This window comes from Benincasa hispida, chromosome 5, assembly GCF_027475165.1.
Source record: "Benincasa hispida cultivar pf3 chromosome 5, pf3_genome.v1.1, whole genome shotgun sequence".
Lineage (NCBI taxonomy): Eukaryota > Viridiplantae > Streptophyta > Magnoliopsida > Cucurbitales > Cucurbitaceae > Benincasa > Benincasa hispida.
In genome coordinates this window covers 30,296,432-30,440,610 of record NC_143482.1, presented here as the reverse complement: position 1 = coordinate 30,440,610, position 144,179 = coordinate 30,296,432, and the positions used below count along the sequence as shown (strand labels likewise).

Genomic DNA, 144,179 nt, shown 5'->3' with positions numbered 1-144,179 from the left:
TTTCAGGGGTAAGACCGGGTAGATAGCTGGGGACATAAGGTGCAAGATGGAATTCATGTCTACCCAATTTAGGGATAGGAGAAAGGTTGTTCTCTTAAATACTAAATCTAGGTCTTGAACAAGGGGCCCTGCCCTCTCACTGGCTCGAGAGGGATCTGGTTTAGTGATTGGATCATAAATCAATTGTTCATTAAAGGATTAGTTGGAGATCAAAGGATAGTTCCGAACAAACAGGAGTTCATAGTTAGCTCAGGATTAAAGTCAAGTTACCTACGTCATCGCTTTGAAATGGTCAGTCTTAAACAGTAAACAACATTATAAAGTACGAGTGACTAGTTTCGTGGTCCGATCTTATACAAAACTCATTTGAACAGGACGCCCCTACTCCTCATGTCATAACATGTACAAATTAGGATCACATCATTTGTAGCACTTTATAACTCTTTATAACAACTACAGAGTAGGCCGCATCCAATAGTATTATCAGAATAAGGCATTCAACCTCATTCATATACTATAGATCATTTTTTACTATTTAATCGAACCTGATCCACTTATATGTCTCCACATAAAGTTCAAGTACTCATGTAATAGTAAATGGACTTTTAGGTTTATTGGATTTCTAATAAGCAATATATTCAATAACAACTTATTGAATTTTCAAAATAAGTTCTATTTTTTTACAAACCACGAGTTTTAGGACATAAAATTCAACAGTTGATCCATTTACAAAGGCTTTCATGGTAAAAATGTTCAAGGGTCATCTGGAGAGTTTGGGTCTACAGGACATGTGGCATCTTATCTAGGGCAAGTGAAAGATGATACTGGGGTATAGAGTATGCCCTAATTTATTGTATATTGTACTGTTTTTTCATGTATTGTACATTAGTCTCCCGAGGCATCAGGACAAGTGAGAGATTGTTGGGATTGGTATTCTAATTCTCCCGAAGTCTCGTAGTTTGTAAACAGTTTGTACACATTGTTATTAATAAAATAAGAGTTATTTTATTTGCATTTACTCATATCCAATAAACAAATATCTGTGATTATTTCATATAAACTTAAGCATGTATATGAGATATACAAGTGGATCATGCCTTAAGTAATAACCTAAATGGTCTGTAGTATAAGGATAAATGACCTGTTTTCTAGAGGTTTACAAGTGTTATGAACTACTATAGATGGTCTGATCCTGACCATTCATGTGGAGATATGCGAGCGGAAGTGTTCTATACAAAAAGTTTGTATAAGACCGGACCACAAGATAATTTGTCTCTTTATATAACGTCGTTGATAATTGAGAGTTACATCTCACTAAAACGACATAGGTGACATGACTTTAATCTGAGTGTTTTGGGAACTCCTGCCTATGAGGGTGAAAGTGGCCAGATTGCCAACTCAACAAGCTTACCTTTTTGGGGATTTGTCTGATTGGGGAGTTGAGAACTCAGTTATACAAGATGGAATTCACTCCTTCCCCGAAGCAGGGGTAAGTAGATAAATTTTTCCTTTAAGGGTTGATTCTGGGTTTTGAACATAGTAGCCACACCCTCTCTTTGGAAAAGAGAACCCATTCATAGTAGGACTATGACTTATTGTTCATTAGAAGAATCAGTGGTACTTAAGGAGTTAAATGTAACTACAAGGACAAAACAATAAATTGGCCTAGCTGTACTTATGAACAATTTGTAAAGAGTTATCGCACTGTTGATTGGTTAATATGGACACAGAAATATATCTATAGTGAGAAGAGTGCAGCTGTCAGTCTTTAGTAGAGTGTCCAATAGTTAACGGATGGTGGATCTCGTGACTAAATAGTTTAGTCAGTTATTCACATACCATTGAAGCTTCAAGCTACAGGTTCCTAAGGTCCCCTTGGTAGCTTAATGGATTCAAGTTGAGAATCAGATTTTAGGGTTAATTTGAAGTATTCAAATTAACAAGAGGAAATTCAATTATATGTGATATAATTGGTGTGATGTATTAGATACATTATTTGGAGGAATTAATGTAAATATGATTTATATTAAGTACCATAAAATAGAAAAAAAAAACTATGGTTTATATGTTTCATGAGATGAAATATTAAAACTATAGGTTATAAATATAAAATGATAAGTTGGTTATCATATTTATTTATAATATATTAATTATATGATAATTAATTTCTTTTTCTCTAATAACTGATTGGGGGGAGGGGGGAGGTTATTGGAAGTTTTATGGTAACCATGAGATAAAAAAAAATTGTTTTCCTAAATTTATGAGTTGCCTCATTCAGAAAGTACTCACAGAGACAAGCTATCAAGTGAAAGAGTTTCACTAAGCGATAACGTTGACGGAGACTAAGCGATCGTGTAGAGTTGACTATGCGATAGTCATTCAACTAATCGTTGCTACACAATCAAGTGGCTAAGTCTATACGATAGGTTTCCATTTACTAAACGATCAAGCACATCGTCTATACGATAGACCAGCTTCTTATCTCCTACTTGCTCGATTGTCTACTCGATCGTAGACCTCCAGTCTCTTCCTCAAGCCAAGATCATACGAGCCCATAACTCCTGGATTCTCACACCAAGAATACTAAGGTAACCATTGTGGTGGTGTCTTTACTCAGTTTGTGAATCGAGTGGGACTCGATTGGTTTCGTGGAGGCTATGTTCATTGTGTTCGTGCTATGTTTTGTTTGTTGCATTTGTGGGCTGTGTTGGATGCATTGAAGATTAATCGAGGGATTCTTGAAGAATGGTTCTTCAAACATATGCATACTCTATCCCTTGATTCTATGGTAGCATGCTGTAATTTCTATATATGCATGACTTGTTAGTTTCTGTTCTTAGACTGTAAATGTTTGTGTTCAATTCGAATGGAATTTGGAACGATTTCTTCTGCTGCTCATGGAAATTCTCGTGTTTGATTTCTTTCAGTATATGTAGTTCCCAACTTAAAGAGGAACTTAATTTCTATAAAGTGCTTAATTGAATGTAAATATACTCTCAACTTTTCGGTGAATAAAGTGTTTATTTTGAAAGATGGTGTTGAGATATGTTCAACAAAACTGGAAAATAATTTGTATGTGCTAAGGTCGTTAGCAACAAATTTCCTCCATGACATAGAGATGTTTAAAACTGTCGTAACTCAAAAAAAAAAGGTTTCTCCTAAAGAAAATGCCCAACTTTGGCACCTTCGATTAGGGCACATCAATCTCAATAGGATTAAGAGGTTGGTGAAGAATGGACTTCTAAGCGAGTTAGAGGAAAATTATTTACCTGTGTACGAGTCATGCCTTGACGGCAAAATGACTAAAATACCTTTTATTGGAAAAGGTTATCGAGCCAAAGAGCTCTTAGAGTTAGTGCATTCAGACCTTTGTGGTTCGATGAATGTGCGAGTCAGAGGATGTTACGAGTATTTCATCACTTTTACTGATGATTATTCAAGGTATGGGTATATTTATTTGATGCACTGAAAGTCAAAATCCTTTGAAAAGTTCAAAGAGTTCAAGGCTGAAGTTGAAAACGCATTAGATAAATGGATTAAAACACTTCGATCAGATCGGGGTGGAGAGTTTTTGGATTCTGAGTTCCAGAACTATATGATAGAACATGGATGTTTCCCAACTCTCAGTGTCCAGTATACCTCAGCAAAATGGTATATCAGAGAGGAGAAACAAAACCCTTATTGAACATGGTCCGATCGATGATGAGTTACGTTTCCTTATCGGACTTGTTTTGGGGTTTTGCAGTGGAGACTGCAGCTTATATCCTCAACTGTGTTTCGTTCAAGAGTGTTGCCATAACACCTTTGGAGTTGTGGAATGGGCGTAAAGCTAGTTTGCATCGCTTCTGCATCTAGGGTTGCCCAACACATGTGCTTGAGGCTAAACCATAGAAACTGAAACCACGTTCGAGATTGTGCCTATTTGTAGGCTACCCCAAAGGGATACGAGGGGGTTACTTTTATGATCCTAAGGAAAACAAAGTTTTTTTGTCGACAAATGCTACCTTCTTTGAGGAAGATCATATAAGGGAGCACAGTCCACATAGTAAAATCGTGTTGTATAATCTTTCCAACGAAACTATTGAAACTTCAAAAAGAGTTGTTGAAGGGTTTGTTATATCAATAGGAGTTATGATAGGAGTTCATCTAGTCGATCAAATCCACCTCAAAAGTTGAGGGAACCTCGACGTAGTGGGAGGGTTGTGAATCCACCTGTTCACTATATGGGTTTCACTGAAATCCTGGCTATGGTAGCTAATGGTGAGGTTAAAGATCCGTTGTCTTACAAGAAGGCAATAGAAGATGTTGACTGAGATGAATGGGTTAAAGCCATAGATCTCGAGATGGAGTCTATGTACTTCAACTTAGTATGGGATCTTGTAAATCAACCTGATGGGGTTAAACCTATAGTTTGTAAATGGATCTATAAGAGGAAACGGGTGCTGATGAGAAGGTGCAAACCTTCAAGGCTAGACCTTTGGCAAAGGGTTATACCCAGGTGGAAGGGGTTGACTATGAGCAAACTTTCTCGCCTGTTGCCATGTTAAAGTCTATCAGCATCCTCCTATCCATTGCCTTATATTATGACTATGAGATATGGCAAATGGATATCAAGACTGTCATTCTGAATGGTAATTTTAAGGAGACCATTTATATGGTGCAACCCGAGGGATTCATAACCCAAGGACAAGGGCAAAAGGTTTGCAAACTAAATCGGTTCATTTATGGGCTAGAACAAGCGTCTCGATCTTGGAACATAAGGTTTGATACTGCGATCAAATCTTACGGCTTTAACCAAAATGTTGATGAGCCTTGTGTCTACAAGAAAATCATTAACAGTTCAGTAGTTTTCTTAGTGTTATATGTAGACGATATCCTACTCATTGGGAATGACTTAGGTTTACTTACTTCAGTTAAGAACTGGCAAGCGAACCAATTCCAAATGAAAGATTTAGGAAAGGCTCCGTTTTGTTCTTGAGATTCAGATCTTTCGGGATCGAAAGAACAAAGTACTAGCGCTGTCTCAGGCATCGTACATTGACAAGATGTTGATCAAGTACTCGATGCAAAACTCCAAAAGGGGCCTACTGCCTTTTCAGCATGGAGTTACATTGTCTAAGGAACAGTGTCCTAAGACACCTCAAGAGGTTGAGGAAATGTGACAGGTCCTCTATTCATCTACTGTTGGCAGTTTGATGTATGCGATATTATGTACTAGACCTGACATCTGCTATGTTGTGGGGATAGTCAATAGATATCAATCTAATCCACTAGAGTGTCGTCAAGAACATCCTCGAGGATCTTCAGAGAACGAGGGACTACATGCTTGTGTATGGATCTAAGGATTTGATCCTTACTAGATACCCGGACTCTAATTTTCAAACTGATAAGGATTCTCGAAAATCCACTTCAGGATCAATGTTCACTCTTAATGGAGGGGGTGTAGTATGGTGAAGCACTAAAAAGAGGTGCATTGCTGACTCCACGATGGAGGTCGAGTATGCAGCGGCTTGTGAAGCTGCTATGGAAGCCATTTAGCTCAAGAAGTTCCTGACTGATCTGGAAGTTATTCCAGACATGTCTAAACCCATCACTCTTTATTGTGATAATAGTGGTATTATGGCGAATTCCAGGGAGCCTAGGAGTCACAAGCACTACAAACATATAGAGCGAAAATACCATCTCATCTGCGAGATTGTGCATCGAGGGGACGTGATAGTCAAGAAGATAGCTTCAGAACACAACGTTGCTGACCCGTTTACGAAGGCTCTCACAGCTACAGCTTTTTAGGGTCACCTACAGAGCATGGGTCTACGGGACCGTCCGCGGCTGGACTAGGGCAAGTGGGAGATTTTATACTAGGCCTTAGTGCCTTAGTTTATTGTTTTGTAATTTTTTTTATCTTATACACTCTCTCGCTTTAGGACAAGTGGGAGATTGTTGGGGTTGACATCTTAAATCTCGTAGAGTTCTGTAGTTTTTAAACATGTGTATGAACAAACTTTTGTGATGTAATAATATGAGATATTTTCTTCACTATTGTCTATAAAATATGATATATTTTAATTGCATTAACCACAAACCAATAAACTAAGATCCTTGGTTATCAACTTAAGCATGTATATGGAGATATGCAAGTGGATCATGCCTTAAGTGATAACCTAAATGGTCTGTAGTATATGGATAAAGGAAGAAAACCTTATCTTGGTGAAACTACAAATAGGCCCGCTTTGTAGATGTTACAAGTATTGTAAAGTGCTACACATGGTTTGATCCTGATCATTCATGTGGAGACATCCGAGCGGGGGTTTCCTATACAAAAAAGTTTGTATAAGACCAAACCATGAAATATTTAGTCTCGTTATATAACGTCGTTCATGAAAAAGACTTTCATTTCACTAGGATGACCATAGGTAACGTGACCTTAATCCTGAGTGAGTTGGGAACTCCTACCTATGAGAGCAGTCCTTTGATTTGCATGGGTACGAGTGGTCAAATTGCCGACTCAAACCTACCACTTTGGGGATTCATCTGATTAGGGAGCTAGGAACTTAGGTACACAAGATGGAATTCACTCCCTCCCCGAAGCAGGGGTAAGTAGATAGATTGCTCCCTTAAGGGTTGATTCCGGGGCTTGAACAATGTGGCGCCACACACTTTCTCATGGCCCAAGAAGTGTTCTCTCATAGTAGGACAATGATGTATTATTCATTAGAGGATTCAGTGGTACTTAAGGAGTTAAATGTAACTACAAGGGAAAAACAGTAAATTGGCCCAGTTGTACTTACGAGCAATCTGTGAAGGGTTATCGTACTGTTGATTGGTTGTATCCAATGGACACAAAAATATATCTGTAGTGAGAAGAGTACAGTTGTTGGTCTTTAGTGGAGTGTCCGACAGTTAACGGATGGTGGATATCGTGATTAAAGAGTTTAGTCAGTTATTCACGTATCGTTTGAGCTTCAAGCTACAGGTCCATAAGGTTCCTTTGGTAGCTCAAGGGATTCAAGTTGAGAATCAGTTTTTGGGTTAGTTTGAAGTGTTCAAATTAACAAGAGGGAATTTGATTATATATGATATAATTAAATTGATTCAATTATATATGATATAATTGATTTGATGTATTAGATACATTAATTGGAGGAATTAATATAAATATGATTTATATTAAATAAAGGAGAAAAGAACTATGATTTATAGATTACATATGATATGATATTAAAACTATAGGTTATAAATATAATATGATAAATTAGTTATTATATTTATTTATAATAAAAACAATTATGAGATAACTATTAGTTGGTTATTTTCTTTTCTCCATTAACCGTGCAAGTGGGGGGTTATTTTCATTTTTAATAATTGAAGAATAAAATGAAAAGAGTTTTTTTTTTTTTTTTTTTTTTTGGATAATCGGATTATTGCATACCAATTGATCGATTGAAAAGAGAGAAATATATGATAGCTCTTTGAGAGAGTGAACGATGAGCAAGTCAGCTACACGACTGCCTCGTTTACTAAACGATCGAGCACCTTTTGTCCATACGATGGACTTTCTATTTCTCCCACTTACTCAATCGTGTAACTCGATTGTATACATCCTTCTACCCTCTACCAGATTCACACAAAGCCCACACCTCCTGGATTCTCACTCCGAGAATACCAAGGTAACATTCTGGTGATGTCTAAGTACTATTCGAGGGACGAGTGTTGTTTGTTCTTGATCGAGGAGATTGTTGAGGCGTGACGTTCGTGTTGGTGAACGATCGTGCTATTACATCGAGGGAATGAGAAGAATAGTTCTTCAAGGGTAAGTTCTATTAATCCTTAGTATTTTTCTTTTGTAGCATGCTATAATTTACTCTAAGATGCATAACTGTGGTTGTATATGTTGGGAATATCCTAGAACTCGCAGTTCGTAAATTTTGTGTTAAACATTCTATTTATCAATAAAATATTATTGAGTATCTTATTCAATAAAGTTGTTGATTTTGCATTCTATTATGAAAATCCAATAAACATATTTATAGTTATAGTATGAATACTTTAACTTTATGTGGTGACATAAATAGGATCAAGTTAATAGTATATAGCCAAAATGGTCTATAAGTATATAGATGAAATTGGGTATCTCATCCTGGTCTATTGGATGCGGCCTATTTTGTATAGGTAATATAAATGATGTGATCCACAGATAATTCATGTAGAGACATGTGAGTAAGGGCATCCTATGCAATGAGTTTGCATATAGACTAGACCACAAAATAGTCATTTTTCTTTATAAAGACCGTTTACTGTTAAAACTGACTATTTCATATTAAAGTAACCTAGGATAACTCGATCTTAATCTTGAGCTAGCTATGAACTATTGTTTATTTGAGATTATCCTTTAATCTACATGGGTGAGGATAGTCTAACAGCACTACTCAATAAGCCTTCCATTTTGGGGATAAGACTAGATGGATAGCTGGAGACATAGTCCTGCAAGATGGAATTCACTCCTACCCATTTTAGGGTTAGCAGATAGGTTATTCTCTTAAGTGCTGATCTCAAGTCTTGAACAATCAGGGCCCCGCTTTCTCATGATAGAGAGGGACATGATTCATAAGTTGTATTATTTATCAAATTTTTCATTAGAGGGTCAATGGGAACTTAAGGAACAAGATGTATTTACAGGGGTAAAACGGTACTTTTGACCCAACTGTAATTACGAACGACCTGTGAAGGAACGACTTACTGTTATGGTTTACATGGACAGAAATATATCTGCATTGAGGAGAGTGCAACTATCGAGCTATAGTGGTGTCTTGATAGTTAACGAATAGTAATTAATTCAATTAAAGAGTTTAATGAATTAATTACATATCGTTGGAGCTCATGATCTATAGGTCCATTAGATCCCTCTACATGCTCATAAATTGGAATAGCAAATTGAGTATTAATTGGATGAATTTTGGAACTAGGGATATGAATTTGAAATGTTCAAAATTCAATTATTAGGGTTTTCGATTGGTTGTATTTGATACAATTAAAAAACATTTAATTTAGTTTAAATTAAACAAAATTGGAGAATCAATTAATATTTAAATTATGATTTAAATATGAAATTGAATCATATTTGTGGAATTAGTATTTTATTGATTGAATATTGAGATATAAAATTAATATTATTTTAATTAAAATAAGATAAAATTAGTTTTATAAATTAAATTTTTTGAATTAATTTGTAAAAATGATTTTAAATAAAATTGTTTTATTTAAAATCAAAATCAATTTTGTAAGAAATTGATTTTAAATAAGAGAGAAGGGGATTTTTTTCAAATCTTAGAAAAATCCACTATCTCTTATTGATATATCATCAAATTCAACCAAATGAAGTCTAAGGAGGAGCTGCCCTCCATGCAACCCTAGACATTTGCATGAGATCAGTCTATAAAATGCATCTTCATGCATGGATTTGAAGAGGGAGGTTGGAATTTTCAGACTGTTATGCTAAAGTGTTGAAAATCCTTCTTAACCTACCTAAAGTTCTTCATCCATTCAGCTTATTTTGAGAGTTTCCACCACATATTCCTTCTTGAACCTTGTAAAGAAGATCTTGGTGGTGATCTTGTTGAAGTTTCAAGCTCAATCTTGAAGTGGTTCTACTGAATTCATGGATTAAGTCTTCAAAGGTAAGTTTTGCTTCAAACCCTCTTTGAACTTCTTTTGAGTAGCATGCTTGAAACTCAAATTAAGAGTAGTTAGAGTGCTTATTGATTCTAATCTATTCCGCTGCATGTTAGATTACTCCTTCCATATGTTTGTAAATGTTTTATTCTTTCACAATGGGCTTGGAAAGATCTTGCTTTCGCTCACTGGTTCTCTTGAATAAGAGATCCGTCAATTATTTAAACAAGATCCATCTATATGTCTCTACATACTTGTTTAAATTACATAAAATAACCTAGGATTTTATTTTATTGGATTGAGTGTATGCTCATAAAATAATATTATTTTATTAATAACAATTTGTTTATACAATGTTTACAAACTACGAGAATACAAGATTTAGAACATAAATCCCAACAATTATCTTATTGGTCATTTGAAAAAATGTAGTAGTTTTGCACTTGTGATTCCAACAAATGATGCTTCTATGTGGTTTTATTTATTCAGTAATAGGTGAAATCTTTGTCACTAGATTTCCTTAGTTAAAGTGGTAAATTCAACTCTTTTTTTGTTGTTGTTTAATGAGTAAGTTTCTTTTGCAATTTAGAAAATTAAAATGTTGAGATGTAGCCAAATAAATGCAAATTTCTCAGCTAAAAATTGTTTGTTGTTAATAGGATGACTTGCTTCTCTAGATAGATCCAAATTTATATATTTTGTTCTACATTTTTTCGCTAACATTTTTTCAATTTTGCAGCATGTTCAAATATACGTTGTTCTTGAAAGATTCTGCCACATTTTATGGAAGAATTTGAGGTGAATTTGATGATAAATATATGTTCCTTCTACAGCACTCAAGAAGAAGACATTTGCCAGATAGTTGAGAGGTGAAGATTAAATGTTACATTGCATTAAAAAAAGTGAAGAACATAGCGAGCCCACCTAAAGAATATGGTTATTTATATATGTGGAGTGTTATAGTAATTGAAGCATCATGTTATGAGCGAGACATAAGTTTAGACTCTTGAAAATTATTTTGATGTAAATGCACCTGACTACATCATATTTATATAATTAAAGTTGATTTTACAATTACATTTACAATAATTTGTTACTCGTATGAAATTTTATATAAGTGATATACGACTTGATTTAAATTGGCTATTATGATGAAGGAGAAATTGTCAAAAATAAAACCATCTTTAAGTTTCACTTTTTACAACTAGCATTCTTTTTTAAAACTCGTTAAGATAGTTTTTCTCGATCCTTCTTGGCCGGGATTTGTATTAAAAGTTAACTTTTTCAACTTATATCAAAATTATCGATTCTTTTGGGCTTTCTCGGTTGAATCTCAATCAGGATAAAGACTGAGATCCACATAATTTTTTCAAATCTTACTTAAATCTTTCTGACCTTTCCAAAATTTAAAAAACACACTGATGTTAAAGAATCTGCAGAAAATTTGAAAAGATCATTCATAAACTCATTTGGATATCAATAAATCAATTTGAAAATTAATGGAAACATATATTTGGCGTCATATTTGCAAAAGGTTATAGGAGAAAATTCAAAAAGAGGTTAGAGTTGATATAAGGTTTGGAAATATTGCATAATATTTGAAAAAATTATGTGAATCTCGATGTTCATCCCAGATACTATTTCTCCAGGAAAGCTTGATCTCAGTGTTCATCTTAAGCAAAATTTCATTGAGAAAGCCCAAAATAATAGATAGTTAGGATATAAGATGAAAAAGTTATTTTTTTAATTAGAACCTTGTTGTTAATCTCGGCTGAGAAGCATTGGGTTTTATGCCTTAAACTTGTGGTTTGTAAATAAATAAACAAATGACTGCTTATTAATAAAAGAATGTGTTATTTTACATTATGTCTTCAATTTGCATAACTATTTCCAATACAGCCAAATTCAAGGTTATTTGCATGGAACTTGAACAGTATGTAGTCAATATACAGTGGATTATGTTCAAGTAATAACCTTAAAGGGTCTATAATAGATGGATAAGGTTGGGTGCCTTCATCTGGTAATAATATGGATACATCACACTTTGTAATTATTGCAAACAATGGAATCCAAATCGTTCATGTGGAGACATCTAAGTGTTGTATTTTATACAATGAATTTGTATAAAATGGACCATGAAATAACTAATCTCTCTTTGTAACTCAATTGATTAAAAAGATAAATATTTCACAAGATTATCATATGTAACTCAATCTTAATTCTGAGTCAATTATGAACTCTTGCCTATGAGGACCCTTCCTTTGATTTGCATGGATAAGAGTGGTCTGAGTCGCCGACTCAATAAGTCTACCATTTTTTGGACTTGACCGAATAAGGAGTTAGGAATGGAATTTTACAAGATGGATCTCACTCCTTCTCGTATAGGAAAGATAGATGAGTAATTCTCTTAAGTGCTGACTTCGAGAGTTGAACAATTGAGCCCCACTCTCTCATTGGCCTAAGAGATACTTGGTTTATATAGTTGGATCATAAATAAATTATTCATTAGAGAATCAGTAGTACTTAAGGAGAGGTAATTACAAGGGTAAAACGGACATTTGACTTAAATGTAATTATGAAAACTTATGAAGGATCGACTTATGTGTAGTGGTTACATCCATGGATGCAATATGTCCTACATTGCAACTGTGGGTCTTTAGTGGTTTGCCCCATAGTTAATAAATGTTGATTAATTAATCTCAAACCATTGGATCTTGTAATTTGTAGGTCTATTAGGTTCCCTTGCTAGCTCACAATAGATTAACAAGGACCATTGTTTTGAAAGAATAATTTGAAATGTTCAAACTAATTTAAGGAATAATATATTAATTGTTTATGATACAATCAACATAATATATAAAGAGTAAATTATAATATAGGGGATTTTCAAAAATAGAAAGAAAAAAAAAAGAAAATATTTACATAAATAGTAAAATTTAATTATAGTTGTAATAGACATTGTTATCAATGTCTATCACAGATAAATGTTGATAGAAATCTATCAGCATCTATCAATGATAGAAACTGATAGAAATCTATCATTGATAGAGGCTGATAGAAGTCTATCATTGATACTATCAGTGATAAAACTGATACAAGTTTATCATTGATAGAAGTCTATCAATGTCTACTAGTATTTTCTTGTATTATTTTTGTAAATAGTTTGATATTTTTCCTATATGTAAAAATTTCTCTCATAATATATAGTTAATTTTGAATTAAACTATATGGAAGATTAAAAGCCAATATGAATGAGATTCATATTAAAATTATAGGTTATGAGAAACTTATATATTTGAATATGATTCAAATGTTCATTTAATTAGATGTCAGATATTTAATTAACTATTTATAATTTATTATTTTGATTAATTATTATTACTAGATTAAATTAACAAATATTTAATAACTCCTCTGCATTTCAGGGGAGAAGGGAGGGTGGAGAGAGTGGGGAAGTTATCCCTTCTCTCCATTAAATACAGTTTTATGTATTTCTACAAAGGTTGAAGAAAATCTTTGTAATTAAGATTGCTCACTCCCTCTCTCTCTCATATTTTACCACAGAGAAAAGTTCTCTGCACAAAAAATTATTCCTAATTCCCTTTATCTTTTCAAAAGGAAGGTTCTCACAATCTGGTTCTTTGCCATAAATATAGCAAGGAAGAGTCTTTGGAGGCATCATAGTGTTAAGAAGGAGAAGACCAATTTGCTGGAAAATGAAGAAAAATTGTTGTCGAAGAGTTCTACAAAGGTATGTTAATTTTTTTCTTCCTTTCATACCTAGCCTAATTATTTATAGCAGTTGATGTTGCTGTTATTTATATTTTAATTTTGTATTTCATCTTTCCAAAATCAAAACAAAAGTGTTCATACGCTTTCTCTACGAGACTCGATCCCATCAAGAAGGACCGGAAAAACTATTTCAACAAGTTTGAAAATTGTGCTAGTTTTGAAAGGGAAAAATATTTTAGGATTATTTTTTACACTTTCCCTTAAAAATTCTATATGTTTTTATAGTCTTTTTCTACTATTATAAAAATGCTATTAAAAGTCAAATATAACATTTCCTACTGTTATATTAAATATATGCAATTGAAAATGAACTTTTTACAACTTTTTTTTATACCATTGAGAAAATGCTATGGAAAGTCAGGGACTTTTAATAACATTGACTATGACGACATGTCAAAAAAAGGCCATGGAAAGTCTTTTATAGTGTTTTTCTACTGTTATAGAAAATGTTATAAAATAAATTATATAGTGTTATTTGTCAATGCTATGAAAAGTTTCCATAACATTAAATATATGATATTAAGAGTTGTTTTTATAGCATTGAAAAAATGCTATGGAAAGTTAAAGAATTTTAATAACATGGGCTATGACAACATTTCAAAAACGCTATGGAAAGTCTATGATAGCATTTTTTTTAAGCTATCATATGTGATATTTGTTGCAATGGATAGTCATAGCACTCCAACACTTGTTCTTCGCACTTTAGAATAAACTACAGTTTTAAGGAGACAAAAATGAGGAATTTTTCACTTTGTCCATTTTATTTCCTTTATTTAAAAAAATCCGTTTAGAGATGTAGTAATATATTGCTAATGGGTATCTACATTTGTGACTCAAATTAACATGTCACAAATACTTTTATTGACACTGGGTTAAACTCTGATATTAATATTTATTTTCTGTGATATGTTTTCTACCGCGTCACTATAATTTAGTATTTGGTGGCATGATTTGGTTATGTCACAAAAAATTGTCACTAATATGAGTCTATGCATTGATCGGCCAAATGTGTATGAATGATAAGAATGTAAAGAAGAGTGGTCTAAGTGTAAGTATATACTGCCAATAAGTAATAAACTTGGGAGTATTCCAAGTATCATATCCCATGATACTAGATTTAAGTTATCATTTGTTGAGCACAATCCATATAATGCAACCTATGGTAATTAGTTTAAATAAATGATGGTAGGTTTGAGTATGGAATAAAAAGAGTAAACAATAGTTGATCAACGTGTATTACAACCTAGTTTCAACCAAAAGAAAATTATGTCTTGAGTTATGCGGTCGCATCAGGTCGACATTGACTTAACATGGACAAAAAATGTCTTTTATTTAGTCTTGTATCAAATTCCTTTAGGAGCCTAAATAGCTAGACCTTACCTCTATGACTAACTGAATGCAGTGTCTTTATCCTATAGTGTATCTTATCTCTAAGCATTAATAACACCACGTTGGCGCTACAGCGTCACCTCAACACTGCAACGATGCACGCCCAAGACGTAATCTCCCCTGGTTCGAGAGAATAGGCCCATGTTCTTGCTTAGTCGCATAGTGAAAATGGGAATAACATTAGTCGAACCTCTTCAACTAAGATGTTTGGGAATACAAAAGTATTGCAAATTTCAATAAAACTCGAAAATGGGCGTGCGGATCCTCGCCATGCCTTCCACTAAACTGTCCGCCCGTCTAAATCATCTGCAATATAACCGGCTTCATCTCAAACCTCGATCCGTCCAGGGTTGGCTTCATGATTCCTGGGGAGAAATCATAGAGGTTGGGCAACGCATAGTCCCAAATGGGTCTATTGCGGTCGTTCGCTAAGAGAATGGGGTTTTCCATGATATTATTTGCGTTTTCTGCCTTGCCTTCCGGTTGTTTCACCATGTTAGGATTTCTCTCTTGTTGTTGTCGATGGTTGTCTCGCTGTCTTCTTCTGAATGTTCTTTCAATCTCTGGGTCGTAATTGGGCTCAGGAACTTGTCCTTCACTCATGCGACACCCCTTTCTTCCCTTACCCAAGGAGAGGCAGTGCACAGAGGTTGAAAGCTGCAAAGAAAAACAAAAAGTTACTGTTAGTGCAATATGTACTCCGTAATCCCCGGTAACAACGCCAAAAACTTGATGCGTTGTGAATGTGATGAAATAATGGTGTTTAATTGCAATGATGGTTTATGCGTTACACATGCAAGTTTTCCTAGTAAAACTCAAGTATAAAGCTTACTAGGTTTCCTAGTAAGTCCAAAGTCGAACACAGGGACTACTGAGCTACTATGCATTGGTAATTTTGATTCCTTTTCGGTGACAAAAATAAATAAGTGGTTGATGTGTTGTTTTAAGTATAGATATTATGCGCGGAATTGAGTAAAGAGTTGGTGATAGTGAAAGTTACAATGAGTATGTGGGGAACGGGTTGAGAAAGGATTTAGCTAACACTTCCTAAGATTGCATTCAAGTTATGCGATCATGCTACACACATGCAACAACATGTCGTCTCTCAATGCAAATGCCATAGTTCCTAATTCTAGGACGCATGCGATGTATATGATAATGTCGATAGGACTTATGTCTAAGCCTCTATTCTTATTTATGCGATGACGAATGATACACACATACATAAGGTGGCCGCATACTATCATATCCTATTTCTAGGGTGTATGCGATGCATAATAGCAAACAAAACTTATCTCTAAGTTTCTATCTCTTGCTTATGCGGTTCTAATCTGACTTTCTCAAGCCTAGATTCTAACCTAACTCTCTCAAGTCTAGATTCTTTCTTTAGACTACTCTCTCAAGTATCTCTAGAGGGTGGAGGACGCATACATAAGACAAGATGATCGCATAAAGTGAAGATCTTAGGTCATGCTTGCTAAGTGCTTCTCAACCCATTCGAAAATTTAGCTACTCATACGAAATGTGAAGAGATTGAACAGATGTTGAAATGAGAATTCCATTTTATAGATAAAGTCAGAATAAAAAACAACAATGGAAAGTAGGGATAAGAAGCCCGGTAGCAATGTCTTGCTTCCCGAGGCTTTTACATTGTCTTTTTACTCTACTCTGTCCAGAAGAATATCCTTACTTTCGCAAGTGTCGGCCCTCTCTCCATTTGCAGCGCCTCCCAGCAGTCTTTCGTGCTATCCAGGAGTGATCTCTTGATGTCTTCTTCTCTTCGCTCGCCTCCGCCTCTAAGTATATGAACAACTACAGACTAACGGATAACTACTTGTATATTCTATCTTCTATGTATATGACGAACTGTGTAGAATTCGAACTCCTTTACTGATGGTGGCCTTCGGTATTTATAGAGCTTAAGATGAAGAAGCTTTTCTCTCAAATGATTGCAATGATGGGCGGTCATTAAATCTTCTGTCTGATGCACCGACTAATGATCACCGAAAAGTTGAATGTACTTGCTACAGTATGTCGTTAACGGCTTGTCAACTAAATTCGAATTCGACCGTCATCAGCTTTCCGTCCCATCATGATTTATTGTGCTTTCACCTTGATGCGTTGTCTTTATGCGGCCACCTTGTTAAGCAAATTTTCGCGAGCGCATACGATCGCATGACTTTGCGATCACAATCTTCCAATGCACCCGGGCGCCAAATTCCTTGGATTGCAATTTTCTTTGCGCCAATGCATTTTTCCTGCACAAAATAAGTAAATTAGCAACTTTTATACGATAGGTGCATGTGATTGCAATATTCTTAGTTTAACACTTTTAGACATGATTTTGTATATTTTTATCATCGCATACTCACATTGTTTTACATCTTTGCGTTGTAATAACGTGCATTTCTGTCCGTTATCACTCCATACACAAGCATGTAGACCCTCGTTCTCTGAAGATACTTGAGGATCATCTTGACCGCAATCCAGTGATCAAATCCTGGATTGGACTGATACCGACTGACAATCCCTACTGCATAGCAAATATCAGGTCTAGTACACAACATTGCATACATTAAGCTTCCTACAGCAGAAGCATAGGGAATCCGTCTCAACTCCTCAACCTCTTGAGGTGTCTTAGGACATTGATCCTTAGACAGAACGATTCCATGCTGGTAGGCCTCTTGGAATCCTGCATCTTGTACCTGATCAACATTTGATCAATGTACGATGCCTGAGACAGGGCTAACCGTTTGCTCTTGCGATCCCGAATAATCTGGATCCCGAGAACATATTGTGCCTCACCCAAATCTTTCATTTGGATCTGGATAGCTAGCCAATTCTTAGTGTCAGTCAGATACCTTACATCATTTCCAATGAGTAGGATATCATCTACATATAGTACTAGGAAAGCTATTGAGTTGTTATGATCTTCTTGTAAATACAAGGCTCATCAACGTTCTGGTCAAAGCCAAACGACTTGACAACAGTGTCAAATCTGATGTTCCAAGATCTAGATGCTTGTTTCAACCCATAAATGGACCTATTAAGCTTGCAAACCCTTTGCTCTTGATCTGGAACTACGAACCCCTCTGGTTGAGTCATATAGATGGTCTCCTCAAGATTACCATTAAGAAAGGCAGTCTTGACGTCCATTTTCTAAATTTCATAATCATAAAATGTAGCTATGGACAGGAGAATCCTGATAGACTTCAGCATGACAACAGGTGAGAAAGTTTCCTCATAGTCAACTTCCTCAACCTGGGTATAACCCTTTGCCACGAGTCTAGCCTTAAAGGTTTGCACCTTTTCATCTACACCTCTCTTTCGCTTAAAGATCCACTTATACCCAATAAGTCTTACCCCATTAGGTGGATCAACAAGCTCCCAGATGTTATTGAAGTACATAGACTCCATTTCCTGATTCATGGCCTTAACCCATTCATCTTTGTCAACATCCTCCATTGCTTTCTTAAAAGACAACGAATCCTCAACCTCATCATTCGTAATAACGTTTCGGGCTTCAGTCAAACCCATGTAGCAATTTGGTGGGTTCATAACCCTCCCACTATGTCGAGGCAGTCTCAACTCTTGAGCTGGTTGACTAGACGTTCCGACCTCAACAACTCTTGTTAATCTGTCGGCCTGTTCAACAACTCTTGTTGAACCTTCAACAATCTCAGTCTTACTAGAGATCTCATGTAAAACGAGCTGACTTCATGGCTTATGATCCTTCATGTGATCTTCTTCTAAGAAGACAGCATTAATGGAAACAAACACTTTGTTTTCACTTGGATCATAGAAGTTTCCTCCTCTCGTTTCCTTGGGGTAGTCTACAAAGAGGCAAACCTTCGAACGTAGTTCCAACTTCTTTGGGTTAGTCACTAGCACATGTGCTGGATAGCCCCAAATCCTGAAGTGGCGTAAACTACCTTTAAAGCCTCTCTATAACTCAAAAGGTGTTTCAGAAACACTTTTCGAGGGAACTTATTCAAGATATAACATGCAGTCTACACTGCATAACCCCAAAACGAGCCTGGAAGATGAGCATAACTCATCATAGACCGAACCATGTCCAACAAGGTTCTATTTCTCCTTTCTGATACACCATTCTGCTGAGGTAAACCAGGGGCCGAGAGTTGGGATGCAATCCCATTTTTTATCATATAGTTCTGGAATTGGAAGTCCATGTACTCTCCACCACGATCAGATCATTGTGTTTTTATCTTCTTACCTAACAAGTTTTCAACTTCAGCCTTATACTCCTTGAACTTGTCAAAGGCTTCAAACTTACGTTGCATTAGGAAGAGATACCCAAACCTTGAATAATCATCTATGAAAGAGATGAAATATTCATACTCACCTCGAGCTCTAACATTCATCGGACCACAGAGGTCTGAATGTATAAGCTCCAAGGCTTCTCCGGCTCTGTAACCTTTTCCAGTAAAAGGTCGTTTGGTCCTTTTGCCTTCGAGGCATGATTCACATATCGACAAGGAGTTTTCTTCTAAACTCTTTAGAAGTCCACTTTTCACCAACTTCTCAATTCTATTGAGGTTGATGTAACCTAACCTAAGATGCTAAAGATGGGTGTTTTCCTTTGGAGAAACCTTTGGTCTTTTAGCTGTTGTTGCCATACTGAACATTTCAGTGTTAAACAAGGCTTTTATGACTAATGGTCTTAGTACATATAAGTTATTTTTCATTGAACCATAACCAATCTCCATTCCATTCTTGAAAATAAACACTTTATTCTCAGAAAAGAAGATGGTATAGCATTGTTTAATGAGACAAAAAACCGAGATTAAGTTCCTCTTAATATGAGGAACTACAAAAACATTATCCAGTAATAGATAACGTTTCTGAAAAGAAAAACACATTGACCTATATTGGGTTTTAAACAGAAATACTAACGAGTTTTCGAAAAGAAAAACACATTGACCTACATTAGGTTTTAAACAAATACCTGTTGTAAAACAAAACAACATTCAATAATGTTTTAGCAATACTAATATGAACCCCGTGTGACATTTAGTTTCGCAATGACGCTTCAAAGGTTTAGGACAAAAGCCACCAAAGGGAGGTCAGTTATCCCTCCTCTGAATTGAGAAGTTCTCAATCAGTCATTAGTACCAGAACAACTCTTGTTCCTATAACGACAAGTCATCATTGATTTGGCCAAGAGATCATTAACTTACTTAACAATCTCCCATAAGTGTGACCCGCCATTTTAAGCCCTAGAGGTCCATCCTACAAGGCCAATCCGAAGGGAAAAAATCCTATTGGGGCAAAACCTAAAGTGACCCTATCCATTTCTAGAGTTCACCTTGATATTGATCAACTACACAAAACCCATCCGAAGGGGGACGCTCCGAAGGCGACACGAGGGCGTACAGAATGATCTCATGGTGTGAACCAATGACAGAGACCATAGGACGTGTTGACACACACCCTTCACCCACTTACTATAAATACTCCATCCGTCCACCTTGATATTGACTCATGCAAACACCATCCGAAGGGGGATGCATCCTAGGCATCTCAAGGCCAAGCATGAATCTCACGGTGTAAACATACAAGGAGAAACGTGAGCTGAATCATAGACATATCTGATACGCCTTTTCCTCCCACTGAGTATTTTATAACCTAGGGTTTAGCTTACTTAGAAAAAAACACGGCTAAGGATTTTAACTAAGTGACTTTTAGGTTTTCCCAATAGTAACTTTTATCTTGGATAGTGAAACAACTTTTGATCATCATCAATTAAACTCTTTAACGGAGTCTTTGACCAAAACGTCGCATGCTTATTGAAAATCTATCTAATTCACCTTTCCAGGTAGGTTCCCAAGTAGGGGTGTTACGTTTCCGTCAACTTAAGAACCCCAGCCTAGCCAGAACCCGCCTTAGATAAAAGGTCCCTTATAGATAGGTTTACAACAAATTTAATCTTTTATTCAACCAATTTAATCCCATTAAACCGATTTTAAAAAATTAAACTAGGTTACTAAACTCTTTAGAACCACTTGAACTTAGGTCTATCTCAATCCAATTTTAAAAACCCTTTAAAAAACTTGAGTTCACCCTAAGTTCGCATGCAACTCTGAATTATTGATTTTAGGTCTAATTTCTTTTATAACAATTATAAACGGAAACAACCACCACAATGCGAAGCTAACACAGGCATTCATAACACTTATAAACGGCCTAAGTGTCGTGCTCAATGCCTTATCCATTCATTGCTACTTCTTTTATATAACATTTATATAAAACAGCAATGAAACAAGCAAAACATGCTTCCATTCACCCTTAGACTATAACACTTATAATAAAAGGCATGATAATGCTCAATGCATGCAAAATATAACTCTTATATTTCATGATGCATATGCATGCTTTCAAGTAATTTCTTCATGCAATATTATAACATTTATAATACATGATGCATGAATAATTGCACAACCTAAGGTGGGTTTTTAACTATATGACAAACACTTTGACATATAAGCACCATACATCACATGTATAAGCAATCAAAGTTGATGAACTGGTAAAATTGCCTTAAAACAAAAAAAGAAAGCTAACTATTACAAAGACAAGTAGTCTTCGATTCAAACAAGCGAACCAGGTCTTGAACCGCTCGGCAAAGCATCGCTTCTTCAACCATCCATCATGTACTAAGCACCCCGTGATCGTCTAGACGATAAAACAAGCACTTCGTTCTATCGCTTACCAGTGCTCCAGAGTTAGACGATCATTTAGCATTTACTATACGATCGTCTAGAAAAATCCAAATGATCGTTTAGTTATTACTACACAATTGTGTACCTTTACTAAGCGATAAAGCTTGAAGTACACGATCGCTTAGCGCACTCCACAAAATGCCCGCCTTCTGCGATTGTCTAAGTGACTACGATGTCGCGAAGCACTATCGCCTAAGCGATCGCTTAGCTAGTACCTCCGCATCGCATACGCGCAATCGCATAGGTAGTAACTAAGCAATGAAGCTTTCTAACTACGCGATCGTCTAGCGCGCGCTTTCTACTAAACAAAGAGCATCGTATGCTCCCACTACGATCGCCTACCTCCAGCACCTTCGGATCATGCAACCAATGGTACGTGATATGGTAAACAATTTATCCCATTGCTTAGTATTAGCTAAACGATCAATTAGAAAATACTATACGATCGTCTAGAAAAAATATCTAAACGATCACTTAGTTAAATCACAACGATCGTTTACCTGAGGTTACACGGTCCAACCAACGTTTGGTCTTCTTCTTCGTTGAGAACTGCATCACCATGTGTCGAAGCTTCATCACGAACAATTCGACGAACTTAAACGTTTTGAATTACAAACTCGATTGCATTGTTAATTTCACCCAAAAACACAGGGGCCCTTATAATTAACACTTTGTTATACTGAAAGCTTTAACAAAAAGGCAATTTAAAACCTGAAACGTTCATCAATTTCATCAACAAATGCAGAAAACGGTTAACTACAAATGCAGAAACCCACTGCGACTGTAAAAAGTGTTCATTTTAGATCTGTAATTTGGAATATCAGAGAAACTGGCTCTGATACCAATTGAAGGAAATCGGATTCTGAGATTTTCATGAGCAGCGGAATAAGACTATTCCAAATTACAATCATAAATAAACATAACATTTATAGTCAACTTCAAAACAAACGGTTATGCAATTCAGATGCATAAATTACAGCATGAACAATACAAATGCATAAAGAGATCAAACTCTACGCACAAAGGCAGAAGCGTCTCCACGCTCCGTTGCACACGAACGCTCGAATAATAGCAGCCTCGAACGCCCGATCTACACGACCGCAACACCACACAAACACTTCGTGCTCGTCCTTATCAATCTCCTCGTCCACGAACTCTTCGCAACATGAACAACCTCCACAACACCATGAATGGCCTCCACAAAACCTCGACGGTGTCGAGTTGAGTCTGACACCATCAACAAGGCGACTTTGGTATTCTCGATGTGAGAATCCAGAGGGTGGGCTCTGTTCAGACTTGGTATGAGGCTGACGAAGGAGAAAACAACGATCGCGTACAAGACTGGACAAGTGAGAGATGGCAGAGACCTATCATATAGGTCGATGCCCAATCGTTTAGATAAAGCTAAGCGATCATCTAGCAAAAGCTATGCGATCTTTTAGTACATCGTTTAGCTCCGTCTGTTGCCTACAGACTCTACACAATCATTTACCTTGGACCAGCGATCGTCTAGCAAAACTATGCTTCGGGAAAGTTGTGGCCACTATGTTCAAGCCCCGGAATCAGCCCTTAAGGGAGCAATCTCTCTACTTATCTCTGCTTTGGGAAAGGAGTGAATTCCATATTGTGGATTGAGTTTCTAGCTCCCAGATCAGATAACTCCCCAAAAAGGTAGGCATATTAAGTTGGCAATCTGGCCACTCTCACCCATACTAATCAAAGGACCGCCCTCAAAGGCATGAGTTCCCAAAACACTTAGGATTGAGGTCGTGTCACCTATGGTCGTTTAGGTGAGATGTAAGTCTCTAGTATCAATGGCGTTATATACAGAGTCTAGTCATCTCGTGGTCCAGGTCTTATATAAACTCTTTGTATAGGACACCCCCGCTTCACGTCTCCACATGAATGGTCAGGATCTATCATCTATAGTAGTTTACAACACTTGCAAACCTTTACAAAACAGGTCGTATCCGTAGTGTCACCAGGTTCAGGTATCCCACCTTAATCCTTATACTACAGACCTATTTAGGTTATCACTTAAGGCATGATCCACTTGTATATCACATATACATGCTTAAGTTCACATAGGATAACCAAGGAACTTTATTTATTGGATATGAGTAAATGTCAGAATTAAATAACATTTATTTTATTCATTGAACAATGTGTATCTTTACAAAACAACGAGACTCCAGGAGAATTAGGACACTAATCCCAACACTTTTAATGTATCTGAATAATTCCTCCTCGATCTTCATCAATTATGGGCTAAGGATGTAATTCTAGCTTAGGCATAGAGTGATTTTCCCCCATTGTTGCACACTTATGAGGTTTAGATCACTTTATAACCATTCTTTATATTGTCTTTCAATTTTTTCTCTTATCATGAATGTTTATGATTGTATCTCTGCTTGTGGATGTGTGATTATTAGCTAAGGCTTAATTCGAAATACTTGATATTTAATTGTTGGTTAATCCACATGTAACAATAGGTTAAATTAACTTATAAGTTGTGAATTAACTTCAACGAACATTGTTTAATTAACCTAGGAAAAAATTACATTGAATGAAAAATTAGGCATTTCCTATTAGAAATTCATCTTAGCAAATTCCTTAACCTCAATGCAGTTAATCAACTAATTAGGATGCATCCCATCAAATTAAATTGGCTAATTAGATAATTTGGACTCTCACCTAGCTTTTCTAGATGAATTGACTATGGTTAGATAATATAGGAATTATAGGATAAATCTATGATCGAGTTGCACGTTGGGGAAACTCAGGCTAGACTTTTTAAACATACAAATTTCAATCTCTCTTTAATTTTAGGAAATTTATTTTTCTTGCAAATCAACCAATCTCAAAAACCTCCTCGGTTACCTTGGGATTGTAAGAAATTTAATTGAGAAACTCAACGATTTCCTAAGTTCGACCCGTGCTACCACTACTACATATTAGGTTAATTTATTTTACTTGAAATTAGATGAAAAATTCTGCCGATCACATTGATAAGAGAACAATTAATGCGCTTGAAACTCTCTAACACTCGCCCTTCAAAACTCTTTCCTCCTAAAAGAAATGAAGAATTTTAGTTCATATAGTATTTTGGTAGACACGAAGAATAAGATGAGGGAGATTTGTTATAGTTAATGTGAGGTTTGTCTATCATTTGTTTGATACAATGCCTCAAAAGAATTGACATCGAATTTTATAGTAGAAACTCCAGAAATGGTGACCATGTGCTTTAATGAATTCACCTAAAGGTGGGAAATTGGAGGATATTGGGTTTTAACTCTAAGTATTGGAATTTGTGCCCTAAAGCCTCGTAATTTATTAGTTGATTAATTAATCCTAAGTTATTATATATAGTCTTGAACAGTATGTAGTTGACATACAAGATGGAACATGTTCAAAAAATAATCTAAAGATCTATAGTATATGGATAAGGTTGGGTGTCTTATCTTGGTGACACTATAGATACAGCCTACTTTGTAATAGTTACAAATGGTTTGATCCAGACCATTCATGTGGAGACATATGAGTAGAGGTATCCTATACAAAGAGTTTGTATAAGACTGAACCGTGTAATCTCTCTTTGTAAATCAATTAATTGATGAGAATAATATTTCATAGGATGACCATGTGCGACTTGATCTTAATCCTGAGTGATTTATGAACTCTTGTCTGTGAGGTTTGTTGGGGTTGATGCCCTAAACTTTCATTGGGTCCTATAGTTTGTAAACACCTGTATAAAACAAATGCTTGTGATGTAATAACATGAGATATTTTCTTCACTGTTGTCTATGAAACATGAGATGTTTTATTTGTTTTACCACAAACCAATAAACTAAGATCTCTAGTTGTCGTTGTAACTTAAGTATGTATGTGGAGACATACAAGTGGATCATGCCTTAAGTGATAACCAAAATGGTCTGTAGTATATGGATATAGGGGAAACTTTATCCTTGTGACACTATGGATGTGACCCGCTTTATAGATAGTTACAAATAGTGGATCATTCATGTGGAGACATGCGAGTGGGGGTGTCCTATACAAAGAAGTTTGTATAAGACCGGACCACGAAGTGTATAGTCTCGTTATATAACGTCGTTCATAACAGAGACTTCACTTCACTAGGATGACCATAGGTAACATGACCTCAATCCTGAGTGAGTTGGAAACTCCTGCCTTTTGATTTGCATAGGTGCGAGTGACCAGATCGCCGACTCAAACCTACCACTTTGGGAATTCGTCTGATTGGGGAGCTGGGAACTCAACTACACAAGATGGAATTCACTCCTTCCCCAAAGTAGGGGTAAGTAGATAGATTGCTCCCTTAAGGGCTACTTCCGGGGCTTGAACGAGTATCTGTGAAGGGTTATTGTACTGTTAATCGGTTATATTCGATGGACACAGAAATATATCTGTAGTGAGAAGAGTGTAGCTGTCGGTCTTTAGTGGAGTGTCCGATAGTTAATGAATGGTGGATCTCGTGACTAAAGAGTTTAGTCAGCTATTCACGTACCGTTGAAGCTTCAAGCTACAAAACCATAAGGTCCCCTTGGTAACTCAATGGATTCAAGTTGAGAATCAGTTTTTGGGTCAGTTTGAGGTGTTCAAATTGACAAGAGGTAGTTTGATTATATATGATATGATTAAAATGGTTCAATTATATATGATATAGTTGACTTGATGTATGAGATACATTAATTGGAGGAAAATGATATAAATATGATTTATATCAAATAAAGTAGAAAATGACTATAGTTTAAATGTTGCATATGATGTGATATTAAAAACTATAGGTTATAAATATAATATGATAAGTTAGTTATCATATTTATGTATAATTAAAACAATGATTAGATAATTGTTGGTGGTTTCTCCTTAATCGTGCGTGAAAGTGAGAGGTTTTATTCAGTTTTCATAATTTAAGGATAAAATGAAAAAAAAATCATTTTTGAAAAAGAATCGTGGAATCACATCTTTTGAGTACACTGCCTATCGCTTAGCTCACGAGAGATTCCATGACAGCTTCAAGTGTTTGTCTAAACGATCGTGTAGCTTTTTACTAAGCGATCGCATGGCAAGCGAGCTTCATTAAACGATCACACCTGATTTCCTAAATGATCGTGTACCTTTACTAAACGATCATGTACCTTTACTAAACGATCAAGCACAAGTCTATACGATAGACACAATACTCTCCCACTTGCTTGGTCGTTGAGTGCGATCGTTGTTTTCTCTTTCCCTCTACCAAATCCAACAGAGCCCACACCTCCTGGATTCTCACTTCGAGAATATCAATGTCACTGAATGGTGGTGTTCGAGAGGCTGCTTGTTCGTGGAGAAGACTGTTCGTGTGCTAAGCGACAGCGAGAGATTTGAGTAGATGATTGCAGCGATAACGAGAGGCTGTTGGTCCCAGTTCTTCATGAGAGCGAGAGAAAAACATAAAAAGAGTTCTTCAAAGGTAAGTCTCTCGTTTCTTTGTATTTAATTTATGAAAGCATGTTGTAATTTGTTCTGAAATGCATAACTAGTTTGTATGTTTGTGAATGCTTGTAATTTTGTCACAAAAAATTTGGAGCGATCTTGCTTCCGCTCATAGGTTCTTTTTTATAAGATTTCCTTCAAGGTCAGCCCTTTTATTTTTATGAGTGAGAGTGGCTGAGTTGCCGACTCAATAAGCCTACCATTTTGGAGACTTGATTAAATGGAAAGTTGGGAACATAACTTCATAAGATGGAATTCACTTATTTTCGTATATGGTAAGTAGATGAGTAGTTTCCTTAACTATTGATTTTGGGACTTGAACAAGGGACTCCACCATCTCATTGGCCCGAGAGGGACTTTGTTTATGGTTGGACCATAAACAAATTGTTCATTAGAGGAATCAGTGGACTTAAGGAATATAGGTAATTACAGGGGTAAAACAGACATTTGACCCAATTGTAATTATGAACAACTCGTGAAGGATTGACTTGCTTATACTGATTATATCCATAGACACAACTTGTCCTACAGTACATAAGAATTCAACTACGGGCCTTTAGTGGTTTGCCTTTTAGTTAATAAATGAAGGTTAATTTAATTAAAGAGTTTAATTAATTTATAATCTATAAGTCCACGAGGTCCCTTGCTAGCTCACGATGAACCAACAAGGATCAAATATGTTGATTTTTTTTTTTTTTTGAAATGTTCAAATTTATGAGGAAAAATATTAATTGTATTTGATACAATTGAATACATATTTTATTATAAAGTTTATTTGGATGAGATTCAAATTATAACTTTGTAATATGGAATTATTTAGGAAATTTTTCACATGTAGAAAAAAAAAGTCAAACTATTTACAAAAATAGGAAAAAAAAACACTGATAAACACTGATAGACTTTTATCAACGTCTATCAGTGATAGAAACGGATAGAAGTCTATCATTGATAGAGGTATATAGAATTTCCTATCATTGATAGAGACTGATTGAAGTCTATCAATGTCTATCAAAACTGATATGAATCTAAAATATTAAATTTTGCTATTTTGTGTAAATAGTCTCCTTTATTTTCTATTTTTGAAAATCCTCAAATTTTTTATTTGAATGAGATCCATATAAATAAATAAATTATTTAATTTGAATAAGATTTGAATTAGATAGACAATGATTTATTTGAATAGGATTCAATTAGTTAATTAATTAATTTGAATATGATCAAATAGTTAATTAACTAATTTGAATGGGATTCAAATTAAAGAGAATCTATAGAAGATAAATATTTCAATATGATTTAAATATTTTAAATCTTTTAATATGAGATATTAAATGGGAAGATATTTTTTTTGTTAGATATTATTGAGCATTTAATTTAAAATACCTGCAAAGTGATTCTCCTAATAGAATTAGGAGTGACCTTGCAGAGATCTATAAATTAGACCCTAAGGGGCCTCTTGAAACTCACTCTCTACACTCCAGATCATAATTTGATTCTCCTAATAGAATTAGGAGTGACCTTGCAGAGATCTATAAATACGACCCTAGGGGGCCTCTTGAAACTCACTCTCTACACTCTAGATCATAATCTCTACAATCATTTTGCAGAGATTTCTACGGGTGTTCATGGGTTGGGTTGAAAGACTTTTTAGACCTAATCTGGGTTATAAATTTCTTCAACCCAAATAACCATTATTAAAAAAATGAACCCAACCCAACCCAACCATAAAATATTTGGATTGGGTTGGTTCGGGTTAATCGGGTCATTTGTTTAAAATTTTGTTCTAAAAAGAAGTACAACGTGAATATGTAAAAATCTTATTTAATTATTTTCATATATTGAATTAAGATTAACAATTCAATTTCAATTTAAATAGTGATTTTTTTTTCCTAAAGTGCAAAGAAACTGAGTTGTTGAAGAATAAATTATTCAAAAAATATTAGAATTAAATAAAATTAAAATCAATATATGTATAAATAATTGTGTTATAAGTAATAAAAAAACATATTTTAAAGGTAATAATAAATTTGGGTTGGTTTGGCTTATATTAGGTGAACTCCTGAACCAACCCAACCCATAAAATTTTCATTTATTTGAACCAAACCCAACCCAAACCGCGTAGGTTGGGTTGAGTTGATCGGTTTTTTTGGGTCATCGGGTTTTTTGAACACCCCTAGAGATTTCTCTCCCAAGAAAATTCTCCCAATTTTTAGAGAAGGGTTCTCTTAAAATTCTTTTTCTCAACTCCCTCTCATCTTTTAAGAGTGGTTCCCATAAGTCGAATCCTTGTCGGAGTCATAGCGAGGAAGATCTCATGGAATAGGAAGATATCAAGGAGAAGACTCCCGGTTCAAGAGAATATTTGTTGTTGTTGTTGTTGATCGGTAAAGGTACGACGCTTAAATTTTTTTTCTAGTTTTTTCTAGTTTTTTGTATTTTTAATTCTTTCAAGAAATCAAAGAATTTGATCACTCGCTTTTGCCGGCATTCAATTCTCTTCACTAGGTATATGAAGAGATATTATAAATCAAAGATGAAACTTGGTTGATCTACTTAAGAAAAAAGTACCTGATAGGTTTTAAATGAATTTCCAACGGAAAGTTGGCAATTTAAAGTAAATTCCTCTAATACGTGGATTTACTCAAAATTGTTAAGTGATGATTGTGTGATTCATTGTTGGTGATGTGCACATTTTCAAAACAAATATACATGTAATTTATAATACGAAGTTACTCTTATCACCACATTTGAAAATGAAAAGACCTAGATGAAACTGATGTGATACTTTGGTGCTAAAATAAGAAAATAAAAAATGGATTCCCTTTCATGTCCATCACACTACATTGAAAAAATGTTAAGGAGATTAGACTACTTTAATGATGCTCCAATAAGGACACCTTATGATACTAGTATGAGTCTAAAAAGGGATATAATTTTCTCAATATGGATTTGCAAAAGAATTATAGGAAGTGTTATGTTTTTCATGAAGTATATTAGACTTGATATTGCATATGTTATGAGTAGCTTGAGTAGATATACACATAATTTTGATAAATATTTGCTCTTCGTCATCTATTAATATATGTGAAGGTTATAATGGATTTTAGTTCACATTTTAATAAGTTTCATGCAGTGTTAGAAGGGTATTGTAATACAAACTGGGTAACTTACTAGGGTGGATGAGTTACGATAGAACCTACAAGGTGCTATTCCGCTTGGCTTAACTTGGGATTATTGTGTTATTTAATGTATTTAATTAGTGATTTTATAGGTATCAAGCAATGAAGAAGGTAGAATTCACCCATAGGAAAGAAACAAGACTAAAATGAGTTAATTCGGGACCCTAATGAAGAATCGAGGTCAAATGAAAGCCAAAGGGACAAAATTACCCATAGGGCATAGCGTCGCGATTACCTATGGTGATGCGGCATGGCGTGTTTATAGAACACATGAAATTGGCATTGCACTGCAACGCTGTGCTGCTCTCGCACGATTATAAAAATTGCCATTCAGTAAGTAGGGCATAATTTTTTATTTGAGTGGCCATTATAGGCGAATGACAATTTGCGTTTGTTGTTTTTTTCATCCTCTATTCATCTACAATATTGGAATTTAGAGTTTCTTTAATCTTCTTTTGGTAGTCAAGTAAAATAGTGATGGGTTTTGGAGATATCGCCTCAATAGATTGCTAAGGTTAGTTTTCTAGCTTAAAAGTAGGAAAATCCCCATGTTTTGATTGTGAGGAATTAGTTTATAATTTGATTTCTTATTGAATGTTTTTGTTCTTGAATGTATTTAAATTTCTATGCTTAGAATATATGATTTGATTGATCACCCACAATCTATTCTTTGCTAGACTAAAGATTAGCACATAATATGTGACATATAATTGTGCGTTAATTGCTAAGTAGCAAAGGTTGTTGATTGGTTGTTTAGAATAGCCTATTTACAATATTGTATGAGTGGCTCAATTTAAGAACAAAATCAATCAATAACTTAGATTATCTGGGGTATATCTAGGATATTTATAGTATTAGTTAATCCCCCTAGACTTAATACAAATGTTTGATTCTTATGGACACTCGAACTCAATCAATCGAGCATCTAGTTTAATTAAGTAATTAATTACAGCATCAGGGTGCTTGTCTTGCCTATCGATGTAAGCAAGCTAAAGACATTCATTCATGATAAATAATTTCTAGAAATCGTATGGTCAAACAAACTATTTGGTGGATCCTAATTCCTAAGCTAGGCCTCTTTTATTTTTCTTCAACTTTATTTTCTCCACTTTACTTTCGTCCCTTTAATTCTCAACCACATCAAAATCCCTGTTTACCACTTTAGTAGACATTCTAACTTGTTCGAAATTATATTCGTGTTTTCTAGCGAATCGACTCGGTCTTGCCACTTGTACTACTCAGTAATATAGATAGTTTGGATCAATAATGATAAATTTTTATATGGTCTAAGAGATGATTACGATAGCCTCACTTTGGTACGACAACTTGGCATCGTTGCCGAGGTGTCAAATTAAAGAAAAAACAATTGACTCCCAACAACAACGCCAATCAAATAATATTTATAAATCTTTGAAACAAACTAAAACTTGCAATAAAAGTTGGTCGGGTTGAACCACAGGGGAGTGCTCGTGTTTTTCTTTAATTATGAGTCAAATTTATTTGGGTAACCTATAAGAGTTTTGTTGGTTTTGTGATTGCAATAATATTAAATAGCAAGAATAGTAAATAACAATAATGTAATCAATAGAAATATAAAACGAGAATTTAATCGATTTAAGACGTAACCTAGGGAATCAGATTCCAACCATTCGTCTGGTTGATCATAGAACATGAAGGATAAATTTGCTTGTAGTTCATATGCTTAACTCACTTGCCTAAATAGCCTAAGCAAATTGCCTATTCAATTAATTAACTAGTTAATTAAACTAGATGTTTAATTGACCGAGTACAATTGTGTTCTTAAGAATTAAATATCCACATTAAGTCTAGAGGAGTTAGCAAAGCGATTGATAACTCGAAGGGTGCTATCTATGAAGCACAGACATAGATACGGCTACACAATACGGATACGATTGGATACAACGATTTGTAAGATACAGATACGTCTAAGGATACTGAAATATAATACAAAAAAAAAAAAAAAAAAAGCAACATCTAATATGTTGAAATATAATAGTTAATAAAATGCAATAGAAAAGTGACTCATATTGCAAAGAATAAAAAGAAGAAGATTAGAGGGAGAAGTATGAAGATAAACGAAGAACTTATTGTTGAAGATATCCAAATGGTTTATATTTTAATGGACTTTGTGAGGACTCAAATGTGAAGATGGAGATTAGATGATTCTAGTCTAGAGTTTGGTTCGTTATTTATTTATTTTTTTCTAGTTTTGGACTTGAGGAGTGAACTTTTTAAATAGGTTGCCTAATTTTAGATTGAGAAAGATTAGATACTTTTTAAATAGGTTGCCTAATTTTAGATTGAGAAAGATTAGATGAGTTACTTGTCTTTTTTCTTTTAAACAAATATGCATAGAAATAGATAGATCAAATCGCGTGTCAGATACGTATCTAGAAAGTATGTGAAAGTATAGATACGTCAAATCGCGTGTCAGATACGTATCTGGAAGTATCAAAATCCAATACGTGTCTGATACTGATTCTTTGCCTCACATGAAGTATCTGTGTTTCATAGAGTGTTATCTTATTCGACTTAATTCGAGCTTGTTCTATAATTTTACATGTATATTCATTGAATTTGTAGGTATCGAGCATTTAAAGGATAGAATTAAGTTTTGGAATAGAAACCAAGTCGAAGTATCAACCAAGGAAAAGAAATGAAAAAAATACAAAATTTTCCCTAAAGCAGCACCACACAGCGTCGCAACGTTGTGCACCGTGTAACGGTCATGCTTGTCCAGGGCCTGTTGCCCATGGCCGCATGCCCAATCCAACCCCTTTCTAGCTTACTTTCACATCCTGTATTGTATTAGTGTAGTTAGCTTGCTTTCTTTACATTTTCATTGTAAGTGACCACTCGCCCTTTTGCATATGCAAGGGCGCCAGTTGGCTTTTTGTTCAGAATGCACTATATGGGGATAAGACTAACCATCATTTCCTCATACCCGGAGTAGTACTCTATAAAGCCGTTGTTGTTGCTTATTGCTTTCTAGTCTACTACAATCTTTCTTTCTTTATTCACACTCACAAATCTTCTTACGAAAACCTTTTCTCCAAACCCGTTTTCTAAAACCGTTTTCCCTAAAACGGGGGTGGAGGTTGTAAGAGGCACTCGGTGTGCCATCGGCAGTCCGTAATCGAGTTGGCTGGCTTGTTCGTGAGCGGGAACAAGTGCCACACAATCGCTAAGAGAAGCTTCCGAAAGAGCGATTGTGACAGTTGGTATCAGAGCCAAGGTTGGCTTATAGAGAAAGATCAGTGATCATGTCGGTGACGAAGAACCTGAACAAGTCCCATGTGGACAGATTGGTAGAGATGGAAGAACAAATGCTCTACCTGAGAGAGGTCCCAGATAATGTTCGTTTCCTTGAGACTCGGCTACAAGAAGTTGCCGAGAAAGCCGATGGAATTGATGCGGTGGTAGGCCGCCTAGACGGATTACCCGTCAGAGAATTGATGATGAGGGTAGAGACCCTCGAGACCAAGACAGTACGGTCCGGCAGCTTTGAACGAGGCGATAGCTCCTCGGGCTCTGTTGCCCACATAGAGGAGCGTGTCGAAGAGCTGGACAGCTCCCAAAAAGCAATACTTCAGATGGTAACTGACTTATCTGAAGACTTTCGATCGGCCCTGGATGTCGTCAGAGCCGAGATAGCGGATGTGAGTGCTAGAGTGAATCTCACCATCCGAGCGGTAGGGAACCAAGCCCCACCTGGGGGAGCAATGGCAGTGAGCCGAATAAAAATCCCAGAACCGAAACCCTTCTGTGGGGTGCGAGAAGCGAAAGCCCTGGAAAATTTTATCTTCGACCTTGAGCAATACTTCAAGGCGACGAACACAGTGACTGAAGAGTCGAAAGTCACAATAGCAACGATGCATCTAGTTGAAGATGCGAAATTGTGGTGGAGATCACGATTTACAGACATACAGGAAGGACGCTGCACTATTGATACTTGGGATAGATTGAAACAAGAACTTCGTTCGCAGTTCTTCCCTGAAAATGTCGAGATCTTGGCTCGACGAAAACTTCGAGAGCTAAAGCAAACAGGTAACATCAGGGACTATGTAAATCAGTTTGCAGGACTTATGTTAGACATACGAGATATGTCTGAAAAAGACAAGGTCTTTTGCTTTGTGGAAGGGCTGAAACCGTGGGCAAAATCAAAACTATATGAACAGAGAGTACAGGATCTCCCCTCTGCCTACGCGGCAGCTGAACGGCTGTACGACCTTAGCACTGACTCGCAAGATGTGAGGAAACAATCAACTTCCTTCAATGGGGGAAACAGAAACAGCCGTTCCAGTCCTCCCCGACCTGGGGGAGGAGACAAGAACACAGGGGGGGACCGTAAATCATCCCAACCGAGATCAGGAAACAACTGGCGGGGGCCGCCACAACAGCATAACAATTACAATCGCCCCCTATCTTGTTTCATATGTAGAGGGCCACACAGGGCGGGCGAATGTCCAAATCGAACTGCGTTCAATGCTTTTCAAGCCACATTGGCCTCTACCTCCGAAGACAAGGCTGAACTGGAGGAGACGGTAAACGAGCCAGTGGCAGAAATTGAGAATCCCAGGATGGGGGCATTGAAATTCCTATCTGCACTTCAGAAGAATATGGGAAAGGCGACGGAGCCACTAGAGAAAGGTCTCATGTATGTGGACGCTTGGGTCAACCAAAGATCGGCCAAGACCACGATGGTTGACTCTGGGGCTACCCATAACTTCATGGCTGAAAGGGAAGCTCGCCGCCTGAACTTGAATTGGGAAAGAGATGCAGGGAAGATGAAAGCTGTGAATTCCGCAGCCCTACCAATTACGGGGATAGCGAAGAGAACTCCAGTGAAGTTAGGAGATTGGAAGGGCTTCGTTGACTTCGTAATTGTCAAGATGGATGATTTCGACGTGGTACTGGGAATGGAATTTCTGCTTGAACATAAAGTCATACCAATGCCCCTTGCCAAATGCTTAGTCATTACCGAATCTACACCGACCGTAGTCCAAGCCAGTATCAAGCAGCCAAATGGGGTGAGAATGATCTCAGCCCTCCAATTGAAGAGGGGCCTGGCCCACGACGAACCCACGTTCATGGCCATCCCGATAGAATCAGTTGAGTCCACTGAAGAGGAGATCCCCCAAGACGTTCTATTTGTCTTGGAAGAGTATCGGGACGTCATGCCGAAAAGCCTGCCCAAGTCCTTACCCCCACGAAGGGGGATTGACCATGAGATTGAGTTGTTGCCAGGGGCAAAGCCGCCTGCCAAGAATGCATATCGGATGGCCCCGCCAGAATTGGCTGAGCTTCGGAAACAGTTAGACGAGTTGTTAGAGGCAGGATTTATTAGACCGGCAAAGGCTCCTTATGGAGCCCCAGTACTGTTCCAGAAGAAGAAGGATGGGAGCCTCCGGTTGTGCATCGACTATCGGGCCTTGAATAAGCTCACAGTCCGCAACAAATATCCCCTTCCTATCATCACTGACTTATTTGATCAGCTTCACGGTGCTAAGTATTTCTCGAAGCTGGACCTACGGTCTGGATATTATCAGGTTCGAATTGCTGAAGGAGACGAACCCAAGACGACCTGTGTCACGAGATATGGAGCCTTCGAATTCCTCGTGATGCCCTTTGGCCTCACCAATGCTCCAGCAACGTTCTGTACCCTAATGAACCAAGTGTTTCACGAATACCTCGACAAATTCGTCGTAGTATATCTTGATGACATTGTGGTCTATAGTGCCTCGTTGGAGGACCATCGGCGTCACCTCCAACTAGTCTTTGAAAAGCTGAGGAGAAATCAGTTGTATGTAAAGAGAGAGAAGTGCTCCTTTGCCCAAGAGCGCATAAATTTCCTCGGCCACGTGATTGAGTGTGGTCGGATTGGTATGGAAGAGGGCAAGGTGGCCGCAATTAGAGACTGGAGGGTACCATCATCCGTGACCGAACTACGATCCTTCCTCGGACTAGCCAACTACTATAGGCGGTTCGTAGAAGGATTCTCGAGAAGAACAGGGCCGTTAACCGAACTGTTGAAGAAGGATAGCCAATGGAGCTGGACTCCTGAATGTCAAGCCGCCTTTGAGGGCTTGAAGAAAGTGATGATTGAGGGGCCGGTCCTCGGAATTGCCGACGTGACCAAGCCATTTGAAGTAGAGACTGATGCTTCTGACTTCGCGTTGGGCGGTGTTCTCCTCCAAGACGGACACCCCATCGCGTATGAGAGTAGAAAACTAAATGATGCCGAACGGAGGTATGCCGCCTCCGAGAAAGAGATGTTAGCAGTAGTTCACTGCTTGAGGGCCTGGAGACAGTATCTCTTGGGGGCCAAGTTCGTGGTCAAGACCGACAATAACTCCATTTGTCACTTCTTCAACCAACCGAAGTTGTCGTCCAAACAGGCACGGTGGCAGGAATGTCTAGCGGAGTTCGACTTCCAATTCGAACATAGACCGGGGAAGAGCAACCAAGCGGCTGACGCTCTTAGCCGAAAGAGCGAACATGCGGCCCTGTGCATGTTCGCCCGCCTACAAGCAAGTACGTTGAGTGCAACAGTACGAGAAACTGTCAAAACTCACTTGACAAATGATACAGCAGCGCAGGCCATCTTACAGTTGGCCAGGGAGGGGAAGACACGCCAGTTCTGGGTGGAAGATGATCTACTATACACCAAAGGCAATCGCCTCTACATCCCCAGATCCGGGGAGTTACGAAGGTCGCTGATGAAGGAGTGTCACGACACACCGTGGGCAGGACATAATGGTTGGCAGAGGACTTATGCCCTTCTGAAGCAAGGCTACTATTGGCCAAGTCTTCGAGACGATGTCATGCAATTTACCAAGACTTGCCTTGTCTGCCAACAAGATAAGGTTGAAAGGGCGAAATTAGCGGGTCTGCTGGAACCCCTACCTGTGCCCTCTAGACCGTGGGAGAGTGTGTCTCTCGACTTCATCACCCATTTGCCCAAGGTGGGAGAGTTTGAATCGGTCCTTGTTATCATCGACCGGTTCTCGAAATATGCCACGTTCGTCCCAACGCCGAAAATGTGCACAGTCGTGATGACTGCTCAGTTGTTCTTCAAACACATCGTGAAATTATGGGGTGTCCCCATGAGCATTGTTAGCCATCGGGACGGAAGATTCACTGGGACATTCTGGACAGAATTGTTCAGAATATTGGGATCATCACTGAATATCTCCTCTAGCTATCATCCCCAAACCGATGGACAGACGGAACGCTTCAACAGTATGCTCGAGGAATATCTGCGTCACTTTATCGACGCTAGGCAGAAGAACTGGGTCCAGTTGTTAGATGTGGCTCAGTTCAGCTTCAATAGCCAGCAGAGTTCCGCGACCGGAAAAACACCCTTCGAAGTCGTGTGCGGCAGACAGCCACTCATGCCACACTTGGTGGACCACCCTTATGCAGGCAAAAGTCCTCAGGCACATAACTTCACTAAAGAGTGGAGCGAAACCTCTGAGATCGCTCGCGCCTACCTAGAAAGAGCATCGAAGAGGATGAAGAAGTGGGCTGATAAGAAGCGGAGGGCCCTTGAGTTTCAAGCTGGGGACAAGGTCCTGATCAAGCTACGACCGGAACAGTTTCGTTTCCGAGGCCAGAGAGACCAACGGCTAGTAAGGAAATATGAAGGTCCAGTGGAGATAATTGAGAAGGTCGGGAGAACCTCATACAGGGTTCAGTTACCCTCATGGATGAAGATTCATCCTGTCATCCATGTGAGTATCCTGAAGCCCTATCATTCCGATCCCGAGGACGAACAGCGAAACATGCTAAGGCGCCCACCGGTCACGATGAAGAGTTCTGCTGAGAAAGAAGTTGCACAAATCCTGGATAAACGTACGCGCCGTATTGGAAGACCCAGACGTGAACTGACAGAGTTCTTAGTGAAATGGAAGGATCTCCCCGACGAAGAGATCAGTTGGGAGCGGGCCGAAGACTTGAAGAATGCAGCTCCAGCCATTGCAGGTTTTGAACAAGGTCGGTTGACGGGGACGTCAACCAATTAAGTGGGGGAGAATGTAACGGTCATGCTTGTCCAGGGCCTGTTGCCCATGGCCGCATGCCCAATCCAACCCCTTTCTAGCTTACTTTCATATCCTGTATTGTATTAGTGTAGTTAGCTTGCTTTCTTTACATTTTCATTGTAAGTGACCACTCGCCCTTTTGCATATGCAAGGGCGCCAGTTGGCTTTTTGTTCAGAATGCACTATATGGGGATAAGACTAACCATCATTTCCTCATACCCGGAGTAGTACTCTATAAAGCCGTTGTTGTTGCTTATTGCTTTCTAGTCTACTACAATCTTTCTTTCTTTATTCACACTCACAAATCTTCTTACGAAAACCTTTTCTCCAAACCCGTTTTCTAAAACCGTTTTCCCTAAAACGGGGGTGGAGGTTGCAAGAGGCACTCGGTGTGCCATCGGCAGTCCGTAATCGAGTTGGCTGGCTTGTTCGTGAGCGGGAACAAGTGCCGCACAATCGCTAAGAGAAGCTTCCGAAAGAGCGATTGTGACACACCGCACCCAAACCAGTAATTGTGTAAAGGCAAGAGACAGAATACTCAAATTTTTAGGTAGTAATGCGGTGCTACAAACATATGCATATAGAGATGGACACACGCACATGAGAGTGCCATGACATTGTCCCATGCACCACAGGCTCCGCAGTTTTTATTAATATCCCTTTTTCAAATAGAGAGAGAAGTATCTTTGTGTTTTAATCTCAAAAGAGTAATAGTCAAAACAACTTTCCAAAAAATATGCTCGATATAAACTAATTAAATAAATTTTATATAAAATTAATAAAAATCATAATTGATGCTAAATAATAATATTGATAAAAAAAAAATTATGTAACAATATACTTAATCAATCTCAACCAACAAAAGCATGCAATTAAAACTGAATGAAAAAATAATTAGGAAAGAGTTAGAGAATATGCTATAATTTTTATAGTGGTTGGGTATCTACATCCAATTTTCCAAACGTCTCTTGAGATTTCGATTAAAAATAAGTCGAATTGCTACTTTGCTTCATTTTTGGGTTTAAGAGCACCCAATCCTTTCCATGGGTTAGGATTCAACGGTTACAATATTTTTTTAATTTTTAAATACACACAATAAGTTTGTAGAGAGAGTAACAATGGTGACATTTTTACAAATTTTGAGGATTGTAAAGTTGTGAAAAGTTGTAAAAAATTTGGGGAAGATGACTTTTAAAAAGAGAGAAAATTAGAATCAGATTTTATTTGGACCATTGAATTGATCAAAAAGTAAAATGAAAAGTGAAAGATTAAAATTGGAAAAGTAAAAAGAAAATAAAAGTAATATATAAGTTTTTTTTTTTTTAATAATTTCCAATAGAAACCTACTACTGCAGGTTTCTTTCTTTTTTCTTTTTCTTTTTAATTAATTTATAAAGTGATGGTTGGTACTTTGTACTTTTTTAAATTTTAAATAATTATAAAATTATTTTTTTTCTTCTTAAAGGAAAATCAAAATTCACAATTTGCAAATTTTAAGGCCTCATGCCTCACTCACAATCCATAGCTCAAGTGACACTCTCTAGTAGGTTCAATTTGATGATTAATTTGTTATTCATCATGTCCATATTTTCTTTGTTAAGCTTCTTTTTATTGTATCTTCTTCGTTTGAATTCCGATTTGGATAATTCAAAAGACGTTGGAATCATTGTTTTGAGATCTACGCTATAGACTATTCAAAATAATAAAACTATTAGTATATAAAATCAGGTTTGTTATCATCAAAATATTTATTAATTAATTAGTTAAAAGTAATTAATTTGAGAACAAGGGCAAAAAGCCAACAAATTATATGTTGTTTAGTACAATCCTTTCATAAACATATTGCATGATTAATCAATTTCAAGAAGGAAACAATTAGTAATTTAGGTTACTCAGATTATTAATCGTTTTAGCTAGATTACTTTACTTGATATGGATGTTTAATTCTTGTGGGTGCTTTCGAACCCAATCAATTAAGCATATTGGTTAATTAAGAAATTAATTAACAAATTATGGCATGTTGCATTGATCTTCTCGAGTAAACAGGTAAGATTAAAAATCAAGTAAGCTTTGTATTTTTAAAGTTCTATGATCAACCAAAATGAATGGGTGAATTTCAAATCCTTAGATTAGATCCTTTATTAAATTAATTTCCTCTCAATTCCTAGCTTGTCTTTTATGCATATTTATATTTGAGCATTTAAATTCCTTACAATCACACAACAATAAAAAAACCCTCCATTGGTCGTCTAAAGAATATGTCACGTAATCAAAGAGAAACAAAGCCCTCCATGTGGGCCGACATGGCCAACGGTTATAGTTTTAGTTTGATTCAGAGTTATAATATTATTATTTGATTGGTCGGAAGGGAATTTGACACCCCTCCTCAGGCTCAATCAACAATTGGCAACCCAGATAGTTTAAGTTACTAATCGATTCCATTCTTGAATTAAGTTAATCATACAATATTGTAAAAGAGTTTCTAAAGAACCTATAATTCACACAAAAGTATGACTTGACGCTTTCTCCCCTGAGATAAATACACATAGATGTATTGATCTCTAGCTTAACAAAAAAATGAAAATGACAATTAACCAAAACATTCATAAATCCAATGCATAGAATTTAAATTTCATAAAAAAAAATAATAATAAAAACCAGGAAATAAACCAAAAATTACAAAATTCTCCCAATCAAAATAAATGAGTTTTCTCCTACCCTAAGTTAGAAGACACTTACCTTTATCCACTTCTGGTGTCCCAAGATGAAATCCAAGTGTTTAGAAACTAATCACAAGATGAAAAATAGCTGAAAGAAGAAAATTGAGAGACAAAAGAGAGATGGAGGTTGAAAATTAGACTTAGAATAAACTCTAAGAGTGCGTTTGCCCCATAATTAGGGGATTTGACATTTGAAGCCGAACACATGTTTGGGCACTTGGAATAAAATTTCTGAGATTAGAAACCAAACCCATAAGTTCGAAATATGTTTTTAAATGAGTGTCATAAAGTTGAGAAAAAAAATTCTTTCATCTCCTATCTATTATCAATGGTCGTCAAAGACCATCGGCAACAAACGCCATTGACTTTGTGATCAACCGTCAATGACCATTCGTCATGACTGTTGACTATCGATTGTCTTGACCATCACTGTTGACAATCGGCTGTCTTGATCGCCGATAATCGACCGTTGTGACCGTTAACGACTGATCATCGTGACTGTTAACGATCGACCGTAGTGACGATCAATGACCGAATGTCATGACCTTTGGAGGCTAATTATCGTGACACTCAACGATCAACCGATCGTCTGAATCGTCAGCGACCATTGATCATCTTCACCATTGACAGACGATCATCCTGATCGCCAACGATCGACCATTGTGACCATTAACGATCGATCATCTTAACCATCAACTATGAAGCACAGACACAAATACGGCTACACGATAGGATATGATCGGATACGATGATTCGTCAATTTCTAAAAAAATTAATATACGGATACGTCTAAGGATGCGTCATTTTTTTATATATATATTTCTAAAAAACAAGGATACTAATACGTTGAAGATACATTTTTTTTCTTTAAAAAAATCTAGGATATAAATAAATTTAGCATACAAGTTAATAACAATAGCACAAAATATAATACAAATACTGAAATACAATACAAAAAAAGCAACATATAAGATGTTGAAATATAATAGTTAATAAAATGCAATAGAAAAGTGACTCATATTGCAAAGAATAAGAAGAAGAAGATTAGAGAGAGAAGTATGAAGATAAATGAAGAACTTATTGTTCAATATATCCAAATAGTTTATATTTTAGTGGACTTTGTAGGGACTTAAATGTGAAGATGGAGATTAGATGATTCTAGTCTAGGATTTGGTCCGTTATTTTTTTTTCTTTTAGTTTTGGACTCGAGTAGTGAATTTTTTAAATAGATTGCCTAATTTTATATTGAGAAAGATTAGATGAGTTACTTGTCTTTTTTTCTTTAAAAAAAAGTACGTATAGAAATAGATACGTCAAATCGAGTGTCAGATACGTATTTGGGAAGTATTTAGAAGTATCAGTATCTGATACGTGTTTGATACTGATTCTTTGCCTCACATGAAGTATCTGTGCTTCATAGACCATCAGCAACCATTGATCGTCTTCACCATCGATCGACTATTGTCTTGATCGCCAACGATTGATTGTTGTGATTGCTACAATCGTTTGTCGTGAGTGTTAATGATTGGCCATAGTGGTGGTCAACTACCAAACATCATGACCCTTAGCGGTCGATTAATCGTTTTGACCGTCAACAATTGACCGATCATCGTGCCATGGTCAATTAACTGTTGTGATTGTCTTCAAGCAATGCATGGTTGCTGATGATAATTGTCAATTGTTGCCGGTATGGCACCTGTGACCATTGGCCATTGATAATTTTCCCTTTCATTTTCCCTTGGATTTTTCATTCTTTTCCCCTTCTTTATTTTCACAAAATTAATAAAATAAAAACAATCTCCCTTGTTCTAGGATTTTCCTCGCTGAGGCACTATGTCGATTATGCCAGTCGTGGACTCGTGGATAGCCAGATGTTCTTTGTCGCCACTGCCGACTGTTGGTCACTAGGGTTTTGTTTTTGTGTTTTTTTCCTCTTTTTTCTTCTTCCTTTCTCTCTTCTTCTTACTTGTTTTTGCACACTCAAAAACAAGAAAATGACTTTTTCATCTAGGAGGTCTAAAGATTGAAGTGTTGCATCAATCGTGTTGCTCATGGGTCATCAAATTTTCTTCAACAACCATCGCACACCTACTGCCATTGGTGATGGTCATCCATGGTAGTCACCTACAACTTTTTTTTCTTTCCTACTTCTTTCTCCACTTCTTTCCTTTCAATCTCTCATTTTCTTCTCATTCTTCTTCACTTTCTTACAAAAAAAAAAAAAAAAAAAAAGATTGAAGTATTAAGAATGCTATTAAATGCAAACTTCAGATATAAAATTTATTTCATGATTATAAGAAAAATAAATAATTTAGGGATTTAAAGCAAAACTATCTTTGTTATAAATGTGTTAGCATGCTAAATTTTAAAATTTACCACTTTGTTATCAAAAGATAAATTTATTATTTAAAAAGAGATAAATTAGAAATTTAAAGGCAAATGAAATTTGTTATAAAACTTAATTTCAAAGCTTTGTTACTTTGTTACTAAAAACTAATTTTTATGGAAAAAAACTAAATCACTATCATGGAAATTAATGAAACAGATGAATTAATTTTGCATTACAAAAGACAAAGCCAACATAAATTTTATTTTAAAATGAATAGATAAAAAGTTTCTTTCAAAATTATCATAAAAATTGATGCAAAATACACTATAGATTATACAATTCACAAAACAACCACTAACAAATAGAGAAAAAAAAAATCAGATTATCCAAACTCGTATCTGCACCTCAAACACATGCTTCAGAATCCTAGGTTTCTAAACCCTACACCCCAAACACATGCATTTATAATTCTCAGACTTCATAACTCATTAAATAAGTAGTCACACATTTGATTCCCAGGCTTTTGATTCTAAACCAGTGCTCTAAACACCACTAAAGGGGTCAATTTTCCCTATATTGGTATTTTTTTGAAAGAAAATATATAGATAAATATACACGTGAGAAAAATTAAAATAGAATTAAGTTTTCTAATAAAAATTTAAATAATGTAACATATACCCAGCGAAAGTATTAAAAAAATAAATTAAAGTAATATATGAATATATATATTGAAATATTATTTTCTTTTAAATTTATTTATTTTGTAAGAAACTAAACTGTTTTTTTTTTCCCTCTAAACCCTATTGACTACTTCGCGCTCTGCCGTCCCCTGCTTCCGATTACCACCACTGCACCCCAGCCAGCTGCTTCTGCCGGAGGCCGTTTCATCGGCTGCCGCCGCACGCTGAACCCTCCGCTGCCGCAGTTTCGGCCTCCCAGCGAACTCGCTGCCGCCCCCTCTCACACTCTACCGCCTCCAAGAGCAACCAGAGTTATTATTTTGTCCTTTCTCAGAAACAGAAACAGTGGTTCAGCCCCTAACCCGTGCTCCTAGGTTTTGATTTTTTTCAGACATTTTTCTGTTTGCCTCCTACAAATCTCCAATGGCCTACGAAGGAGGCAACCTCAAGTCTACCTCCATTAATGGGGTGAAATTGTACACCGTAGCTTCCCAACAACGGTCTGTTGCTACTTGGCTCAATCCTAAAAAGCTGCGTGCTCTGCGCAAGGATAAGGGTGGGTCACTATCTTCTAACTTCTATCTCGCAATTTACTTTATTAGCCTATGTTCGATAATTTGAATTATGGGATACTCGTATTATAGATTTTTCTTTTGTTAAGTGTTCTAAAAAAATTGTTTGTTTGTTTGTTTGTTTTGTTTTGTTTTGTTTTGCATCTTAATCGTTTCTCTCTTTACTCTTGTTATTTACATTGGTCCGTTGTTATTAAACAAACATTTATATATGCATGTGCAATGTGCCAAAGTATGTAGTCTGTGTATGTTTGTTTGTTTTTTCTGTAGATTACTTGGAAAATTGAAAATGTTGTTCTTCATTATAATGGTAGCCAAGGTTTTCTTTGTTCCCCTGAAGCGTGATTGAGGATCAACCATACAAGTGTACTGTGCATTTTGGCCTTATGTTCGTAACATCTATGTTTGCCAACCTGTTTTCAGGCATGGTGGATTGATCATGATTTTTGTCTGCGGAATTGAACCAGCAGGAATCTTTGTGGTCTTAGTTATTACTTTCTTGCCTATTTTGGTGTTGCTGTGTTGCTGTGTTGGTTCCATGGTTTCTTCTTTGAGTAATACTCTGTGTTAATATTTGTAGTCCATGTAACATGATTTTCTGCACTATTTACTTAGGCCTTAGCCTTACGAATAATTTCTTTATGAAGCCTTTCCCCAGCGTTGTTCTGCAGATTGGCCTCCTGTGAGGACGATAAATTATTTTTATGCTTTCTATCATATATTGTTGTTTATAATTTCATTTGTTGATGTGTTAGATTATACGTCAAGGGTGGACTTGGTCCAGGATTTGAGGTTTGACATTGCAACAAGTAAAATAAAAGCAACCCCTGATGGAGAGTTTCTAATAGCATCAGGTGATTTTAAGCAAGCTTATATTGGTGTCAATGTTCAGTAAGAAGATCCATAAGAACTAATGATTTTTCTATTATCTATTGTTACTTATATATGGTTGTAAATAGGTATCTATCCACCGCAAGTTAAGGTATATGAGTTGAGGGAACTGTCATTGAAGTTCAAAAGGCACTTTGATTCAGAGATAATTGACTTCCAGGTAAATTTTATGTTCTGGAGCTCTGGGTTGGGTTGTTAAGGTGTTCGATATAGTCTAAACATATGATGGAACTGGTTACAAATATTCATTGGAAACTAGAAACAGAAGCAAACCTGTTCTTCTTAATAAGTAGGGGGCTTATTATCATTTTGGATGATATGATCATTATGCAATATGACAATGACTCTTATATGCTCTAATGTCAATTGTTTTAGTATATGACAGTGAATAAAAGAAAACAGATGTGTGTTTAGGCTTTAGCATGTTTTTTGGGGGTGGGGGTGGGAGACAGGGTTTAGCTTGTCTTGGACGAGACAAACATCTAATTGTCTAATCATCTTCTTGTCAATTCTCTGCTGTAATATATTATTGATGCACGTTGTTTCTTATTTAAAAAAAGTATTATCTATGCATATGAGGATTATATGCGCAGATGAATTGAATGGAATTTATGTATGGAAGGTAAAAAAGAAATTAGAGATTGCATTTTTCGTAATGCTTGTGACTAATTCTTACAAATAAAGAAACGCATTTCCAATTGGAGAATCTGATTGTAATTCACTTTTAGGTGTTTGAAGTTTTACTCCTTCATTTCATCTATCTATGATTTTTTTTTTATTATTTATTTATTTAAAGAAGACATTGATTCCCAGTGGCCAGTGGACAAAACTTGTGGTTCTTTTAGACTGAAATCTCTGTTGGCCATTGAAGTAATCTCCAATTCCAAACATTTTGGGATGACTGGATGTGTGGTGGTTGATAGTTTATTAAAGAAAAATAATTCATTGCATTTATATATACAGTTTTCAACGGCCATGAACTTTAATGAATGAATAAAATAAGAGGACCACCCAAATATAATTTATTTATTTATTCTTAATTGTTCTTCCATGTTCATTCCTGTTCAAGGAAATGTAACTGAATGTTTATTTTCTTTGTGATTGAAATTAGTTAAATATTTTCCAATAATCCTTATCTTTTTTCACCTCATGTTTTCTGCCCTTTTGGAATGTAGATCTGAAGGTGGGGATGCAAGACATATTGAATATTTTGATGACGCCTAGCTACTTCGGATTATTTGTTTGTTAAATTTTTGAAATATTAACTGTGTTTAATGTGTTTTTTTTGCGTAATATAGATACTGGATGATGACTACTCAAAGCTAGCATTTATGTGTGCTGATCGTTCTATTGTTCTCCATGCTAAATATGGAAAACATTATAGTTTGCGGATACCAAGGTTACTTTCTTATGGTTAATAGCACTACCTCCTCCCCTTGTGTTGTTTTAATTTTATAAGGTTGCTTATATAATTTTGAAAATTCTTCCCTTTTGTTGTCAATAAGCTCTATTGTATTACGGGTTTATAATTATTATTTTTCTTGATAGAGACAGACAGTACTAATAATAAATAACACAAAAGGATACAGAAGACTTAAATCCTTGCCAAATTCCAAAAGAGCTAGCATATGTATCCAAAAATAATACTGTGATTACCAAAAAATTTCTTGTGATTGGAACTACATGAGGTTCTAACTCATATTGTACATTACAAAAATATAGGAAGCTGTCATATTCTCTAAGTCTCACCCAACTTTCTCCTAAAAAAACCTTACATGTGTCTCTCTCTCCTTGTTGTTCCCCTTTGCAGAATGTTGATTGGACATGTTATATGATGATGTGGCAATGCTTATTCATCTTTTACAAATTTATATTATAGTTTGCTTGTATGGAACTTTTCTCTCTCGAAGAAAATTCTCTCTTCCATCGCTCCTCTTTCTCTTTATACTCCCACACAACGTTCTCCCTAAAAAACCAAAACCTTATACGTATCTAGTGTAAACCAAAAGAGAATTTTATTCAAATTGCTGATTGCTCTCCAAAATACCAACAATCCAGTTTGAGCCTGTTACCTACAACCTTTAGAACCAGTAACAGCAGCCTAAAATGCCAACTAACAGAAACTTAAAATATAATTAACAGAATTACACTAAGGCCAATTAAAAGGCTGTAAACCCGACATCACCTTCTTGTTGTTCCCCCTCACTTGTGGTACTTCTATCTCCCCTTTGTCATCTGCATCTCCCTCTCGCTGTCCCCTTTATTCCTCTCTTCTTTGGATGATTATATTTGTAAATTTGTAATTATGACCTTTCTAGGATTTCCACCGCTAGGAGAAATCTTTGGCTACACCTTTGATTCTGTCAACCTTGTGCCTTGTAAATTTATTTTCAATAAGATAGTTTCTTATTTATAGAAAAATAGTCAATTCTTGATGTGGCTACATATTGACTTTGCTGTAGTTCTATGGTTTCAATTTTCTTGTGGTTTATGAATGACTAAACTCAAATCTATTTATCTCTGCCATCAACAGGATGGGAAGGAATATTGAATTTGATTACTGGTCTGCTGACTTGCTTTGTGCTGCATCTTCTCCAGATTTGTACAGAATCAGTTTGCAACAGGTTTTTATGATTTCGTTTTTTGTGTTTGTCTTTATGTAAATATATATTTTTGAATGCAAAGTGGACTTCGTTAGACTTTCTAGATTCATTGCATTAGGATGCGTGCATAGAAGAATTCCAAGAAATGTTTCCCACGTAAGTATGTATGCAAAGAGGAACAATGATGTGAGTTTATGTGGCAATTTCTTGGGAGATTTGTTGGCATCTTTAGAGAAAGAATGGATGCATGACTTAATTTAACTTAGATAATCTATTGTCAGACGGTATTCTTTTTGGAATAAATTTCTACAAATATATGATTATATGAATATAGGAATGTATCTTATTCAGAAATGCTCGACCTTTTTCTACGAAATGCTAACAGTTTTCCATAAAAAGTGCTAATTCAAATGTTTAAAAGTTAAACAAAGCAAACAATTACTACATATCTATTGTCAGATGGTATTCTTTTTGGAATAAATTTCTACAAATATATGATTATATGAATACAGGAATGTATCTTATTCAGAAATGCTCGATCTTTTTCTACGAAATGCTAAAAGTTTTCCATAAAAAGTGCTAATTCAAATGTTTAAAAGTTAAACAAAACAAACAATTACTACATATGGTTACATTAAAAAATATTGTGTTTGCCATTATTTTCATCTAACTTCGCCTTATTGGTCCTTCACAAGTCCCGATTTTTTTGGGTAGGTTTTTGGTACACAAAGCTCTGGAACATGCTTTGTACAAAATTATAGACTGCTTTCATTTTCATTTATCTTGTCGAAAGAAGATTACAACGCTAAAATAGAGAAAGCCTGTGTATAAAGAAATACCTATGATGCTAAGTGCAGAAGAGATAGGTGAAAGAAAGAAAAAAATGGAAGAATCGGAAAAAGGGTAATTGAGGATGGTTCATGGATGTTCATATAAAGCCATCGACAGCTATTTGAATAAAATGAAAGGGCCAGCCCAACGTCATGTGTGTTGAGACTCCAATAGTCTTTTTGTGTTTGCACGTTGATTATAAAGACAGATTGTAAAGTTAATGTGCCATGTGCAATTCTTTGTGAACATACTTAATAGAATTCTTGGTTTTCCAAGAATATTATTATGTAAGTTTCAAAGTCATTTATGATTTTCTTACAAACAAGTTTAGAAATAACCTTTTGATTCATTGTAGGGGCGGTTTCTTCCACCTCTTAACACTGAATCACCAGCAATAAATGTGGTTTCTCGAAGGTTAGTTAATATCATTCTTGTTAGCACATTATTCTCATATTAATTGAATTGGTTATTTATTTATTTTTTTAATTGAGTAGTAATTAAAGTAGTTTCATATGCTTTATTAAATTTAAAATATACTCAACAATTGCAGCAAGCTTCATGGGATAGTTGCTTGCGGGGGTGTTGATGGAGCTGTAGAATGTTTTGACACCAGAACAAAGTTATCTTCAATTGGTAGAATTGATGCTATTGCTCCTGCAGGAGATAAGGAGCAGGTAGGTCTCCTGGTTGAATCTTTTGCATCTACTTGTTCGGCTTTGGGATAGATTGAATCAAGGGTTAGGAATTTGAAAACTTGTCTTCTGCAATTTTGGCAAAAAATTTCAACTCTCAAGCTTTCAATCAGATCTCTCGCAGTAGTATGACATTTAATCAATAATATACTGAATATTATATTTTTGTTATATAGGAGGTCACTGCATTAGCATTTGATGATATTGGTGGATTCCAAATGGCCGTTGGCAGTAGCTCAGGAAAGGTAAAGCTTCATCTTCCTGGATATTGAATGACTGCATCAAAGGGGAAAATCTAAACTAAGATTGGTGATGGCAGACTTGAATTGGAGTTTTCCCACTTTTATCGGCTTTCTTATTGATGTGATATGGATGCAGAAGTGAACATGTTGGTTGCCATTTTTTTTCTCTTTTTTTGAAAAGAATATCGAACTTTCAATTAAGAGAATGAAAAGAGACCAATGCTCAAAGGTACATAGTAGAAAATATGGAACAAATGTAAAAATAGTCACCAAATATAATAAAGATGGACAACTAAGAGAGAAACATATAATTCTCCCAGTTCCTGCTCAACTCTTGGATGGAATAACTCTTTAAGCTTTTAGAAAGAGAGCACCATGAAGAAAATTTCAAATAGGATGAATCAAAGCACTCCATAGAGTGTGACAAATCCTGAAAAATATGCTGATTTCTCTCGCTCCACAGCTTATGTAACAACCTTTTAGTAGCATTAATCCACAGTAAATGAACTTTCAAACTCAAATTGGGCCGCATAAACCGATTCTTATGTTGGCTTCCTTTTTCCAATTGGCATAAATATGAACCAAGGAGTAATTATGAAAATCACTTGAGATGGCACAATCTCCCAAAAAGTTCAAGGCCATCTTGGAAAGTCCTAATATTTCCTTCAAACCCGATTCTCTACAACAAAGAACCACTGTGCTGAACCATTTAGTCCTTGCTTTGGCTTTAAAATCCACCCCTCACATTAGCTGGAAGCCTGGAACATGGCTTATGGACTGGGAGATAATTTGGTTTCATTATTGATGGATGGATTTTAATCTTGATTGGAACTGGAGAACTTAAATTGTATTGAAAGATAAATGGATAAAGAAATATGTAACTCTCCACGTGAAGCCTTGATCATGAGTACTCTCATGCCTAGACCAGCTAAACCATTCCTTCATCTCCTTTTTTGCATATATTTATAACCAACTCCTACCAACAAACTCCTTGTCCAATGAGTCAATGACTAACATTCAATATCATAAAAATATTTTTAGCTTCTACACTAATGGTTTTCCAACACATCTCATTTAAGTGAGGAAGGATAAGGAATCCAACCCTCCCATGGTTAAAGTGATCACAAATTAATTCTCCAGTGAATTTGAATTAAAAAAAGGAGAATAATTACAGAAGTCTTTGCTTAGAGAAACACCACTTCGCATTCAGGAGAAGGAACATTTTCCCTCAAGAACTGCAAAAGCTCAAGTTACACCCCCTATTTTTGTAAATTTCACACAAGATTGTTTCTTATAGAAAAACTTTGAAACCTTTATTGCTTCTCCCCTTGATTGATCATGTCCAAGTTTCCGCTTAGTTTTTGAAAAGTCGTGCAATCCTTTATCTTTAAATATTACTTTTTGATTGTATTTTGACATGAGTGTGCTCCCATGTTCTCTCCTCTCTCCTCTCCCATCCCACCCCATCACTTCCAGCCTCCATCTTCCATTGTTCTCTGCTAACATCTTTCGTTCTACTTTTAGCCTTTTGTTTAGTTTTCCTCTGTCACAATTTTTTGAGTTAGATTTCAGAGTTAGTTGCTTTATGATGGAAGCTAAAAGCTTCTGTGTTTGCAACACATTTTTCTATACTTGGCGAGATTAGAAATGGATTTTTGTTGAAGATTCAACTTTTAAATAGGTAATATCTTCGTCTATCTCCCATTTTGGGTTGAAAGTTTCATGGTAGGACTCTTGCAGTTGCCGATTAATTCAAAATTCAACCAGAAGGATAGGGACGTTTTGGGTACATTTTGTGTAGCTAAGTTGCGTTCTCAATCGGGATGGTTCCTGGAATGTAATGTTTGGCCTCCGACGGGTGGAAGAAAGAGATTGCGTGTTCTTATTGGTCTTGAAAAGAAAGAGTGGCTGGTTTTTTGGGAGATGATAAGCATTTTTTTATTAATTCAAGAGAGAAAATTCATCCTTGATGGAGTCAAAGAAGATGGAGATGGGAGAAATTTCCTTCTTGCTTACCGGTAGAGGTTTTGCAGAAGTGATGAAGAAGAATCCACAGATCACTAAGAAAGCTAATTTTTCTCGTCCCCTCATCCCACATGAGAATTTGAACTCATCTCCGAATGCAGTGTGGGTTTGAAAAGATAAGTGGTAGATGTGGATCTGTAAAATAAATGTTGTCACTAGACTTTATCCACATAACTCTTGGCCACTAAATATTGGAATATTATTCTCAAGCAGGTATAATTGTCAATCCATTTTTGGATGATAAAGGTGCTGTTGAAATTTTCTCAAAAGGGTTCAGGATTTCAATTTGTAGAAAAATCATAGGTGATTATCCTTTAAAATGTGAAACTTGGTCCCAGATAAACATTCCCCATTGGAGGTCATTAAGGGATATGGAGGTTGGATTTTGTTGATAACTTTGTCACTAATTTATTTGAAAAGGCATGTTTCTGAAGCCATTGGGAAACATTTTGGGGAACTGCCCAATATTTTATCTCTAACTCTTAATTTCCTTGACACATCGATTACTTTTAGAGAGATGGCCTTCCCTCCCACGCTCACAACCCACCTACCACCTTTGCCCATCTTTTCGACCATGAACACTTTTTTCCAAACACCATGCCGACCACCAAACCTAAATTGTTTTAGATAGAGAGGAAGGTTTTCACCATCGATCATAGTTCTAAAATCACTCCTTGTTCCTTACCCTCAAGTGCCCCATCGCCCATTGGCTGACTGATTGCTTAAAAGATCTACAACATGCTCCATTGAACCAATGTTTCTTCAGAGAAACTCGTTATGAAGACCAAATGGTCTGGGTTGAGAAATCAACCAACTGAAAGGGAATCATAGCAGAGAATGCAAAACTTGAAAACAATAGTTGTTTAAATAAGCTTTTGGTTCCTGTGGGAGAAGACAAAAAAGGTTTGCATGGCTTCTTAAATATCCTCACCAGTTCTCCCCACAACCCACCTTACCCACCCAAACAATTACTCCCCCTGACAACTCGTCAACCCCATTTTAAATGCCCCAAGGGAGCTCTATCTTATAAAGAGGTTCTGAGAAAGGAACATTCTACTGCCCCACCTACCAAAAAGATCACTACCACACATGCGAAAACCAAACTCGTCACCTCTGTCATTGTCTACAGGAAGTCCTTTCGTGATGACTGGTAGAGGATCACAAGGGCATTGCAACAACATATCAGCTATTTCTGTACTGTCAACCCCTTTTTAGCTGACTGTGCTCTTCTGAGATGTGAAAATGAAGATCAGGTTGCTACCTTCTGTGAGATAAGAGATTGGTATAAGGTTGGTCCTTCTTGAAATTTGACCAATGGGACCCCCTCATTAGCGTTCCAGAAGCAGGTCATTCCTTCGTTTGGGGGTTGGATTAAGATCTGGAACTTACCTCTTAACAGACGGGATGAGGAATCCTTCAAGCACATCGTTGATCATTGTGGAGTATATCGAGACCGTGAGGAAGACAGTTTCCCGATTGGATCTGATTGAGGCTACCATTTGTGTTAAACCTAACCACAGGGGTTTCATTCCGGTCGAAATCTGGATTACCTCATCATCTTCATCTCCTTGTACAAATTGACTCATTCTTTGTGACTGAAAATTTTGTTGGTTATATGGCCGGAGTTCATGGAATCATACAGAGAAGACAATACAAAAAACTTCTAATCAGAGAGGCATCCTTGGCCCTATCCTCGGTGATGTGACACAAGAGAACCCTAACATGACATAGACTATGAGGACGAGGTACCTAATTCATTGACAGACTGCAACATTGTTTTCCCCGTGCAAACAGAGCTTTCCTCAAAAAACCGTACCCCTTATCTGCCCTACCCTCCCCATCTGACCTACCCTGTCCATCTTCCCCTTGATCCCCACCCAAACCGGACCCTAAACCACCCAAAAATCTACAAACCTACCCCGACCCATCCAATACCTCCTTGTCTTATCCCAGCCCACCGGAAAGGCCATCACCTCCTACTATTCCTCTCTCTAGTCCTAAGCCCATTTTAAATTCTCCATTAAGCCCATCTACCTGCATTAAAAAACCCCGGCATTGAAAGCCCACCGACCCATCTTGAACCAAAAAGCCCAATCACTCCCAAACACCCAACCTAACCTGATATTTCTACCCTGCTTGACCTGTCCACCACCTTACCCTCTCTGGATACCCATTTTATAACCATTAAAGATAAAAAAAACCTTCTTTGTGCCTGGTAACAAATTCTCCTCTAAACCTCTGATATCCGATGATGTCCACATTGACAATCATCTCTCAAGTCCTTTCCCTCTCAATACCACACCACCTATTTCTTCCCCATCATCACCTCTACCGATTCAGGATGCTATCGTCGAACAAGCTTTGATGGAAAGTGACTTCGTTCCTTCTCCCCTTAAGGAAGCTACCCAACAGTTGGAATCCGACCTTGAGATTGTCCTGAAGATCCTAGTCACTGTTTAAAATTTCTCCTCCAATGGCTTTTCAAGAAAAAGGTTTGTATCATGGCAATGCATGCTGCTAAGAAGAATCACAAAACAGCAAAAAAGCAGAAGCTTTTTATCATGGAATTTTCGGGGTTCCATTCTTCCATCAACTATGACAAGCCAACAACCTCCTCTCTTCTTGGTGGGTCTCCCTCCATATCATCATTATTATATCATGGAACGTCAGAGGTCTTAGAGAATGGGACAAACGTGCCCTCATTAAAAGGGAGATCGTGAAACACAATCCGACCATCGTCATTCTTCAAGAAACAAAGACTATTTCTTTTGACCGATTTTTCATTCAATCTATTTGGAGCTCTTGTAATATTGGGTGGACAGCTTTAGAAGCCAATGGTTCATCCGGTGGCATTCTTATAATGTGGAATGATCTTGCTTTCACTATAGCAGACATTACCAAAGGTTAATATACTCGTACCCTTCTCATTACTATTGTTGACGGTTTTAGCATCTGGTTGTCTGGGGTTTATGGCCCTTGCCTATACAGGGACAGACCATTATTTTGCAGGAATTGGAGGACCTTACTGCTTTGTACCTTGACAATTGGATTGTGGGTGGTGACTTTAATGTCTCTAGATGGAGACATGAGAAATCAAGTGATGGGCCGATAACTAGAAGCATGAGGCAGTTCAACTCATTTATGGATGGTAACGACCTCACTAATCTCCCCACAACTAATGGACTCTACACTTGGTCTAATGGGAGAGACTCCCCCACGATGACTCTTATTGACAGATTCCTTATTATTGACTCCATTATGACTAAGTTCAAGGAGGCCTCGGTTAAATGGCTCGACAGACCCACCTCTAACCATTTCCCAATTCTGTTGCAGTTCGGATCCATTAGGTGGGGCTCCCTTCCTTTCCGCTTTGAGAATATGTGGATGCAACATAGTACTTTCCACACTCCTTGATTGATAAATGGTGGAAAGAAAACCCCATTGTTGATCGACCGACCTATGGTATTATGCAAAAGCTCAAGGCCTTCAAGGTAATTTATCAAGGACGGGAACAAGACCACCTTTGGATGCTAGAATTAGCTTCTGTTCGATCTTGTCGGGCTGGGCACTTTAGAGGAATTGGGCCCTCTCCCACCCTCTGACATTGAGAAGAAAAGACAGCTCAAGGCACATATCCTCTCCATAAACACTAAAGTGGAGATTTCATGGAGGCAAACATGCAAGAACAGATGGCTTAAAGATGGTGATACGAATTCTTCATACTTCCATCGTCTTATGAATGCCAGAAAGAGAAAAAACTGCTGCTAGAATCGAAGTAAAAAAGAAACTCGGTGGTTTTATGTCAGCATAGGTTGAGATCAAGGGCAAAAAGTTGGGTGATATGTCCCTTCATTTCGGTGACATATCTTCTTTGGGAACTGCAAGTCTTGTTCATTGTATACATTCTCTTGGAACCTCAAAAAAATTAGTCTCTATCATGTAGTTAGAGTCACTTCTTTTAGAGGGAATTCTTACTCTTGTTGTTGGCTTGGTTTTGATTTGCTCCAACATTCTTTCATTTTTATCTCAATGATAATCATTGTTTCAGGGGGAAAAAAAAAAAAAGACCCAAAGAATAAATCAGGTGAGAGAAGATAAATGATTCCAGTTGCCTTAAGAAGTTGACAGATCGGTTGATACCAAAGAGGTGATTCATATTCCTTGTCTAGCTTACGTCCAAGGATTTGCTTTATTTTCTGATGGAAAGATACAAATTTTGAGAGAAGGGGGAAAGTTGGCCGTTGATTCTCTCTCTCCGATTTCCACTGAGAAGGAATTAATTCACTTGGAGAATGTTGGATTTATTGAAGGTAGTCTGCATGAGAAGGAAGTTTTGCCCCTGCCTATTGATGTCCCAGCTGCTTCCAACTTTTCTCATAAATGGAAGGAGAATTTACCTGAGGTAGGGGCTACATCTAAGGTAATGATGGAAGAGTTTTCTTGGTCTTTGACACTTCAGGAAATCTGAGCATGAAGGAAGTAAAAAACCTTTTTATTAACGCACATTCGAAATTTTATACTAAGAGAAATTCTTCGGGCCTTTTGCATTCCAAAGTCCCTGATATTCTTTGTTTCAGACTCCATCCAAACAAACTCCTGGTTCCTGCAAAGATTTGGTTGTCAAGCTGTTAAAAACTCCAAGTAGTTCTACTTCTTTGGTACCAAGTAAATTCTCTTCCCTAATTGAGATCTGTGGTTCCGGCAAAATTTTTGTTTCCTCAATTAGCACCAAGCCAAGCCAGTATGCTTTGCTTTCAATTTCAAGCTTCATTCGCAGTCAAAGCTCAAAACGTCCAAGTTGCAAGTTTGGCCCTTCGTTGGAAGTCCCTCTTGTAGGTGCTTTCCCATCATTTATGAAGTTTGTCTGTTGGAGGTATCTTTTTGTCTCATGAAGTTTTGAAGCAGTGTTCAGCTCCATATAATTTTTGAAGTCTTGTTCTCTCTTGGCTTCTTTGCATTCCCCCTGTTGCTCTCATATTTTTCTATGTATTATTTGTTTCTTCTAGGCATACTTCCTTTGTATTTTTTATATGTTTTGTTCTTTATTTGCTTTTTTGGAGCTTGTATCCCTTGAGCATTAGTCTCTTTTCATTTTTTCCTTAAGAAGTTTCATATGTTGTTAAAAAAGAAAATTATATATTGACATGGTTTATTTTATCACATCAAATGCAGGTTTTGATCTATGATTTGCGTTCATCAGATCCTATTAGAATTAAGGATCACATGTGAGTTTGCCTTCTCTTATTACTTATTAGCTTTAGAACTTAATCATCATTACTGATTAAAATAATATGATTATTTTGCAGGTACGACAGTCCAATTCTGGACATTAAGTGGCATAGCACTCTTAATTCTGAAAAACCAAAAATGATTACCACTGACAAGCACATTGTTAGGATTTGGGACCCAGATACTGTAAGACATCTCTCCATTACTTCTGTTTATACAGTCGATTTAAGACAATTTTTTTGAGCAACGTGCATTGGGTAAGGTGCAAATTCTCTTTTCACCAAAGTCGATGACATGTCATCGACATCACAATGTCTCTTTTAACTTTGCATCATTGGAAAGATTTTACCTCAGAAGGGACAATCTATAGTAACGTTTTATCATCATTTTGATGATTAATATTTGTTGAATTTGACCTCAAAGTTGAGGCATTATTGTAAACTTTTTTTAGGGAAGTTAGATTTATCATACTTCACTCATTCTTTTATCCCTCAAGTTTTAGGGTTAATTAGAGTAGTTTACTTTTTTAGCGGCCTTTAGTATTGTCTAGAAAGTGTGATCTTTAGTTGAAAAATAATGGAAAATGGTTTCTCCTAAAATTTCAGATAAAAACTTTAGTCATCAATCATAAAGCGTAGCTGCGGTCATCATGCTTCAATGGCATATCCTCCTGACAGCACCTTCATTCAGGACATAATTCTTAAAATTTTATAATACCTTCATACAAATCCCCTTTAGAAAACTGCAACTGATTTTTTCTGAACTTTGTCCTCAAAAGATTGTTACATTGAGAAAAGGTACTATCCTGTTTCCTTGGATTGTCACAGAAATTGGGGCCTTGTTTTAGAATTGTCAAGCTAGTTATTCTAATTCCTCTGTGTAAATTGTTTTTGAGTTATGAAAGTTATAAGAAAAAATTATGACAGAAGTGACACTTACCTCTTGACACCTAAGAAAACAACACAATTTATCTACTAAAAATTCTTCGGATCAACCTAAAATATCATCCCTTTTTTTTATCCCTCTTCTTCCTGTGGTAAGAAACGGGGGAATATATTCATCAAGAGAGCCAAAAGAACAACCTAAAGGCAGGGATAGAGGAAACTGTTAGAAACCCTCATAACAAGAGCAGTACTAAAAGATATAGAAAAACTAAAGGACAATTCAATTATAGAAATATAGTAAAAATGTATTGAAATATGCTATAAACTCACAAACTAACAAGATAAACCCTAGCCTTTCGAGAGGGCTAGTCTCTCCCAAATTCCCACCAAATTCTTCCCACCCCCCTCCAACCCCTCTCCTTCTATTTATAACTAAAATCCCTAACAAACTTCATATCTAATTACTCATTTGCCCCTTCTAATACTTATCCTAACATTTACTAATAATCCTACTATTCCCAAGACTAGGGGTTTTACATTACTCCGCCCTTCGAAGACACCTTGTCCTCAAGGTGTGCTTACAAAATACAATCACAAAATTGGGCAACTTCGTCTTCTTCTTCTTCCCCCCCCCCCCCCCCCCCCTTTTTTTCTTTTGAACCCAAAACTCAAACCAGCATAGCCTTCTCTTCAGCCTTGATTATAAATTGGGCTTTGATTTCTTGGCTTGGTTTAAGCCCAACAAACATCCCATGACTCCACTTTCTTCTTTCTTCATTGTGATTCTCTTTTAATGCGCGGGGCCCATTATTAGCCATGGGGCTAACAGCCCATCTTCACGCCATCTATCCTTGTTTTTGAAGTTGAAGTTTCTTCTATCTTCAGTTTTGGAAAGCCATTGGACTTTAACTAATGCGCTTGGATTTGGCCCAATAAGCAGCCAAGGACCCCATAAACTTGCATAATCTTCTTTCTTCTCACAAAGTACGTGGCCCCAACTAACAAGTTGCAAATCTCTGGGCAAATTTCCATGCCATTTGTATTGGTCTTTAAATTTGAAATTCTTATCTAGTGGGCTAGGCCCATGATCCACATGCTGGTCCAACCTCATCTGGGCCCATACCCCATCGTCCTTAAAAATAGCAACTAGCTTCAAGTGAATCCAGCCCAAAATAATGCTGCCACCTTTTCTGTTCTCTAGTCTCGAATTGTTTAGTTGATGTATTGGGCCACTTTGTTGCATTTGAGGCCCATATCGGATGACAGAATAGGCCATATCCCTAACTCCTTTCCTTAACTCTATTTCTTTTTCTTTTTTACTCGTGTTTAACCTTTCTAACCTTTTGTTGTTCTTCATATACCAGAATAAATGGGCCTGTTTACTCAGCCCAAAAAGCCTTACAAATTCAATGTGGCTTCCTTTTTCAAACGTTGGTCCCACCCTCCAAATCGCGTGGGTAAAAGATTCTTCTTCCATCTCATCTTTTTTTTTCCTTTTCCCGAGCCTTCTTGTCTGCCCATGGTCTTCTGTCTCCCTCTGCAAATTTCGACCCATCTTTCGTGAAGACTCCCCCCACCTCACTTGCTTCTTCGCTGCCACCCGTATTTCGACGATCATCGTTCGTGCATCTACTTGTTAACTTCTGTTGCACAACATCTCCTCTTCCTGAGAATGGTCTCTCTGTTTACATGTCTTTTTCTCGCACCACCGTCACTCGTCCTCTTCGGCCATATACATTATTTCCATCCTCCTCGCCCACATATTCTCCGTTCTTCGCTTGCCATTTCGTTTATTAAAGTAAGTGAAATCAATTAAGTTTATACCTTGTCGTTTCTCTGTCCGTACGCCATCACGTTGGGAAGTTCTTCTTCGACACTTCTTCTTTGTCCACACCCATTCTTGCTGTCGGTAGTGATCTCCTTCGATGGTTTCTTCATGGCTATACCTTTCCGATCCCTTCTCTCGCTTTTCTTGGAACTTATATCGGTGCTTTTTAAGAAACTTCATCTTTGACCCTGCTAATTTGTGATGCTTCTTCTTCCACTTGCCCATTTTCCTTTTGGTCGTTATGTTTCTCCTTCCTCTATTCATCTTTGCCTTTTGCTTCGTTTTCTCCCTGAACGTGCTATCGAATTTGTTCTCTCGAATTCCCTGATCCTTACCTCCTTTTTTATTGTTTTGAAATTGTTCCCTTCCAACAAGTCCGATCCTATGCTTTTGTTCTAATTTTGTCTTTCCTGGTGATATCTCTTTCGTTCCTTCCCTCTTGGTTTGTCGATTGACTCTTCCTTGCTTTTTCGGAGGTGTTCTCAGGTACGATCGTCGCCTTCCAGCCACTCTTTGAACTCGTCTTAATAGTTTCCGAACAAGGTTTTCCTTCTCTATTTGGGTGACTGTCATCCTTCTCTATTTGGGTGACTGTCATCCTTCTCTCTTCTCTTTCTCTATCTCTTTGCAGAGACTCCTTGATCTTTTGTTGTATTGCCTTCAATTCTTCTTGTATCTCCAACAACCTTGAATCTAGCCTCTGACCACGATCCATAGCGAAACAATTCTCCCAAGAAAGAACGGTTCTGATACCAATTTGTTAGAAACCCTCCTAACAAAAACGGTACTAAAAGATATAGAAAAACTAAAGGACAATTCAATTATAGAAATATAGTAAAAATGTATTGAAATATGCTATAAACTCACAAACTAACAAAATAAACCCTAGCCTTTCGAGAGGGCTAGTCTCTCCCAAATTCCCATGGAAATTCCCACCAAATTCTTCACACCCCCCTCCAACCTCTCTCCTTATATTTATAACTAAAATCCCTAACAAACTTCATATCTAATTACTCATTTGCCCCTTCTAATACTTATCCTAACATTTACTAATAATCCTACTATTCCCAAGACTAGGGATCTTATAGAAACCCCCTCCCACAATACTAAACCAAAAGAGCCCTCCAATTGTTAAAAATCATAAGAAGGCTATAAAAAGAATTTAGTGTAATTTGTGTATCACCAAGAGACTATGCTAAACAAGAGCCCAAAAAGAATCAGAATTAAAACTAAAGCAAAATATCATGTCAAAATTAAAACTTAACCATAGCAATCCTAAAACTTAATTTAAGGCTACTTACTCATTCTTACCTAACATCATCTTTAAAAGTTTAGTCTGATCAGCTCAAACCAAGTAGCTCATATTCTTGCTGCTTGGTGTTCGATAAGTTTCTTGTCATCTGTACAATTTTTACCCTAGGTAGATGGTGTTTCTTCAATTAGAACTAGTAGTACAAATTCAGTCGATGCATAAATGGAATTGGGATATTGTTGTTGTGCTTTATATTGGTGAGTATTCAACATTACATGTGCTGAGGATTATATTGAATTGTTAATTAAAATAATCTAGCTCTCTGTCTCTCTCTGTCTCTCTGCCTGTCTGTCTGTCTCTCTCTTTTAACTGTTTAATTATACAACTTCATGATTCATTTCCCATTATCTTTTGATTAATAGAATTTAGTTTTTGAAATCCACTTTCAATTATACAAATATTATGTTTTAGGGAGAAGGAATGACCAGTATCGAGCCCACACTTGGACCAATAAATGATACATGTGTATTCAAAGACAGTGGATTGATGTTACTAGCTTTGAATTCTAGTCAAATACCTTCTTACTTTCTGCCGGCGCTGGGACCTGCACCAAAGTGGTGTTCTTATTTGGAGAATTTAACGGTGAGCTTTTGAACATTATTCTCTTTTGTCTATTTTTGTTTGGGATCTTGGATTTGTAATACTAACAATTTCTCTCTCTTAATGTAGGAGGAGTTGGAGGAGAATGCACAAACAACAATATATGATGATTTCAAGTTCTTAACGAAAGAAGAACTTGAGAGGCTGAATTTGACAAACCTGATTGGGACAAATCTGCTAAGAGCTTACCTTCATGGTTTCTTTATTGATTATCGCCTGTATAAAAAGGTAATGTTAATGTTCTGTTTGTAGCATAGCCTGTTTAAATTTTCGGTGGTCTGTTTAGGTTTACATTTATGGTTGTGTACTAGGCTTTTAGTTGTATATACATGAGAAATGTTGCTTAATTTTGGAGTATTACTGGGTAACCAAATTTCGGTATGCTTAGAAAAAAAATTGTACCAATCACATCGAAGTGCTGAGCTAGTTATTTTTTGTTATGGTATGCATGTAACTTTGCAGGCAAAATTGCTAGTGGATCCTTTTGCATATGATGCTTACATAGAACAAAGGAAAAAGGAGAAACTAGACGAGGAGCGTGCCAACCGAATTACGGTAAGCTACCCATCCCCCAAAAAGAAAAACTTCGATATTCGATTACCCAAGTTTATGATCAGTTTGTTTATATTCTTGTATGTTTCCATGATGCTAATTTTATTAATCATAAGAAAGGAACTCTGGGATAAGATATCGATATGTAGGATTTCAATTGTTGGTATGACAACACATTTGGAGAATGCTGCTTCTAAATTTCATTTGGACCTCATGTGTACACTTCTCTGTTTCACTTGTCATAACTTTTCATTATTATCAACATTTTCCTTTTAAGAAATTGAAATTTGGCCTAAGAATTTTTTGCAAATAGGACTTGCAATTGGTGTTAATAAGAAACAAATAGTAATTACCAAAGGATTTATTGGCTGCCTTTAATGCACAACAACCTAGCGTTGTATTTACTCTGTGAGTAACATGGTACTTGAGAGAGAGTTATACTGCAATATTCACCTTCTCTAAGAAGTAATCAAATTTTAAACCAATCATTGTGCAAATTCTCTCATAATTAACCATAATCTTCTCCCAATGATCATCATGAGCGGTAGAGCTATGTCCAAGACTTCAAATTCTACTACAGAACTTATTCAAGAAAGAGCATGACTCCTCATCTAGAAGAATTTCAATATATGAACAGACAACACTTCTGTTATTACCATTAAATAGTGACATTCACTCCTTGGGTTGTCTAGCTTTCTTTGGGACTTCATTGCTTTTTATTTCATGCATCCTTATTTAGTTTGTCGTTTGTATGTATATATACTTTTCATCAAACTATACCACTTATATTTTTTATCTACTTCTTTTCTCTAGGTGAAAAGGAAATTACCCAAAGTCAACAGGCGCCTTGCAAATCAAATCCTTGAAGAGGAAGAAGCTGAAACGGAAAAGAAGGAAGATGTCAATCAGATCAAGAAGGCATCAAAGAAGAAGAAAGGGCTCAATAGCGAAATTTTTGAAGATGAACGTTTTGCGAATATGTTTAAAAATGAGGTATGACTGGATTTTCAGATGCTCCTTTGTCATTTTTTTCTCCACGTTTCTATTACTTATTTGCAATCCATCTCAACAACTCTTGCAAATAAAATTGGAGGATAAAAATTCAAGTTTTCATCTACAAGAAATCTCAACTCTCAAGTATAGATCAAATTACACATGCAAATGTCTACTGGTGAAATGAGGATCTTTGCAGACGTTTCTTAACAAAACAAATGTCAAGAAAAAGGAACTTTTGATGTGGGGCGTTCACTTGAGTTTCACTCTCTTTGGTTTGTGTTAGATCATGTTATAGCTTTTGTTGATCTAATGTTGGATTATATTATGCTACAGAACTTTGAGATCGATGAGCATTCACAAGAGTATCTTGCACTGCATCCAATGGCTTCTACAAAGCAGCCATCTTTTGTGGAAGAGCATTTTCAACCTGTCTTGGAGGACAGTGATCAAAACTTAAGTAATTCTGAGGCCTCATCAGATTCTGAAGATGAACCCAGCAACGATAAACATACGAAGGCACGAGTTCCAAAGTGAGTTTTTTTTTAACTCATAATTATTTTGTATAGTTCTTTTTTTTTCTTAGGGGAGTCGGGAGTTTTCTGATCTTCGAGCCTATTAAAAGAAAGCTGTATGGTTGAATTTAGGGTCCCATCAAGGGAAAGAAATACGCACTAATTAGTATGAATTCTATGTGCTAAATATTGGGATCCTTGGAGAGGTAAAGCGTCTTTGATAATTTAATTGATGTCATTGTGTAGATTGTATGAGGTCAAGGACGAAAGGCATGCCGAGGCGTTCTGGAACCGTGTATCACTAGCCAAGGAGGACAGACTCACTATGGAGGAGAAGATTGCTGCTATTGGAGACAATAAGCAAGATTCTGGAATTCTAGACGAAGTTAAATTGGGTCCAGGAGGGTCACGAGAGATTTCCTTTAAGCCAAGAAGCTCAGCCAGGTATAAGGAAGACGATGATGATGATGAAGGCCCACGTAAGAAGAATTGGAGGAGCTTTGAATTTTCGGGTCCAAATGCCAATAAATCAGGTTCTCGAGGTCAAATGAGACCGGGAAAAAGCCGAGGTGGAAATAGCAGAGGTGGTAATAGCAGAGGTAGAGGTGGAAATAGCAGAGGTAGAAGAGGCCGCCGGTGAATGCTTACGTTCGTTCACACTGTTGTATCCTACGAAGAAAAATATATATCATTGAGTTGCAGCTTGAGGCATGAGTTTAGCTTTGTGCTTTGCCTTCTCTACCGAAAATGAACTTGAGGAATGCTCAATGATAATAGCGAAGCGCAAACGTTGCAAGGCCAGAGCGTAGAGTTCATCTAATCCCTTGAGAAGATTTTAGAAAACTGTAACATTTGATATGTTATAGTTATAATATTGTTTCACTTTAAAGAGAGGTTGTCAATGTCATTGTTATTATTAGCGAGACACAAGATGCGAAATAGAAGAATCCATTTGAAAGAATATGATCATATTACAAAAGTATATGAAAAATTTTTGTTTACAATGTGATTTATAGCAATGAGTTTTGCTCGAGTATCAATTAGTCATTGTTGTATTCATCATGTTCTTTTGATTCTCGAGGATATGTGAGTATTACTTATTATTAGAGTTTCGGGGGTAAGATTAGTCTGATATTGGTAAGGAGTATTGTGAGTATTTAGCTAGTGGTGTGTATTGGTTATAAATACGACGAGTTAGATACCTTAAAACTGAGATAATTTTGGTGAGAGTTTTCATTGAGCCCTTTCCAAAGACTAGTATATTGTAAATTCACTTGATATTGCAATATATTTCTATGCTTGTGTTCTTCGTATTCTTTTTGGTTTTCTTGTTAGGTGGTATCTTAATAGATCATTGACCTAATTGTTAGTGATTATCCTACCGTACATTGGAAGGTCATAGTTATTAATAATGGAGTGTGTATTGTACTATCTAAAGAAGGTTTGTCGAATGAACTTAATTTAGAGTGTATATATATATATATTTAAAAAATATAAATATATATTAAATTTAGCGGTTTGAGAAAGTAGCTACAAAGAATGTTTTTTTTCTTAAAAATTTTTGGTGGAGAATTTCAATATATGTATTTTTTAAAATTTAAAATTTTTGGTGGAGAATTTCAATATATGTATTTTTTTTTAAAGTTTTTTTGGTAGGTTTGAATTTATGGTATTTTTTAAATACCATAAATACCTCACCCCTAAATTTAAAATACGACAATGTCCTCATTGCCAAAATTAATTAAAATAAGTCATGAACTGCGTTGTAAAGAGAGTTTGAAAGAAAGCTAGCAAACTCCTAACTTCTAGAAATATTTCATGAGGTGACTGTCTTAAGATTTAAGTTGACTCTAGTATAGACGAAAGAGGTAGAAGCATATTTTTCATCATTGAAATCATACTTGGTAAAGAAACAACATGCGGTAAGCGACTAAATTTATCTACTTGGAAAATGATTGCGGTAATCAGGGAGGATGTGGTGATAAAACTTTGAAAAATAATATGCAATGTGATAGTGCAAAATTTGAAATAAAGATAAGGAAGAGTACACCCAAATTTTGCGTTGTCGCCCGCATTGAGTATTGATGCATCCATCCTTGCGGCGATCTTTGCTTCTGTGGATTACGGTGATGGAATCAGATTATTTGCTTCTTCTTGTAGTATCTCCACAATCCTGTGCCTTAATCCTTGTAAATAGACAAAAAGAGGGTCAAATGATTTCAAAACAAAACAACAATTTTTTTTTTTTAGAGATTAAAATAAGTAAAATACAGATAGTAGTAACGTGACGAAGAGTTAAATGTTCAATAGTTGAGTAAGGGATAGTCTGGGTTTTTCAACTTTGCGGAGGCTGTTTCTGGCTGAAAATCTCCTCCGCAATATGCTTTGATCTGTTGTCCATTAACTCTAAATGTTCGACTGCCATCCTCGATGATTAGTTCCACTGCACCATGTGGAAATACTTCTTTGATGATGAAGGGATCGGACGAGCGTGATTTTAATTTTCCTGGGAAGAGCCGCAATCTTGAATTTAAGAGTAAGACCTTCTGCCCGATTTGGAGGATTCTAGCACATATGCGTTTATCATGCCGGCGCTTGGTGCACTCTTTATAAATCTTCGCATTCTCATATGTGTTGATCCTCCATTCTTCTAGCTCAACCAACTGCAGTTTTCACGCTTCTCCTGCTTTCTTTAAATCGAAATTTGACTGCCCACAATGCTTTATACTCCAATTCCAAAGGTAGATGACACGTCTTGCCAAATACCAACGCATAGGGAGACATACCTATTGGTGTTTTAAATGTGGTCTAGTATGCCCATAATGCATCATCAAGCTTCATTGCCCAATCCTTTCGCGAAGGTTTTACTACCTTCTCAAGTATCAATTTAATTTCACGATTGGACACTTCAGCCTGACCATTTGTTTGTGGGTTGTATGCGGTGGCCACCTTGTGGAGGATATTGTACTTACGCATCAGATCCCTTATATTATGGTTGACAAAGTGTGATCCTTCATCACTTTTGATGGCACAGGGAGTGCCAAAACGAGTGCAAATATTTTTCTTGAGGAACTGGAAGACTACCGCCATATCACTTGCAGCGCATTCAATTGCCTCTACCCACTTGGAAACCTAATCGATAGCCAATAAGATAATGCTTGCCATGCGAAGGAGGTAATGGTCCCATGAAATCAATCCCCCAGATGTCAAATAATTCCAGTTCCAAGATAGTGTTCATTGGCATTGCGTTCTTCCATGAAATGCTACTGGTGCATTGACACCGATCACATTTCATTGCATAGTTAGCAGCATCCTTAAATAATGAAGGCCAAAAGAATCCACTGCAAAACTTTAGCTGTAGTACATTGTCCTCCAAAGTGCCCTCCATATGACGAATTGTGGCACTATGACAATATGCGTTGTTGAGCAGCGTTTGGTATGCATAATCGAATGATTTGGTCGACACCTCTTTTATATAGATTCGGCTCATCCCAATAATAATGCTTGCATTCATGCTTGAGCTTTTTCTGTTGATGTTATGTGTAATCTTCAGGAAATTGTTCATAAACCAAATAATTAACGATGTCCGCATACTAGGGCAATTCTTCTATGTGGAAAAACTGCTCGTTCGGAAACGCGACACTCACTTCAGATTCATTGCGGTCAACCTCGAGATTTTCCAGTCTGGACAAGTGATCCGCGACTTGATTCTCTGTCCTCTTCCGATCAATTATTTCGATATCAAATTCTTGAAGAAGGAGAACCCATCTGATCAACCTCAGCTTCGCGTTCTTCTTTGTCATCAAATATTTGACTGCCGAGTGATGAGTGTGAATGAGTAACTTGGTTCCCAATAGATATGCCCGAAATTTTTCCTACGCAAAAATCACAGCTAGGAGTTCTTTTTCAGTGGTGGTATAATTGACTTGAGTAGGGTTCAGAGTTCTACTCGCATATGCGATGGGGTGCAAAATGATTTTCTTCTTTTGCGCTAATGCAGCTCCCATCGCGTACCCGAATGCGTCGTACATGATCTCGAATGGCAGTGTCCAATCCAGCGCAAACAAGACGGGCGCGGTAATCAACGCATCTTTTAAAACTCGGAATGCGTTGAGGCAATTGTTTTCAAATTCAAACTTCTTGTCTGCCTCTAACAACGCACTCAGTGGTCGTGCAATCTTAAAAAGTCTTTAATGAATCATTTATAGAATTTAACATGTCCCAAGAAGCTTCGCATAACCTTCACGCTAGTTGGAGGTGGAAGCTTTTCAATTGCGTCGATCTTTGCTTTGTCCACCTCCAACCCTTCTCGGGAGACTTTGTGTCCCAACACTATACCCTCTTTCACCATAAAGTGACATTTTTTCTAGTTGAGCACCAGGTTTGTCTCTTCACATCTTTTTCAGAATTTTCTCCAAATTGGCCAAGCAGACTTCATAAGTGTTCCCATAAATGGAGAAGTCATCCATAAATATTTCCACTGAGTCCTCGAGATAATCTGAAAAGATCGCCATCATGCACCTTTGGAACGTGCTTGGCACATTGCAGAGGCCAAACGGCATGCGGCGAAAAGCGAATGTCCCATATGGGTAGGTGAATGTGGTCTTGTCTTGGTCTTCAGAAGCTATATGATTTGATTGTACCCGACATATCCATCCAAAAAGCAATAAAAGTCATACCCTGCTAATCTGTCTAGCATTTGATCAATGAATGGTAGAGGGAAGTGATCTTTCTTTGTGGCCGCATTCAATTTGCGGTAGTCCATGAAGATGTGCCATCCAGTGATGGTTCTTTGCGGTATTAATCCATTGTTCTCATTGAAGACTACCGTCATTCCTCCCTTCTTCGGCATACATTGCACGGGACTAACCTACATGCTATCTGCAATGGGATAGATAATGCCCGCATCCAGCCACTTGATAATCTCCTTTTTGACGACCTCCTTAATTGTAGGGTTAAGTATGCATTGATTTTCAATAGTTGCTTTGTGGTAGTCCTCAAGACAAATGTGGTGCATACAGTACGCGGGGCTAATTCCTCTGATATCAGCGAGCGTCCAGCCAATTGCTCGCACATGTTTTTTGAGAATGCCCATCAACGCATTCTCTTGATTTGCGTTGAGCGTAGAGGAAATAATCACTGGCAGCTTCTCATCCTGCCCCAGAAATGCGTACTTCAAATGTGTTGGTAGGGTTTTTGGTTCAAGGGTTGGTGGTTCCACGAGATTGCGTTATTTTTCTTTCTTCTTTTGGCTTTTCTTCATGCGTTGTGATCAATCCTTCTTCTTTGTTTTTTTTTTTTGCTACGATCGCATTGGCGGCAGCTACAGATGCATTGGCATCCTCTTCTTCACACTCTTCATCAGACTTTTCTTCTTCAATCAAATTCAGGTCATCATCATAATCTTGCAGGTCTTCCTCATCAGGAAATTTCATGGCACGAATTATATTAAACTTAAGCTTCTGTCCATTTATGCTCAAAGTGATTTATCCCTTGTGCACATCAATTTGAGCACGCTCGTTGATAGGAAAGGTCGCCCAAAAATGATGGGCACATCTTTGTCGGCCTCATAGTCTAGGATGATGAAGTCAGCTGGCAAAATAAATTTATCAATCGTGATCAACACATCTTTACCTTACCTTCTAGATGAACCAGAGATCTATCTGCCAATTGGAGAGTCATGGAGGTGGGCACAAGTTGCCCTACATTTAATTGTCAAAAGATTGACAGCGACATCAAATTTATGCTAGCTCCCAAGTCACACAGGGTTGCCCAATATAGAGTCCTCCTATGGAGCAAGGAATAGTGAAGCTCCCAGGGTCGCTTATCTTCGGTGGGATAATAGATTTGGAACTTTGCGTTAATGCCACCGTGGCAAATTTTTCAGCACCTCTTTTCTTAGTTACCATGTTCTTCAGAAACTTGGCATAGGCAGGCATTTCCTCAATCGCTTCACTGAAAGGAATGTTAACATGTAATTGCTTTAACATAGATAAGAAGAGTTGGTACTATACCTCTTCGTTTTTCTTCTTTCTTAACCTCTGAGGGAAAGGTGGTAACTGGACTTTCACGGTTCCTGTTTCATTTGACTTTGAGGTCGACGCAACCTCAGGTTCCACTGCTTCATTCTCTCTTTCTTCTTCTTGCGTTATCGCAATCTCGGGCTTAGTTACGATGGAAGTTGTTATACACTGATCCTTCTTTTCTCCCTCCATAGTCTTTCCACTGCGCAATGTCACAACCTGATATTGCTCCTTACTTGATCCCCCTAGGTTGCGTGGAAGCTCAGTTGAACTTGGCAACGCCCCTTGCGGTCGACTCTTCAGCTCATTCGCAATCTGGCCCATTTGCAATTCAAGGTTGCGGATGGACATAGCCTAACTTTGAAGCACTGTCTCGTTTTTTTTTCTATATAATGCTTCAATAGGCTCTCTAGAAAAGAATATTGCATCGGTTGTTGCGAGCTGCTTGCTTGGTTGCTCTACTAACCTTTGTTGCGTTGGAAGAATCCTGGTGGTCCTTCTTTTTGCGCCACAGATTGAAAATTTTGTTGGTGATTCTTCCAAGCAAAATTGGGGTGGTTTCTCCACCTGGGGTTGTAAGTGTTTGAAAAGGGATTATTCTTTACAAAATATACAGATTGTGGATTTTGCAGTCAATCTTCCATCGCATGCCCATCACCGCAAGTCATACACTTTGCGGTGTTTTGACTGATTGCGTTGATTTTCCCACCTTGCGGTGTTGGGTTGCTGATCGCCATTCCTTAAATCAAATTCATCATTGCGGTCATTTGGTTTTGTAACGAAATAACGACACCGTTATTTGCGTCAGAATATTTGAGTCTTAATCTCTGGTCACTCTCCCTTCAGTCTTCATGGTTCTTGGAGATGCGGTCCAGAATATTCTTTGCCTCCTCGTAAGTTTTGTCAAGCAGATCACCAGCGGCTGCCGCATTAGCAGCGGTCTGCGAAGCGGAATTCAAACCGTAATAGAAAATTTCCATTTGAAGACAGTCTGGTAGCCCATTATACGAATAATCTCGGATCAACCTTTTAAACCTCGTCCAGGCATCGCTAAGCGATTCATCCATATCTTATTCAAAATTTATAATAAGCTTTCTTCGTCTTGCGTTCTCGGTAGGTGGAAAATACTTTTTCATGAATTTCTCCACTACCTGCTCCTAAGAAGTAATCTCTCCTAGTTCGAGTGAATAAGCCTATTTCCTGGCCTGATCACAGAGAGAAAATGGGAACAACGTTAGTTGAACTTCTTCAACAGAGATGTTCAAGAACACAAAAGTATTGCAGATTTCAATAAAACTTCGGAGGTGGTCTTGCGGATCCTCGCCATGCCTTCCTTTGAATTGACATGCAGTCTGGATCATATGCAGCATCACTGGTTTCATCTTGAATCTACTTGCATCAAGGACAGGCCTTATGATTCCTAGAGAAATCATAGAGGTTTGGCGATGATAGTCCCTAATGGGCCTATTGTGATCGTTTGCCAGCAGAATCGGATTCACCATGACATTATTTTCATTTGGTGCTCCTCCTCCAAGCTGCTCCGCCATCTCTTCCTTATTGGATTTTGATTGCTGTTGGCGGTCTCATAGTCTCCTTCAAAATGTTCTCTCAATCTTCGAGTCGTAGTTCGCCAGAGATCGAGAGTTCTGCAAAAAAATCACAAAAATTATCGTTAACAACTATTTTGTCGAAGCCCTCGACAATGGTGCCAAAAACTTAATGCGTTATTTTTATGAATGAAAATATGGATGATATGCATTGTTGGGTTGCATTGATGCACTCAAGTTTCCCCAGCGGAATTCAAGTGTAAATTCCTCTGAGTTTCCTGATAAATCCAGGGTCGAACATAGGGACTTGTGAAAATAGTTGCGTTGGTGATTTTTATGAAAACTTGTGGTAACTAGTTAAATGAACAAATCGTTGGGTTTGTGTTTGCATTGATGAAAATAAATAACGAATGCAGCCGAGTTTGAAAAAAGTTGGTAAACGGGAAATACGATGAATATGTGGTGAACGGGTTGAGAAAAGTATCAACTAACACTCCCTAGAATGCATCCATGCCTTGCGATCATGCAACATGCATATAATAGTAAACCACCTCTCGGCGTGAATGCTACAACTTCTAAGGCTAGAACGTATGCGATAAATATGCAATAAGTCTACAGGGTTTACACATAAACCTCTATCTCTATTTATGCGATGACAACATGACATTCACACAAATATGCGGCCACATAATATCACTCCCATTCCTAGGATGCATGCGATGCAAGTTGACAAACAGAGCTTATCTCTAAGTCCCTATCTCTTGTTTATGAAAACCTAATCTTGCTCTTTCGAGTTCAGATTCTAACCTAGCTCTCTCAAGTCATTAGGTTATTTCTTTAGATTCTCTCTCAAGTAATTCTTAAAGGATATTTTTGCACAGCATAAAACAAGACAAATACACGCAATGAACTTCCTAGGTCATGTTAGCTTAGTTCTTCTCAACCCATTCAACTTGTTTAACTACTCATGCGTATTAAGAGATGAACAGATGTAGAAGTAGAACTTCCATTGAATAGATATGAGATGAAATACAAGATAACAATGCAAGTATAGTAAAGAGCCTGGTAGCAATTTCTTGCTGCCAGGCGCTTACACTATTCTACTCGTGCTCTAAAGATATTCTCGCTCTCGCGAGAATCGGCCCGCTCTCTGCTCTTACGCCCCAAGGTTCTCTCTCGAGTTTCCCTGGGCGATCTCCGGCACCACCATTCTTCTCTTGCTCCACCGTAAAATGGAAAAGAAAACTATGAACAGAAGCACTAGTGAACTTGTAACGTGATGAAGTAATCGCCTACTTAACCCTTTCTCTAAAGAATGCACTTGGTATTTATAGGGCATCAAAGGTGAAAGGCGGCTTCTCTCTCCCAGTTGTACAGATGAGACAGCTTTAATTCCTGACTGATACGCCGGATAATTGTCACCAATAAAGCTGGATGTACTTTATGACCATTATCGACTGTCAACTTAATTTGGATCCGACGCCGTTAGCTTTCTGTCTCATCAATCTTAATTGTCCTTTCACCCGGATGCATCCACTGTGTTGCACTGACCAATTTGCGGTGATTCTTCTTAAGCGAATGTTTGCGAGCACGATCAACGCAAAGTCTTGCGGTGAAGTTGCGCTCGACCAATGTATTCCTATGATCGCAATTTTTGCATTGCGTTAACGCATTTTCTGCACAAAAATGTAAAGATCAACTATTCTAATGCGTTGGACGCATGCGACCACAATATTATAGAATTTATGCTTAATGGACGCAATTTAACATATTTCATCAATGCAATCCAACATTGTTTAAGAAGTTAGTTCCATGATAACGTGCATTTCTGCCCGTTATCAACAACCCAAAGGATTCATAGCCCAAGGTCAAGAGCAAAAGGTTGCAAACTGAATCGGTCCATTTATTGGCTGAAACAGGTGTTTCGATCTTGGAATATACGGTTTGATACTGTGATCAAGTTGTATGGCTTTGACCAAAACGTTGAAGAACCTTGTGTCTACAAGAAGATCATCAACACTTCAGTAGTCTTCTTAGTGTTGTACGTAGACGATATACTACTCATTGGGAATGATGTAGGTCTACTAACTGCAGTTAAGAACTAGCTAGCGACCCAATTCCAAATGAAAGATTTGGGAAAGGCTCAGTTTGTTCTTGGTATACAGATCTTTCGGGATCGTAAGAACAAAGTGCTAGCACTGTCTCAAGCATTGTACATTGACAAGATGCTACTCAAGTACTCGATGCAGGACTCTAAGAGGGGCCTACTACCGTTCAGGCATGGAGTCACTTTGTCTAAGGACATGTGTCCTAAGACGCCTCAAGAGGTTGAGGAGATGAGATGGGTCCCATATGCGTCTACCGTTGGCAGTTTGATGTACATGATGCTCTGTACTCATCCATTTTGTTACCCTAAAGTCTCGTGTCCTGTAGTTTGTAAACAGTTTGTAAAAACGCTTTTGTTGTATAATATATGATATTTTACTTCACATTTTGTTTTTTGCTCAGTTGCATTTTTTATTTGCTTTACTATAAACAATTAAACATAAAATCCCTGGTTATCTGTATGTAACTTAAGCATGTATGTGGTGACATACAAGTGGATCATGTCTTGAGTGATAACCAAAATGGTATGTAGTATATGGATATAGGAGGGAAACCTTATCCTGGTAACACTACGGATGTGGCCCGCTTTGTAGAATGGTCACAAATATTGTGACTTATCACAGATGGTATGATCCTAATCATTTGTGTTAGAGACATGTGGGCAGGGGCATCCTATACAAAGAGTTTGTATAAGACCTGACTATGAAGTGTTAACGTCTCGTTATATAACACCATTCATGATAGAGACTTCACTTCACTAGGATGACCATAGGTAACATGACCTCAATCATGAGTGAGTTGGAAACTCCTGCCATTGAGGGCGGTCCTTTGATTTGTATGGGTGCAAGTGCCAGGTTGTCGATTCAAACCTACCACTTTGGGGATTCATCTGATTTGGGAGCTGGGAACTCAGCTACACAAGATGAAATTCACTCCTTCCCCGAGGCAGGGGTAGGTACATAGATAACTCCCTTGAGGGCTGATTCTAGGGCTTGAACGATGTGGCGCCACACACCTTCTCTTGGCCCGAGAGGTGTTCACATATAGTTGGACTATGTTGTATTGTTCATTAGAGGAATTAGTGGTACTTAAGGAGTGAGATGTAACTATAAGGGCAAAATGATAATTTGGCCCAACATTACTTACGAGCATCTGTGAAGGGTCATCATACTCATAATTGGTTATATCCGATGGATACAGAAATATATATGTGGTAAAAAGAGTTCAACTTTTGGTCTTTAGTGGAATGCTTGATAGTTAACAGATGGTGGATCTCGTGGCTAAAGAGTTTTAGTCAGTATTTGGGTTAATTTGAAATGTTCCAATTGACAAGAGGAAGTTCGATTGTATATGATATAATTTGACTAGTTAATTATATATGATATAATTGACTAAATGTATGAGATACATTATTTTGGAGGAAAATTTGAACGATCGTTTAGCCTAGGCTACACAATGCGACCAAAATTTGGTCTTCTTTTTCGATGATAACAACATCTCCATGCTTCGAAACTTCATTACGAATGACTCAAGACACTTCAAACACTTTGAATACAGACTCGATTGTTTGTTAATTATGCCCAAAAATGCAGGGGCCCTTACAAATTAACACTTTGTAAACTTAAAGAAAGCTTTAAACAGAGGCAATCATCCCGTAAACATCCATCAATACATCCACAAACACATTTAACAGTTAAACGCATTGTAGAAAACTTATTACCCACCATGCCTGTAAAAGAAGTTCAATACAACAATGATATTTGGAATATCAGAACAACCTGGCTCTAATACCAATTGAAGGAAACCTAAACATAGATATCCTGTGAGCAGCGGAAGTGGAACGTTCCAAATCCCATTGAGAATTAACACAAACAATGACAATCTAATTGGAAAAAAACATATTATGCATAATTATAAATTACAGCATGTTACAAGATATGAAGATACAAGGGATAGAATATGCGAACCTTTGAAGAACTCTTCTTCAAGTATCCTTCGATCGTTTAGAAAATCGTTTAATCAACACGATCTCGAACGCAACGATCAGAACACGATCTCAACGAACGGAATAGCCAACAGCACGAACGACTTGATGCACCTTAAACCCAATCGAATCCAACTCGATCCTCGAATAGAATTAGAACACCACCACAATAGTTACTTTAGTATTCTAGCTGTGAGAATCCAGAAGTTGTGGGCTTTGTATGATCTTGAATTAAGAAAAGCAGGAGGTAGACGATCGAGTAAGTGGGAGATGAATACTATCTATCGTATAGACGATGTACTCGATCGTTTAGAAGATGAAGCCTATCATATAGACTTTGTTACTCGGTCGTGTAGCATGATTAAGTGAGTAACTATCATATAGTAAACTCATAGCTCGGTCGTATATGCTCTCAGTGTTATCGCTTAGTAAAACCTTTTTACTTGATAGCCTTTTGTGAGATTAATCCAAGTGAATCAACCACTTAATTTTGGAAAACCATTTTCATTTTTATCTCACAATTACCATAACTTCCAATAACCTCCCACTCAATTCGGTTATTAGAGAAAAAGAATAAGTAATTATCACATAATTAATATGTTAAAAATAAATATAATAACCAACTAATCATATTATATTTATAACCTATAGTTTTAATATTTCATCATATGAAACATATAAATCATAGTCCTTTTTTTATTTTTATGGTATTTAATATAAATCATATTATATTATTTCCTCCAATTTATGTATCTGATACATCATTTCAATTATATAACTTATAATTTAATTTCCTCTTGTTAATTTGAACACTTCAAACTAACCCAAAATATGATTCTCAACTTGAACCCATTGAGCTACCAAGGGAACCTCATGGACCTGTAGCTTGAAGCTCCAACGGTACGTGAATAACTGACTAAACTCTTTAGTCAAGAGATCCACCATCTGTTAACTGTTGGTCACTCCATTAAAGATCGACAGCTGTACTCTTCGCACTATAGATATATTTCTGTGTCCATTGGATATAACCAGTCAATAGTGCGATGACCCTTCACAAATCGCTCGTAAGTACAGTTGGACCAATTTACCGTTTTGCCCCTATAGTTACATCTAACTCCTTAAGTACCACTGATTTCTCTAATGAACCATAAGTCATAGTCCTACTATGACTGAGTCCTCACTTCCCAAGAGAAGGTGTGGCCACTATGTTCAAGACCCGAAATTAGCTCTTAAGGGAGAAATCTATCTACTTACCCTGCTTTGGGGAAGGAGTGAATTCCATTTTGTGTAGCTGAGTTCCTAGCTCCTCAATTAGACGAATCCCCAAAAAGGTAGACTTGTTGAGTTGGAAATCTGGCCATTCTCACCTATACAATCAAAGGACCACCCTCATGAGCAGGAGTTTCCAACTCACTCAGGATTAAGGTCATCACCTATGGTCATCCTAGTGAAATGTAAGTCTAAATTATCAACGGCGTAATATAAAGAGACTAATCATCTCGTGGCCTGGTCTTATACAAACTCTTTGTATAGTATACCTCCGCTCGCATGTCTCCACATGAATGGTCAGGATCAGACTGTAGTACTTTAAAACACCTATAAACATCTACAAAGTGGGCCGTATTCGTAGTGTCAATAGGATAAGGTATCCCTCCTTTATTCATCTACTACAGACCATTTAGGTTATTACTTAAGGCATGATCCACTTGTATGTCTCATATACATGCTTAAGTTACATGAAATAACCACAGATCTTAATTTATTGGATTTGAGTAAATTCTTATAAAATAACATTTATTTTATTAATAATAATGTGTATAGATGCTTACAAACTACGAGATCACCGAGAGAATTAGGACACCAATCCCAACAATCAAAACGTCGATGAACATTGTGTCTTCAAGAAAATCATCAACGGTAAAGTAGCTTTCTTATTATTTTATGTGGAGGATAAAATCATCAATGATAAAGTAGCTTTCTTATTATTTTATGTGGAGGATATCCTATCATTGGGAATGATGTAGGTACCTTATTGATACCAAGAAATGGCTGGCAACTAAATTCCAAATGAAATATTTGGGAGAGGTGCAGAATGTATTTGAGAACCAAATTATTAGGGAGCACAAGAACAGAATACTGGCTCTGTCTCAAGCAACTTATATCGATAAGATGTTGATTCGATATTCGATGCAAAACTCTAAGAAGGAGTTATTACCTTTCAAGTATGAGGTTCAGTTGTCTAAGAAACAGTGTCCTAAGACACCTCAAGAAGATAAGGATATGAGACGTATTCCCTATGTCTCAGTTGGGCAGCTTAATGTATGCTCTCCTTTGCACTAGGCTAGACATGTTGGAGTTTATGTCCTACATCTCATATATCTTGTGGTTTGTAAAGACAAATTATATATCTAATAAAATAAGAGGTATTTTATTGACGTTTAGATTGCATTAATTCAATCCAATAAACTAAGATCCAAGGTTATTTGATAAAACTTAAACATGTATGTGGAGACATACATGTGGATCATATTTAAGTGATAACTTAAATGGTCATTAGTATATGGATAAAATTGAGTACCTTATCCTGGTGACATTACGAATATGACCCATTTTGTAGATGTTATAGTTGTTGGAAAGTGCTCGAAATGATCTGATCTTGATCATTTATGTAGAGACATGCGAGCAGAGGTATTCTATATAAAGAGTTTGTATAAGACCGGACCACGAAATGAATAGACTCTCTATATAACACTGTTGATAGAAGAGACTTACATTTCACTACGATGACATAGGTGACTTGACCTTAATCCTAAATGAGTTGTGAACTCCTGTCTATGAGAGCAATCCTTTGATTTGTATGGGTGAGAGTGGCCAGGTTAGTCGACTCAACAAGTCTACCATTTTGGGGATTTGTTCAAGTGGGTAGTTGGGAACACAACTACAAAAGATGGAATTCACTCATTCCCGTCTTTAGAGGAAGTAGAAAAATTGCTCCCTTAATAGCTGATTCTGGGTCTTGAACATTGAGACCTCAACCTCTCACTGGTCCAAGAGGTGTTAATTTTTAGTTGGACTATAAACTGTTTGTTCATTAGAGGGATCAGTGGTACTGAAGGAGTTAGATGTAACTATAAGGGTAAAACGGTAATTTGACCCAACTGTTGTCATTAGCGATCTGTGAAGGGTTGACTCACTGTTGACTGGTTATATCTGTGGACACAGAAATATAACTACAGTGCGAACAGTGCAACTATCGGTCAACTATCAAGCTTTCGTGAAGTTTTCAGTAGTTAATGAATATTGATTAATTTAATTAAAGAGTTTAATTAATTAATCTCATAGAGCTTCTAATCTGTAGGAAAAGAGGAATGATTTGAATTGTTCAAATCAATTGATGGAATAACATATCAATGAGATTAATATGATATGGTTAATAATAGATCTAATCTATAATTAAGAGAGAAATATTTGAATAGGATTCAAGTATTAAACTCTTATAAATTTGATTCAAAAAGAATTAATTAATTAATTTTGAAAGGTGGAGGAAAATAAACATATGATGTTTATTAATTAAACATATAATAAATTGGATTTAATATGATTATTTAATTAATTAAATAATTGTTATTTAGGTAAATTAGCCCTAAGGGTAATTTTGGAAAGCTATAGAGAAAGTCTCCATATAAATTCATCATTATTTTGCCCAAATTAGGGCAGGGAATTCATTTGGTGAAATGAAATCCTAGTCTCCGAAATTATTCTCCTCTCAAATTTCTCTTTTCCATATTCTCTATTCTTCTTCCTCAACCAAGGTGTGAGAGACCACTCTTCTCTCCTTAGTTCCTAGAGAATAATGAGGTCTCGCTTCTAGTGGCATCTATTGTTCGTTGGAGAGTCATTTTGATTGCAAGATGTTAACTTTATCTCTAAAGCCACTTCTATCCTTTTTTAACAAGTTCCACAATTACATACTCTCTCAAGCAGTTGATTTTTTTTTTTTTTTTTTACTTAGACCAATCTCTCGCTTTGATCTCAGCAACTCACTATGTATGCATTAAAGAAGATGCTCCTACTTATGCACAACTTAGTAAAAATGTTAGCTTATCTTCCTTAACCCATTAATAATTTAGTCGCACATGCTTACAAAAGGAAATATGGATGGATAGAATATGGAAGACATTGTATTCATATAAAGGTTAAAGAGTTTTTCAATCTCTGCAACTTAATTCAAGAATGAAACTGCCAAGAAAATGTAATGAAAAACAAGAAATAAAAGATGTCAAGTTGTAGGTCACAATTTCTTGTTTTCTTTGGCTCTAATGGTGCTACTTCAAAGTGGTTGCACGGTGGTGGTGGTCTCCCTTCTCCTTTTTCAGAGAAGAAAACTGATCTCTCACACAGAATTCTCCAAAGAAAAGCTTGAAAGAGTAGTGACAATGGCGGGTTTCAGGTGAAGAATGGATAGAACTTCGACCAATTTTTTAGTAAAGTCGATTTGATACTTAAACAAATCTTTAATGGGCTATTTATAGGTATAAAAAAGAAGGTTCTTTGCCTCTCTATAATGATGCACTGACACTTTTCATTTAATTTCATGCCATGATGTACCCCGTCACAGATTCATTGACTTCAGATGTCTCAAATCAGCTACCAACTTGCATCTTGATATGACGTCCACCACCTACATGTTTGTCATTTTATCTCTTCATGTTTCGTCTCATCGCGTAGTTTTTTGTGTTGCAAAGTTGAGCATTGAGCTAATCTCTTCTATGCATTCAAGGCTGCAACTTTTTCTTCTTTGGTCATTTTTCTTTATTTTTCTTCAAATCCTATAACTATGACCAATTTTATAATTTTCAAAGTTAAGATTTTGTAAACACATGAATCACAGAGTAGAATTATTTGCTATGAATTTCATATCAACTTAACACATTTTTTCCCCTAAATTTTCCTAATTATTCTAAAGAAAAAGATACAATAACTTATATTTCTACAAACTATGACTTCCACATTGTGACTTTTGTTTGTTGAACTATTTAAGAGTAAAAAGGGCTGGTCTTGAAATGTGTCAAACGTCTCATTTTGAAATCTCTATTTTGTTTTAAATTATCGTTTAAGAGATCCTAAACAAACCAAATTATTATTTCGTTTATTAAAACCTTTGTGAATTTATGTTGTCATTAACTTCAATTTTAGTCAAATTTTATGTTTTCTAACCATACCTGCATAGTAATGCCCAAGGTCTATTTTTAAAAAGCTGGGTCCTTACAAATATAATGTTTTTTTAGCAAGCACAAATATCCTACAAAGAGACTCCCCTAAAGACCATTTATTATATTATAATATGATATTTTTCTTTGTATATTATAATAAATAATTAATTTAATCATAATACCTTACAACTAAAGAATACAAGAAAGAAAAATCTAATAAGGAAAATACTGAAAAGAAAATTACTAATTGGGCCACGAACCCTAATTTACTTTGACCATAATAACATACCATTTAAAGCCAATTTATAATAAAATGATTGGATATTAAAAATAGTTATGAGAGATATAAAAGGAAGAGTAATAAAGCAAAATAATTATTTAAAAAAAAAGGAAAAAAAACTTATTCCAACTCTTTGGGACTGCCCCTATATTACCATCATCATATAATTCCTTCAATTTAGTATTGAAAAAGATGGGCTTGAGAGGTTGTTCCATTGGCTTCATCACAAAGCTCTCATGGCTATTACCTTTCTGCTTCCTCCTCTTTGGTCCCTTTGCAGCAGCAGAAACTCATCATTATAATTTTGAGGTATGTTCTTCTAAATGTTGTGTTTCCGAATAGTATTACGTTATAAATAAATGTAAGGTGAAGATGTGAATCTCGGCGTTTTTTCTTTTCTTTAGTACAATTGGAGGTAGGAAAATTTGAACTACAAATTTCCGGATTACTAACTCACTCTATTATCATTTTTATTTTAAATCTCCACACTTGGATGACCAATATCATCTTTTGTCTCACTCCTTAATTATCAATTCTTTATTTGTAATATTATTTTGGATTGGGAATTTTACTATGCAATAGGTGAAGTTATCACCATTCACCAAGCTTTGCAGCTCCAAGAACATTTTGACAGTCAATGGACAGTTTCCAGGGCCAACATTGGAAGCTCATAGAGGAGATAAAATCACTGTTTATGTGATTAACAACACAAAATATAATATCACTTTCCATTGGTTTGACTTCTTTTCCCTTTCTTTCTTCTTATACGATATTAATTAATTCATCAATAAGACACTAATTACCATTCAAAAGGTCGATGGTTTGACCTTGAACCTCTGTCTTCATGATTAATTAACACAAAAAAAGAGACAAATAATATAGGTTAAAATACATTTTCGTCTTTATACTTTTGATAAATCTTACATTTAGTTATTATTATTAATTTTAACGTTAATTTTTCAAAAACTTTTATTATTTTTTGTTGTATAAAAATTATTATTTTTACTGCACCAATTTTGATAAAAATTAAGACTAAATTTAAGATTCGTAGAAAATATAGAAACTAAAATTAAGTATTTGAAATTACATTAATTATAATTAAACAAAGGACAGGAATAGTATTTCACAAAATAATCTTCATATTATATAACTTAAACTTCTGACCTAATTTGGAATACAACATTTTAAGTAAAAATTTCATAAATTTGTAATAATGGGTAGTCCTTTTTCTATTAGATATTATAGATATAACATTTTATTTGAATCATGTGTTTATTTTAGAATTAATGTAAAGTCTAATATTTCTTTCCTCTTAACATTTTAGGAAAGCTATTTGAAATCGAGGTCATTGTTGGCTTCGACATGCATTAGGAAAATGCCTTCTTCATCCCTAAAGTTTTAAATTAATAAAAATTACAACTCAATTGAACATGTCATGTCATTTTTTTCGTTGGTCAACCAACGTCAACTTAAGGATCGTTTAAAAATAGTTTCCAAATTCTAGTGACTAAAGTATCTATTTTGAAATTTGAGAGACCAAACAGATATTAACTTCAAATTTCGGGATAAATAATGCAGGCATGGTGTCAGACAAATTAGAAATCCATGGTATGATGGTCCTGAGTACATAACACAATGCCCAATTCAAGCAGGCAAAAGCTTCAGTTATGAAATTCAACTCACCAAAGAAGAAGGAACCATGTGGTGGCATGCTCACAGTGGTTGGGCTCGGGCCACAGCCCATGGGCCTCTCATTGTTCATCCAGGCCCATCAACCTCTTACCCCTTTCCTCAACCCTATGCACAAATCCCAATTGTTATTGGTAACTCTATTTCTACATTTGTGCACTTTCGTTCAAGTTTCTTCATTTTCAAAATTTTATTTTGCACATTTTTCTGAACAATATTCTATTTTGGTCCTTAAACTTTTAAAAATATCAGTTTTAATCCCTGAATTTTTAATATTGTTTTACTTTGGTCACTGTACTTTGAAAATAATTCATTTTAGTCCTTGAACTTTTAAAAAGTATTTATTTTGGTTCTTATTATATTAAGATTTTGTGAACTATTTTACAAATTGTCGAGGTAGTTTGTGTTTTTTGATGACTAATCAAATAAGTTAGCTATGCTAAAAAAATCTAGAGTTTCAATTTTGAATAAGATGGAAAAGCAGGAAAATTTAAAAGACATTTTTTGTTCATTGGTCCTTCAATATTTTGGCGTGTTGGTTGTTGAGATTTTACTTCATTCTCATCTTATTCAATGCATGTAGAATATAGTCATCAAAAAATACAAGTTGTCTCACATTTCTGTTGGAGAATTAACATAATTTTAATAGCATTGGACTAAAATAAGCCTTTTTTTAAAAGTTAAATTCAGAGACTAAAATAAGATTTAAACCTTGTTTTTATTATATATGAAAATAATTAAAATAATTATATTATTTTAATAAATAATGATAAAAATAAGGTCGGGTGAAAAATAGTGACAAAAATAAGTTTAAGAAATCGTGGACCCGATACATGTATAAATAATATTATTCTTTTTTTAGAAAAAGCTTATATATGGATATATAATTTTCAATTAGCTTCGTATTTGGTTTTAACCTATGTGGCTTGAAATTGTATTCATTTTAGTATCATATATATAAAACTGTTTCATCAATGCATGAAAAATAATATAAAATTAAGGACAATAAATTTGAAAGTTTGGAGACTAAATCAACAAAGGTTTCGGAACCAAAACATGATTTATTATTATTATTATTATTATTATTTTGTTTTAAAAAGGATATCCATGGAGCTTACTTTTATGTTTCTGTAAAAATTATAGTTTCTTACCCTTTTTTGTTTGGTGAGGTTTAGCTATTTTTAACATTAAAGTTTAGGTTTTTTTAATGAAAAATTTAAAACAATTAAGCTAAATGTATGTTTTCAGTTCTTAGTCACTCACTACTGTAAACGTTGAAATTGGTTGATAATAAAATTTTATTTTTAATATTTAATGAATTTGTGAAAATTTGAAGAAGAACAATGTAATGTAAAGAAATAAGACTTGAAATTTATATTTTTTTTTTAAAAAAAATTAAAAGATAGAATTAGAACTATCCTTTCTTAGAAACAAGGTGTGTGTGTTTAATAATCATCTTGTTCTTTCCTTAATAATTCTTTTTCATCGGCTTAGTTATAATTTTGATAACAAGAGATAGACATTTTAAAGAACGTATATTTTGCCATAGTATTTACTATTTACTTCTCGAATTAAAATAGTTTACATACTTCCGACATACTATTATAACCTAAATTAAAATAATTTATACCTTAAACACAAACTATTATACTCAAACTATAATAACTAGGACTATAATAACCAATTCCGTGTCCCAAACGCCTAAAAAAAAAACTATTAGTGAAGTTCAAGTCCTGAAAATATATATTTTGGAAAATGTTAGTATATTATTTAAAGAAAATTGAAAATGAGAGAGAATTTTAATTTATTTTAGGTGAGTGGTGGAAGGAAGATGTAATGGAAATACCAAAGAATGCAAAAAGAAGAGGTGGAGAACCAATACTTTCAGATGCCTACACTATCAATGGCCAACCAGGATATCTTTATCCATGTTCCAAACAAGGTACTCAAATCTTTAATTAAATTTTCTATACAAATTCTTCCATTTCTTAAAAGGGTTTTTTTTTAATATAGAAAAATAAATCAAAATATTTACAAGGTATAGCAAAATTTTAGAACTACTTAGAGAAGTTTATCAGTGTTTACCAACATCTATCATTGATAGTTCTAAAATTTTACTATATTTTGTAAATATTTTCAACAGTTTTACCATTTGAAATTATTTCTCTTTCTTAAAACTAATAATAGTCTTACCTTCTTTAATTATAATTATTATTATTATTATCTTACCTCATTTGAATTTTGACTTTCATATGTTATTATTGTTTGGGTGTATTTGCTCTTATGTACTTTTTTTTTTTTTTTTTTTAAGTTTTTGTCATTCTTGATTTCTTCTAACAATTTCTTAATATTTGGGATTCCGTTTCCATAAAATATTAACTATAATTCAAAAAAACAACCTATGCTCAATTGAGATAGTGAATAAACTATTGATTAAGAGGTCGGGAGTTGGAATATCTCATGTTACGTATTATTATTGTCAGAATATATATATAAACCATGTTAAGAAAATATAGTCAACTTCTTAACATATCTATTTTATTCCTTTCATGAAAATATAATCATTTGAATTCTCAAAATAATTTTAAAAAATTGTTTATGCACAACTAATTTAATATATAAACTATCGATTAAAAGATTAGAATTTCGAACCTCCAACTTTGCATATTATTATTGTCAGAATGTATATATAAACCTCGTTAAGAAAACATATTCAGCTTCTTAACATATGCATTTGTATTTCCTTCATGAAAATATAAACATTTGAATTCTCAAAGCAATTTAAAGAACAACCGATGCTCATTGAGACAGTATAAAAATTATTAATTAAAAGATCAGAAGTTCGAATCTCTCACTTCACATATTATTATTATTGTCAAAAGATATGAATAAATATAATCATAGGAAGATTACCTTTTTAGTTCCCGAATTTTGAAGAATATGTGCGTTTGGTCCCTAAAATTTTTAGAATAGATTCATTTGGTCCTCAAGTTTTCAAAATATACTTTTCTAGTTCCTAAATTTGTAAAAATGAGTTTAAAAGGTCCATACATTATTAAGTTAGGAACTAAAAAAATACGTTTTAAAAACTTAGGAACCAAACACATCTATTTTTCAAAATTTAGAGATTAAAAAGATAGTTTGCCTTATAATAATTTACTTGTCCAAATTTTCAAAAATATTTGAATTCTTAAAACAATTTAAACAAGAGCCTATGCTCAACTAAGCTAATTAAAAGGTCAGAGATATAAATCTTTCACTTTCGTACTGTTATTATGAGAGTGTATATATATATAAACCAAGTTAAGAAAACACATCCAACTTCTTAACATATACATTTTTGTTTCCTTCATGAAAATATAAAGTTACCTCAAATTTGTTACAGAAACATTTGAGTTAACAATGGAGCAGGGCAAAACCTATCTTCTCCGAATCGTCAACGCAGTTATGGACGAAGATCTCTTCTTCGGTATCGCAAAACATGAAATGACATTAGTCGGAAAAGACGGGATCTACACTAAACAAATCAAAACAGATTACATAATGATCACACCAGGTCAATCCATGGACATATTGATCACTGCAAATCAATCCCCAGGAATCTATATTATGGCTACAAGATCCTACTCAAGTGCTTTTGGTGCTGGCTTTGATAACTCCACAGCCATAGCCATTCTAAAGTACTCAACAACACCACCAACTCCCAAGCTCAACCATTTTTTCCCTCACTTACCTCCCTATGATAGAACCGAAGCAGCAACGGATTTCACCAAACGTTTACGAAGCTTGACGACTGTAGATGTTCCATTAAACGTCGACACTCGTCTGTTCTTCGTTTTATCGGTTAATCTAATGAATTGCTCTAATAATGACAAGCCTTGTGCTGGGCCATTTGGGAAGAGATTTGCTGCAAGCATCAACAATGTGAGCTTTGTGACACCATCAGCTTCTTTGCTTGAAGCTTATTACAACAATGTCAGTGGCGTGTTTACGACGGATTTCCCGGAAAATCCGCCGAGAAAATTCAACTACACCGGCGAGAATCTACCGTTGGCTACTTCTTTTGGGACTAGGGTAATGGTTTTGGAGTATAATGCTAGTGTGGAGGTGATCTTGCAGGGTACTAATGTGCTTGCAAGTGATAATCATCCTGTTCATTTGCATGGCTATAGCTTTCACGTTGTAGGATGGGGATTGGGGAATTTCAACCCCAAAACCGACCCCAAACACTATAATCTCGTCGATCCACCGGAGGAGACGACGGTTGGAGTTCCTAACAATGGCTGGGTTGCTATCAGATTCAAGGCAAATAATCCAGGTTTGTTTTTCAACTACAGTTCTCATGCAACCTTTCACTTTGATTTACATTCTATTTACACTTGTTTTCAAATTTTAAGGTTAATTGCTGTTTCCTTATAGTTTTCTTCAAAAACTTAATATAGCTTCCTAACCCTTTAGTTTTTAGTCTATTTCTTCTCCATTTTTTACCTGGTTTTTGTCTTTATTGAGTAAAAAATTCCAAAACCAAAAATATGTTTTCAAATTTTTTTTTTTAGTTTTCAAAACACTTGGCTTTGTTTTTAAAACATTGGTATATATAAATTATATAACTAACTAATAAATGTAGAGGTGTGGGAAGAGTGTTTATATACTTAATTTTCACAAACTAAAAACCAAAAACTAAATTAAGAAAATATTAATCTAAACTGAAATTTAAGAAAATATGTATAAAAGATAAAATATATTATAATTTTGGTTAAATTATAAATTTAGTCCATGGTTAGGATAAAGTTAGAATTCGATCCCTATAGTTCTAAAAGTTAAAATTTAGTGGTTATGTTTTGATAAAACCTCATCAAATAGTCTTTACAGTCCTCATAAATAGCGGTTAAATCTTTCATAAATAGTCTCTACCATAGTCTATAGAGACTAAATTCTAATTATAAACTATATGAACTAAACTCTAAATAATTTCAATTTTTTAAACCATAGAAATCAAATATGTAATTTAACAATCTATAATATATCTTTGTGTTTAATAGCAGTTTGGGATTATTGAAAACAAATTAACAATAACATGAACATTTATAGGTTAGCTAATATAAAGTATGTACCATCAATTAAAAGATTGTAAATCGAATGAAAACAAACAAATACACAACTAACTTATCAATGAAAAGAATAATGCCTATTGAATTACATAACTAAATTTATATTGATTCACATACATGTCCATGATTATCTATTCTTAATTAAGCTCTTATTTGAAATGACTTTTGTAACGGTTTTTTAAGCATAATTAAAACGTCATTTCAAACAAATCGTATATATGTTTGGAAAAACTGAATCTCTTATATGATATTTTTATAGGTATGTGGTTGATGCATTGTCACATAGAGCGTCACCAAGTATGGGGCATGAGTATGGTGTTCTTAGTGAAAAATGGATTTGCTTTAGACCAACAAATTCTTCACCCACCACATGATTTGCCTTCATGCTACAATTAGTTTGTACCTAATTTCCTTTATCAATGTTTAGTATTATATTTGACATCTAACTTTTCTTTGCAAGTCAATAAAATTATGACAGTTTTGTACACAAAATCAACATATGCATAGAATTTCTTTCTGAAGGCTCTTTTCACACCTTAATGAAATCAATTTTTATAAATATATGAATGTACATACTTTGTTTATACTTAAAAATGTGTTTTACATTGTTGAGTATTGCTCTAAGCAACGGCCCAAGACACAAGTAAATCTAAATCCATACCTCTTAAGTAGAACGTCGAAGCCTCAAGTGTTGGGTTAGTAGGATTGAGTTTGATATCCCTACCACTAAAAGAGAAACATCTAAGTCGAGATAAAAGACTGAAAACTTGCAACCTCGAGAACGACATCAACATCGACACCACCGATATAACACATTATCCAAGCAAGTGCTAGACACAGATTCTATAAATAGTTTCTCACTACTATCTTAAACGGTAACCAATATTCTAAACATTTAGCTGAACTAAGCATTTGTTGTACTAATATGTCCAATTCAACACCATACATATGTGAGTTATTTAGGTGCAGATTGGTCTAGACGCATTTGTCAATCTAAGAGGAGTTTCATCAAGGACCTAAAACCGTAACGAGATCTACGTGTCAACCTACATTATTAACGATATTAAAATATTAATTTTAAAAAATAAACTTAAAACTTAAATGTAAATATCTGTGATAAATAAAAGTTATGGGAAGAAAATTGGTAGAAATCGTATGGTGAAGGGAAAGATAAAAAGATGTACGTAAACAGATTAGTCAATGGAAATAAGTGGGAGACAGACTGACACGCACCCACCTAAACACTCGTGCCCATTGCTATACAGTAACATATTCATATCACATTCCCATATTTCCATTTTCATACAAAAAAATAAAAAAAATAAAAACAAGGCCAATAATTCAGATTCCTTAAATTTCAACAAAAAACATATATATATATAATATATATATATATATATATATATTTATATATATATATATATAATTTATTTCAAAATATAATATTTTTATTTCTCCAATTTTATAAATATCATTATACTCTCCTAGCCTTTGGATTTATAAAATCTCAAATTAATTATTGTATTAATTTAAATTTTAGACTATTAATGAGTGATTTGTATCTATAGGTGGCATGTGCCAAATATTTGAAAATTTCTAGTATTAGAAATTCTGTATAATAAAAATAGATTCAACCTTCTATTGAGTTAAATAAATTTATTATGATAAAGGAGGTAAGCATGTTGAAAACATATGGTTGTATAGGTGATGACATGTTCAAATTGAATGTACGACACAAATGCCAAATGGAACACACCCCTCGCATGCCCTAAGGAGTTGATGAACAATCCTTAAGTAGCACCAAAACTTATTGAGAAGAACCTAGGTCAACTATATCGATAAATGCATCCTGATAGTTTTAGGGAGGGTAAGTACATTCTAATACTCAAACTCTCAACTTACCGTTTTTATACACTTTTTGATTACTCACACTCTTAACTTGGCGCTTTTATACACTTTTTGACTAAGGCATTTAAGTTTATGTGAGAAAGCACCACATTAATATGTAGATTTTCTGCTTTTCAAGTCATGCTCTTCTCCAAATTACAAATTTACAATGTTCGAATTTTAATATCAACAAAAAGACATAGTAGCTTATTTTCATTAAATTTGAACGAGATTTTCTGCTCACCTTCTTTTATTTTTCATCTTCTTATTTATAAAGAATTATACGGTAATTTTTCTTGATATTTTGGTTGGATTTTGGAAGAATTACAATGTTGTTCATGTAATTTAAGTTAATTATAAATAAAATCAAGTAAAATATTTTTTTTCAAAGATATGAAATTAATGTAAGGGATGTGATATTTAAATTTCTAATCTTGAGTTGATGATACAAGTATTATGAACTATACTCATTTGGATAAGTATCTTAATTTTCAAAAGTCCATTTCAAGAGGGTCTTGTCTTTACCTTCCATAGAGATAGTTGAAGTATTTTCCAAGTATAGCTTAAATCACTACAATCTAGTTTCTCATATGTAATGAATAATGACTTGTCCATACAAATTTGAGTAACAACACCAGTATCAATCAATCAACCTTTGGTATCTCATATCATATTTACCTTAGAAATAATAACAATCAAACCATCATTTTCCAAGTCGTTTGCCTGTTTGTTGGAATTTTGTCATTTCTTGTGTGTTTGCAAACTGTAGCTGTATGGCCACTCTTACTACGAACACAACAATTTCCATAAATATGCTTGATAGCATCATTCCTTGGCCCATGATTTGCATTTTCCATTTTGATTGGTTGCTTCTAGGGTTTGTGCCTTGAAGCTTCAACGATATGAACCTTGGCTTCTTTCAACTTCAAGTTGAGCTTTTTGCTTGTGTTTGAGATAATATTTGAAGTCCTTCAAATAAGAAGGCAACTTCTCAATCACAATAGTAACTTGGAATGGTTCATTATTATCCAATCCCTCACTTTGCAAACCACTTATAATAAATTTGTAGTTCTTCTGACTGACTGTCCATCAACTTAGTATCAATCATCTTTTAATCTAAAAATTTTCTCACAGGGAATTTCTTAGTACCAACATCTTCCAACTTATATTTTTTATTGAATGCATTTCACAACAGTTTATATCGAGATATAATTTTGGGGAGAATCAATTTATATCCTATTGAATCAATTAATTAAAATTCTGAAATTTTCTAAGTAAATAAATTTATAGTCTTTTTACAAACCATTCATGTTAAATTGTGTAGATTTTCTTTAAATGCAAGATTAACAAAATATTAATATATATATATTGGAATCAAGTAGGTGATAACCACTCTCACCAATACTGATAAATCTATAAAATATTGAGTTATAAAATGATATAATCTCTTCAATATTCTATAACAATCATATTTCTTAATCTTTTTGTCAAGGAAATATAGTTTTTAATTTAAATAGATAAAATGTCAAATAATTGTCTTATAAAAATATTTGAAATTAAAGACCAACATAAAATATAATATGAAAACGTTGTTTCTAAATTTACAAATGATCCTTTTTAAAACCTATTTTACAAAAAGTGTGCTTCATTTCTTTAAAATATATATTGTTCCTGAAGTAAATGTTCCAATCAAGAGGAGAATAAGTTCCATGAAATATATGAATTGGTCCAAGTGGGAAGAGAAGAGTAGAGTAGATAATTAAAGCTATTAAATAGACTCCAACAAGAGCATTACCTCACTTCAATATCAAAAACAAAAAGTAGGTAAAACTCAATAGCCCCTTCCAATGAACTATGTTTCAATCATGATGGGCCTTTATGAGTTATGATGGTGTATCTAGTACCTTTTTCTCTAAAGAGATAAAAATTAAGAGAGTTTAACCTATGGCTTGCCTATATATGTAAACTCCCGAGCCGTTTGGAGTAAGGATTATGCTAAGACTATAATAATCATCTCTAATTACTATTTTGTAGTCTCCAATTAACTACAGTTGACGTTATTTCAAAACCTCAATTTACTAAAGTTTTTACTATTTTACATTCATCATTTTTTTTATTCTTTACTGTAGTGTTTACTATTTTCTTTTCAAACTAAAATAGTTTACACCTCAAACATGAACTATTATAACTCAATTATAATAACTTAAGACTATAGTAACTACCTTTTTGCCTCAAATGTCCGTTAAGTACTTTTTATTGTTTACGCTATATAAGTATTCATCTTCTTGAAACTATATTTAGGCACATTGGTTCCAACTACTTTCAAACTTATTTCGTTTTAGTTCTTATACTACTAAATATTTTCTCTTTTTTTTACTTGTTTTTGGTATAATTGTTTTTTTTTTTCATAAAAATATTTTACTATATGGTTATTTTGTTCTTATACTTCATTTAATTTTTATGGTCCAAATAAGTTTTTTTTTTTTGTTCTTGAGGACATACAACTTAAGTTCTTATCTAGAAATATAGTCCATCGATATAAGATTTCGAATGTTTGGAAATTTATAATATAGTGAAAGAAAGTGAAGCACTCTTGAATAATGAAACATAAAATAGATTTAATTATGTAGATTAAATTGATTGTTAGAAATTTCAAATTGATTGAAACCATCAAATTAGATGATGTTTCATGTACAAATTTAACATATATGAAAGTTAAATTTGTAGTTTTTTTAATTTGAATGAGTTATGTTTGATTTTGGCAAGTAACAACTTAAATAAATTAGATTTGACAAATGTTTCAATTTTGTATTGATTTGATTTGATTTTTTGTTTTAGAGAGTTACTAAGTTGCTAGCCATGAATAGCAACTTGTTTCTCAATTTGCAACTTTCCATTAAAAATTTAAGAGTTCTCTTCTTTCTTTCTTTCTTTAATCATGAGTTAAGTTGAGAGTAAGTATTCAAGAGTTCTGCAAACCAAGGTTGCAATTTTATCAAAATTAGTCATTGTATTATGGTGAGATGAACTTTATAGTCTGCTTGCAGCCTATACAGAGTGAATAATTGTCTTCAGGATAGTGCTTATAAAAAACGGGCTTCAACTACCTTTTGAATCTCCACAAGTTTTTCTTGTTAATAAATTCTTGGTTATTTCAATTTATAAGTCTGGTTGTACCATATAGCTTACTTTTGAGTTTGAATATTATCATTGTATACATTGTGTACTATATGTAGTTGAGATGTAATTAGTTTGCTTGTGTATTTAGTTCTTATACATCATTTCTGTTGATGTCAAAATCTGGATAGAGGAAACACACCTAACTTTCACATGACACAAGCAGTGAGTTTGTTTGGAAGGGAGAAGAACGTGGTTTGCAACAAAGAAAACTTCCACATTAGTGTGATGCTTGCCACACAGACTCCATTACTTGTCTAGGAGTGAAAGAGTGTGGAAGTTAGAGAGTTTGAGAGTATGATTCAAGCTACCTCATATGAAGCTATAATGATGTATTTATAAAGGTGATTGACCTAGATTGTTTAGTCAAGGTTCTAGAGTCACTTTAGGATAATTAAATAACCTACCAGACTGAGAGGTGTGTTCGGTTTCATACTTGGCTAGGATCGGCCTCAACCTTGGGAAGCCGAGCATCTCTTCCTAAGCCCATTTTTGTTCTAGTGTTGGGCCTGGGTATGTGTGGGACATGGCCATTAGCTATTTTTCTAGGGTTGGCCTCGACTGAAAACATAAATTTAGGTTTTGCCACGAATTAACCCTCCTATCTAGGCCCTGGGACTAAGGTGCTATTTTTTGGCCCAAGCTTAGTCATTTCCTTGGCCTTGTTGCTTCTATTTTTATTTTATGTTACCATTCGATCCAAAATCACCCATAAATTCAAGATTCCAACAAAAAATCTTTGTTTAGCTATCTCCACTTATGGAATTAATCCTCATGATGACCTTAGTAGAAGAAATAGTTGTTGGAAAATTATACTAGTATTTATAACCTTTCAACTTAGCTGTGCATGAAAAATATTATGACATTGACCACATTAATACTTAAGTCATAAATAACCTAGAAATGACATAGATGTATACTTAGCTCCATTGATCGATGAATTGAAAAAACTGTGGGTTGATGAGATTTCATGTTATTGAAGGGAACGAATCCCAAGCGGAAGCGTGTGAACACTTTTCATCAATTTTATTTCAAGAATTAAAACAAAGAAAGTAAAAAGCATAGTAGATTAAACATATATAAAACAGGGAAGAAGAAGGTTACCTTTCAAGACAGTCGCCAAAATCTTAATCAATTCTTGATCAAATTCACTAACATTTTTTAATTCATACAAGACACCTCCAAAAGGACTTCTCGCTATATCTTTGGCAAGAATCGATCTGTGGAAACCTTTTTGAAAGAGTGAAATTAGATGGTTTTGGTAGAGAACTCCTTCTCTGTATTTCACTTTTGAGAAAATTTGAGAGGGAGAGAGATCTTTTCATGTAAAAAAGAACAACCCTAAAAATACCGAATTTCTGCAACTTAAAGGAGTGAGGGGAGAGTAACTCCCCATGACGTATCATCTTTCCACTCCCCTATAACTACAGGGGAGTTAATCCATTATTTAATTTAACATAATCTAATTTAATTTAATTATATAATAATTAATTCATACTTAAATTAGTTAATCAATGTATTTAATTAAATATCGTATATTTAAATCATATTCTAATATACTTCACATTCATAACCTATGGTTTTAATATAAATCGCATTCACATTAATTTTAACCTATAGTATTAATGTGAATATAATTCATATTAATTGATTATTTGAATCTTATTCAAATACATTAAATTTCTCATATTCTAATAGTTTCATTTTGAATCTCATACAAAATTAACTTTATATTATAATGTATCTATATATAATTAAGATAAATTTCCTTAATCAACTTGAACATTTTAAATTGTTTCAAAACTTCTGATGCATGTTTTACCTGTTGTGAGCTAGCAGGGGGACCTAATGCGCCTACAGATTTTAAGTTTCAATGATCCGAGATTAATTAATTAAAATTTTTAATTAAATCAATCAACATTCATTAACTAGGTGTCCAAATCTTCCACATCAATCAATATTTCTGTTTCTCACCCAGAAATATTCTTCATCCTAAATTTGGTGAAAAACCATCAACCCATTCCCAAAGCAATCTTCCTCGTGAAAAACGATCATCACAACCATCTCTAGAGAAGAAAGGCTCGAGAGAGTCTATTCTCCACCACTCCACTGTAAAGAATAGCAGCTTTACTACCTTAGATCGATGGAAAGCACTTAACTGCTACCGACGATCATTCTCTTACTCCATTAATCTATTTACTTTACTTTGTATTTTGCCATTTCTTTTTGTATCCTCTTCTTCATATTGTAACAAACTATTATTATCTCTTTAATACATATCATAGTTTCCATAAGTTCATTCTCTTGTCCTTCCATCTTTATTTTCTTCTCCATGAGTAGCCAAACCATTAGTGGGTTGGGATGAGTTAATCCTCATTCAAAGAAGCTCAATGATAAATGAAACTTCATTTGATTTAGTGTGTACTCAAATCCAACTCTCGGTTCCATCTAGCTAGATAATAATCAATTAGTCAAGAGAGCAAGTAGTTGTGGATCTCACTAAATTAAGTAGGTAATGTATTTAGAGATAAATACTTTCTTATGTTTGGAATAACCTAAACATGTATCATAGAAATATGATTTATACGGCTAATTCACCTAATGGTAGAATCCATTAAGGTTATGAACATGAGCTGAAGCTTATCATTGAGTTCAAAGAGATGAAAATTACTTATCTCAACTCCATCTTCTTCTCCATTTTCTTTTACACTCACTACGGTGTTGTGTGTTTAACCAGATTCATCACTGAATCTATATTTTTAAAGTTATTTACTTTTAAGTTTATGCTTTACAATACACAAATCACTTCACTTATTGATAACCCATCTATGAATTTAGTAAAAAAAAACCATTACTGAAGTTTATTTTACTTAATCAATCCTCGTGTTCGACCTTGGCCCTCTTCGAGACTACCTCTTATTAAGTTTATACTTGAGCTTTTTAAGAGAAAACTTGTGATTTTATAACTGATTATTTTTAAAACGTTGATGAGCCTTGTGTTTACAAGAAAATCATCAACAATTCAGCAGTTTTTCTAGTATTATATGTAGATGATATCCTACTAATTGGGAATGATGTAGGTTTACTGACTGAGGTTAAGAATTGGCTAGCGACCTAATTACAAATGAAATATTTGAGGGAGGCTCAGTTTGTTCTATTGGAATGATAGCAGTACGCAGCGGAAGCGACGAGGATCGATAAGCACTCTAATTCATTAATTTTGGCAGAAATGAAAGCATGCTCAAGTAGAATTCAATGGGTTTCAAGACATACCTTTGAAGAACCTTTGAAATCTCGATTTTCAGCTGCAAATTCCTCCAAATCTTTGTGCAGACCACCACAATATCTTCTCTATTATTTTCTTAGTGCTCTAGATTGAGTTGTGGGACTCAAATAAGCTGAAATCAAAGGAAACTTAGAGAATGATCACAACAGCAACCCAAAGGAAGAACAACTTCTTCACCCAAATTTTTAGCTAAAACTCTATCAGTTGCATTATCTCAAAATGACTCCAATCTCTTTAATATATTGCAGACTATCATGCAAAGAGAAAGGCTACATGAGATGCAGCTCATGCTTGGAGTTATTGAAGCTTGAAGATGGTGGGTTTTTTGTGAGCAACTTGAAGATGAAGATGGAAAAATCAAAATTTTCCATTTGTGTATTTTTCTATTTCCAAAATCTAAAATTGATTTTGAAATCACATTTGATTTTTAAAATCAAAATTTATTAATTTTACAAATTAATTTCATCAATTAATTTTCTAATCAAATTAATAAATAATTATTTAAATAATTTAAATAATTCTAATTAATTTAATATCCAATATTAAATTAATTTTACATAATTCCATCTTCATATTTTTAAATCATATTTAAATATATATTCTTCAATTCCATTTGATTCTAATTTGAACATTTAAAATTAATTTATCATGCTACTCTAGAGCTAATCCATTTTCGAGCTAGTAGGGAGACCTTGTGGACCTACAGATCATGGGTAGATCATGGGCTTCAACGATCCAAGATTAATCGGCTAAACTCATTAGACTGATCTAACCCCTATTCGTTAATTAATGGGTCACTCCACTAAAGTCTATAGTTGAACTCCCCTCACTGTAGATATATTATGTCCACTCGATATAACCATGATTAGTAAGTCAACCCATCACAGGTTGTTCGTAATAACGGTTGGGTCGAATATCTGTTTTACCCTTGAAATTACCTCTTGTTCCTTAAGTCTCAACTGATCCCTTAATGAACAATTATTTTTTGATCCAATCAACAAAACCGAGTCTCTCTCGAGCCAGTGAGAGGGCGGGGCCCCTTGTTCAAGACCTAGAATCAACACTTAAGGGAACAACCTCTCCACTATCCCTAAAAGTGGGTAGGAGTGAATTTCATCTTGCACCCTATGTCCCCAGCTATCTATCCGATCTTACCCCTGAAATGGGAGGTTATTGAGCCGGCGTTGTTGAGCCAACCTTCACCTATGCAAATTTAAGGATAATTCCAAATAAACAAGAGTTCATAGTTACTCAGGATTAAGGTCAAGTTACCTAGGTCATCGCTTTGAAATAGTCAGTCTTAAATAGTAAATAGCGTTATAAAGTAAGAGTCACTGATTTCGTGGTCCGATCTTGTATAAACACTTTTGCACAAGGACAACCCCACTCCTCATGTCCCAACATGAACGAATTAGGATCACTTCGTTTGTAGCACTTTACAACTCTTTGTAACAATTACAAAGCAGGTCGCATCCAATAGTGTTACCAGAATAAGGCACCTAATCTTATTCGTATACTATAGATCATTTTGACTAGTTACTCGAACTTGATCCACCTTTATGTCTCCACATAAAGTTCAAGTACTCATCCAATAGTCAAGGGACTTTTTGGTTTATTGGATTCCTATCAAGCAAAACACCTTATTGAATTTTTCAGACTAAGTTCCATTATTTACATACCACGAGTTTTAGAACATAAAACCCAAAAAATTCTACTAATACCTATTAACTATTCCCACAGCATAGCCGATGTCTAGCCTAGTGCCGAGCATCGCATACATTAAAATGCCAACAGCAGATGCATATGGGACCCGTCTTATCTCCTCAACCTCTTGAGGCGTCTTAGGACACATGTCATTAGACAAAGTGACTCCATGCCTGAATGGTAGTAGGCCCCTCTTGGATTCCTGCATTGAGTACTTGAGTAAGATTTTGTCAATATACGATGCCTGAGATACTACTAGCACTTTGTTCTTACGATCTCGAAAGATCTGTATACCCAGAACAAACTGAGCCTCTCCCAAATCTTTCATTTGGAATTGGGTCGCGAGCCAGTTCTTAACTACAGTCAGTAGACCTATTTATTCGAACCTGATCTACCTTTATGTCTCCACATAAAGTTCAAGTACTCATCCAATAGTCAAAGGACTTTTAAGTTTATTGGATTTCTATCAAGCAAAACATATATTCAATAACACCTTATTGAATTTTTTAGAATAAGTTCCATTGTTTACATACTACGAGTTTTAGGATATATAACCCAACACTCTCTCACTTGGACTAAAACTCTAATGGTAACCTATATATCTGATATATAAGACTAAGTTCTGAGTTTTATAGAGAAATACGATAAACTAGGGCATCTCATACCCATGGTTTACCATTTGGTATCCCATACCTGATATTTTTCCCAGTTGCCCTAGGTTATTAATCTGGTATTCCTATTCTACTAGATGATTCTCAAACACTTTAGCCGAGAGAATCATTGTAAATATGTTAGTATACAATAGGATTTTGAATAAACTATATGGGGAATGCATCTCAATAATGGCCAGCAAGCACACTTTCCTCCCACTACATTGAGGCACTCTCAACTTTTTGAGTAAGATATGTCTGATCTGTCTTAACAATTCTTTGTTAACAGTCAGATCTAGAAATATTTAAACTTTCTATAATTTAATCTAGTCATTTAAATATCTAAATATTTACAAATGGCTTTTAACAGTTTGATTCTTAACTGATGTTGCTAGAACAAACATAATTTTTGAAAAGGAACACTTTATTTATCACAAAAATATATACAATTTGTTCTTTGCAAGATTTACAAAAGCAGTAAAATCAAGTAGAACCTTCTCCTACTAGTTGAGCTGAGCAAACGGTCCCCGGGAACTGGTTAGCCTGTTTACCTTTCTCTACTCTCTTCTCAGCAAGATATTGAGGGCAGTTTCTCTTCTGGTGCCCTTCTTCGTTGCAGTAGAAAACATTTCCATTTCTCTGTAACATTATCCTTGCCAGTAAGTTTCTTTTTCCCTTTCCCTTTGCCCTTCTTCACAGGAATACTCTTACTCTTCGAAGAGGAGGCAACATCAGGCTCGGAGGACATTCCTCTCTTCTCAACAGTAGTAACATTTACTTCTGATTCCATACCCTTTGTTCTCAACATAGTCTGGGAAGCCTGTAGCTCATTCAGTAGAGTAGTCATGCTGTATTCAATTTTATCCATCAATGCATTCGTACAGAATTGCAAAAAACTCTTCAGAAGAGATTCCAAAATAAAACTAACTTGACTTCTCTCATCCATGACAGCACCATTTACTTCTGCCACATTACAGTGAAGCATCATGTCCAGGACATGTTCACGAACAATGGTCCTCTCTTTTATGCGACTGTTGTAAACGTACTTGATGGCATCACGCCTCAGGGTGAAGGACGGTTGTCTAAACATCCCTCACAGAGATTCCATAATCTCTTTGACAGTACTTATATCCTCATGTTTTTTCGCCAGAGCATCAAATAAGCATTCAAATCAGTTTAATTTTGGTTTGATGGGTGTTTTATATGAGTTATATGAAACTATTGTACTAATATGGTTTTTGGAGTTTTAGATTTTAATTTCTCTTTGATTTCACGTTTAAATTTGTAATTGGCTCTTGTTTGATGAATTTATATGTGTTCTCAAGAGTCTGTAATTTATTTGGAGTCATTAGAGTTTATTTTAAGTTGTAATTCGAAGAAACAAGCAAAGAGGCCGAGATGCAGATTCTAGACTATCAACCTCTATTCATATCGTCGTTGAGCTTCAGTAGCTAGACGATCGTTTAGCTTCATGCGTTAGACTATGTGAAGAAAAGCTAAACGATCATGTAGCTTCGAGCTTTGATCATTTAAGTGTTGTGCATGCAAGAAATCAAATTCGGGATTTCTATGAGCAGTGAAATATAGATCATTCCCAATTACAATCATGAATAAATATTACAATTACAGTCGCAAAACAAAATAAACAGTTATGCAATCAATATGAAATTACAGCATGAAAACTCAAATGAACAAGGATAAAAATTACGAATGTTTTTCGACTCGTTTCCATGCTCCTTGCTCACAAATGCTCAAACACAGCAACCTCGAACGCTCAAACGACATGATCGCAACACTGCACGAACACTTCGTGCTCGAACTCAGCGAACGCCTCGGTCACGAACTCCCCAGTAACACGAACAACCTCCACAGAACCTCGACAATGTCGAGTTGAGTATGACACCACCAAGAAGGTTACCTTGGTATTCTTGGTGTGAGAATCCAAAGGGTGGGCTCTATTCAGACTTGGTATGAGGAAAACGAAAGAGGAATGAACAATCGTGTACACGACAAGTGGGAGAAGACAGGAACCTATCACATAGGTCGATGCCCAATCGTTTAGCTAATGCTAAGCAATCATCTAGCAAAAGCTAAGTGGTCGTTTAGCTCATGTCTGTCGCCTACAAAACACTACACAATCATTTACTAAAAACACGTTGTCACTTAGTAAATCAGTATTTACTTGACAAGCGTCGTGAGTTTCTTTTTGTGAGAGAAAAAAACTCAAAAAAATAAATTTTCAACTTTTTGTAAAAACTTACTAAAATTAGGAAAACAATTTTCTTTTTATCTCACGGTTACCATGAATCACCAATAACCACCCACTCAATTGGTTATTAAAGAAAAAGAATTAATTATCTAATAATTAATATTATTATAAATATAAATGATAACCAACTTATCATACTATATTTATAACGTATAGTTTTAATATTTCATCTCATGAAACATATTAACCATGGTTCTTTTTCTATTCCATGGTACTTAATGTAAATTTCATTTACATTAATCCTCCACTAGATGTATCTCATACATCATACCGATTATATCATATATAATCAAAATACCTCTTGTCAATTTGAACATTTCAAATCAACACCAAGAACTGATCCTCAACTGAATCCATTGAGCTACCAAGGGGACCTTATGAACCTATAGCTTGAAGCTCCAACGGTACGTGAATAACTGACTAAACTCTTTAGTTATGGGATCCACCATCCATTAACTGTCAGACACTTCACTAAAGACCGATAGCTGAACTCTCTTTACCATAGATATATTATGTGTCCATCTTAACCAATCAGAAGTGCGACAACCCTTCACAGATCGCTAGTAAGCATAGCTGGGCCAATTACTGTTATGCCCCTGTAGTTACATCTGTCTCCTTAAGTACCACTAATCCCTCTAATGAACATAAGTCATAGTCCTACTATGACTGAGACTTCTCTTCCAAAAAGAAGTTGTGACCACTATTTTCAAGCCCCGGAATCAGCCCTTAAGGGAGCAATCTCTCTATTTATCCCTACTTCAGAAAAGGAGTGAATTCCATCTTGTGGATTGAGTTCCCAACTCCTAAATCAGACAAGTTCCCAAAAAGGTAGGCATGTTGAGTTGGCAATCTGGCCACTCTCACCCATAATAATCAAAGGATCGCCCTCAAAGGCAAGAGTTCCCAAAACACTCAGGTTTGAGGTCGTGCCACCTATGGTCGTTTAGGTGAGATGCATGTCTCTAGTATCAATGATGTTATATACAGAGTATAGTCATCTCGTGGTCTGAATCTTATACAAACTCTTTGTATAGGACACCTCCACTCGCAAGTCTCCACATAAATGTCAGAATCTACCATCTGTAGTAGTTTACTACACTTGAAAACCTCTATAAAGTGGACCGTATCCGTAGTTCCACCAGGATCAGGTATCCCACCTTATCCTTATACTACAGACCTATTTAGGTTATCACTTAAGGCATGATCCATTTGTATATCACATATACATGCTTAAGTTCACATAAGATAACCAAGGAGCTTTGTTTATTGGATATGAGTAAATGTCAGAATTAAATAACACTTATTTTATTCATTAAACAATGTGTATCTTTACAAAACAACGAGACTTCGGGAGAATTAGTACACCAATCCCAATAGTGCGCTAGACGATCGTGTACCTACAGGAGCTAAACGATGTGTTGTATTGCTATATGATGGCACTACACAATCGTGTAGCTTCGCGTGGGAGCAAAGCGATGCGTTGAAGAGCTATACGATAGCACTAAACGATTGTTTACCTTTGAGAAGCAACTAAGTGATGCGTTGAGAGTCTATCCGATAGCACTACACGATCGTTTACCTATGTGCGGAAGCTGAGCGATGCGTCTAGAGTTATGTGATAGCACTACACGATCACTTACCTTTGTGCACATGTTAAACGATCAAGACGAGGCGTTAGACGATGGCGCTCAATGATCGTGTAGTAATTTCCATGCTAAACGATGGAGTTGTGCGATAATGTTGGACACTAAGCGATGGTGTAGCGGCCTCTAGCACTAAACGATGACACTATGCGATAATAGGCAGACATTACACGATCATGTACCTTGATCAGGTGATATGCGTTGGCTGCTAAACGATCATGCAAACACTAAACAATCAGGCAAACGCATGACGATGGTTGTCAATGCTAAACGATCAGCCTTAGCAAGATTGTGAGCAAGAGCGAGAGTAGCCGGTTCGATCGGTTCTTTTGAGGTCTTGTCCGGTTCAGCCTCAAATGATTTTTTTGGCTGGTCCCGTTCAGACTCTACTGGTCCGGTGTAGACGATTCAGGTTCGGTTCAAGCGGTTTGAAGCGGTCGTGCGCTTTTTGAAGCTGTTTTTGTAATAATTAGGCTTTTGTTTGCTTTTTTTGCCAAAACTAAAATCATATCAGTCTGTGTTTAATTATTTATGCATTTGATGTATTTTATAATTAAATAAATATTATATGTACATATAGTATGCCATTAAGATTTAAAATCCCACCGTAGGAAGCATGCAAAATACCTTAAAAGTGTGTTATAAATTGTTATAATATATAGTATGCATGTTAGGATTTCTTGTATTTAATATAAGTGTTATATTAAATATTCAATGCCTTTATGTTGTTGTGGATGTTTAGCATGTCTAAAGTTTTATAAGTTGTTATAAAATTGAGTTAGACATTTAAAATCTATAACAAAGAACAGTTGCATGCTCACGTAGGTTAACCACTTGTTTTAATAGTTAAAATAGGTCGTTAAACTTGTAAAACTAGGGTTATAAACACAATCGGTAAATAATCCTGTTGAAGGCTGGGGGTACTTAAGTTGACGGTCTACGAAACACCTCCTACCTGAGGATTATGGCCAAATAATTGAGCGTCGGTAACCGGTTTTATGAGTATACGTGAGCGATGTGAGGTAATAAAACGGTTTATCACCAAGACACTGTAGGTTTAAGTCCATTTATAAGAGTTATACTTGGATAAACCACATAGATTAGGGATGTTTTTATTAGCCAGAAAAGAACCTAAGTTTGATTTTACCCAAAAAAAAAAAAAAAACAAAACAAAACACTTCAGTGGTAGTCCAATAACTTCTATATGATATAATTATTAGAAAACTTCAGTGGGAGATTAATAACATATACAATACGTTATTTTTAGCTCTCGCGTCCCTAAGAGTTCATAGTTTGGATTTAAGCGGTATTTCACCTTTGAAGTGACCTCCATTCAGAAAGTATTTTTTAGCTTAAATTTAGATTCTGGTGAATAAGGGGAAGTTGTTCGAATAAAAATCAAGTATACAATTTCAACTGCCATGTCTCCACATAATTTACACCATGAGATTCACATAACGCTTCGTGTCACCCTAGAAGTGACTTCCATTCGGAAAGTGGATGTATGAGTCAATACCAAGGTAAACGGGGGAAGTAGTCCATAGTAAGTGGATGAAGGAAATATGTCAACATATCCTGCGGTCTCTTCCGTTAGTTTGGACTGTGAGATTCCTATGTTGCACCTGTTGGTTAGCTTTAAGCGGCCCTTTGCTAGTCGTTTAACCACAACTATCCCCTCGAAGGGTTGTAACATAGGATTCAGAACAACTCAAGCTCCAGAGATGGATAAGATTTCTTAGGTCCATTCCTAACCTTGACTCTCCACTTCGATAGCACAGTTGGGGCCGACCTCTGACGTCTGAAAATGGAGGGTTACACTTACAGAATTATTAAGTGTTAATAATTTCTGACCAAAAGAAGTACCGAAATGACTATCGGAATGTAAGTTATTTTGGAGATAGTATTTAATCAAGAATGTCTTGATGTAGTATCGTTGGAAAAGAATAGTTTTGGGTACATTATTAAAATTGCTAAAATTGATTAGATTTAAAAGCAATTCACATATAGAATTTATTTATAATTTCAAAATGACGAGTTCAATCATACAATTGTTGGCATCGGATAAACTCGTCGGGGATAACTACGTGACTTGGAAATCAAATTTAAATACAATACTTGTGATAGATGATTTGCGGTATGTCTTAATGGAGGATTGTCCTCCCATTCCTATCTCTAATACAATCGAAATGTTCAGGATGGGTATGACAGATGGGTCATGGCTAATGATAAAGCCTGTGCTTATATCCTCGCCAGCTTATCTAATGTGTTGGCGAAGAAACATGAGGATATGAGTACTGCCAAAGAGATTATGGAATCTTTGTGAGGGATGTTTGGACAACCGTCCTTCACCCTAAGGCATAATGCCATCAAGTACATTTACAACAGTCGCATGAAAGAGGGGACCATTGTTTGTGAATATGTCCTGGACATGATGGTTCACTTTAATGTGGCAGAAGTAAACGGTCTTGTCATGGATAAGAAAAGTCAAGTTGGTTTTATTCTAGAACCTCTTCTGAAGAGTTTTCTGCAATTCTATACGAATGCATTGATGAATAAAATTGAATACAGCTTGACTACTCTGCTGAATGAGCTATAGGCTTACTAGACTATGTTGAGAACAAAGGGTTTGGAATCAGAAGTAAATGTTACTACTGCTGAGAAGAGAGGAATGTCCTCCGAGCCTGATGTTGCCTCCTCTTCAAAGAGTAAGAGTATTCCTATGAAGAAGGGCAAAAGGAAAGGGAAGAAGAAACTTGCTGGTAAGGATAACGTTGCAAAGAAAGGGAACTGTTTTCCACTGCAACAAAGAAGGGCACTAGAAGAGAAACTGCCCTCGGTATCTTGTCGAGAAGAGAGCAGAGAAAGGTAAACACGCTAACTAGTTTCTAGGGACCGTTTGCCCAGCTTAATCAATGGGAGAAGTTGCTACCTGATTTTATTGCTTTCGTAAATCTTGTAAAGAATAAATTGTATATATTTTTGTGATAAATGAAGTGTTCATTTTCAGAAATTATGTTTGTTCTAGAAACTTCTGTTAAGAATCAAACTTCCAAAAGCCATTTATAAATATTCAGATATTTAAATGCCTAGTTCAAAGTATAGAAAGTTTAAAGATTTCTATATCTGACTGTTAACAAAGAATTGTTAAGACAGGTCAGGCACATCTTACTCAAAGAGTTGAGAGTATCTCAATGTAATGGGAGGAAAGTGTTCTTCCTAGCCATTATTGAGATGCATTCCCCATATAATTTATTCAAAAGCCTACTGTATACTAACATATTTACAACGATTCTCTCGGCTAAAGTGTTTGAGAATTACCTAGTAGGACTAGGAATACCAGATTAATAACCTAGGGCAACTAGGAGAAATATCGGTTATGGGATACCGAATGGTAAACAATAGGTATGGGATGTCCTAGTTTATTGTATTTCTCTATAAAACTAAGAAACTCAGTCTTATATATTGGATATATAAGTTACCACTGGAATTTTAGTCCAAGTGGGAATTTGTTGGGTTTTATATCATAAAACTCGTGGTATGTAAACAATGGAACTTATTCGGAAAAACTCAATAAGGTGTCATTGAATAGACATTTTTCTTGATAGAAATCCAATAAACCAAAAAGTCCCTTGACTATTGGATGAGTACTTGAATTTTATGTGGAGACATAAAGGTGGATCAAGTTCGAGTAAATAGTCAAAATGATCTATAGTATAGGTTGGGTGCCTTATTCTGGTAACACTATTGGATGCGGCCAACTCTGTAGTTGTTACAAAGAGTTGTAAAGTGCTACAAACGAAGTGATCCTAATTTGTTCATGTTGGTACATTAGGATTAGAGGTGTCCTTGTGCAAAAGGGTTTTTACAAGATCAGACCATGAAATCATTCACTCTTACTTTATAATGTTGTTTACTATTTAAGACTAATTATTTTAAAACGATGACCTAGGTAACTTAACCTTAATCTTGAGCTAACTATGAACTCCCGTTTATTTGAAATTATCCTTAGATTTTCATAGGTGAGGGTTGGCTCAACAGCTCTGGCTCAATAACCTCCCATTTCAGGGGTAAGACCGGGTAGATAGCTTGGGACATAGGGTGCAAGATGGAATTCATTCCTACCCGCTTTTAGGGATAGTAGAAAGGTTGTTCCCTTAAGTGTTGATTCTGGGTCTTGAACAAAGGGCCCCGCCCTCTCACTGGTCCGAGAGGGAATCGGTCTTATTGATTGGATCACAAAACAATTGTTCATTAGGGGATCAGTGGGGACTTAAGGAACAAGAGGTAATTTCGACCTAGCCGTTATTATAAACAACCTATGAAGGGTTGACTTAATAATCAGGGTTATATCAAGTGGGCATAATATATCTACAGTGAGGGGAGTTCAACTATGGACTTTAGTGGAGTGACCCATTAGTGAACGAATGGGGGTTAGATCGGTCTAATGAGTTTAGCCAATTAATCTCGGATCGTTGGAGCCCATGATTTGTAGGTCCACGAGGTCCCCCTACTAGCTCGGAAATGGATTAGCTCTAGAGTAGCATGATAAGTTAATTTGAAGTGTTCAAATTAGAATCAAACAGAATTGAAGAATATATTTTAAATAAATTAATTATAATTATTTAAATTATTTAAATAATTATTTATTAATTTTTATTAGAAAATTAATTTGTAAAATTAATAAATTTTGATTTTAAAAATAAAATGTGATTTTAAAATCAATTTTGGATTTTGGAAATAGAAAAATACACAAATGAAAAAATTGAATTTTTCCATCTTCAACTTCAAGTTTCTTTGAAGAGATTGGAGTGATTTTTAGGCAATGCAACCAATAGAATTTTAGCTGAAAATTCGAGTGAAGAAGATGTTCTTCCTTTGGGTTGTTGCTGTGAGCATTCTCCAAGTTTCCTTTGATTTCAGCTTATTTTGAGTCCCACAACTCAACCTAGAGCACTAAGAGAATAGTAGGGAAGATATTGTGGTGGTCTACACAAAGATTTGGAGGAGTTTGCATCTGAAAATCAAGATTTCAAAGGTTCTTCAAAGGTCTGTCTTGAAACCCATTGAATTCTTCAACTGAACATGCTTTTGTTTCTGCCAAAATTAATCAATTACAGTGCTTATCGATCTCCATCGCTTCCGCTGCATGTTGCTACCATTCTAACATGTTTTAGGTATTCAGATCTTTAGAGATCGAAAGAACAAAGTGCTAGCTCTGTCTCAAGCGCGTATATTGACAAGATGCCTGTCAGATATTCGATGCAGAACTACAAGAGTGGCTTATTACCTTTCAGGCACGGAGTTACATTGTCTAAGGAACAGTGTCCTAAGACACTTCAAGAGGTTGAGGAAGAGACAGATCCCCTATGCATCAGCTGTTGGCAGCCTAATGTATGCTAAAGGTCATTTGTCGCATCAGCTGGAAGCATTCTTAGGAGCATGGTAACTGCCATGCGACCAATGAATGTTGAAAGCTCTAGTGGTCAGGACCATGAGTCCCTTGACCTAAGCAGGCGAGTTCGATCTCCTGCATGGAAGAGTCCTTGCGGTGACTTCACACCAATTTTTCTAGGGATGTCTTCTACTTTATCTTTACTTTGCTTTCCTAGTTAACTTTAGTTTATTTATTTGATTATTGTCATTTTAGATTTGCTGCTACTTTTCTTGGATGTGGTGTTACATTCACTCCTTTTTTGTGCAATAATAATTCCTACTCGATGTGTTGCTCGAAACTGAAATTAACTAAGACAAAACTTAAGTTCAATATGGCACGTAACCGAAGTTAGATGTCTGCATGACACCCGTGGGGGCAAGCCAAAATGAAGAGCTTAATCAGGTTAAACGCCTCAATCTAATAATAAGTCACAAAGCTTGGAATCTTTTTGAACAATCGCATTGTAAAAAATTAAAAGAAAAATTGTCTGCAATGAGTAAAAAGTTTTGAGCGGAGGCTTGTCATAATTAAAACTTAGAAAATATTTCTTAGAAGAAGTAGCTAAGTTTGAGGAGAGTGTTGCTACCCTGGCTAGAGGTGCAAGTGAATTATATTCTAAGAAGCTGGTCAACACAAAGGAAGAGTTAGAGAGCAAGTTTTGAGTTTCCTTAATATAAGGCATGCTTGAGGACAAGCATGATACTAAATTTGGGGGTGTGATAGCTTGTAGAAATACAAGCTATTGCAACTTTTTATTTAAAATTATGAGGGTTGATGAACAAAATATGTATTAACTTTGCTAAGAATTCATGTGAAAAAATGAGCTTGCGTCAATCGACGCTGAAAATTCCTGCTAACCCTATATCATGTTTTATTCTGCGTCAAAATGGCTATTTTTGTAGCTATCACAGAAATCGATCGTATGCATTGATCCTAGACCATCGCAAAGTTGATCGCATGCATTAATTCTCATGAAGACAAGTTCGTCGCATGGAATGCTGCAACTACAAAGTGATATTCGTGATAGAGGAGTACCGCATAGTTCGTCAAACTTCAATTGCTCAGTCTATTTACCTAGGAATAGGAGTACTGCATAGCTAATAACTTCATTTTTTTCATTTTTATTCACCGTCTCAGATGCATTACTTTACAAGCATACATTAGTTGCAAGTCTCTGCGTTCGATCTCGGATCATCCCGAAAAACTTGTGTTCTCGTTATACTTGGCGAGAGAGCAAGAGAAGTTGTGGTAGGAACGCATGGTCATCGCATAAACGATTAACGCATACTGCATATCCTTTAGATTATCATGTGATCATCACATATATCATTACCGCATAATCTTTTTATCGACGCATTATCAGTGCATGACCATCGACGCATATTAAATCATCATCAAAACAAAAATCATTTTCTCGCATCAAGTTTTTGGCGTCGTTGCTGGGGACTTGGCATCTAATAGTTTGTTTAAGTTTTGTGTATTTTCAGGCACCCTTTTTGGTCTTAGGCGTATTGTAGCCTGTGCGACCATGTTGCAAATGATATTTGAGTGAAGGTGCTACACTCGAGTTCAATATTGACCTTGAGATTGAAAGGTCATTTGTCGCATGAGCTGAAAGCAGTTTTAGGGGCATGGTAACCGCCATACGGCCAATGAATGCTGGAAGCTCTAGTGGCCAAGACAATGAGTCCCTTGACCTAAGCAGGCGAGTTTGATCTCCTGCATGGAAGAGTCCTTGCGGTGACTTCACACCAATTTTTCCAGGGACTTCTTCTACTCTATCTTTACTTTTATTTCCTAGCTAACTTTAGTTTATTTATTTGATTATTGTCATTTTGGATTTGCAGCTACTTTCTTGAATGTGGCGTTGCGTTTCCTCCTTTTTTGTGCGATAATAATTCCTTCTCGGTGTGTTGTTCGAAAGAATAATTCTCTCCCTTATTCAACGCATGGCTATTTCTTCCGCATGAATTCTAAGTTATTAATGCAATCGACACTCTGCTTGCATCTTTCTTTTTTTGTTATCTTTCATGCGTTATCCTTTTGAAATTTTGTTTTGCTCGCTTTCCTTCTTTTACATTGATAAATTAGCATCCATGATGATAATATTCTAAATTCACTAAATCCACTAACTAAACATCGCATGGCTCACCTAGCTTTAATAGCTTCTTCAAAGTTTGACAATCTCATGTTTTATTATGTGCAAACCTCTGCTAAAATCTCTTTTACCGCATCTCTGAACAAATTTGTCTTTAGCTTTTTGGCAAGAATCCTATTACTCTCTAAATTTGGGGGTGGGATCGGTCTGAGAAAATGCGCTCAACATAAATATTGTGACAACGCTTTAAAAAAAATCATAATAAAAACTCCATTGTCAGCCTAAAGGGGAAATCCAAGTTGATCAAAGTTAAATTGTGAAAGGTACCTACACATAGTTGGATACTTCATATGACACCCATGCAAGTAAGCCAAAATGAAAGTAGATGACCAGAATCAACGCATAATAACAACTCCTCTGTCTGGCGCAAACTGAAATTAGCTAAGACAAGAGTTGAATCGAATATGGCATGCAACCGATGTTGGATGTCCGCATGACACCCGTGGGGCAAGCCAAAATGAAGAGTGTAACCAGGTCCAATGCCTCAATCTAATAATAAGTCGCAAAGCTTTGAATCTTTTTTAACAATCTCATTGTAAAAAGCTAAAAGCAAAGTTGTCTGCGATGAGTAAAAAGTTTTAGCGGAGGCTTGCCAGAATTAAAACTTAGAAAATATTTCTTAGAAGAATTAGCTAAGTTTGAGGAGAGTGTTGCTACCCTGGCTAGAGGTGCAAGTGAATTATATTCTAAGAAGCTGTTCAACATAAAGGAAGAGTTAGAGAGCAAGTTTTGAGTTTCCTTAATATAAGGCATGGTTGAGGACAAGCATGATGCTAAATTTGGGGGTGTGATAGCTTGTAGAAATACAAGCTATTGTAGCCTTTTATTTAAAATTATGAGGGTTGATGAACAAAATATGCATTAACTTTGCTAAGAATTCATGTGGGAAAATGGGCTTGCGTCAATCAACGATGAAAATCCCCACTAACCCTATATCATACTTTATTCTGCGTCAAAATGTCTATTTTTGTAGCTGTCGCAGGAATCGATCGTATGCGTTGATCCTAGACCATCATAAAGTTGATCGCATGTGTTGATTCTCATGAAGACAAGTTCGTCGCATGGAATGCTGTAACTATAAAGTGATATTCGTGATAGAGGATGATCGCAAAGTATGTGGGATGCGTTGATACTTCAGAAGAAACAATCATGAATGCAGACCTCGGGAGTATAAAGAGATAAGATCATGATGACATTTCACCCACCTCGGCAAGAATGACAGTGATTTAGAGTGGGATTACCAATGTTGTCGATGTTTGAGCTCTATAAATAGAGCCTTGAAGCCCAAATTCAAAGCATCTAAGTCTTTGCCTTGGGCAGATTCTTGTTATCACATATGAGAGCATGAGCAGTTTTTGAGAATTCCTCATTCTCACAACCCTTTTCGAGTGACGACCGGAGCTTCACCGGAGATAGAGCTCGAGAGAGACTACTCCACCACCCATCCATGGCACCACCGGTAGCCTTGACATACATTTGATGGAAGCAAGAGATTGCCTACATCTAGCCTTCTACCCCTCTTCTTACCTCTGTATTGTATTAGATTTTGGCTTAAGATATTATACATTTTGTAATCAATGCATCTATTTAGTTCCTTCAACACCATTTCCATCATTTTCTTCTACTTTATCATCTTTTACTTTCATCGCAATGAGTTAAGTGTAGATTGCAAGTGTTATTGCATACTCAATCATGTGGCATAGAGATGACGCATGTAGCAAACCACAAAGAAGCCTGTGTTGTGCGAGTATAGTGAGTCAATCCTCTTTGCTTAGTGCGAGGCTATCGCAATACTTGTCTATGAGCTGAGTAGATATAACCAACTGCCCGAGAGGTAGCGCATAGCTAATTAACTTCAATTGCTCAGTCTGTTTAGCTAAGAGTAGAAGTAGCGCATAGCTAATTAACTTCATTTTTTTTCATTTTTTATTCACCGCCTCAAACACATTACTTTACAAGCATACATTAGTTACAAGTCCCTATGTTTGACTTCGGATCATCCCAAGAAACTTGTGTTCTCGTTATACTTGGCGAGAGAGCAAGAAAACTTGTGGCAGAAATGCATGGTCATCGTATAAACGATTAACACATACTGCATATCCTTTAGATTATCGTGTGATCATTGCATATACCATTACCACATATTATTCTTATCAATGAATGATCAGTGCATAACCATCGACGCATATTGAATCATCATCAAAACAAGAATCATTTCCTCGCATCAATGAGGAACTGCTTCTTCTTCCTCCCTTTCCTTCTCTCTGTGTTCTGTATAAATTTTTTCTAAAAAAAAGGGAAAAATCTCTCATAATCCTCCCTGAGCCAAATTTAAGCGCAAGCCTACACCTCTACACTTTTCTTGTCCTTCAGAATAATGGGGAAGACCCCTTAATGGTGTCTGTTTTTGTTCATTAAGTATATGGATGCTGAGTTTGTGAGATCGAGAGAAGACGACTTGAATCGGAGAGGAACATAAACAATTGGTCTTCAAAGATGGGTTATTTCTTAATCTCTTCCTCTCTTATTGCACAGTAGAAGCATGCTTAATAGGTTTTGTTAACCCTGTGTTTCCGTCCTTTAATTATTGTTCTGTAAAATCAAAATTGGAACACAATCTTTTCCACTGCGAGTTTTCACCTACTCCTTTAGTGGCAACCTTAGCAAATGATCTTCTTGAGAAAAAATAGCATAGTGGAAACAAAGAAAATAATCCCACAAAAAATCGTCAGCCCATCAGAAAGGAAAATAATTTGTAAGAAATATTCGATAGAATATGATAAATAAGGAAAGAAATATTCTGCAGAATCAGCAACTGAAAAAGAAACTTCTGAGATAAGATTCATCTAAGACAAGAGAACAGACAACTCCAGAAAGCTCAAAAAAATAAAGCCATAAAACTTAAACAAATATATTTAGCCAATATCATATTTCTAACATGGTTCTTACATCACACGTTATTTATGATAATTGAAATTTGCAAAAAATAAATTTCTGTTTGATTCCAAATCATAAAGGAGAAACCATTGGAAAAAATATTAAGAAATGTATGTTGGGTAAAGCGATAGATAATGTCTTGAGTGTTATGGTAGATAATGCTAGCTTCAATGATGTGGCTATTAATTATTTGAGGAAAAAACTAAGAAATTGGAATGAGACTATTTTGTACAAGCATTTGCATGTAAGATGTTGTGCTTACATTTTTAATCTCATTGTGGTGATGCTATAAAAGAAATTAATGATTTAATTGTTAAAATTCGATATGCAATTTGATATATAAGATCTTCACGATCTACACTAGCTAATTTTCAAAGTTGTATAAAAAATGAGAAAATAGCTAGCAAGAATTCACATTGTTTGGATCTTCTACTAGATGAAATTCCACATATTATGTTAGACGTTGTTGAAAAGTTTAAAAAAAAACATTTGAAAGATTAGAAGTGGAGGATGAACAATATATTGGATAATACATGTGCTTTAATTAAGTTCTTGAAATTATTTCATTACATTATTGTGTGAATTTTTGCTTCAATATTTGTAACATCAAACCTATATTTCCAAAATTTTGTTTAATTCAACAATAAATTCAAAGATATGCAATATGTGATAATTCTTTGTTGTCTTCCATTCCAAGAAGAATGGAAGCAAAATTTGACAAATATTTGAAGGACAATGATAGAATAAATTTTCTCTTGTATGTTGCTGTTGTTTAGACCCTTTTTATAGGTTGCAATTTGTGATATTTATGCTTATGAATTTGTATGATAAAAAGATTGCAAATGAAATTGGGAAGAAAGTTGAAGATTTTATTAGAAAAATGCATGATGAGTATAAAAATGTTGATGATGAGGAGGATAGAACAACAAATAAAAGTCAGGTATTGGAGGATCTGATGGAAAAGAACAAGGATGATGGTGCAAATGAACCTCGAGCTGCTCGCAATTTTTATAGATTTGCTCAACACTTGAGTCAAAAAGATAACCAAGGGAGTAAGACTTAAGTTCGATAAGTATATCGTTGAGCCATGTGAAAAATCAAAGTCTCTCATAGTATCAGTATATCCTAACATAGATAGTCAATTTGAAAACTTAACATGGTGGAAGGGAAATTTTGGGAAGTACATGGTTCTGGTAAAAATGGCTAAGGATATATTTTCCACTCATATCTCAATAGTAGCTTCAAAGTCGGCTTTCAACACAGGAGGTCAAGCTTTAGATTTATATCGAAGTATATTGTACCAAAAAACGGTTGAAGCTCTTGTTTGTCCACAAAATTAGATGTGATCTACACCAATTAATCATAGAGATGAGACAACTAAGATAACAATAGATCATATTGAAAAGCTTGAGTCATGTATTTTTTTTTCTTCATTCTAAATATACTTTTTATTATCTATTTTATTTATATTTTAAAAACTAACTTTTTTCTTTTTATTGAAATCATTAGTGGAAGAGAGAAGAATCCACGATAGTTAATTTAAGTGATTGAAGAACAGGGTTGGAGGAACTTTGTGCTTGCTTTGTCTGTAATTCAATTTTATTATGATTGGACTTCAAACTTCGTAATTTGTGTACTTGAATTTTGTTTTATGTTGTGTTTGAACTTTGGATGGATTGTATTTTATATTTAAATTTCTATTACTTAGACTACGGGTGGATGGATTGTATTTTATGTTTGAATTTTAATTGAGACTTTGAAATTTGGATGAATTACATTGAATTTCAGGATGATTTGAAAGTTTGGTAGAGACTTTATATGAATTTTATTAGATTTTAGGATGCTTTGAAAGTTTGATTGAAACTCCGAATGAATTTTATTATTGAGACTTTGTATTACGTGTATTGAATTTTAGATTGCTTTAGAAATTTTATTAAGATTTTGGTTGATTATTGATAGATTTTGATAACAAGAAAGAGTAAAAATAAGTTGGCACATAAGACAGCAAGGAAGGAGGACAAAAAAAATGGTTTTTGAACCAAACCGAATTGACTTGAACCAAATCAGATTGGTTCAGTTCAAAAATAGAAATCAAGAAAAGTCGATTTTTGAATGGTTCCTCTTTAATATAGATCGAGCACCTTGGTTATTCGATTTGGTTTTGGACAAAACCAGATTGAATCGAACCGTGCACGCCTTTAGTGTTGAGAATGAGACCATAACAAATTTTTTAGAGAAAAGTGTGGACAATGTAGAAACTAAGAGAACAGAGACAAGTGAGATATTAGAGACCAACGAAAAAGAAGAGAATTTTACAGAGGATTTTTATCGATAACATTTCTAGTAAGAAAAATCATGAGAGTGAAATTTGTTTGATCTAATAGATAATCTATTCTAGCATTTTCTCAGGTTGATCTAAATTTTGGATAAAAATATATTAATTTCTTAGATTCAAAGGTTCTAATTTAAAAATAACTTGAAAATTTTTAGGTTGAGGATTAGGGTTCCTTATCTCATGGCCTCGTGTTCTTGTTCATCTATGAAAGATAAGGTATGTTTCTCAAGAAAATAAAAATATTTAAATATATGCCATTATTAAATGAACACATCTTCGAATTATAATTATATTAAATGTTTCATAAGACCCAAAACCAATTGAGTTGCAACAATCAAACATGATTTTTCTAGCACGTATCAAATGTTTGTATCGTTATGCTAAAAACTTCACAAGCGCAATGCAATGAGGATGCCTCTTAGTGATTGAGTCTTCAAAGGGAAAAACTCATACAATTCTCTAACCAATAAAAAAAGGGGGGGAAATTACTAAATATGATGATAGATACAAATTATATATATTGTGAATAGTATTAACACACTAAACAATACAAATTATATTATTATGAATCAATTTTATGAAAAATCTACCATATGATCAATTAAAACATGTACTCAATGCCACATTAAAATAGATATGGAGTACTTTAATGCTATAGTGAAACACCTTTTAAAGATTAAGACAAAGTAGAAAGAGAGAGGGAGAGAGAGGAGAAACTTGTGATAAAAGCAAAGTTAGCACTCATGAACAAATGTGAAAGCCTTGAAGCAAGTTGTTGAAAGGTGGGAAATATTGTTAAGTTATAGGTGAGGAGCAAATGATCATAGCTTTTTACAGAGAAATGGATGTGTTTTGATATCATGAATGTGTGTGGGGTCTTTGAAACAATATGTACATTTCATAATTTTTCAATGCTTTGAAATTAATCTCATCACCTTCCTCATTTCAATGGAGAATATCTGCCTTCTTCTTAATCATTTTCTACCTAACCTTCTTCTTTTGCATTCCACTCCACGCAATGTACGTAATATTCAGCTTTTATATATTATTTTTAATCGAGTTCAATTTGGATATAAATCCGACTCGATTCAAGCATATATCGATGGAGTTTATTAGATTAATATAAGTTCTCATCTCGAAACAAGTTTTAATGTGAGATCGATATCTTTAATATGTCTCTTTGCATTCACCATTCTTTGATTTAAAGGAATACCCGTTTGAGTTTCATGGGCTTTGACATAGATAATCTTGAATTTTATCTCAAAATGTCAATCGGCCATAAGAACTATTCATCTATCATTTAAGGATTTTGAGGTTTTCTTATCTTTTCAATACAGAGTTTTACGATGTGGTGGTGAAAATTTGAAGCTTTAACATTGTAAATCAACATTTTCTCCTAATAAAAATGTAAATTGAGAATATCTTAACTAAATTGAGGTTAGCAATAAAATTTTCAACAATTTCTATGCTATTTAATTTTGGTATATTTTAAGAATTTTCTCACCATTTTGTTTCTATACGATATTAATTGTTTGTTTTAAGTGAAAATTGATTTAGATGTGTTATATTTTACACTACTATAAATAATAAATAAAAACAAAAGAGCAAAAGATGTCTTTTTCCTAACGCTTTCTTTTCGTCTTTTCAAAACGATCTCTAAAATATGATAGTAGTTATAATTGTACCCTCAAATTTTCAATTGTAACAATTAAACCTTCGAATTTATAAAAGTATTAAAATTAGACACTCAACTTACAAAATTGTTCGCCTAAAAAAGATTATAAATATATTATTAATATCGTAAATGGTTGATATTTTTATATAGTACATCACTTATACGTGCTTTGTATCACATAATATTGACATCTATCATTCATGAGTATATTGTTCATCAAGTGAAATACTATTTTATATTTATTAGAGATATATGTATGTCACATTGATGAATTAATAGGACATAAATGAACAATAAACTTTAATAGTAAGCGAGCAATCGATTTGATCTCTTCAATAATGTACATCTATAATGCCCTGACATTTCCCTACATATTCTAAGATGTGGCAATGTTATCTACTTGTCTTAAATTATTTTCAAGAGTGAAAACTATCTCCACAAATCAATATAGGACTCTTTCATCATGTCTTCCTAACTTACATGCTTCCTAGGTAAATTTTCAAGAGATCATCCAACATAGAAATGCTCTAAGCTAAACACACTTAACTTTATATCAGATCCTATGATTGAAGCTTTCAAGAAGGAAGATTATCCCCACAAACCAACACTAGTCCTTTCTGCATGCTTAGCTTGGTCCTCATTCACATGTTTCCTAAGTAAATTCTCATGAAATTATCCAACATAGCATTGCTTCAAGTCGTTTGGAGTTCTTATGATTGAGCCACCAAAATGAAGATGCATACCTTCTTTCTTTTCGATGACTCAATCATAAAAACTCCAAAGTTAAGCATGCTTAGTTTCGAGCATTTCTATGTTGGGTGACCTACTGAAAATTTTTCTTATGAAAATATGTGAGTGAGAACAAAACATGCTGGAAAGACCTTTGTTGATTTTTGGAGATAGTCTTCACTATAGGAAGCAATTTAAGATAAGTAAGAATGAGTTGTCAAGTTACAAGAGAATGTTGAGATCATCCGATATCGAATCGGGATTCCAAATCTTGATTAAGTCTGGGATGTTACAACATTATACAAAGATATAATAGAATAGTTACTTAAAAACGTATAAAGAATCATGCAAAATTATTCGTAAAAATGGTATAATATTTGCAAATACATAATGTTGTCATATTTGCAACTAATTGAAATTATTTGTTCATTGTACGACAATGGTAGGAATATAAAGATTTGAACCTTCAACATATAAAGAGAAGAATTACATGTCAATTACTGTTGTGTTATGTTCATGTTAGCTAATTGAACTTTTTTTAGTTCAAATAACTATAAGGTGGAGGATTGAAACCATCAACTTTTAAGATGATTATTGATACCTTATTTACTAAGCTATGTTCTAATTCACCAAATTGTACTTAATTTATCATAGATGCAAATATACCATTAAAAGCATATACTAAATGGGCTTAAAGGTTAGACCTTATATGTTAAATGAGTTTAACTCATTAGTTATTGGCACAATCTTCCTCCTTAGAAGTCGAAGGTTAAGAAGAAGAGTACAGACCTCATGTTCTAAGAGTAGGTTTCCTTCTCTAAAATTAATTATAAGAAACTATTTCTAATACAGAAAACAAAACAATACTTTATTCTTCTTCTTCTTCTTTTTTTTTTTATAAACTTATTATCCAATTATTAGTTTTTTTTTTTTTTTTTGGAACCTGAATTGTGTTATATTTTAAAATTCTAATAGAAAAATATTTTTGAGAAAGAACATGAAAGATATTTTTATATAAAAAATCTAATTAATTTTTTTAAAATTATATATCTATTTAACAGAATATTAAATATACATGTACATACTCTAGAATAGTCAGTATCCAATAATTAATTCTGAAAGATAGATGAAAAGAAAAGGATTTGCTAACTCCAAAATACTTGATTATTTAGAATAAGGTTTTGAAGGGAAAGAGAAGGCTAATCTTGTCATTTCAGTTGTGACACAAAGCATAAAGTGGACATAAGTTTGCAGATAGAAATTAGAATTATTGAAAATCACACAACTGAAATAACTTGATTTGAAAAAAATTTTAAAAAATAATAATTGATTTTCTAGAAAAGATGGGTGACCAATAGAAAATAAAAGAAAGGTGAATAGAAAAGATTTTGGAATTTTTTAGGAAACTTTACAAGGAAAAAAGTCTTTTTCTAAAATATGAAATTCATGAAATTAAAAATATATATATTTTTAAAAAATTAAAATAGTAAATTTTCAAACTGTTAAGTCATCGATTACATTTTGTTTAAATTATTTTACATTAACGGTAAAATTTATATTCTTAAAAAAAGATTATTTTGATTATAATGTTTTTTAAAAATATCATAATTTGTTACCTGTTAAGTTGCAAATTCGAACAACTCGGACTACAAAATATAACAGTTGGATTGGGTTGGGTTAATTTTGTTTTTGAGTTGAATTGTGTTAAACTTTTTCTATTTTTGTTGGGTTGGGTCGAGTCGTGGGTTGGCTAAAAAAAAATTTAGACTGACCCAACTCAACCCGAATTTTATATATAAATAAAATATACTATATATATTTATCTTTGTTTAAAATTTGATTATTAATTTGTAAATTTTAACTATTTTTCGTTTAAAATTATTATGATATTTGTCTTTATTTAAAGTTTGCAATAAATATCTTATAAATTTAGTATTTGACATTTGAATTTTATGAGATTTTAGTTATTAGTAATATGTTGTATATAAATTTACATATTTTTAATTAAAAATAAAAAACAAGTTATAACCCGACAATTCAATCCAACCTAACCCGAATTCTATGGGTTGGGTTGGGTTAGAGATTTTATTTGGGTTCTTTGAGTTGCCAACCTAACCAACCCGAAGTTTCGGGTTGGTCCAAAAAACACCCTCAACCCAATCCAACACCCCTAGTTTGGATTAACTTTCAAAGTGGTTAATTTTGAAACTAAGTCTTTAAAAAAAAAAAAATGAAGTGTTTGACCACCACCCAAAATAGCTTTTAAAGTATATTTTACATATATTTTATCAAAATAGTTTAAATAAAAATGATTTTTTCAAAAAAAAATATTTTATTTATGTAGTCAATCCATGAGAATTTATCAATATATAAAGACTATCTATGAAATTTTTTCAAACCATAAGACTGAATTGTAATTTTTAAGATTTTATAATTAAAATTTAATTCTTCTAAATTATAAGACCAAATTTAATTTAACCTTTAGTTAATATATATTTTCAGTCATGATTTCATACCTCTTACTGCCAATTTTATCTCTAGTTATTTTTTAAAAAACCTTTTTCATTATTGGTGGAATAATTTTTAAAAATTTGAAGATATATTCACTATAATAAATGTGAGGAACAATAACCTATAGGTTATGTGGTCTTATCTTTGCAATTTAATATTGTATTAAATATCTAATCAATTTATTTCATTATTTGTTGTACATAATATAAAATAAATTAGAATATGTCCCTACTCAAAAGTTGTCTATTTTGGTGTTATCTATCTATTCAAGCACAACTATTTATTTTCGTTATATTTAATAGTGGTTCTTACATCTCTTTCCTCTCTCTCTCTCTCTCTATATATATATATCGTCTTTTAAATTTGATCTTTTAATCTTTCAAAATTTTTAATTTCATATTTTATATATTGAATATTTTCCAATTATGTTCTTACAATCACTAAATGCTAAAAGGATGAAAAAAATAAATTGATATTGATCATTTTTATAAATGTTGTTAATGATTAGTATACCTATATTTTAATAGAAACAATTTTTATTATATAAAATTTTCGTGTGGACCAACTCAAGTAAAATATGTACATTTAATTATTTTATCGGTAATTGTATATCTACTCATTATCAAATTAAAATAAAATATTTTCAGCTTAATTAATTAAAAAAATTATATTATATCACCATTTTGTTAATTATGTTTGATAGACGACAATTTTAAATAAGCTTAAAACAATCAACAATAAATAAGGAAATGTTTTTAAAAATTTTGGCTCTAAATTGGAAAAAAAAAAAGCTTCAATATTTAGAATTAAGGTATATATTTATTTTTATTTTTTTAAGGAATATATTTAATTTTCATTTCAATATGAAAGGGATGAAAATATAAATATGTTAGCCTCAAAAAGAAAAATGTAAATATGATTGTGAAATAGGGTTCCACTCCCAAGTCCCAACAAATAAACTTGAAAATGATCTGTTTAGAAGCACCTAAGGTAAAAGGCTACAAAGCCTAAGGCTAGTCAAGGGGATTTCATTGAAGTGTGGATGGATGATATGGACAGAAACATCGAGATCTCAATTTTCAATATCGATAGAATATCAATTTCGATAGATATTTATAGAAGAATTATAAAAATAAATTTAAAATTAGTAGGTTAACCTTTTACGCAAGTTAACATGTCATTTTTATATTATAGTATTAAATTTCCGTTGACTTACGATATTTTCATCGATTTTTCACATTTTCATAGGTTTGATATCGACATGAGAGGTGAATCGATATTTCCATTATATGGTTGAAAAATCCACGAACATAATAATTAAGCAACAAAATATCACTAATGTAAATATAATATAAATAATAGATATATTAACTTATGTAAAAATCATTAAATGTTTACTTACTAATTTAAATTTATTTTTAAAATATTTCCAAAAATATTCATCAAAATCAAAATTTTACCGATATTTTCATCGAAATTTTTGTAAAATTAAGACTTCGATATTTCAATCGGCATCGATATTTTAAAAGTTGTCTTATATTATATTTCCATTAGTGACATTTTATTTTATTTTATTTTATTATGTTTGGTAGATTTTCTTATAATATAATGAAAATATTAATTCAACTTTCATGTCGACGCCGAATCCATAAAAACGTAAAAATATTAATATAAATATCGACATATCAATAGAAATTTAATATCAGGTGTGAATTGCTATATCTTTAAGCATTAATAATAATAAATTTAACATAATAATAATAAATTAGTATGTGGAGAGAATAAGGAAACTCAGTGCCTGTTGGTGTCTATTATTGGACCTTCAAAATCTTGTATAATAATGTTTAATGTATCCAAATAAAACCTAAAGTTCCATTGGATATACTATTTAGTAAATCTATTTATTTATTTATAATTCTCTCACATTCCCAAAAAAGAAAATTACTATAATTTTCTCACATGAAATGGACAATAACACCTAAAGAAAAAGAAAAACAAACATTTATTATTATTATTATTTGTAGCCAAACAGCTAATTAAGTCTGTTTCAACATTGAGATTCACAAGATTCATCTCACCTATCCACCTTTTCCAAGCGCGCGCGCGCACACACACAAAAAATAAAAAATAAAAAATAATCACATTTTTACAAGATGTGTATGACTCAACCCCCAAGCTCAAACTTAAAACTCTCTTTAATTGAATGAAAATAAAAGATTTAAAAGGTTTTTGTTAATGGGAATGTTAAAATTAACAAGTTATGAATGAATTAGTTAATAAAGTATTTTTACATTTACTTAATCTTAAAGGTTAAATGTTCAAATAGTCTAATGATAGTGTTCAATAGGTTGTAGACTAGAGTCTACTCTCTCACATGTATTGGTCACACTTTTGGTTCATAAATTTTCATAAAAATAATAATTTAGTTTCTGAATTTTGGTTTGTAACGATTTAGTCTATGTAGTTTCAATTAGGTAACAATTTAGTCATTGAACTTGAATATGTAACAATTTAGTGTTTGTATTTTAAAATTTATAACGATTTAGTCCCTATAGTGAAAATTAGTGTCAAAATTTAATAAGATTTCTTGCATAAATAAACTGATATACTAAAAGACTCGATATTTTAATAAAATACAAAGTCCACGTCGTAAAATAATAAAAACTGACATCTAATTTTGATGACTTTTTTTACATTAGGGACTAAATTGTTACAAAATTGAAAGTACAATGGCTAAATTGTTACATATTAAAAGTTAGGGACTAAATTGTTATCAAATAAATTATAGAGATTAAATTGTTACAAACTAAAGTTCAAGGACTATTTTGTTATTTTCATGAAAGTTTAAGGACCAAAAGTTTTTTTTAACCTATATATTTTTTGACACTTTTTTTAGTCATTCAATTATAAGTTTAATTCTTAAACTTTTAAAGATTATACTTAATAAATATGTAAATTTTTACTAAAAGGAGCATATTCCAACTGGCATTGTGTACTATCGACTTTGAGGTAAAAAGTTAGATTTTGTAATACCTCACGCCTAGTATTTAGATCAGAATTCATCACCTAATAGCTCCGTCATTCTCCTGCATCCAATGTGACCTGGTCACACTATCTACTAATTTTAAATTGCATTCAAGAGTGAAGACTATCTCCCACAAACTACCATAGGTCCTTTCAAAAATTTTCCAAGCTAAGCGCACTTAATTTTAGAGTTTCTATGATTGAGTCATCGAAAAGGAAGGTGTACTTATTTGGTATAGATAACAACTTTCAATTCTTTTAGCCTTTCTTAGCCATATTTCATACTTTCAGGATTTCTCTTATTCATATGCAATCTCAGTTCATTCATATATCCTTTTTAAACTCGAAAAATGAGGGATATAAAATTGAATGTTCAGTGACCAACTTGATATAAATTAAAAAGTCAAATACATATTAGCCACTTTTTAAAATTCAAAATTCTCTTAAAACTTGTAATTTAAAAAAAAAAATTATTATAATAAAATGTCAGTTGAGTTACGTTCAAATTGACAATATATGTTTCCGTTGAGGTAGAAGGTTATAGGGTTTTGATTGTCTACAACTCACATTAATGGTGTCAATTTGGGTGTGCATGTTGGATAGGATAGCCCCAAACATCTGTCCTTAAAATCTCTCACGTGAACTTTCCTCAGTCAGAGAACAGCTTCATATATGCCCAAATTTCTTAAATTGCTGCCTAATTTTAACTTTATCCTCATCTGTACTCCAATCATTCTCTCTCTCCATGTATATATGTTACCTATTAAGTAAAGTATTCACTACTCAATAAGAAAGAGAGTATTTCAATCCTTTTTCTTTAATTTAAATACGTAGATTTCAAAATCGAATCTCTAACTTCGAACTTGATAAGTTGATAGTAAAGTTAGTTGAGCTATGTTTGTTTTGCCATATTTTTAATCTTTCTATTCTTATAAAATCCCTATTTTTTATGTTTCAATTTCTATAATAATTAATGTTCTGTATGGTAACAATTTTGTTTTATAATTTTTTTGTTTTTAAAAATTAAGCCGCTTCTGCCTTCAAATTTTTCATTTATTATCTACATTTTACCAATGGTTTGACCAAGCAAAATTTTGAAAACTAAAAAAAAGTAACTTTTAAAAACTTATTTTTGTTTTGGAATTTGGCTCAGAATTCAACCAATTTTAGTACTTAAGAAAGACGCAAATCATTCTGATAAAAAATCTTGTAACAAATGATGATAAAATAGACTTAATTTTAAAAAACCATAGTTGTCAAAGGAGCCTAAGTTATTATTAGGATATAATGTCAAACCTTGTTTTGATAATCATATGATTTTTAAAATTAAACTTATAGTTACTCCTTATACATTTGAGTTTCCTTAGTGTGTTCTACTTTTTCGGAGTTTTTTCAAAATTTAAACCAAGCTGTGAAAACTAAAATATATTTCTAAAAACTTTTTTTTAATTTTTAAAATTTGATGATGAATTTAAATGTTTATTTTAGATGAAAACCGTAATTGGAAAGAATTGTTAGGAAAAAGAAAAGGCAATATATATATATATATATATATATTTTGCTTTATTATCTACTTCTTATCAACTTTGGTGATGATTTGGTTATTGGTTTTTAATTTCAAAAAATGAGGTCTATAAACCCTTCTTCCATTCTAAATTTCTTGTTTTGTTATCTACTTTTTATCAATATTTTTAAAAATCAAGTCAATTTTTGAAAACTAAAAAAATTATTTTTATTTTTTTGAATTTGGCTAATATTTAAACCTATTTACTTACTAAGATGTAAACTATTGAAAGAAATTAAGATGGAAATGCTTAATTTTCAAAAATCAAAAACCAAAAATCAAATGGTTACCTATTGGGATCTATGATACTGAACCATTTTGTTTTTTGTTTTTAATTTTTTAAAATTAAGCTTATAAAGTACTACATTTTCCTCTCATTTTCTTGCTTTGTTGCCTACTTTTTAAAAACGTTCTAAAATCTAGCCAAATTTTTAAAACAAAAGAGAGTATTTGTTAAAAGTTTGATTTTTTTTTTTTAATTTGGTTTAGAATTCAAATATGTTTTTTAAAGAATGTAAAAAACCTACTATAAAGTTATAAAGAAATCAACATAATTTTCAAAAACAAAAAACAAAAGATAGAGATCTTATTTGTTAACTATTGATTTTGTTTTGATTTATTTTTTTCCCTAAATTATACGTCTTTCAACATAATTGTTTTGTTAATTCTCCACCTGTCTTAGAATACATTTAAATTATAAGTTACCTTTCAAAAATAAAATTAAAAGTTTCGAAAACTTTCTTTCTTTTAGTTATTAAAATTTGATTTGATTTTTGAAAAGATAATAAAGTTTAAAATATATATATATAGAGGCCCAAAGAACAATTATACCATGACCTACAACTTCCATTGGGATTTGAGCTCTCTCAAAGCCTAACCTAAGTAGGTTAGTCCCATAGATGATTGGAATCAATTGTCTAGTGGCAGCATGGCAACCCATAAGAAGAAATGATGGGTTGTGGATTGGTTAATTTATTTTGATATCAAGTAGATGAGGTAAAAATGAATAGAAGAGTACCAATAACAATTAAATGAACTCAAAACTTACTTCCCACAAATATATATATATATATATATATATTTAACGACGTAAACATAAATGTGATTGTCTCTTAATAACAGTCGGATAAAGATTTAAAAATTTGTATACATCTTAACAATTATTAGTGGTACAAATTCAAAATACTTTTATAACTCCATCTTATAGCTTTCTTCATACTCTTTGTAAACTATATAAATCCATCGGTCAATAATGAGCCAACAATAGTAGCTCACTCAATCAATCCATGTAGTCATCAAATTACAACGTTTGGCAGTGTCTGAAAGGTACTTCTAAATAGACTAGATTATTACATACCTTAATTTACAATAGAATGAATGAAGAATTTAAAGGTATACCCATTATTAACATGTAAAGTTGAACTCTAATTTAAGATTTATTGGTATGACTAAATATTAGTGGATATTGGTAGATACTTTGAAAATGTTATAACTATTAAAATAAGTTTTTGTTAACTTAACGTTTATTAAAATTAGTTGAAATATGAGATAAAATTAGTGTCGGGTACCTTTTAGTTTTAAAGATGAGAAATTTTGTAATTTTTTACTAAATATTTGAAGCTTAAGTATAATGACTAAAATAGGCATCATATATCAATAATGAATAAGATTATATTATATTGACATTTATAAGATAGTTAAAGTTTTTATAAGATGGTAGATAGTTATTTTTTAATTTCATATGAATTAAATTATCATATTGTGTTTAATTTAGATATTTCTATATTTTATTAAGAAAAAAAATTCCATAAAAATCATAGTAGAAAACATGTGTTATACTAATTTAAGTAAATAAGTAAAATAAATTTAAAATAAAAACAGATAATGGAATATGCCATCGAATCTCTCCTGTAAATTAGTTAGCAAATCAACCAGTTTTTTCTTCTTTTTTTTTTTTTTTTTTTTTCTTGAATAATATCAACCAGTTGTGTTAAGGAAAACTAATTTAAAAAGTTGTTATTAATTAAATTTTGCAAATCCATGAAGTTGAAAAGTAATTTCTAAAATTAATTTAAAATCAGTTTTATCCAATGCTAATAACAATGGTTATATATATATATATATATATATATATATATATATATATATATATATATTTATATAATACATTTATATTATTTGAAACTCGACCGTGCATCTTAGGTTGTGTGCATCTTTATGCAGTCCACTCATGTATTTAATCACAAAATACATGTGACAGCTTTTGTCATTTTTTCATAAAGATATTTTTCAGAAAAATACTAAGATGCATCCATGCTACACTCGTATTTTTGTATCCCACCAAATTGTTCAAATATAGTTTACCACGTGACGAATTATTTTTTACACCTTTCTTTAAGCGTGACAAAAATATGAAGTGTGTGATGAGAATGAAATGCATAGACATAGGTGTATATTAGGAAGCATCCAAGTATTATTCTATTTATTATATATTTTTTTATTCATTTTTAATTGAAGGAGATCCATAGAGATAAATGTCATTTGGGCTATACTCAACTATTATATTCGAAAGTTAAATACGAAAGTTAAATGTTTGAAATGACAATCATAATATTTCATCTTATAAAACACAATACTAATAATTATTAAATCACGTATTGAATGTTGTTAAATTTTTAATATTCAATAGTTTTTAAATGTGAGTCTCTTTTCTAGAAATTAAAATTTGAGTTTTCTTCTAAGAAAATGTAATTTTGATAAAAGATTGAAATATTATATTCTAATTACTTAGTTTTCTATTAAATTTGGTGGGAGAAATGGTATATATAGAATTGAATATACTAGCAAACTAATTACACTTCAATTACTAGAAATAGTACACTCAATATATAATATCCAAACTCAAACGAAAGTTAGATGATGTAACAAGGCTTAGATATGAAAATAACCAAAAACTTGAATGAACTTCAAAATCTTTGGAGACTTAAAACGTAGTCGAGGCATGTTTCTGGGAAGTACTATTTCGAAGACAATTATTCGCTCTGCACGGACTACAAGTAGACTAAGCGATCGTCTCAGCAGGATACAACAATTAACTTTGATAGAACTATACCTCAAATTACTCGGATCTGACAGAACTCTTGAATACTTGCGTTCAACTCAACTCAAGAACAAAAGAAGGAAAGAAAAAAAAAATAGAGAACTCTTCAATTTGGAGTGAGATACTACAAATGAAGAACCGGGCTGCTATTTATAGACTAGCAACTTGTTAACTCTCTAAATTACAAAATAAAATCAAATAAATACAAAAATTAAAATATTTGTCAAACTTAACTGAGTTGTTACTTGAAAAAAAAACAAACATAAGTCATTCAAATTATTAAAAAAAAACTACAAATTTAACTTTCATACATATTAAATTTGTACTTAAAACATCATTTTAATTTGAAATTTTAATTTAGTTTGAAAGTTTCTAAACAATGAAATTAATCTAAATAATTAAATTTATTTTATGTTTCAAATTTTTACCAAACTTCCACTTTCTTTCACTATATATATCCAACAAATTTTTCTAGATCTAAAGTTTCTATAAGTACCTATCATATCCTACTCTCAAGACAGAACAAAAAATACTAATACTTTTAATCTTCTTTTCTCTCTATTTTTTCATTTTTGTATTATTTGCTCATTGAAGAGTAATTAGCCAAAAAAAAAAAAAAAGAAGAAGAAGAAGTGTTCATTATAGAACTTTGAGTTTAACCTTTCAATACATAGTAGTTCGAACTACGCAACATTTTCAATTGAGTTATTAACATAGTTTGGAGGAGAGTACATAATAGAGAATAATATCTCCAGTGGTTGATATAAATAAATACAATATACACCACAAAGAGCTTGAATTTTTTTAAAGATAGTGAGATGATCGAGCCTTAACCTAATTGTTTATGCATTTGTTTCTCAATATTTATTTCAATTTTCTTTATTATTTCCAATTCTCACACCATTGAAGAATATGATTGATAGTTATTTATTTTTTAAAAAAATCTAAATACACTTGTTTATTAATGGATTATCGATCTTTTTATATCACATAAATATTATAAAATCTAGGTGGTAAAAGCTTTGAGCTGAACTTTTTCGATGCATAGTAGTTTAAGCTACACATTGTTTCAATTGGGTTGTTGTATATTGGAGGACAAAAATCAGGAGCATCTGTCACACTAACAATTTATACATAAAAAAATCACATTGTAAAAAACTTGAATCTCTTTGAAGTGAGTGAGATATCAAACTCTTCAACCTAATTGTTTAGGCCCCATTTAGTAATCCTTTGGTATTTCATTTTTCACTTTTGGAAATTAAGTTTTTTTTTTTTTTTTTTTTTTTTTAATTTCTTACAATAGATTTCATATCTTAAGTAAAAGAGTTTAATTCAAAGTCAAATTTTTTTAAAAAAAACTATTTTTTTAGTTTTCAAAACTTGATTTTGGTTTTTAAAAACATTGGTCAGAAGTATAGGATAAAAAAGAAAAGGTATATAATTAATGTTTATAGATTTAATTTTAAAAAAATAATAGCAAAAAATTAAACAATTACCCAGTAAGACCTTGGGGTTTATTTCTCAATATCTATTGATTGATAGCTATTTTTTTTAAAATAAATACATTTGTTATTAATGTTCAAATATTAGAACGATTATCAAATATAGCAAAACGAGTCAATTTATTTATGAATATAGCAAAATGTCACTAGTTGATGATGACATTTTGTTATGTTTAAAAATATTTTTGTTATTTAGAAACAATTGTACTAAATATTACAATAATGCCCCTCCTTGTAATTCTTTGTTGGACTCTCTGCCTCAAAGAATAATTAAGAAAATATGAACATAAAAATGATTTCTAGAGGAATCACGGGTTAAGTTGATGGCTCTTTTTTCTCCTTTAAAACCGTGTTTATTTTATTGTGTTGTGTAATAATTTTCACAAGACAAATTATTTATAAATCTCACCCAACAATAATGATTTTAAAAAAGCTAGTTCTATTTTTAAAACTCAGTTAAGAATTTTACTTTAAAAAAAAAAAAAAAAAAAAAACTCAGTTAAAAATATGAAAACTTTTTTTTAAAAAAACAAAATGTATCCAACGATATAAATAGTGGCTTTGAAACGATCCTTTAATATCTTTAGATTACTTCTTACTAAAAGAAAAACTAGTGCATAAAAGAAAAGGAAAAGTACTTTTTTATTCTTTTTCTAGATTTTGGGTCTAGATTTCAAAATATTGCACTTTACTTTTTAAGTGTTGAGTTTAATTTTAATTTAGTTCTTAAGTTTCAAAATGTCACAATTTTACCTTAGAGATTTGAGTTTTATTTCAATTTAGTCTCTAGATTTCAAAATTTACATTTTTAACTTCAATTTTTTTTATTAAATACTCTATTTTCGTCTTTAGTGTTAATATTTATTAATTAATTTAAAAAAATTGGAAGAACGGTACTTAATTAAGTTTTATTATTTTTCATCATTATTAAAATTAAATTTAAAATTTCATTTCATATTATTTTTAAGTAATTAATAGACATTAAGATCAAAATTAAAAAATAAGTATTAAGTAAAAAATTAAGGTTAAAGTGTAGATCTTGAAACCTATGATTCAAATTAAAACAAATTTCAAATGTCTAGAGTAAAATTGTAACATTTTGAAACTTATGAACTAAACTGAAATCAAAATCAAAACTTAAAAACTAAGACCTCATTTGATAAGTATTTTGTTTTTTGTTTTTAAAAATTAAGTTCATTTCCTCCCTATTTCTTTAAACACAATGGTTGAATTCTTAGTCAAATTCAAAAAACAAAAACAAGTATTTAAAAGCTATTTTTTTTTTTTTTTTTTAGTTTTCTAAATTTGGCTTAGTTTTTAAATCATTAATAAAATGTAGATAATAAATGAAGAAATTTGGGATGGAAACGGTGTCTATAGGCTTAATTTTAAAAAATAAAAAATAAAAAATCAAATGATTACCAAACTGGGTCTAAATGTGTAACATTTTCAAATTTACAAATAAAATGAAAACTAGACCTAAAACTTATGGATCAAATAGGTATTTTTTGTTCTATTTTTTAAGAAAATATATAATTCTAAAAATGTATTAAAGTCAATCTAGAACACTTTTGAATTGAATCCCTAATTAGCATATTTGTGAAGGGAATAATTACTAAAAAGTGCTTCGTTCTTGTTCTTTTTAGCTAAAAAAAAAAAAGTGTTTACCACTTTTATAGATGAAGATATGTTTGGAAGCAATTCCAAATTGAAAAACATATACATATTTAAACGAAATATTAAATTGAAAAATATTAAATAGCCTACAAAAACAGAGCTTCTCTCAAAACAAATCTAGAAAATGAGATGCTAAAATAAAAGTCGGTTAATCTTTAAAAAAGAAAAAAAAAAAAAAAAAAAAAAAAGAAAAAAGAAAAAAGTAGTCGGTTTCACGGACTCGTAGGGTACCCCTCAATTTTGCTTCCATTAGATTAGATTCCCACTTGAATTCCTTTTTTCCCAAACAACCAACTTTTTCTTTTTTCTTTTTTTCTTTTTTCTTTTACTTTCTTTAGTTAAATAATTGCATCCCACTCCCCATTTCATTTTAATTTCCTTACTACATTTCTAAACATTCCATCCCACTCATTTTCTTTTTTTCAAATTTAACTAATGGAGATATGTCCCTTTTTTTTTCTTAAAAAAATTTATTAACATTTAAAAAAAAAAAAAATGCCAATAAGCATTATCCATAACAAAGATGTTCCTTCGCTACTATGGGTAGTCATTCAAATTGCAAAAATCGAACCGTTTCTAAAAATCGAACTGAAAACTCAGTGAAAACGAAAAATGTGATTCGATCTGATTTGAAGAAAATTTGAAACCGAATTAATTTAGTTCAGTTCGGTTTCAATTTCGAAAATCGAATTTAAAACCGAACCTTTTTTAATTTAAAGAACGAAACCGAATTTTAAACCGAACTGAGCCGAACCATTTTTAATTAAAAATATATATATAACATAGATTTTTTAAGAATGCCAAAACTGAATTTGAAACCAAATTGAACCACATATGTGCAGTTTGATTCAGTTTGGTTTGAATCAATAAATTGATTCGATTTAGTTTCACATATTAGAAAATTCAATTCGATTCGATTCGGTTTGACCACCATACCGAACCGAACCGTTTCCACCTCTACTCACTACACTTAATTATTTGACACTTCACTCCAAAAATACAAATATCCTTCAAGAGATCTCGTGTAGTACCTAAGATCTCTTACGAAACTATCATTACTTGTATGTTCAAATCAATCTCTCAAATAAAAAGGAGAGACTTCTAGTTTTACCAAAAAAGTCCACATCCTATAGGATATGAATTGTAAATTGACTAAATAACATAGATTAAGAAGATAAATATTAAAATATTAAAAATATGGTTGTTTTCAAATAAAAATAAGCCAACTTATATAGTAAAATGTTACTATTTATCATGATAGATAGATATCTATCCGTATTCATGATAGACCTTTAAAAATATCCAATAATCTCTTTCAATTTTTTATATTTTAAAAATAAAACTGCATAGATAAAAATTCATGGCAGTTAAATCCTACAATACATTATAGCAAGGATTTAGTCTAAAAAAGTTTAGTAGGATTTAACTAAATTATAGGGATATTATGAAAATTGCTCAATCACTTTTTTTCTCACTTACCAATGATTTAAAATCATATCGATTTCTTTGACATTAGATATTGTAGGATCAGATGGATTATCTCATGAGATTAGTCAAGATGTCCGTAAATTGATTTGGACACTCGTATAAAAGGAAAGGAAAGGAAGAAAATAAAATAAAATTGTTAATGATAAATTTAATTTTAATTTCAATCCTCTTCCAAATTATCCATCACGGGTTGCTAAGAAACAACGTGTTTTGATTTTGGCGCTTCCATAATTCCCCCGTCTGTTTCCCTATAAAATATTATTCATTGCATGCCCCATTACAAGATACCCTTTTCTTCTCTTTCACTAAACCTCTAAACTCATTTCCATGGCAGCCCTTCAGCTCGCCATGGCCTCCCCTCCTCCTCTCAATAATAGACCACCAAAGCCCTCTGTTTTTACATTCCCCTTCTTCTTTCTCCTTCTCTCTCTCTCTTTCTGCCGTACCTCCGGCCAGTCGCCCACGGCGTTTGCCTGCGATGCCGCAAGCAATCCGGCCGTGGCCGGCTTCGCCTTCTGCGATACATCGCTCGGGTTTGAGGAAAGAGTGAAGGATTTGGTGAAGCGGCTGACACTGCAGGAGAAGATTGGGTTTCTCATCAACACTGCTAGGAATGTGACCCGGCTTGGGATTCCAAAGTATGAATGGTGGTCCGAGGCATTGCACGGCGTCTCTTACGTCGGTCCGGGGACGAAATTTTCAAATGTGGTTCCTGGCGCCACGAGCTTCCCTCAGGTTATCTTGACGGCGGCCTCCTTCAATTCTTCTCTGTTTGAAGCCATTGGAAAGGTATCACCATACAATGCTTCTCTTTCTCTCTCTAAAAACTCCTTTTCTGGACAATGTGGCTTACAAAAGTGATTGGGGACCCTCTGTTTTTTTTATCTGCAAGATGTGTTTTTTAGCTTAACACATAGAACTCGGAATTGACTCAGTGAGTTGAGTATAGAACTCGGAGCTTTTGAGGTTTCTGTTTGTTAATGCAGATCACATTTGCAAAGGAAGAAAATGGATGAGTCTTTGTTTTATGAATTGTATGATTTATTTTTTCCTTATAATTTTCAATTCAAAAAAAGAAAAAAGAATTAAGAAACCCCATTTTCCTGTGAGAGAAGAATTAAAAAAAAATATATATCTTTATGAAGGTGGATGCTGATGTGGGATCAATCAATTGAGGCAAAACTGAAGTCCACTTGCTCTTTTACAGAAGAAAAAAGAATCAAATATATTTTTTAGAATATTTCCACCTCATTTTCTGTCAGAAAAGTAGATATTAGATTACCTTCAATAGCTGCTACTATGCAGGTTATGTGGAGGTGGGTGAAAGATTTTTCAGAAACCTGTTGCCTTAAAGAAGAGAGAGAAAGAGAAGAAAGAAGAGAGAGATTAAAAAGGTTGATTAAAAAAAGCTAAATTATCCAATAATTGTTAGCAAAAGAAAATGGTGGTTGTTGACCTACTGGAATAGAACATGAAATTTATACACAAATTCATGAGTTTTTCGAAACTTTTTCATGGTTCCAGCTCAAAAGGAAAATCTTGATTCAGACATTAGAAACTGCCGACAGCTCACTTTTTTTTTCTGGATAATCTAAATGAAAAAGCCTAAAAGCCCAAAATAAGGAGGAAAAAAAAAAAAGCAGAAGAATTAAAATAACAATAAGAATAATAATACCCCACCAAGAATGAAGAACACGAGAGCAGTAAGATTAGATTTGATTGAAATGAAATATGAAAGCAATTTTACTTGATGGTGCAGGTAGTTTCAACAGAGGCAAGAGCAATGTACAATGTGGGATTAGCAGGACTAACCTATTGGTCGCCCAATGTCAACATTTTCAGAGACCCCAGATGGGGCAGAGGCCAAGAGACTCCGGGGGAGGACCCTCTGCTCTCCAGTAAGTACGCCGCTGGCTACGTCCGAGGCCTGCAGCAGCGGGATGATGGTGATTCTGACCGACTTAAAGTTGCTGCCTGCTGCAAACACTACACTGCCTATGATTTGGATAACTGGAAAGGCACAGATCGTTATCACTTCAATGCTGTGGTAATAGTTCAATTTCATTGTCATTGCTTTGAATTTGTCAATGGCAGTATTCATTTTTGGCTCCATTTCTGAAGGTGGTTTTGTATTTTGATTGAAGGTGACACCGCAAGATTTGGAGGATACGTTTCAGCCACCGTTCAAGAGCTGTGTGATAGACGGCAATGTGGCCAGTGTTATGTGTTCTTACAACCAAGTTAATGGCAAACCAACTTGTGCAGATCCAGACCTCCTAGCTGGAGTCATCCGAGGCCAGTGGAAATTGAATGGGTATGTTTGTTTCTTCTCCTGTTTCGTTTCTTCGTTTCCTTTTCCCCCTGAGAAACAGAACAAAAATGAACTCGTTACATATGGATTGGGTTGCAAATATAGTTCAATTTAAGTTGTGAAGTTTAAGAAACACAAATTACATCATGTATAGTTGAGATTATATGTTGTTTTTGCCAACGGCTAACTCAACAGCGACGTGACCTGCGTATTGGACAAATATTTGCCGATTTAACATAACGTGATGAAGAAAAAGTAGACAATTAGATAATGCCATGTCTACAGGGTGAAGATGATATATTGCTAAAAAATAGTAGTAGGTCATATGTATCACTTTATTCGGTCTCATGACTACTTTCTACATTTGTATGCTCTTACAGTTAGGACTAAATATTTTATTGTGGCTAATGTAATCCAATAACACTGGATAACCGCAGATATATAGTTTCGGACTGTGATTCTGTAGATGTACTTTACAATTCACAACACTATACCAAGTCGCCGGAGGAAGCCGCAGCTAAAACTATATTGGCAGGTAAATCACACATTACAATTAGTTTCATGAAAAACTTTATCAAAGTTTGGGATACCTATAGTATCTATAGGAATTCCAGTTTTCTCATGTATAGGGCTTCAAAGAGAATGATTCAATCATTCAATGAGATTGGAAATTTACCAAACAGTCGGTTTAAATTTGTTGATTTAATAGGGTTGGATCTCGACTGTGGTGATTTTCTCGGGAAACATACTGAAGGAGCTGTTAAGGCGGGGCTGGTGAATGAGGCAGCAATTGATAAGGCAGTTTTTAACAACTTTCTAACATTGATGAGGTTAGGTTTCTTTGATGGCAATCCCAGCAAGCAGCTTTATGGAAAGCTTGGTCCAAAAGATGTTTGCACACAAGAGAATCAGGAGTTGGCCCGTGAGGCTGCAAGACAAGGCATAGTTTTGCTTAAAAACAGCCCTAAATCTCTGCCCTTGTCTTCCTCTTCAATCAAGTCTTTGGCAGTAATTGGCCCAAATGCAAATGTCACAAAAACCATGATTGGAAACTATGAGGGTAAAATATTTTCTAAAATTTCGTCTTCAAATCTACCCACTAACTTGATCTGCTCGTTGAAAAACGGGACACTATTTTGACTTGGTTATCACCTTGCAGGCACACCGTGCAAATATACAACACCTTTACAAGGCCTATCAGCCGTAGTATCCACCTCATATCAGCCTGGCTGCGCAAATGTGGCTTGTAGCTCTGCCCAGCTAGATGAAGCAAAGAAGATGGCAGCATCAGCAGATGCCACAGTACTCGTAGTAGGATCGGACCAATCAATCGAAGCCGAGAGTCGAGACAGAGTTGACTTGAATCTTCCAGGACAACAGCCACTCCTAATCACAGAAGTGGCTAAAGCATCAAAAGGACCTGTAATTCTTGTCATAATGACTGGTGGAGGCATGGATATAACATTTGCCAAAAACGATGACAAAATTACAAGCATCTTATGGGTTGGTTTCCCTGGCGAAGCTGGGGGTGCTGCCATAGCTGATGTAATCTTTGGATCCTTTAATCCAAGTAAGTCTACTTTTCAGCACTTTAAACACCCTCCAACCACAGAATTCACTTTGTTGCAACTAATTAACATGGATAAAACAACTAACTACTATGAACATGAATAAGAAAATTTTCAAATCTCATTTAAGCATTTCATCAAACAGGTGGTAGACTACCCATGACTTGGTACCCACAATCATACGTAGAGAAGGTCCCAATGACGGACATGAGAATGAGACCTTCCAATGGATATCCAGGAAGATCATACAGATTCTACACAGGGGAAACAGTATATTCATTTGGGGATGGATTGAGTTACTCAGATTTCAAACATCACCTGGTCAAAGCCCCAAAGCTCGTATCGATCCCCTTGGAAGATAACCACATTTGCCGCTCATCAAAATGCCACTCACTCGACGTTGTCCAAGAGAGCTGCCAAAACCTGGGATTCGATGTTCATCTGAGAGTGAAGAACGTGGGACAGAGAAGTGGAAGCCACACAGTTTTTCTGTATTCAACACCGCCATCAGTGCACAATTCGCCTCAGAAACACCTTCTGGGATTCCAAAAGGTGGCTCTCGGAGCCGGCGGAGAAATGGTGGTTCGATTCAAAGTGGATGTTTGTAAGGATTTGAGTGTGGCCGACGAAGTGGGAAGCCGGAAAGTTGCATTGGGTCTTCATATTCTCCATGTAGGAACGTTGAAACATTCGTTGAACGTTAGGGTTTGAATCGGAAGAGCCGTCAAGCTCTTCCTCCCCCGCTGCCGCTCCCGGTGGCTGATTCTGATTGGTATTTTTTTTTAATGCATTATGGTAGGAGGGAAAATCAAGTTGTAAAAATAAGTTGAGAGAGTTGTAAGAATTTTCTCAATTCTTAATTAAGAATACACCAAACTCCAAAGAAATGGAGGGAAAAAGAAAAAAAGAGAGAGAGAAATGTGCAATTGTTTTTTTTTTCAACACAAACAAAATAGTTTTCCTCTAATTCTACATTACTATTTCGCACATATCAGTCATAGATGTATATCGAAGTTACACAAACAATCATAAACATATACAACATTTATAGGTGTGTATCTCGAAGGAATACACAATCAATCGTAAAGTGTACACTACCCAAATAAAAAGGTTAACATGCACCATATATACTTAGTATGCATCAGTCTACATTTAAAACTTTTATCATAGATGCAGTTGCTTAACTTAGAAAAAATTACCAAAATGCCCTCAATTATCATTACATAACACCATAGTCAAACCAGTTCATATCATTAAATCAAACAGTCTAATCATCGCCACTTAACCCATGAAAATTTACTGAAAACACCTCAGTCAACATACCATACAATATCAATCAAGATAGTCCTTTACATTATATATAGCAATCTAAACATCATCATGTGGTTGGGCAACTAGTTCGAAGACGAACTAGTAGTAAGATACTTACCTTGGAATTAAGTCCAAATAGCTAGCAATTCAACTTCACAAAACCTTGAATCCTGAATAAATCCAAAAACATAGACTGGAATTAAATCCAACGTTTAGGACACAATTCAAATCACAAACTTCACTCATATGTCTCCAAACAACTTACCCAACACGTGGTTTGATTCAAAAACATTTCGAAGCTTCAATTTATCCGGAACTCGAGATGTTATTGATTTATTGTCGGTTTGATACTCGATTTTTTACATTTTTTTCCTTCAAATTTTAATTTTTATTTCCAATTTTGTTTTGAAATTGGTCCTTTTTGCTACTTAAGAATTGAAATTGGGTTCATTTCTTCTTTTTTTTTTTAGATTGAAATTGAACATCTTTTTCTTGGCACTTGTTAAATAAAAATATAAACATTCTATAATAATTGGTCTTTTTTCTAAACAATAAATATATATGCACCAAAATAATTAAAACACTAAAACAAACCTAATGTTAGAATTTATTTTTAAAAGTATATATCATCGGTTCGGTTCCATTTTGATTGATTTTTCCAATCAAACCTGATAAGAACCAATATTTTTTGGTGTTCTCCAAATACAAATCAATTTGTCCAACTTTATACTAAAAAACCAAACCAACGAATCGATTTGGATTGGTTTGATTTTTCGATTTTTCAATTTTTTTTTTTGTTGTACTCCTAATTTCTAAATTTTTCAACTTCTCAAATTAATCAAAACACACAAACTTTCAAGATTTAAAACAGTCTCAATAATTAGGAACAATATGGAAATAATGGGGAAAAGTTCATCTGTAGCCTCAAAATTATCTTAATATATTGTCATTGGGGCCCATTTTTTTTCCCTTCCTTACATTGAGGAGCAATTTGAATCCACAATCTATTAGATAAAACATAGACTTTTTTTCCATTGTATTATACACATGTTGAACTTGTGTGATTCTGAGTTGTAGTTGTGAATTTAAACATAGAAATAACTTTGTCATATTAAAAAATGAACACTTTCCCATTTTGTAATCATTTTATTTTTTTTTGAGTTTTTAAAAAATTAAGCTTATTTTCTTTCCATTTCATACTAGGATTTGCATCTTTCTTTAAATACTTTGGTTAAATTATTTGTCAAATTCCTAAAATCAAATTTTTAAAAGCTCCTACCTTTTATTGCTTTTAATTATAGCATCTTAGATAAGATGCTATAGAAGTTTGGTTGGGTATCGTAGACGCGCACGCATTGCATATTTTTTTTATTGTATTTTTTTTTTAACTCCCGCCTAAGCACAATGTCTAACACTTCGGAATGCAGATATTTTGCAAACATGAGAGAAAATTAACTCTTCGAATTTGAACGAACACTGCCAGAGATGACGATGCATTAGACCCAACTCTTGAAATTTATGCTTCCTATTGCCATTCGAGCTCACAAGTCCTTGAAATCAGTTTTTTACATTTCTTCTCTTTTGCTTTTTGTTACAATTGAAATGGATTGCAAATCAGGAAATAGTAGACAAACTAATTGAAAGGTTTTGTTAAAACATTCAATTAACAGAAAATGGGTTTTGAAGTGCTATTCTCCATCTTGATCTCTAATAAAGCTTCCATGGTTGCAATTAATATAGTGGATGCAGTCTATGTTGAACCATTATAAACACGTTTTTTAGCTTTGCTTCTCTTCTTCTTATTATTGGATTGTGTACTTTCATCTTCAATTACTCTAAGGTCTTACATGTTGAATTCCTATTCTGCAATGGTAAAGTAAGAGAGAGAGTGAATTAGTTTTTGGTCTACGAATTGACAACACATATCAGACAAAAGCCCAAAGTTTCTAGTCCAAGCACATAGTTCCACTACCACACTTCTTCTTTATGATTAAAATCGTGATTTCCAAGCTTCATGCTCATAGTTTTTCTCTTCACTTTGAGTTTTGGACTTCAAATTTTTGTTAATGGAGATTGCAACTTTTGGATCTTGATTGGTAGTCACTAGTTTTTTTGCATGATTTGTTTGAACTTGTGATATTGATTCATTTCACTTTTCTCTATACAACTTTGATTTGTTTTTTGCATCTTGAGCAAGATTAGATGAAGTTTGGGAAATAACATAATTTATTGCTACTAATATCCATTTGACTTATCAAAATTTGTTATACATTTGGTTTGGCTTTCTTGCACCAGAGTCTAGTGAGACTTGGAGGTCCACTCTTTTACATTGCACTTAATTTATAAGTCTAATATTCATTTTCTATTCGATTTTCTTGGTTCATGAAGTTCAATGTTCATTTCCTATTGCATTTTTCTTCTTTGTTCACCTATGAATGAAACCAGAAATCAAAATAGAAGAAAAAGGAGAATGTATAAAAGAAGCGTGGTGTAGATCAAATGCCCGTGGTATAATTCTATATTTATATAGCTTTCTCCATCATATTCTGTTCCTTTAGTTAGATCTCTCGTTAGACTGCATCTATTCTACACACGCAGAGGGAGAGAGAGGGTCAGAGCGACTATTTACTTTGGCCGCGTGGGTTTCTCCAGCAGCGTGCAGGCAAGGCGACCGGCGTGGGTTCGCGGGTCGAGGAAACGTCCGTTGAGGTGGCGGTTCGTTTTCGCCGTAAAGGCTGCATCTGGCAGCGACTAGTTCAGAACCCTTGTCAGCCCCAGAGAGAGACACGTGGGTTTACCATCAAAACTGGATGACTGTTTGAGGGAGGCTCGGTGGTCCTTTATTCGAGGGGAGAATTGTTGGGAATACAACCAAAGTCCCACATTGATTAGATAAGAGGAGGATCATAGGTATACAAGTGAGAATGACTATCTCCGTTGGTATGAAGTCCTTTTGGGTGAAACAAAAAACAAAGCTATGAACCATTTCATGTCACGGAGAAAATGAGAAGAAAAACTAAAGAACTAAGGTATGATAATGTCAGAACTTGTTTATTGTGAAAGACTTTAATATTTTACCTTTCTTTTTTTTTTTTCAATATTTTATATATATTTTTTTCTTTTTCAAATTACTCAACCCCATCTTTTACTTTTTCAAACATTTTCCCAGATTTTGAAAAATCCCCATTTGATTTTCGGAAAAAATGTTGGGTTTCAGCTTTTTTTATGATGGGGTTTTCTTCTCTTGTGATCTTACCTAGAAAAACTTTCCACCCACCTTCATTTCTCTCTTTCTTCGTTCAAAAAAGTTGTTAAAATTTCTCTAGCTCCTCATCCTTTCTTTTACTGACAGGTCTTTCGTGGTTTGTTCTTTCTTCAAGGGTTTGATTTGATTTTAGCTTTCTGATTGAGTCTAAAACATCTTTTACAGATTTGTGTTTTAGCTAATGGTAGAGATTAATTGTCTAAATCAATTAGTGTCTTCATGATTTTCGGAAGATGACTTGTTCTTAATTTGTACTAGTTTGTTTTGTTAGCTTGTTGGTCCATGTAGTCCTTTTCGATGTTAAATTTTACCAAATTTTTGTGTCTAATGAGAAAAATTAATGATTTTGTTGGTAATTTACTTCAATTTCTGCATAATATTGTTGGATCTTTTTGGTGTTGAGAGTGAAAATAGTTTCCTACTTTCCAATTCCAAATTTAGCCCAAATTCATTTTGTAAAGGTCTTTATGTTCCTCAACTATATATCTTTCTCTCTATTTATTCCTCTTTTTCTTTTTTTTTTCCCCCTCTTTATAGCCCATTCCTATTCAAAATTTTGAGCCTATTGTATTTGATTAAAGTTGGATTCATATGTCTTTGTATGATTAAATTGTTATTTTGAGTCTATTGTATGTGCAAGTGCCATTTAGGTCTATATTAGGATTACAAATAGTAGTTATTTAGTATTACTAGTCTAGATAAGATTACTATGGAAAATTGCCGATTTTGACTTTCGTCTCATGAAGTACTTCACGAGACAAAAAGCAACAATCAACCCTTTTTAATTCAAATATTAGGGACAACATATTCCCTGTAAAGTAAATTTTGATAATGGTATAACATTGTTTACTTTTATACAATAATTTGTGGACTTCGTTATTAAATAAGCTTTCATTATTTGTAGACTTCTTTCCTCGAACAATTTTAACCCTTTTGAGTAAATGAGAAATTCTTAAAGATTGCTTGGGTAATATGGTGGTGTCAAATTGAATTAAAAATAGGAAATACTTGCTCTTTGTAACTTAGATATTTGTGAATTGATTTTAATCATTGTGCCTATCCTTTGTTGCTTTGAGTTAAATAATCAACATTGGCTTTCTTCCAAATGATTATTTTATTACAAAACAATTTTATGTTCTTGTTCTCTTAAGGGGTTGTGTTATTTATTCTCTTATTTTATTAAGCGGTTGTGCTTTTGTATTCTTAGTCTGTTAAGGGATTGTATCTTTGTTCTCTTAAGAATTCAGAGAAAGTTGGTTATTTTATGCAATTATAGGTCTAGAACCAATTCCTTCTATTGTTCTTTATGATTGCAATATAACTCTGATGCGTTCTGTACATGCGATGAAATAATGTTTATGAGATTTAACGCTTAGTTTTCTTTAGTCAAACCCTAATACAAATTTGATCAAAGTTCCTGATGAGTCCAAGGTCAAACGCAGAGATTGCTTGTAAGTATGTGATGAAACTAAAAATATGATCTTAGCGCGAGTTTAAAATGTTCAAAGAAGTGATCGAATAAACAAACTTAAACCTAAATATGCGATGTGGATTGTGTCTAAAATGAAGTAGTGCGAGTTGGATAACATCTATGCGATAGGAGGGTTGAGAAGAATTTTTACTAATATTTTCTAAACAACTAGATGAAATATGCCATCAAGCTATACACTCAATGTTATGACCAACACTTCTCAGTGTTTTTTGCCACATTATCTTATCTCTAAGATGCATGCAATAGGTCTAATATGCAGAGAATGTACTTATTTCTAAGGAACATTTTTCTCTCGCTTTATGAGGTCTTAATCTAAATTCTCTCAAACTTAGATTAGCTTTACTTAGAACAATTTCTCAATTGATTCAAGCAACAAATGTAAGCATGCATAAAGCGAGTTGATCGCATGATTTCCTCCAGTTATTTAGTCGTGTAAGCTACAATCTTCTTAACCCATAAAGCGATTTACCTATGCATGATATTGACGAAAAAGATAGACAAGGTGTATAATAAACCTGTATTCATACTACGATTCTAAATTTGTCAATACAAGAAATACAATAGAAATACACAAACAAAGAGAAAGGGTCAGAGAGTCAAGCCATGGTTCGTAATATGTTGCTTCCTCCGGCTTGTTTTACAGTTGATTCCTTAGATAATCGAATAGTGTTATCTTCTTTTTTCCCTAGAGTCCCAAGTTCTCACCAAGGAGTTTCTATGGAAGAATGATAGGGGTTTCAAGCAGAATCCCTTCTCAGGGTGTTCTTCTCGTCTCCCACAATGTATCCCCTAATATATGACATGATGTATATTCTAAAAACTAAGAACTCCCCAACTCCTTCTACATGGCATTTGCATGTGTATTTATAGGTGTTTACGATCACTGCTTTTCTTAAGCTCATGATTGCGTTGATGGGGCGCATTAAATTCCATATCTTGTCGCACTGACTGCAACGTGTCATTGGTTTATTGAATCTTCAACACAGCTTTCTTGTCGGCCACCAACGCAACTTATGATGTGACACCCACCGCCTATGTCATGTCATGTCATGCCTCCACGCTTGTAGCTTATGCGATCGTCTACATTTTCTTCTCGGGTTGCTTCTTGATTTGAATGCATTAATGGACATGCGATCACGTGATCATCAGACTTCTGAAGGGTATACTGCACACAAGTAGCGAAATTAGTCTGAAATTTAAATATGTTATGCGTTAGAAGTATGTGATCGCATGCTTTGCTTTTTGTATAGATTTATTGGTAAAAATGATCTAAATTGCATGCATTTGCCTTATTATTTTAAATAAAAGTGATGTTTACAAGTTATCAAACTCCAGGATGGAGTTTATAATTTTCCTTTAGATTCAAAAATGGTCTTAATCAAATTTCAAGTATAATATAATGTACCATTGTGGGAGATATAAGGTACAAGTTTGAGTTTTTTCTTTTATATTTTTTACAAGTAGTTGACATGTAACAAGATATTTTGTTTGTATATTTCTCGATTTTATTTGTGTATTTATTTATGGATTCATTTGGCAGGTTAGCTCCCTTCAATGTAGTAAGTAGCAAATGAAAATACATGGTAAGTTCAAACCTTGCTCAAGTACAGGGTAAGTTCTACCCTTCCAAGTTGGCTTCTAGTTCACCTCATGATTTCTCAATTTTGTTTTTAATATTAGTTCTCAATGTTAAATTAAAATCTATG

At 34.4% G+C, this 144,179-nt stretch overlaps 3 protein-coding genes and 2 long non-coding RNA genes across 5 annotated transcripts; 3 read left to right on the top strand and 2 right to left on the bottom strand.

Annotated features, from left to right (window-relative positions):
* Positions 1–44,124: 44,124 nt before the first annotated feature.
* Positions 44,125–64,827, top strand: EDA7 (embryo sac development arrest 7). The gene is made up of 16 exons (XM_039031928.2): positions 44,125–44,610; positions 45,382–45,480; positions 45,586–45,677; positions 46,816–46,916; positions 48,051–48,141; positions 49,307–49,365; positions 49,502–49,625; positions 49,820–49,888; positions 57,083–57,135; positions 57,217–57,325; positions 61,575–61,745; positions 61,833–61,991; positions 62,226–62,318; positions 63,129–63,308; positions 63,645–63,841; positions 64,070–64,827. Exons 1-16 carry the CDS (start codon positions 44,478–44,480, stop codon positions 64,461–64,463), a joined length of 2,124 nt encoding a protein of 707 aa, XP_038887856.1. The 5' UTR covers positions 44,125–44,477; the 3' UTR covers positions 64,464–64,827.
* Positions 64,828–81,167: 16,340 nt separating this feature from the next.
* Positions 81,168–88,172, top strand: LAC14 (laccase 14). Its single transcript, XM_039031166.2, has 6 exons — positions 81,168–81,285; positions 81,559–81,710; positions 82,555–82,799; positions 84,479–84,607; positions 86,051–86,983; positions 88,036–88,172. The coding sequence occupies exons 1-6, from the start codon at positions 81,169–81,171 to the stop codon at positions 88,170–88,172; spliced, it is 1,713 nt and encodes a 570-aa protein (XP_038887094.1). The 5' UTR covers position 81,168.
* Positions 88,173–132,672: 44,500 nt separating this feature from the next.
* On the top strand, positions 132,673–137,372 carry LOC120078152 (beta-xylosidase/alpha-L-arabinofuranosidase 2-like). The gene is made up of 7 exons (XM_039032375.2): positions 132,673–133,315; positions 134,286–134,573; positions 134,671–134,840; positions 135,275–135,372; positions 135,547–135,897; positions 135,997–136,407; positions 136,551–137,372. The coding sequence occupies exons 1-7, from the start codon at positions 132,854–132,856 to the stop codon at positions 137,114–137,116; spliced, it is 2,346 nt and encodes a 781-aa protein (XP_038888303.1). The 5' UTR covers positions 132,673–132,853; the 3' UTR covers positions 137,117–137,372.
* LOC120078153 (uncharacterized) lies at positions 132,808–133,931 on the bottom strand. Its single transcript, XR_005481933.2, has 2 exons — positions 133,809–133,931; positions 132,808–133,411 (listed from the first exon to the last, which is right to left on the bottom strand). It is a non-coding gene; the product is annotated as an uncharacterized LOC120078153 (long non-coding RNA).
* Positions 134,339–135,684, bottom strand: LOC150036028 (uncharacterized). Its single transcript, XR_016529607.1, has 3 exons — positions 135,514–135,684; positions 134,981–135,041; positions 134,339–134,887 (listed from the first exon to the last, which is right to left on the bottom strand). It is a non-coding gene; the product is annotated as an uncharacterized LOC150036028 (long non-coding RNA).
* Positions 137,373–144,179: the final 6,807 nt, after the last annotated feature.

What these genes read in the sequence shown, in the direction of transcription:
- EDA7 (XM_039031928.2), top strand. Translation starts at nt 44,478, where the DNA reads ATGGCCTACGAAGGAGGCAACCTCAAGTCTACCTCCATTAATGGGGTG. An exon ending in AGAGTTTCTAATAGCATCAG is followed by an intron (nt 45,481 to 45,585) that starts GTGATTTTAAGC and finishes GGTTGTAAATAG; the next exon opens with GTATCTATCCACCGCAAGTT. An exon ending in ACGAAGGCACGAGTTCCAAA is followed by an intron (nt 63,842 to 64,069) that starts GTGAGTTTTTTT and finishes GTCATTGTGTAG; the next exon opens with ATTGTATGAGGTCAAGGACG.
- LAC14 (XM_039031166.2), top strand. Translation starts at nt 81,169, where the DNA reads ATGGGCTTGAGAGGTTGTTCCATTGGCTTCATCACAAAGCTCTCATGG. An exon ending in TTATCCATGTTCCAAACAAG is followed by an intron (nt 84,608 to 86,050) that starts GTACTCAAATCT and finishes AATTTGTTACAG; the next exon opens with AAACATTTGAGTTAACAATG. An exon ending in ATTCAAGGCAAATAATCCAG is followed by an intron (nt 86,984 to 88,035) that starts GTTTGTTTTTCA and finishes ATATTTTTATAG; the next exon opens with GTATGTGGTTGATGCATTGT.
- LOC120078152 (XM_039032375.2), top strand. Translation starts at nt 132,854, where the DNA reads ATGGCAGCCCTTCAGCTCGCCATGGCCTCCCCTCCTCCTCTCAATAAT. An exon ending in GGCCAGTGGAAATTGAATGG is followed by an intron (nt 134,841 to 135,274) that starts GTATGTTTGTTT and finishes GGATAACCGCAG; the next exon opens with ATATATAGTTTCGGACTGTG. An exon ending in CATGATTGGAAACTATGAGG is followed by an intron (nt 135,898 to 135,996) that starts GTAAAATATTTT and finishes ATCACCTTGCAG; the next exon opens with GCACACCGTGCAAATATACA.